General features: G+C 41.3%; 2 protein-coding genes and 1 long non-coding RNA gene across 6 annotated transcripts; 2 read left to right on the forward strand and 1 right to left on the reverse strand.

Moving 5' to 3' along the window:
• The first annotated feature begins 3,074 nt into the window (after positions 1 to 3,074).
• Positions 3,075 to 9,604, forward strand: LOC309542540. Of its 3 annotated transcripts, none has more exons than XR_014224288.1 (3): positions 3,075 to 3,233; positions 4,481 to 4,605; positions 7,820 to 7,955. It is a non-coding gene; the product is annotated as an uncharacterized lncRNA (long non-coding RNA). The 3 variants fall into 3 exon arrangements; XR_014224289.1 differs by having other exon boundaries at positions 3,083 to 3,233; positions 7,910 to 9,604; XR_014224290.1 differs by lacking the exon at positions 3,075 to 3,233 and adding an exon at positions 3,240 to 3,432 and having other exon boundaries at positions 7,910 to 9,604.
• Positions 9,605 to 10,426: 822 nt separating this feature from the next.
• Positions 10,427 to 60,306, forward strand: ZDHHC17 (zDHHC palmitoyltransferase 17). Its single transcript, XM_082241390.1, has 17 exons — positions 10,427 to 10,568; positions 22,566 to 22,669; positions 25,059 to 25,181; positions 27,158 to 27,235; positions 28,794 to 28,938; positions 31,552 to 31,616; positions 33,071 to 33,233; positions 42,470 to 42,595; positions 42,954 to 43,096; positions 44,656 to 44,756; positions 48,764 to 48,888; positions 50,037 to 50,099; positions 51,953 to 52,046; positions 52,934 to 53,017; positions 53,266 to 53,423; positions 55,419 to 55,513; positions 57,313 to 60,306. The coding sequence occupies exons 1-17, from the start codon at positions 10,506 to 10,508 to the stop codon at positions 57,449 to 57,451; spliced, it is 1,869 nt and encodes a 622-aa protein (XP_082097516.1). The 5' UTR covers positions 10,427 to 10,505; the 3' UTR covers positions 57,452 to 60,306.
• Positions 60,307 to 61,302: 996 nt separating this feature from the next.
• CSRP2 (cysteine and glycine rich protein 2) lies at positions 61,303 to 77,356 on the reverse strand. 2 transcript variants are annotated; one of them, XM_082241391.1, is made up of 6 exons: positions 77,203 to 77,356; positions 69,205 to 69,323; positions 65,783 to 65,951; positions 64,224 to 64,353; positions 63,782 to 63,875; positions 61,303 to 63,037 (listed from the first exon to the last, which is right to left on the reverse strand). In XM_082241391.1, the coding sequence occupies exons 2-6, from the start codon at positions 69,314 to 69,316 to the stop codon at positions 62,961 to 62,963; spliced, it is 582 nt and encodes a 193-aa protein (XP_082097517.1). In that variant the 5' UTR covers positions 69,317 to 69,323; positions 77,203 to 77,356; the 3' UTR covers positions 61,303 to 62,960. The 2 variants fall into 2 exon arrangements, with proteins under 2 accessions (XP_082097517.1, XP_082097518.1); XM_082241392.1 differs by having other exon boundaries at positions 69,205 to 69,337; positions 77,219 to 77,351.
• Positions 77,357 to 127,987: the final 50,631 nt, after the last annotated feature.

The raw sequence follows: 127,987 nt of genomic DNA on the forward strand, positions 1-127,987 counted from the left end.
TATTTAAAAAGTCCAGACATCCCAACATGGGGGGGTCAATCCAGCCCCCCATTTCCACACCACACCAGGCTTTTCCTTTCCAGATGTGGCTTTTTCCAAATTCATTTGTCCAATCCAAAAGATCATATTCCTGTTGGGTCTGTTCTGTCAAAACACACTCCTGATGTAATGCCACAACCTCCTGTTCTGTCAAGACACACTCCTGGTTTAAATCCTGAGTGGGCTCCACATATTTTCCCACTGTCTGGTCCACTGCCTGTTGAAGATTTCTAGTCGAAGTCACCATCCAGTTCACCTTTTCATGTAATTCTTCCAGTAGAGCATTTGTTTTGTAAAAAGCACACAACAAGGCTTCTGAATGCATTGTCCTGCAAGGTCACGCACTTGTTCCCACGGTTATTCTGTAACAGCTGTCAGTTCGCTGGAGTTAGTTACAATTTCACAAACTTCCCCTAGGGGGAAGACTTATGGTTATTTCTTGCTACAAAATTCCTTTTTTGAGATACTTTGTCCGTATATATTCCTTTAAAGTGCGAAAGGGAGCAATGGAATCACAAAATTTCTCTTCTTTTAACTATCTGTCAAAAAGCAGTTGCCTTTGGTCAATGAGCTTCCACGTCAGTCCTAACACCCCGCTCCAGGATCAGGACAGAGGAAAGTTACTTCCCTTTAAAGTCACTTGAAACAGTCCAAAGAAAAAGATTCACAATTTAAAATGTTGAAATCCAATCTTTTAAAGATGATTTTCTAAGCTCTAGATTAAATTGCCTTTGCTTTATTCTATTCACAAAAGAACGGAAGGGTGACTTCCTGTTTAGCCCTTTCCGTTCCGTGCCAAATTCAAGTTGAATTTTTAAAGTCCGGTTCTGTCCTACTCACAAATCTTTGTTTAATATCCAATTGTTCAAATTCCGGGTACTCACAGATGCTTATTTTAAAGTCCAAATTGTCCCAGGAAAAAGGCAGCACTCTCCGGCAACGGCTATGCGGTTTCGCTCCACGGAAATAGCGATTAACTCACAGCACCGCGCCGCTTCCCCCTCCTCACTTCGGAGCCCGTTGGTGGGTTCCTTAGCGGATTGGGGGGACGCTAGAGGTGCTTCATCCGCCTGTGATTTTAAAAGGGTCCCCGCTTCGCTGTAGCGGAGAAGACCCTGTTTACCGCGGAGCCAGTCCCTCCAGTTCAGAGGGAGTCCGCCATTGCCGGTGGCACCACCCCGGAAGTCCAAAACTAAGAAGCAGCATTGGCCTGTGGGCATCAAAAGGTCTTCCAAGAGACACTGAAACTGTCAGTGATTCAATTGACTATTATGTTTATATCACTACTGGAAATAAAATTGTTTGAATTTTTTGCAGGCTGTCTCTAGTATGATGTTCTCTTGAGCATGCTTTCTATGTGTTATAAAGCAGCAGGGAAACCCAACCCAGATTTCAAGCAACTGTCACTACTCCAATTATCAGTGTGTTGCTTGCATCAGCATTCTGCTTCTTTTTTCACTACAGAGGGAAGGATATATTTGTTGTTGTTGCCCTCTGCATTTTGCATGTTTCAGCCAGGTGGAAGAATTAATCTTCTCTTTGCAGCTGGATGGAGATGATAACAAGCAGCCTCTGACAGTCTTTTTCACTTACAGCCCCCCCCCTTTTGGGGGCATACTATCTGTAGTACTTGCTTACATAAACAAAATATTGTTAGGTACAGAAGGTGCATCTCTGTTGATTACAAGTTTTTAGTGGTGAGGTTTTCCCACACTATGCTCGATGCATTTCCAATATTGTTGGCACCAATGTCTGTCAGAATCTATAATAATTTCTACAAATATAATGGGCTATATTAGGAATTCCTTTTGTTCAGAATAATATTTTATTTTTCAGTTAGCCATGGAGTTTAACCAACTAAATTGTTTGGAACATTATCACTCCAACAAAAAGGAGAATCTCTAACCCATTTAAGTAGCTAGCAGCATCACTGCAATGAGACAGCTGGAATTTGAATCGGGGTTTGGAAAACCCCAATGCCCAATGGAGGAATGAAAATTGGAGTAAGAAGAGTGAAAAAAAGGAGTAAGTGAGACCATTAAATTGTTCAACAGCACAGTCTATTCAGAAGTTCCATTGACTTCAATGGGATTTACTCCCAGGTAGGTTTCTACACACTATAGGATCACAGCCTAAGAGTTTAAAAATTGACCACAATTAGCTTATAGTATATGGCTTATTGAGTAGTAAGAGAGACTTAAAAAGTAATTGTGGTTTTTCTGTTATAAGAAAAAGCCAGTATGAGCCATGGACTTGCACGCTGTTCCTTGTCCATCATGTGCAGGAGGAAGAGATCTAAAGCTAAAGATCTAAATGGTGGTTTGTTGAAGTCACAATTTGTTGACAAGTCAGGACAGCAACTTGATCCTGGTTCAGACTAGGACCAGCGTGACCTGTGTTTGGGGGTGGGGGGAGATCTCTACTCAGCCATGAAGCTCGTTTCATCCAGTTCCTCATCTCTGCTATTGTCCTGAAGTTTCAGAGAGAAAGTATTTCTCTATTCCACAGTCCAGTAGGTGGCAGGCTCTTCTCAGTAACATTGACCGACACAATGAAGGATTCTCTTAATAATTTATGGAGGGTATAATCTTTCCTTACATTGCTTTGAACCTTGAATCCCATCTCCTTAAATATTCAAGAAGACATGCCAGGATTCTTGATGCATGCCAGATGGGTGGGGTCAAAATAATAATAATAAATATTATTATTATTTATTTTGGAAATGTCTGCCTTTCACACTACACACATTTACTGCGAGGAGATGCTGGTGCAGCACCTGTGCAGCTGTGGCAAACACAATTTCTTGTGTGAAGCAAACCTCACTCCTTGCATTCATAGCTGTGATGGATTGCGACAAGCTTCCTTTACAAACACAGGATTTCCTTCAACAGAGAACAGGAAGAAATGGATATCGAAACATGGTGTTGCAAGTATAATCTTTAGATGGCAAACAGTAAACAGAGCCTTTATATATGTTCAACAGGAGATTGTACCCTGTCCAAAGAAAAATAACACCTTACATTTCATTTATTTAAATGAATTACCACTTTCTGGCTAACAATGAGGCTTTGTGCCTGAAGAGAGCATGGGCTGGACCACAGCACACACTGGCTAGCCCCTGCCTGTCATTGCCTGGAGCGGCTGTAGTGATGCTGGCCTAATTACTGGGAATGGAAAAGAAGCAGATTGTAAAGGTTGTAAAGTGACATTTTTTAAAAGATTAAAAGGGATGCTCCTACCATTAGGCAGAATGAGACAATCGCCTCAGGTAGCTGTTTTTGGGTGTCAAAAAGGATAGCAAATTGCTATCTGTAATATTATTGTTACAGACACTTTTCTGCCTCGGCTGCCAAAATTACTTGACCAGCTTTGGATACTGCACCTTGACTTGAGGTAGGTGGGCTTCATTGCTTGATGTGCCACAGGCAACAAATTGTCTTGTGTCAACTCTGTTGTCTTTATTTACTGATGTGCTACAAACTGGCCTTCTCTGAATATGGTAAGCTACTGAAATGCATACAATTTAAGTGATAGAATCCACAATTTGCATTGGCAGCCAGTCAGCAATCAGGCTACATTCAAAGTGTACAAAACTATACAACTTGAGACCAGAATACCTGAAAGATGCTCTCATCCCATATACACTCAACTGATACTCAACTTGAGGGCAGTGGGATAGCTCAGCTGGTAAGAGCAGGAGACTCCTAATCTCAGGGTTGTGGGTCTGAGCCCCATGTTGGGCAAAAGATTCCTGTATTGCAGGGGCTTGGACTAGATGTCCTTCATGGTCCCTTCCAACTCTGCAGGATAGAGCATCTTCCAGATACCATCTTATCAAGAGGTCGATTCCACACAATATGGAGTATACACAATATGGAAATCTGGCATCTACTCCTTGGAACTCTTCCATTACATAGCAGACTGGTGGTGTGGTGAGTGGTTTGGGCAAGGCAGCAGCACCATGAAGATGTCCGAGTGAGCAACTTAACTCTTAACAGAGGTGGACCAAGGCCGCCTGCCTCCAGTCCATCTCTTGGGCTCCACCCACTTTATGAGAACTGCAATCCTTAAGGGCCAACCCTAGATGGGCATGTCTGTGTTCCTCAGCCTTCTACCTGCTCTGCTCTCTGTTCCATTGGACTAGTGTAGTAGGATGGGTGGTACTCAGTTCCTTTGGCCAGGGGAAGGTGACTGAGAGTCCTGGCTTTTTTGTTTTGTTTGTTTTATATTTTTGAACACTGCTTCAGTGGAGTTTAATGTATCTGCTATGTTTTATAAATGCTGTTAGTCACTTTGAGGACTCAAGTAAAAAAGCAGGATATAACTCTCCTAAGCAAGCAAACAAGCAAGCAAACAAACAAACAAACAAACAACCTTTTAAAATGACTTTCCATTTTAAAATAATCCATTTTAAAAGACAATGATTTCATATTATTGATAGGAGTGATGCTTTGGAAACAGAAAGTTATTGGTGCTACTTCTAAAAATGCCCTTGGTATACATTGTGGAAACCCTGATTTAAAATGTAAATTTGCCTGTACATCTTGACACCTGTAATCGTCACAAGTAAAGTGAGAAAATGTTGATTGCATGTATACTGTGTGTTAGCAAAGCATCCAGACACTAACAAAAACATTAAAAGTAAATACCTATCAGCCTTCCTATATAGACAGAAAATGTTTAGCCAGAAATGCAATATATTCATTTTTTAATTTTAAGGACTCTCTTATAATTTTACAGCCTGTAGTACCCAGGTTATGAAGACAGTTTCCAATTCAAATAATGGAAATCACAGCTGTAAAATGTAGACATATGAGAAGGGAGTTTTCAGCTGTCATGACTTCAGCAAAGGCTTTGACATATATTTGATAAGATCTGCTATGGAAGGTGCTGAAACAAAGCTGGCTGTTAGACAGATCTTCCTCCCATTGGATGAAAGAGATGGGTAAAAAGAGTTTAAAACATTATTCAAATCCCATAGGACTAGTATGGGGCTTGTCAGATACCATTTGGAGTGAAGTTGACAAAGGAACTCCAAGAAAAAGACACAGATTCCACTTTCAAGATTTATAGTTTCTTAAATTTATATGCTTCCCAGACACATAAAATGCACCGAGTTGTTAACATAATCATAATAAGATTACAACTGAACACAGCAGCTAAAATACAATGGCAACCGACATATCAAATAACATTGTTAAATATGAGATCTCTAAAAACCTAACAGTGCAATCCTTTCTTCGAGTTACACTCACTAGAAGAGAACAGGATTGTGGTAAAAAAAAATTCTCTTGCTGGGTGCAACACAAAGATATAATGGGGTTGTAGATGTAGACTGCTGTTGCAATTCTTTTGTGTAGGCATTACATAATGCCAGCATGACTGTAAACTCCACTGTTACGTTAGTGGTTCAACAGGAAAAACTCAAGGTGGCTGGGGCTTGGTGGGGATGGAACAAGCCTGGCTTTAAACCCTAGGCTTATTTAGAGGTTGGTACCATGCATTCCTCTCCACCTGGCATCATGTTACACCTTCAAACGAAGTGGTGCAAGTTAAAACATTCCCTTGAAGTTAGCAGAGATCCCAAGACATCTGTACTGGCACCTCCTCCTTCCCATCCCCACAGTCACAATGCAAAGGAAGATGTTTTTGATTCTTCCTTGGAATCACCTACAGTGGTACCTCGGGTTACATACACTTCAGGTTACATACGCTTCAGGTTACAGACTCCGCTAACCCAGAAATATTGCTTCAGGTTAAGAACTTTGCTTCAGGATGAGAACAGAAATCGGGCTCCGGCGGCGCGGAAGCAGCAGGAGGCCCCATTAGCTAAAGTGGTGCTTCAGGTTAAGAACAGTTTCAGGTTAAGTATGGACCTCCGGTACGAATTAAGTACTTAACCCGAGGTACCACTGTACTTTAATTCAAGCCTGCAGTGCAAAGGATCTCGAGCTGCATCCACAAAGGGGAAAAATATTCCTTTGTGATTGACAGGTCTGTAGCCCCACCGACTTCTCAAAATGACTCTTGTGGGTGGGGTGGACAGATTCTGTTCTGCACCTTTGGCCTACGGGAAGTGTACAAACAAGTCATGCCCAGGCTATTACCACCACCTCACTCCTCACAAAGCAGAGAATGGTCCAGCAGCTCAGAGTTTCTTGAACGAGTAACATGCCAGTGGCTATAGTGTGTGCATCCAGGTCTTTGTTTGCTGATTGCCCCAAAAGGTGAAGACGCAGAGGGCTTTGGGTAGCTGCTGTGCGTTCACTGAATCAATATTAATTATAGGGAAATGCTTGCACTTCAGAGGCAGGGATGGTGAGGCTTAGCCTGCTGCCTTTGTTCACAAGTACAGTGGTACCTCAGGTTAAGAACTTAATCCGTTCTGGAGGTCCGTTCTTAACCTGAAACTGTTCTTAACCTGAGGTACCACTTTAGCTAACGGGGCCTCCCGCTGCCGCCGTGCAATTTCTGTTCTCATCCTGAAGCAAAGTTCTTAACCTGAGGTACTATTTCTGGGTTAGCGGAGCCTGTAACCTGAAGCGTCTGTAATCTACTGAAGCGTCTGTAATCTACTGGCAAATACAGTTGCCTACTTCTGCTTAACAATTTCTTCAATGTTATTATAGTTACCCCCCCCCCCCAATTTTTTTTTTTCACCTACAGCTTTGGCATTCTATATCTTTCTCTCCCCCGCCCCACCCCCGTGCTCTTACATTAGATTCAATGTGAGATAAACAGTGAGTAATAAAGAGGTGGATCATCCAGGTTACTTTTTAAGCTCATAAGCATAATGCATTATAGCACAATACAAATTATGTAAGAACCCACTCTTCACAAATGTGGAGGAAAACAGCATAGAAAATGAGGAGGAAGACCCCGCAAACTCCAATGCAATTAATGAAAAAGCATTGTGATTATTATTATTTCAAAAATGTGTTTTAGATTACTTAGCTAATCAGCAGCTTAAACTGAACAAGTCGGTCAGAACAATGCAGCTCTACATTACTTAATTCCATCACAGTCTTACTACACTAGAACAACATACTGTAAATGTGACAGTTCTGGTGGTCCTTGGGACACTGGACAAGTGCTGATCCCTGGAACTGTTGCTCTGTCCCAGAATGTCTTCTCACATCCCACCTGGTTTTACAAATCAAAATTGCAGCTGTAAAAACCTCCAGTCATTCAGTTGGCATAGAGGCTGTGAATATGGGTGTTCAGTCAGCATCCCACCGCAGGCAGTACCTTGGATAAATGCTCAATTTGTCCTGTAGGTGAGCTTGCAATATTAAGCTGCAGGTAAGGCAGATTCGCTATAGCAGGGTAGAAAGCAAAGGCTCCCAACTTTTGGGGGGCACAAAACTTTAAAAAAAAAAATAATTGTGAGGGATAGGCAGTCTTGGTAGATGCCGAGGGCAGTGCCTGAGAGTGTAATGGTGCCCATAGGTTCCATGTTGGGGGTCCCAGGCGCAAAATAAAAAGTACAAAATTGTACTGTCCTATTGGGCATCTCTGGGCAGGTGCATTTCTACTGCTGACATCTTCCTAATACAAGTAGACACAGCCACAAAGTATATAGAACTCAAAAGCTATTAGGCATTCAGTATTGCAGCACACTCTAAATACCTCAGTTCATACCACTGATCACATTCAAGAGCTGTCCTGCAAGTAGTAAACCTTACTATACTTAAGCAAGGCAGTTTTTTCTCCTGGCAGCTCAGCATTTTTCTGGAACGGGCACGAAGAAGGGAAAATCGTTCTTTTTTCCCCATTCCAGATTTCCTCCACATTTCTATGTAAGTAAATACTGAGGTAAAAGGGTCTACATAATGAGATGAGCTTCCCTGTCTACACTTACCTCCTTCAGAGACTCTGGATGGCTCCTTTCTTCACACAGAGACTGCAGTTCATTGGGCACCCAGGTTCTTCCAGTTCCTCCTCCTCCTCCTGGAGTTTTATGGACTCCACCTTGCCTCTCTGTCTTTTCTGAATTCAGCATCGATTTATTTGCCCACATCCAGCCCATCACAACTTCCAAACACTTAGTTGGAGTTAGGAAAGTGTTGGTGAACTGCACTGCAAAGGGAAGGATGCGCAACTGGGACATATAAATCAGGATGAATTTGGGATAAATGTGCATTGCTGTATAGCTGGCAAGCAAATCAGGATGAATGCTCAATAAACAGGTTGTCTGGAGGAGTCCCAAGTTTTCATTAATAAATTTAAAGCATACTGGGCACCTAGAAGAAATTTTATCCAAGGACAGACACAAGTTTGTCATTAGAATTTTGCATCTTATCCAACATGTGAGACAGGGCCAGGGGTCAGCAAACGTTTTCAGCAGGGGGCCGGTCCACTGTCCTTCAGACCTTGTGGGGGACCGGACTATATTTTTTTGGGGGGAATGAACAAATCCCCATGCCCCACAAATAACCCAGAGATACATTTTAAATAAAAGCACACATTCTACTCATGTAAAAACACACTTATTCCTGGACTGTCCACAGGCTGGATTTAGAAGGCGGTTGGGCTAGATCCGGGCCCCGGGCCTTAGTTTGCTTACCCATGGGCTAGGTAGGCTGAAGAAGATTTATTGGCTCAGAGTTGCCCAGTAAGCATATTGACTCAAGTGGATGTGAACCTGGGTTTCCACAAACCTAGTCCAATATACTAATCATGCATCACATTGGCTCTTTGCCTATAACAGGGGTAAGGGAAATTCAGGACAGATTAAAGGAAGTTCTTCATACTGTCCAAAGCCAACTATAGAACTTGTTGGAAGCTGCCCAGAATGGTTGGAGCAACCCAACTGAGTGGGTAGGGCATAAATAATAAAATAATAAAAATAATCCTAATTTGAGTGGCTTTAAAAGAGGATTGGACAAATTCCTGGAGGTTCAGGCTATCAATGACTACTAGCCGTGATAGCCGTTTTCTGCCTCCACAGTAGGAGGTAGTATGCTTCTAAATACCACTTGCTGAAAACCACAGGAGGGGAGAGTACGCTAGGTCCTGTTTGCTGGTTTCCCACAGGCATCTGAGTGGCCACTGTGAGAACAGGATGCTAGAATTGAGATGCATAGGTCTGATTCAGCAGGCTCTTATATGTTGTTATATGTTCTTAGGGAATCTTCCTGTAATCCTTCAGGTGTTGTTGGACTCTAATTCCCATCAGCCGCAGCCAGCATGGTTGTAGATGATGGGTGTTCTAGCCCAACATCCGGAGAGCAGCATCTTAGCCTCCCTTAGTCTGTAAGGAGCAGCAACTCCCATGGCACTTGAAGCATATGACACAATGGCTGTGTGATGCATTGCACTCATATATGTGACAAGTGTTTTCTCTCCCCCCCCCAACGTATTGAATCTGAGGCAGAGTTTCTCTTGTGCACTAGAAATGGCCTGGCTATCCTCCTGACTCAAGCATTTATGGGCAAAATGCCTATTCAGGAACACAGCTGTGTATGAGGACAGAAGACAAGGCAACGAAATGTTCCATATCTGGTTTGTCCAGTGAATAAACTAGGCTATAGAAGCAGGGAAGTTTTACATAAAGGATTTTGCCTAGCCCTAGCCCTAGGGCGGGGGGGGGGGGCGGGAGGAGGCAGGGGGGAAAAAGGCAGCTGGGGGCAAAGCCTTACAGGGCTAAGTCTAGAGATGGCCCACAGAGAACCTGCCAGATGGAGAAAAGAAGGCAAAAGTGGCAGAGCAGGTCTGAATATTCTGCCACTGCGGTGTGTGTGTGTGTGTGTGTGTGTGGAGCTGCCAAGTGAGACTGCCAAGTAAACGGAACTGTGAGCAGAGGTTTTAATGGAAGGAGTGGGTCTCATCTGATATCGGGATAACACTTACTAACTTCTAGGCAGTACGTGATCGTGATTGACTGTAACAGCACTTGTGTCTGTAGTCACTGACACCGAAGAAACGCACCCATTCTTTAAATGCAGAATTAAAACGTAAAGACGGACATTTTTAAACACCTTAAAAAGTGCAAAAACTTGCTTTTGGGTCAACAGCATGTTGGAAGCCCCGACTCTTTGCTGCCACTGACATGGCTTGACTCGCTTGCATGACCTGAGTGTGGGGCATCCTGGCTTCGGGGGTATCGGCCCACGCAAGGCACTTTGCTGAAGTCTACCTCCCCCCCCCCACCTCTACTTATGGGCCGCTGTCATTTGCTTTGGGTGACGTGGGTGGACCTAGGCGGCCTCCCCTCCCCTCCCCCCCCCGCAATCTAAGGCCCTATCTGGAATCCACGCGCAGCAAAAGCACAGGAGCGAGCGGGGCCGAGCGGCTACTACTGGAGAGCGCTCGCTTCCTCTCTCGCGCCTCGGCTCTCCCCGTCTGGCGGCCCATCCGCTCCCCGCCCCCCCCCGCTTCCACCGGCGCAGAGCGCGAGAGAGCAGGAGCGAGGTCGCGAGGGAGCGCGTTACCCGGCATGCAGCGGGAGGCGCGTTCGCACCAAGATGGCGGCGCCTCTGGAGGAGTACGAGAAAGAAGCGGGCTGCGTCCCTATCCTGCACCCTGAGGTGAGGCCCTGCTGGCTTTAAGGCCTCCCTCGCAACCCCGTCAGCCTGCAGAAGAAGCTGGGTGGCGGCGAGAGGGAGGAGGAGGAGCGGAAAGTGGCGGCGGCAGCGGAGGCCTCCGCCCTCCTCTTGGCACTCCTTTCCCAGGCGGGGGCGGAGGTTGGCCCGGAGGCGCGGGCAGGATTGTCTGGGAGGGAGAAGCGGCGGCGGCGGCGGGTGCGCCTTGGCTGGGCTGCGGGGAGGGGAAGGGAACAGGCTGGGCAGGCAAGTTCCCCAGTGCCCAGCAGGGGTGGGTAGGTAGAGGACGAGGCTTTGCCCTGTCCCCCTCGTTAATTCTGATTCCCTCACAAGGATATTTGGGGTGGAAATTGGATGGGGAGGGGGTGTCCTCCTGGACAATCCGTACCCAATGAACCGCTTTCCCTTCATCACACATAAAGGAGCGAGGAACTGCAGGTGCCTTGAGTTTACTTGAAAAAAGAAGAAAAAAAAAGGGGGGGGTGTCCTGAGACTCAAAAACCTCAAGAGAGAAGTATCACACTCCTCTAGTTAAACGCTGAAAAGGGCTTTTGAACCTGCTAATGGCCCAAGCGTGCAATTGCACAATTTAGGGGCCCGCAGGGCAGCTTTCTGGTTTGGCTGTTCTCCGCCTGTTTGGGTAAAAGGATTCAGAGCTAGATTTAAACGAGCAATACTCTGTCTGGTCTTGTGGGGTTATTGATCTCCTTTCTCCCTTTTCGCTGTAGAGTTTGGGGCCTATTGTGGCTTACAGCTTGGTCCTATAAATTAGGGGAATGGTAGCTCTCTGAAGATGGGCATATTAATTATGGGATAAACTTTTGTTTATTTTTTTAAGGCGTAATGTATTTGTTGGTTTTTAGGACATAATACAGGGCGAGTGTTTTAAAAGAGGCCCCATGGAACATGTGTACTCTGTATCCACGGTGCCTCTTTTAAAGGACTCACCCTGTATATTTGTTAGTTTTTAAAGGTGTTGCAAAGTTATGTTTTTCTCTCTGACAGATTAACAGAGTTTCTGGAAGTTGCATTAGTTACAGACTAATTAGTTACAGACTTACAAAGAATAGACTTCTTTGTAAGATTTACTGACTTCCAGGCAATCAGTTGCTGGGAAACACCAATTTCTTTTCTACTCTCATAAGTGTGACTATCAGGAAGATGACTGCAGTGGTGTTATGGGCACCTAATGAATTGTCATAATGACCATATGTTGTCATTAATAGGTGCCTTAGCTGTTTCTCAGTTACCTGCCAGTGTACTTAAAAATGCCACTGCACTTAAAAACAAAAAACAAATTCCAACTGTTTCTCTGTCCATTGTGCTTAGCTTTCTTTTGAAGATTTGTAAGTCTTCTACATTTTAAAAATCCAGTCTTTCCTGCCCCAGAAAGACTAGTCGTCCAGTATAGCAGGGACATATTATATTTTGCTGTTTAGATGCTGGTGGTGGAACAGTAGCAGAGATAACCTGTGCCAAGAAAATCCTTTGGTAGTCATCTTATTTTGAAACGTTAACTTGTCAATATTCTAGTACTCAAAATCTAATCTCTTTATAGGGGCTGCAGCCCTATAATAAATGGTCTTGAAGGCCATTTTTTTTTAGTTTTATAGCTGCTTCCTGCATAGTATAATGAAGGACATGCTTTGGTTAATTATGAAATATTATGTCACTAAAAGGTGTGCCAAATATCGGGGGGGGGGTTTGGGTTTGTTTTTTTACTGAGCAGATGGTATTCTTCTTAGTCAACTTACTGAGGATTTGTCTAAGGCTGTATCTTAAATTTAATAATCCTTTTCCTTCCTTTTGATTTCATCCGTGAAAATAATGTAATTGAAGGTATACAATAAAATATTTATGGTAAAAACAAGTAAAATAGTAGCAAGACATGGCTAAGAAAATGCCATGCACTTGGGAGTATTTTACATAGCAATCCTATATTCCAATTGGGGAGCGGAGCTGGGGAGATCACCACTGTGCTAGTGTAATCACCCCCATAGTCAGTGTATAGTCAGCCCTGGAAGCGGGTGGTTGAAACACAATCAGAAAATTTAAAAATGGCATATAATTAGCAGATATGTGCCCGGCTCCTCTAGAAACGTCAACACAATCCACTAGTTGGGAACTTTGCCATTGAGAGTGCCAACATGAAAATGAGCCAATGAACTGTGTTGGAGGTTAGCTTGTTTCAGACGAAGAGAGTTAACATTAATCACTGTTCGTTAGTTTGTACACTACAACAAACTGGTTAAATTAAAAAAGAAGCAAAAGCTTCCAAACTTGATGCAGCTGTACCAGAGGAAGATTGGGAATGATGGAACATGTAAGAACATAAGAAGACCCTGCTGGATCAGGCCAATGGCCCATCTAGTTCAGTATCCTGTTCTCATAGTGACTGCCTGTGGGAAACCTGCAACCAGGATTCAAGTCCAAGAGCATTCTCCCCTTTTGTGGTTTCCAGCAGCTGATATTCAGAAGCACTGCTGCCTTGAGTCTAAGGCTCACTGCAGCTCATTCCCATGATGCTAAACTGTGGTTTAGCATGATCCCAGAACACATTCACTGAATGTCAAAAAAGAAAGGGGGGGGGATAATTTTTGATTGTTGTATCTGGGCCTGTGTTCTCAGCGATGTCCAAGCATGGTGTAGTTAAGTACCTACAATTAATGAAAGCCATAATACTTTTTCTGTGTAGTTATTTTCATGCTCCACTACAAGTAGTCTTTTGTTGAGAAAGCCACATATGATACATTTAAAGGCTATCCGGTCATTGAATGTTGATTCACCTTTTAATGATGGCTAAATCATTTTAATGATGGATATAGAATAAGGAAATGTTAAAGGGAAACTAAGATAATGGGGAAGCAGGTGGAGAGAGGAGGGGCTGGATCTGAACATTCTCAATTCCTGGTCTTTTTTAGATCAAACTAAAACTTAACAGAGATGGCAGAGCTGGAAGACTGATGGTTGGTTTAAGTAGTCTTCTTATAGTGTGTGGTTCTGATTCTAAATTGAGGCTGATCAAGAGTGTGATTGAGTTCATGAGACGTTTAATATTCTCTAGATTGCTGCTGTAAGTTAAAGTGTATATCCTCAGCTTTTTCCAAAACATGGTTTCTTAAGGTATTTTCTTTATGTAGGAGAGATGCTACTGGTGGCCACCGAAGAAAAGTTGAATGTTGAAAGATTCAGCACAGACAAAAGAAAATACTTTTTCACTCTGCACATAGTTTACTTCTAGATCTTGCTCCCCAAAGATTAAGTGATGGCCATCAACTTGAATGGATTTAATAAAGGATTAGACAAATTGATGGTGGATTGATCTATTAACAACGGTTAGTCATGATGGCTGTGTTCTACCTCCACAGTTAGAGGCACTGTACCTGATGCCATTTGCTGGGCATCACAAGTGGGGAGAGTACTGCTCCACTTGGGTCTTGCTTGCAGGCTTCCCATAGTTGGCCCCTGTAAAAACAGAGTGTTGGTTAGGTGTTTGATTTGATCCAGCAGGGCTCTTTCATTGCTTTTTCTGGTATGAGACCTGGCAGAGGCAGATAAGAATATTTTGTTCCAGTCTCACAACTTCAGAGGTAATTATAGAGATGGAGCATATGGTCTGTAGACACAGAGATGGTGTGAGATTGCCAAGTAAATGGAACTGTGAGTAGAGGTTTTAATGGAAGGAGTGGGTCTCAGCTGATATCAGCATAACACTTTTTATTAACCTCCAGGTGGTACGTGATCAAGATTGACTGTAGTAGCACTTGTGTCAGTAGTAACTGACATGAAATAAATGCACACATTCTTAAATGCAGAATTAAAACGTAAGTTTGGATATTTTTAAACACCCTAAAAAGTTCAAAATTGAGTGACTTTTACTTTTGGGTCAGTAAAGGGAAGTCTTCTACAGGTCAGTAACATGGAAGCCCTAACTCTGTGCTGTGGATGAATGATAATTAGCTAGAATGTAAAAGTCCCACACCATTAATTAATTCTTGACATTAAACATCAGAAGAGCCTTGAGTGTGCAGGTGTATTTTTAAGAAATACAGAAATATCCTCAGCATTTTGTGCTTATTGGAGCTCCATAAAGAAGTAATTCTATAGGAAGTGGGCAGCTATGGCGGACACTAGTTGTCACTAAACAAGATTGTGGCACAACAAAGAGGGCCTCTGAAATCCATATATGCCTCGGTGTTTTTGGGTGTGCGTGGAGTGTACTCCTAGTATCTCCTTTGCAAATGGGCTCCATCACCTAGCGCCCCCCCCCCCGAGCCAGGTCATCTGTGGTCTGAAATGGCTAGGGTTTTGCTGAGCGCAGTGTTAAGTCTTAAAGGGTTTACAACTTGCACAAGAACAAAGAAACACGGCAGCAGTACCGCCAAGCTGCTCTCTTGTGGCAACCCACGACTGCTACCGAAAGCGTCTGGGTTCCACTTCTAGCAACAGCTCCTGTGGAAGTGCTGAATATGGGGAAGACATCCCTCACCATCCAGGTCTCCTCAAGTCTGACCCTGGGCACTGGTAGGCCAGCGTCTTCTTTGGAAAGACAACCCACCCAGTCATGACAACTGTGTCGGAATCCCCAGAGAACCCAGGAACTTTAAAGATGGTGAACTGCATGATTACATGTGGCCTGGCTCAGGATGTGATGTAGAAGTGCTACACCAGTGAGCCCAGCAAACCGAATACCGTTTCCACTGCATGAGGAGACTGATACTCCCTGGCCAGAAGCTTCTGACTTGAGCACTAGGAAGCAGAACCCATTTTCCACTCCCCCTTCCTGTAGAGTAGAGCAAGCTGCTTTGAGTACTTCTTAGACATATAAAATGGCAACAAAAGCGGGGGGGGGGGAAATCTTCTGTACCATCCTCAGCTGCATCTTCTCCCCTCTCTCCCCACCCAACAAAGCCTTATTAACGCTTAATTCTTGTTTTGTACTTGTCTGATGGAAACTAATAAATCCTGAGCAGCCTTCTAAAAAAATAAAAGAAGGCTCTTCAGTTTAGCACAGTACTTAAGCAGGGTAGTAGGGCTCCTGCAGGTATTTTTCAGAGCTTTGTAGGTTAAAACCAAAACCTTGAAGTTGACCCAGTAGTTCATTGACAGTCACTGCAACTCCTCAATGAGTGGTATGGTATGTGCACAGTAGGATGCTCCACCAAGTAACCTCACTGCAGCATCTTGCACCAACTGCAGCTTCCAAACCAACCTCAAAGGGAACTTTGCATTGAGGGCGTTATAGTACTGTAATCCAGTCTAGAAGTTACCAGTGCATAGGTCACAGAAGCCAGACTGTCATAGAATCATAGAGTTGGAAGAGACCACAAGGGCCATCGAGTCCAACCCCATCGAGTCATGGTCCAAGACTTGGAGCATTTGATATATCAGCCAAATCCAGTAGAAGGCACTCCTAGTCACCATAGCCACCTGGACTCCTATGAACAAAGAAGAGTCACGGTGTACTCTCAAATGGCATATACAGTTTTTTGCAGGGAGTGCAACTCCATCTAAAATAGGTTGGTTTCATTACCCAACTCCTGGATTGCAATCCACCCACCCATAGTCTTGCCAGGATCCCGTCCATTTCTGTATCTGGACCCTGGTTTAGGCCTCACCTGAGATACGATGGAACTGAGTATCATTAAAATGCAAAGGGACCCCTGACCATTAGGTCCAGTCATGACCGACTCTGGGGTTGCGGGGCTCATCTTGCTTTATTGGCCGAGGGAGCCGGCGTTAGCACATATGATATTCATACTATTTTGTTATACAAACAACTTCAAACATGGTTCATGAGATAGTAAGTAGTCTTGATAAAGGTAAAGGTAAAGGTACCCCTGCCCGAGCGGGCCAGTCTTGACAGACTCTGGGGTTTGTGCGCCCATCTCACATCTATAGGCCGGGGGCCAGCGCTGTCCGGAGACACTTCCGGGTCACGTGGCCAGCGTGACAAAGCTGCATCTGGCGAGCCAGCGCAGCACACGGAACGCCGTTTACCTTCCCGCTGGTAAGCGGTACCTATTTATCTACTTGCACCCGGGGGTGCTTTCGAACTGCTAGGTTGGCAGGCGCTGGGACCGAGCAGCGGGAGCGCACCCCGCCGCGGGGATTCAAACCGCCGACCTTTCGATCGGCAAGCCCTAGGCGCTGAGGCTTTTACCCACAGCGCCACCCGCGTCCTTCTAGTCTTGATAAACTCTTGTATTTATTTAACAAATGTGACTAAGATCCTCTGTCTAAACTTGGTAGCTCCAGCCCATGTCTGCCGTGTAAGAACTATCTCTGCAAGGTACTGTTTAATTCCGTTAAGAGTTACTGTGCCTCATCTCTAGTGTATATTTTCTGAAGCAGGAATTATTAAGAGTTGGCTTGTAAGACATTCATTAGCCTATGTGCACAAAACATTGGTGCATGCCATAAAGTTTTTCAGTGGTCTCCTTTCCATTGTTCCCTGCTGGACAGTTGCTTTTATGTCAAAATAGGCTGCAGTGATTTAAAGAAAATGTGATGAATGCTAGAATAGCGGTCAGGTTTTCTATTGCAACGAAAACAACAGAAGGTTGGATCCAAAGCTGTTCCTGTGTGTTGAACTAGAAAAGTGAAACTAAAACCCAGATAGGTTTTTCCATGTGTGCAGGCTGCTGCTCAAGTGGAATCAAAGAATTGCTGGGTAATTTACCTGCACGAATGTACCAGGAACTCTTTGTGTGCAAATGGCTGTGAAACAGCACTAGCAGCTGTTCTAATTCTTCACATAGCTATTTGTGTTTAACACAGGATTTTCTGTGGCGTATTAAAGACTGTCTGATACTGCTTGTAATTTTGTGTGGTGTATGTAGAGATGGAAGAACCCTGCTCTTTTATCCACGTGTCTCTTCCATGTCCCCCAACTTCCTTTTCTAGTTGTGTTGCTGCTTCATAACTTTTCCCGCTTTCCAACCCCACTGCCTCCCATTTCTGAAGACCTACAGTACAGAGTGGGATGGTTCTGGTGGGGCAATGGAATAGGACAACATTTCTCAAACTTGGATCTCCACTCCACTTGAAGTTGGGTCTCCACTCCACTCTCCCTGACCACTGGTCTTGCTAGCTAGGATGATGGGAGTTGTAGTTCAACAGTAGCTAAAGACTCAAGTTTGAGAATGGTAATAATACACTACATAGTTGAGCACATGTAAATCTTACTGAAATCAACAGGATTTAAGCATGCTTAACTGTAGATTCTAAGGGATGCGGGTGGCACTGTGGGTTAAACTGCAGAGCCTAGGACTTTCCGATCAGAAGGTCGGCGGTTCGAATCCCCATGACGGGGTGAGCTCCGGGTGCTCGGTCCCAGCTCCTGCCAACCTAGCAGTTCGAAAGCACATCAAAGTGCAAGTAGATAAATAGGTACCTCTCCGTCGGGAAGGTAAACAGCGTTTCCATGCGCTGCTCTGGTTCGCCAGAAGCGGCTTAGTCATGCTGGCCACATGATCCAGAAGCTGTACGCTGTCTCCCTCGCCCAATAAAGCGAGATGAGCGCCGCAACCCCAGAGTCGGTCATGACTGGACCTAATGGTCAAGGGTCCCTTTACCTTTACTTTAACTGTAGATTCTATTATACCCATGTTTTTTGTAAAGTCTTTGTTATATTTCCCCCATTTAAATTTATGCTACATGAACAAATTCTATTCTTAGAAATTTAACTAAATCCATATGCTGTTAAAGAGGTGTTCTCAGTAAACAAATGTTTAAAGATGTTATGTAAGTATAGAAAAACAGTTTGACAAGAATACTTGACCCTTTTAATACTTCTTAAAAAAACATAGATTGACATAGCAGATTCTACGGACTGGTGAAGTCAATAGAGCAAAAACTCCCATTGATTTTAATGCATGTGTATTTCAGCTTGAATGAGTAAAATTTAACTAATCTAAATGGTCCATTAAGAAAAAAGTGACAGCTTATTCCATGCCAGCTGTGTATGAAATCACATGATCTTTCTGACCTCCAAATACAGTGTTTGGATTAAAAGCTCTGGTCACGCATCTGTCCATTCCTTTGTTATGTAAAAACAGCATAAGCATATTGGAGAATCTGCAGGATTAATCAGTTAGTTAAATGACTGATTCTTGCTGAATAAAATTCCCCTGTTGTTTTCTATTAGTTTGTGAGAATTATTTTTGAATATCTGAAAAAATGCAATTTGTTAGTGCTGTTTGCTTTCACAAATTGTTTCAAACATTGTGCTTCTTGTTTCTGCAGTTAACAATTTAGTTTTTATATTTATAATGGCACAAACTTTCTCCTGCAGAAAAAAAACAGCCAAGGATCTCTAGCATATTCTCTTCTCTATTCAAAGCTAGCACTCACAGAATATCAGTCTAAAGTCCTTTTGCCCATGTTACACACATGTAGTCAGTTATTTTTAAATAGCATATTCCATCTTTCAAAATAATTGGCCAAGTTTGTAAACTAATAAATAACTGTAATCAAACTGAAAACAATTGTTAGTTAAACAAAAATAATTGGTAGTAGGAGTAATAATTTGTGCGTAACCAGAGCAAAGCATTGGAGTACATTGTTCAAGTCAGTATACAGTGGTACCTCGGGTTACATACGCTTCAGGTTACAGACTGCACTAACCCAGAAATACTACCTCGGGTTAAGAACTTTGCTTCAGGATGAGAACAGAAATTGCGCAGCAGCGGCACGGCGGCAGCGGGAGGCCGCATTAGCTAAAGTGGTGCTTCAGGTTAAGAACAGTTTCAGGCTAAGAACAGACCTCCAGAATGAATTCAGTACTTAACCCAAGGTACCACTGTACTGGGTTTGGGATATAAGAAGCTGCCTTATACCAAGTCAGACCACTGGTCCATCGGACAGAAATATTTCCCCAACCTTACATGGAGATTCTAGGCCAGGGATTAGACCTGAGACCTTTTGCTTGCAAAGCATGTGATTGGCCACTGAACTGTAGCCAATTGGGTTACATCCATTGTGGCTTTGCACTAGTGGAAATTGCTTATGCAGTGCATGTCATCCAATTTTCAGTGATCTCTCTGCCTCCACCGTCACCACTGGCCACATCTACTGCACCTTTCTCTAGTGTATCCCATATTGTTGAAGAGTGTGTCTCAGTTTTTATGAAAAGCTTTTTTCTGGTGCAGCGTAGTCTGCAGTTAATAAGGGGAATTGGGGGGGAAACAGGTGCCCTGACTTACCCAAGCTGAAGTGCTTTCCAGTGGTGACCTTTCTCTAGCAGATACAATCCACTATTATATTTGTATCTCACCCAATAACCAAATAGGCCTCAGAACATTTTTAACAGAACATTGACTAACAATAAAAAACCCCCAAATAAATAATTATAATTAAAAGGGGTGTCTTTGAAAGTCTTAGCACAGGCTTCCTCAATCTCAGCCCTTCAAATGTTTTGAGACTACAATTCCCATCATCCCTGACAACTGGTCCTGCTAGCTAAGGATCATGGGAGTTGTAGGCCAAAAACATCTGGAGGACCAAGTTTGAGCAAGCCTGCCTTAACGTTAACTTTGTAAGCTAAAACAAAACTCTTAACTACTGGCTTTGTTCAAATGTCACATTAAACTGTAAATGTGTTAAAAAAGAAGTTTGTGGATTTTACTAAATACGCAATAAATTATTATTTGAGCAAAACAAGCCACAATCTTTGAATCAGATGTACTGCTAAGCCAAAAATTGTGGTTTGTTTGTCATGCTAGTGAGGAGGAGCAAAGCAGGTGAAATCAGTGCGTTCCTAATAAATGATTAACTTTATTTCATAATGACATGCAAACTGAGCCACTGTTTCCTGCTTGCAGTCTGGTTGACTTTTCCACATATTTGCATGCAACTACCTTCCATTTTGATTGATGTACATATCAGTTTTGATTCCACCTCACTGTCTTTGGACTGTGGGGAAATACAGTCATACCTTGGTTGACAAACACCTTAGCAGTCAAACGTTTTGGCTCCTGAACTCCACAAACCTGGAAGTGAGTGTTCTGGTTTGCGAACATTCTTTTGGAAGCCAAATGTCCGGTGGGGCTTCCAATCGGAAGCCGTGCCTTGGAAATCAAACGTTTTGGAAGTCGAATGGACTTCCGGAACAGATTCTGTTCGGCTTCCAAGGTACAACTACAAGAAGGCAGAGGGTGCTTGTGTGCTTAGCACCTTCCTAGCAGTAGCTGGCCAGGGCAAGCCTTTCCTTCCTCTTCTTTTCACTTCTACTCCAACACACATTGATGGTGACTGTGAGAGCTCCTTAGCTCAGTGTTCTTTGTACACTTTCCCACACACCCTGCTTTGTTGGAAGTGTTTGGGATGTGCTAGTTGTGGTAGCTGTTCTCTGGGCATCCAATGCACTGGAAGAGGAGGATGAGTTTACATACGCAGCTGCTATACTGTTAGAAAGGTAGTAGCCACAACTCTGGCTAGTGGCACTTCGTATCTAATAGGCTTAATGCAATAATGTATTGATTAGTGTTACTTTTTGTGGTCACCAGCAAGGGAAAGAAGATCTTGGAATTATAGTAGATTGAGTTATTCTTGGTGCTCTGGATAAAAAAATAAAAGCAATGATGCAGTGTTTTTCCATTTCCTTAGGAGGTGGAATCAAGATGTTCTTTTAGTACTTGCAATATGCTGTCTGCTTTACAGTTGCAGCTTCTCCCAACTGAATTTGAATGTTTGTTACTAGATATTAGATGGATTTCTCATCCTGAAGGATTGGTTATTATCTATAATAGGGTTTGAAATGAAGAGATTCTTGCCAAATAATTCAACTGCCAGGCACCCTTCTAAATTATCCAGCAGCAGCAGAAGTTGGGCTATCTTACTAAGTTAGACAGTATATTTATTAGGACAAACCGAAAAGTCACACACGTGTAACAAGCTTTTAACTTGCCATACTCCCTGCTTTGTGTGACATCTAGCCTGATGGAAGAGTTCACAGAGAACTTGAAAACTTGCCATACTTTTGTGACATTTCCCAACTGTCAATTTTTTGACACCCCCCCCCCCAAGAAGCTAGTGCATCTGTTAAATCTAAATCAAATGTCAAATGTCAACACTTGCAGATTGTTCATATATACCTTATTTACTCTCTCGTAATCAGCACAGGTTGCTATTTAGAAACAAATGCCTTAAATAGTATAAACTGCACTGAAATCAACATAGAATTGTTGAAATAATTCTTTCAAGTCAGGGGTTGTCTGGGGCCCACTAGAGTTGGCTGAAAATTGCTGATGCCCACCAGTCACAAAATGGTGGTGCAGTGACACAGCCAGTCTCAACGTAATGGCAGATGGAAGCAGAATGTGGCATAATCGGTTGAGAATTACTGGCACCATTTTGTACTGATATCTAATCCATCTTTGGATATTGCTTTGTCATAGTCTTTTCCTCATGGCAAGGAGTTCCGTAGCTCAGCTTTTTTCCATTCAGTAAGAAGGGGATAGAGAAAGAGAAGAATCCCAAATCAGTTGGAGGGGTGTGGTGATCCCTTGGTCTGTTATACTCTTAGAGAAGCCTCAGGAGTGTGATTTAAAGAAGACTGGGAAACTCAAATAAAGAACCACCTTGTTTAGGAACCCAAGTATTAGGAGTAACACCTATATAATTAGCTGAAGAAACTGTGCGTTTACCACCTTGCTTTGAAGTCTGTAACATCCCCTGAATTTAAGATACACAGCATAAGTTTAACTGTTTCTTGATAAAATTCTATCTCCTGGCACACTTTATGTTTTACCAATTTTGTTCTAAAACAAATTCTTTTTCTTGCTTAACTTCCCCAAGTCTCCAAGTGCCAGACTTTAAATAACGTCAAATTAGCCTGTAGTTAAGAGGGGGTTCGCTGCAACTGCTCTGGGGAATCAGCATGCTGGAATGGATGGGCCAATTGCCTGATGCAGCGGAGCTTTTCTTCTGTTTTAGAAATCTTAAAATGAATCTAATAGTGTAATGAACTTCTTTTTGTAGGAAATCAAGCCCCAAGCACATTATACCCATGGATACAGTGAATCTCTTGGGCGCAAAAGTCACATTGATGATTATAGCACATGGGATATCGTCAAAGCTACACAGTAAGTGGGTTTATTTGACAGCTTGTCTATTTTGGCACCATGTGGAAAACAATCCTCTGAAAATGTCTGCATAAAGATTTTGAGGAACGGAACAGCAATTTTGGACTGGTACATCTTGAAAAGTCTGTGGAGGAAAGAATGCGTATGCAAACACACTTCAGTCTTGTTTGTCTGTAGCTTCAGTTTAAGAATCCAATAATGTGAGTGTTAAAATAATTAGAATAAGAGCATCACAGAGTATATTTGCCCAGTTACATTTCACCAGTCCTCTGTTTGCCAGCCCTACTACCCTCTTCCTGCCAGCTACTTAACACTGCAAAGACAGCAGCCATTACTACAATATATGCTTTTGCCCTGTTACTCTCCTAATGCTGCAGCTGTTGCTACCAATTGTTAAAGTGAGAAAGTAGGAAGATGGGAGGGTGGGTGTCCAATCCTGGTATCCACTGAAATGTGGACATGTTTAAGGGGCTGTGTTCAGTGTAGGAGAGACTAACCCAGCACAAGCGAAAACAAAGGAAGAGCAAACAGTCACTTGTGCATTGTGGAGTTTTGAGAAGACATTTACTGAGACCTTTTGCAGACACAGGAAGTATTGGCAGACACACTGGTGCGTGTAGGTGATACATTGGTGACCCCTGCACTACACCATGGAAGCAGTACACCTTGATTGATGTAGCTATTTTTCTGCCTTCTCTCATTTCTCAGATGTGATTATACTTAACTTGAATCATATCTCTTCATTCATGCAGGTACCTATGTAGAGAGCCACCAACAGTAGTTTTAATAATGGAAGTGCCAAGAGAAGAGGAATTTGTATTTAATCTCTTCTATATTTCCCCCCTCTTCACAGTCTAGTGTTAAGATTTACTTAATAGAATCACGGTCATGCAGAGTATGCATTGTTCTTCCCATAGCTGTAATACTAGAATAAAGGTGTTTGTCTTACAAATGTGATAACTTAGAGAGCAAAATGAGATACAATTGAAGATGAATTATCTCCCTTCTGTTCCCAAGATCCAGTTTCAGGTTGTAAGTTAAACTGGATTACAGCTGGAAAAAAGATTTCATGCAAATATAAATGGTGATGATAGTGTTTTACCTTAGGATATTAGTAAAAGCTGTTTCATACTTAAGAGAAATGTGGAAGTGAGCACCATCTAATGTTTTGCTACAGTGTTTTAATATCTGAACACTAATTTTCTTCTCTGCTGTCCCTGAACAAGCTAAGATTGTGCATTTAGTTAATAGTAAAGCCCAAAATTAATGATGTATAGTAGATTGAATGTTTATGTTACTTTTGCTTTAGTTATGCAAGGTAAACCTCAATTTTGCATTTGTATGTGTAAAAGTAAACCTGAAAACCATTTTGTCTAAACTGCGGAAGTACAGTGGTACCTCGGGTTACAGACGCTTCAGGTTACAGATGCTTCAGGTTACAGACTTCACTAACCCAGAAATAGTACCTCGGGTTAAGAACTTTGCTTAAGGATGAGAACAGAAATCATGCGGCAGCAGCGGGAGGCCTCATTAAGTAAAGTGGTACCTCAGGTTAAGAACAGTTTCAGGTTAAGAACGGAGCTCCAAAACGAATTAAGTTCTTAACCCAAGGTACCACTGTAGTATGGAGTCTTACAAGACACTGTAATAAGTTAGGATACTTAAAGTGTGGTACAGTAAGCCTGCAACTTGCATGCATCTAACTTGTGCACACTCAACGTTATCTGAGTGGCAAAAAAGAAGAAAAGAAAGAGGGTGGGGTTTGGGGGGGGAATGACTTTGGCAATCCCACCTGCCATTGAATCAAATGGGTTTTGACAATACACAATTTTGGCTTTAGTAATTAATCATGGGTGATATCCAGTGTTTGTCCTACTTGGAGTAGAACCATTGAAATCAATGGGCAGGTAAATTTTCACTTATTTCAGTAGGTTTACTCCAGGTATGACTTAATTAGATCTTGCTCAATTTGCTTAAGTATTTAGAAACAGTAAAATGCAAGGCTTGCAACAGTATCATAAAATATACATTCTTACTGTGATTAATATAACCAACAAATTTGGCCTCACCTTGGTTTTAATACTGAAAATGTATTCAGTTTTTATTGAAACAATTGATTGTGAAGGGCAAGCACAACTTGACATCTGGGACCTTGGAAGTATGTGAAGGGTAGATTGTGAATAAACTACAGCTCGCATCAAGGAACATCTGAGGAAGGAAAATAAAGTAACTGAGCTCCATGGGGACACACTGGTATTTTTTATAGATTGTGTCCTATATTTTTAAAATCACAGTCACAGTATATATAAAATAAGATATTAGGATTCAAATCTGCTTTGTCTTTATTTGTCCAAAATATCTGATTATCATAATGGAATCTTTTGTCTAGGTATGGAATTTATGAACGTTGTCGAGAGTTGGTGGAAGCGGGCTACGATGTACGGCAACCAGATAAAGAAAATGTTACACTTCTTCACTGGGCTGCAATCAACAATAGATTAGATTTAGTGAAGTAAGTAGTACTCTCCTACCAAAATGAATTCATCATTAGAAGCATACATCAATAAAACCCTGCTATATTAGAATAAGGGATGTGGATGGCGCTGTGGGTTAAACCACAGAGCCTAGGACTTGGCGATCAGAAGGTCAGTGGTTCGAATCCCCGCAACGGGGTGAGCTCCCATTTCTCGGTCCCTGCTCCTGCCAACCTAGCGGTTCGAAAGCACGTCAGAGTGCAAGTGGGAAGGTAAACGGTGTTTCCGTGCACTGCTCTGGTTTGCCAGAAGCGGCTTAGTCATGCTGGCCACATGACCTGGAAGCTGTACACCGGCTCCCTCGGCCGATAAAGCGAGATGAGCGCCGCAACCCCAGAGCCGGCCACGACTGGACCTAATGGTCAGGGGTCCCTTTACCTTTATATTAGAATAAATGAGTGCATTAAAGCAAAGTAATTTAAATAGCTATGATTTTTTATACTGCATGGTTTTGTGTCACTCCCCACAGCTTCATTCTGCCAACTTCTGCAGGTATAAGAGTGTGACCCTTCTTGGCCACATTGGTTCCTTCAAGGTTGCATTACTACAATGCACTTTTATGTGGAGCTTGCCTTGTGGCTGATCTGGAAACTATTGCAGTTAGTGCAATAACAACTTAGGGCCAGTTTACTTCAAGAATCACATTGCCTACACATGCCTAGTTGACTGCTTATATCTGCAGAACTTGCACTTCTACAGGTGCCACATAGTATTTGTTCTGCATTTGCAAGGAGTCGCTGTTTTAGTGTAGCAGTACATGTCCTATGCAACTCCTTACCTATTGATTTTATCTGTGTGGTAATGATAATTATATCATGTATATTGTTTTTATGCATACTGCTCTGATTAATAGCTTATAAATATTTCCAAATAAATAAATATAGATGATACCAAAAATGAAGTCAACATTACTTATGGCTTTTGGTTGTCATGTTTTTTAACAGTATATTTCAGTTTTCCTGTGCAGTGATGTTCCATTGCATGTGTTAACTGATCTGAAAAGGATCTGCTGTTAAGGCAGGTCATCAGAGAATCCCAGGAACACTGCTTAGTGCGGAGGGGAGGTGGACCATCAACAGACTTCTTATGCAGCCTCCTAATAGCTATGGATTTCACTAGCACTGTAGATATCAGTTTGCTTATATTGATGAGCTCTATAGAAATGCAACTTCTGAGATTTTATTCATAAGATTATATATATTCTATGAACAATAACAAAAAACCTCAAGAAAGCAGAATAAGGAGACCATTTTTTTAAAAAATTGTTTTCTTCTTTTAAAAAAGAAGATAAATGTAGAAAAACCAACAAATGAAAAACATTGCTTTTAAGGCCCCGAATAGAAAGGTGTTGTTTTGTCACTGAAGAGATAGATGCATAGGCATCAGGCAAGCATTCTTGGGGGAGAAATTCCATAAATGGTGTGTCACAACTGAAAATATCGTTTCTCCAGTCATCATCCACCTCATCAGTGAGGGGCACTCAAAAGAAAGCATTGCAGATGACCTCAGTGTACAAGGAGGTTGATGTTGGACACTGGCTTTACACTGCCCGTAAGACTTCTGAGGATGCTCCTTGCGTTGTGATGTTTTAAATTGCAGTGTTTCCTCTCTACAGTGGATATGGACTTGTGTGTGGTGTGATTTTCTTTCCTCAGTCAAAAAGTAATGCTGATAGCATGGATACTCTCCAATGTCAAAACTTTTTTCATTAGTTAATTGCTGTATATTAAAATAAATGATAATTATAAATATGTTATTTAACCTCTAGTCACTTTAAAAGTACCTGGTTTCTCCTTAATCTTAAGCCACTGTTATAAAGGAGAACATAATCACTGGGCAAGCTGTGAAATTATATTCATTTCCATAGTTGCTCTTAATGTGTTACACCTCTTTATAACCATGTCTTTAATTACTATCTTGCATTACTACATTTGCACCTGTTTTATGACTGCAGGTACTACATATCAAAAGGTGCTATTGTTGACCAGCTAGGAGGGGACCTGAACTCCACACCACTTCACTGGGCAACAAGGTGGGGAAGATTTCAGCGTTTTTCTCTTCAGTTTTGTCAGAGGAATTTTTTTGATTATTAATCACTGCATCTCAGAGAGGACATTGAAGAGCTGGAAAAGATGCAGCCAATGCAGCCAAAGTGATCCAGGGGCTGGAGAAATGTCCTCATGTAGAAAGGTTACAAGTTTGGGGTTTCTTAGTTGGGAGGAGGAGATAAGGGATGGGGGCAGGCATGATAAATGCAAATAAAATTATGCAGAGTGTGGAGAAAATGGATATGAATTCTAGAATCTGGCTCATCCAGTGATGTTGAATGGTAGGGCAGACAAAAAGAAATACTTCTTGACAGTGCGTAGTTAAACTAAGGCTTTTATTACCAAAAGATGCAGTAATGGCTACCAACTTGGGTAGCTTTAAAAGGGGATTAAGTGAATTAATGGAGGATAAGGCTGTCAATTCCTAATATTAATGATGATTATATATTGCCTTCAGGATTGGAGGCAGCATGCTGCTGATTATGAGTTGCTGGGGAACAACAGTGACAGAAAGGCACTTTCACTCATGTCCTCTTGATTTTATTTATAGATCGTCTGTTTATAGATAGTATGGATATATTTGTATACTGCTATTCAGAACAAAATATTTAAAAATCTATCATGAGCATAGACAATAAAAACCATGTAGAAGTTTAAAAAACAGATTGGTTAAGTTACAGAAAGATAGAACTTCCAGGTACTTGGCTGTCCAAATTCTTAATGACTAGAAATACCCCAAATAAAATTCTTATCTTCTGTGTGGTTTTGCCAACAGGACAAGTTGACTAAGTAAATTTAAAGTAGTTTATTCTTGAGCAGCTAAAAAAATTGGGGTGGGAGGGTGTTTTTGAGTTCTTGGAACAAAACCCAAAAGTAGAGTGCTATCCACGCAGGATTGTGTGACTCGAATAAACAGCTGGCACAGATGTGCTCCAAACACAGCTATTGCATTGTGTGGCTTATTCAGGTCACATCCTCGCCATACATTTAAAACACTCTTATACCACTTTGGCAGTCATGGCTTGCCCTGCCACAAAACTCCTGGGAGTTGTAGTTTGTTACGAGTGCTGAGAGTTATTTGGAGGTACCTCCCAGAGCTACAATTCCCAGCACCCACAACAAACTGCAGTTCTCAGGATTCTTAGAGTGAAGTCATGGCTGTTAAAGTGGTTTAAGATTGCTTTAAATTTATGGTGTCGAAATGACCACGCTCTTATGAGTTTGCACTATTTTATTCCATTGCATCTTCTTTCTACTTGTGGAACCCTGTTGTCTTCCTTAACTTAGGACAAGGTGTCTAGTGGATAGATGACCCTGCCAGATATCAGGGGATCAGATACATGTTTGCTTCCTTCTATATGTGCATTTATTTGTACCAAGATAAAAATAAACCTGTGTTGCTTAACTAGGATTCAAAATACATTGCAAACCCTGTTTTTGAGTTTTTTGATTTGTTGAACCTTAATGTTTGTCAATGTAAAGTTCTTAATGTGGTTTACTATAGTCTAAAGGTTTTTCAATCTTATATTCTTATTATTTCAGACAGGGTCATTTATCAATGGTTGTACAGCTAATGAAATATGGTGCAGATCCATCATTAATTGATGGGGAAGGATGTAGTTGTATTCACTTGGCAGCTCAGTTTGGACATACCTCGATAGTTGCTTATTTAATAGCCAAGGGGCAGGTATGTATGTACTTAACTTTCTGTAGTTTTTAGTGGTGGTAGAATCTAAAGACCCAGTCTTCCTGGGTTTTTAAACGCATCCTTATATATCACAAAATGAAGTTGTTCTCCAGATTAATAAGCTACTATTAGAGCTGTAATTCTTTGCACACTTACCTCACAGCAAGTCCTGTTTAACTCAGTAAAAGTTCTTTCTGAATTAATCATGCTTAGGATTGCACCATCAATTTTGCATTGTTTGAATAAAAACCCTTGATCAGTTGTACCATACCTATGGAGTAGGACCTCCACATTTTACTCCATGTTTCTCTCTGAGCTCTTCATTATTCAAGGATCACATACAGTAGCACCTTGGCTTACATTACCCTCGGGTAACGTAAACTTTGGGTTGTGAAAGTGGCAAACCCGGAAGTGTTTCGCCGCGCGTGCGTGCCTAGAAGTGCTCTACAGCATGGGCAGAAGCAGTCCCTCCAGTTGCGGAAACCTCGGGATCTGACTGGAGCTCCGGAATGGATCCTGTCCGCATTATTACAGAATTTAATTAGGTGGAGATTTTTTTTTTTTACATTTTTTGGCCAAGACATTCTACTGTTAAACACTAATTTGTTCTCCTTTTCATTGATGATGATGAAGAATAAGATAACAAGCAGTTATAAGGTCAGTAAGTTGTTTAAGCGTTGCACTTGTATTAAAAGATAAATCAGTCCCTGCCTGAAAGTGCACAGTCTTGAAAAGAAAAAGGAATGGGAAAGAAAATAGAGTATGTCTAGGTAAAATTTCAATGTATAATCCAAAAAAAATAATTAATATTAAGGATGTTCCATTCTTAAGGTACATTGTTCATGTATGTTTCTGGTTTACCTAGATCTAAAGGGTAGGTATGTGTGGGTAGGTAGCTATAATTCAAATGTATTTTCTCCTCAGAAGGGTTAATGATATTGTATCCGATGTTAGTTAACATGGCTTATTCCAAGTGCAACTTGGTTGGATGCAATCCATTGGGTTGCGCCTGACCAAGTTATACTCTGAATAATCCCATTGACATTAATGAGCTTTAGTGGGTCTATTCTGATTATCAGTTTTGAGTACAACATGGTCAGATACAGACCATGATGCATCACAATTTTTTTCCTGCTGCTGATTGCTGTACATTTTTCTTACATTTGTATTCTAGATAGTGCATCTGCTTAATAAAATGTATGTATGAAATATAAGGTCTGTGCAGATGCAGCACCATGGTCTAGCAGTCAGAGTTGAGGTCTAGCAGAATCAACAAGGACATTCCCCCAGTTCAATTCCCTGTTGTAAGTCATCCATCAAGGTGACCAAAGCTGTCTGTTTCCCATAGCCAGGCCTGAAACCATACTGAAATGGATCTAGATAATCCATCTCATCAAGAAACCCACGGAGCTGAGATACCACCACACATCCCAGTACCTTGCCCATACAGTAAATGGGATATTGGAAACTTACCAATAATTATCCAATATGGTGGGATTCAGGGAGGGCTTTTTCAATTCGTATAGGTCTTATAAATGCTGAGACCCTGTCTTGTTTTAAGCGAGGCATTGACCACTCCCTTTATCCACTCGACCCATGACCACTGGCCCTTTAATGAGCCAGGAAGGGCAGGGTTCTGGCACAGATGTGGTAAGTCTCAGATTTCCAAAGATCCTCTCTATGTCCTTGAGCTGTACAAGTTGAAAAGCATTCATTATCATGGGACAAGCAGAGCTCAAAGTTACATCTAATGGACCCGTATCAAATCTTCATGGTTTTCAAGTTTGTCCCTGCATATGCAGATTATTTCTGAAGCATCTGTTACTCTTAAAAGGATTGAACTGTAGATTAACTTTAACCAATACGATATTGTTAAATACGAGGAATTTCAGATTATTGTTCACATCCAAAGATTCCTTTAGTCAAACAGCCAAAGTCTTGTACCTATAGAGTGGAAAATTCTTTATTCTTAACTTTCTTACATTGCACAAAGCACTATAATGTATAACAAGGTTCCCTCCTCTTTGAAAGCTATTTGAAACATGGCACGGAAGCCATCTGTTCAAGAAACAGAAGTGGGTCCACAGAACCAGTTGAACATTTCTTTGGATCCTGCCCAGTGCGATTATTTCATTCTTCCTACTTCATTGTTAATTCTGATTGGAAGATGTACATATTATTTGGGTAGTTCATTTGCAAAAATGGCAGAGTTGTAACAGCAGATGGTGCTGTAGCATATATTATGATGTTTGATCTCTTATATTACATGCATACAATGTGGTTTATTATGCATTTTTCAGTGTGTGAAAACCTCACTATTTAAAATATTTGCTTATTTATATCACTGTACCATTTAACACCATTTAACAGAGATGGGAAACATGTGGTCCTCCAGATGTTCCTGGACTACAGTTCACTTCATCTGGGGGCATTGGCTATTGTGACTGGGGCTTATGTAAATTGGGAGTCCTATAACATCCAAAGGACCACAGGTTCCTACCCCTGGTTTATAATGATTTATTGAGCCCTTCAAGACTAGACATCTGGAAGTTTGTCCTTGTTCTTCAACTTCAAGAAATGTGCATGTCTGATTACTGTTGCTCTTTTCATCAGGATGTAGATATGATGGATCAAAATGGAATGACTCCTTTGATGTGGGCAGCTTATAGAACACACAGGTAATTTGCTCATTCAAAACTAGACCAATCTGAAGCTTTTTGTACTAATCAAATAGAATAATGAACTATACAAAATGTGTAATATTTTTACCTTAGAGGTGATAAATCCGTTTTTTTGGTTATTTTAGTAAAGGGAGCTTTATTTCTAAGCATTCATGAGCAGGAAAACTGATTCAGCATTACAGGAATGTCACATTGGGACCAACATTCCTAGCATGTTTTGTTGACATATGTTGAAAATATCTGTCTTTTTGGCATTTACACAAAGTGGATTTTTTACACACTTTCCTTCCAGTTATCATCTTCAGAGACAGACACAAGATATTTTCTAGGTTCAGCACACCTCCCCCATTTTCAAAATTCTGTCCCAACTTTAGGTTATTATGGAGAAGAAGAGTCAAAATCTTTGGACTACATCCAATATTAAACGTACTCACAATAAGCCCTTTTGAAATGAATGGACATAATCAGTTCTATTTTTCTAGAAAAAGAGGTACTGTAATTCACCATGAACACCTCCCTTGTTCTCTTATGGCAGTGGCACCCACCTGAAAGGTGCTGTAACTGTGTTCTGGTGAGCTCTGGCTAAAAAAAAGTCTTGAACATGACTAACCTAATCCTGCTAATTTCAGTAGTCTACTCTGAGCAGAAGCTGGCTATTTTTTTGTGTTTTCTGAGTAGTCAAATATTCTTCAGATTGAACTATCACCAGTATTGTCTGTGTTAAGAAAAATAAAACTTTTGAAAAGGGGCTAAATAGTAATACTGTTTTCGAAAGAAGGAACATCACACTTTGAAGGCAGGTCCAATTGTATGTCTAAACCAGGTTGGAGGTTTTCAGACTATGGTCTGTGGCTGTAAATAGCACACAGTTTTAATTATATGGAATTCAAATTGTAATACAATGAAATAAAATATAATATAAGAAATAAAAGAAGTAGTACAATACATTTAAGAATCATACGGCATCTAGCACATAGCAGTTTGGGGACCACTGAACTATGTTCTCACTCCCTCCCTCTGTTAATATCCTAGATATAAGCTGAAATGTCATTTTTGTGATTTCTTGTTGAAATTGACCCCTGGGCATCTGAGATAAGGAGGGGGAAGAATATTAATTTATGCAATGCAGATCAAATATCTAGTCTTGTCTTAGAATTGCTAATGATTTTTTTTTTACCGCTTCTGGGATTTGGGGCTCTCTGTATGAAATGCTGCCTCAGAGAGTAAAAAAACCAACCCTAATCATTAACTCTTATTTTATAGAGTATTTTATAGAGTTCCATGGAAGAAAATCCCCTCCCCCTGTTCATTAGTGCTTTTAATACTGGAGAAAGAAATCTGATTAGTATTGATCAAATAAATTATCTCCAAGGGGATCTGATCCCTGGATTAATATGAAGATAATGATAAGTCCTTGTTTTTATGGCTTTAATTTTGCTTTTATTTTGCAGTGTGGACCCCACTCGGTTGCTACTTACTTTTAACGTTTCAGTGAATCTGGGAGACAAATATCATAAGAACACAGCACTACATTGGGCAGTGCTAGCAGGAAATACCACAGTGATTAGTCTTCTTCTAGAAGCTGGAGCAAATGTTGATGCCCAAAATATCAAGGTAAATCATGTTTGCACATTCGGTTGGTTGGTTCTTCTGATCCATGTGAAAATCAGGTACTCTGGTTCATACAACTATGGGAGGTTCTCCCACTTGCATCCTGTACATCCATGAACCCTCTTTCCTCTTATTCTAAACCCATGCTCACCTCTATGCTTTTCTACCCTCAGTCCCTACCATTTCATGCACATCCTCCTATCCCTCCCACCCACACTCATGATTTTAGTACTCCACCTTTGTGCTTTGAGCTGCCATGACTTGGATTGGGCTAGTTTAACTCCCTTATCTCCTTGAGCCCTTTCCCACTTAGCTTCCTGCCACCCCAGTTGTATCCAGCATTGGTTATTCTCAGAATAAACCAAGTTAAATTATTGACTAACCTAAATCCAGTTGGATACAACCCAGTGTTTATAACATTGCTTTCATACAAAGCAATTTTCACTTAAAATTCTCTACTGTCAATATGTCTTCGTTTACTTCTAGATCTCCCTAAATACAGCTCCTCTAGTCTGGAACGTGTGTGTTTTCTCTTCAGTTAATGGCAAGCAGCAGTATGCCATGGTACCTTTCTGCAGACATACTTATTCAATGGGATACCAATAAAAAGAAACAACATATAAGAACGTGTAACCACATACATAAATAAAGTACCATATTGATACGTTATAGAGAAAGCTCAGGAAGCTCCCCATCTTGGCAGATGGAGAGTTGCAGGGAGAATATTTTATTTAGTCTTTGAAATGTTTGGAAGAGAGAATAAACAAAAGTGGTCAGATACTTGAACTGAAAGCTCCTATTCATAATATTAGTAAAATGCTGCAGGCTAATACAAAAAATGGAAGCAGGTATCTCTTGGAGGCACCAGCAGGCCACTTACACTTGATTGCACCAGGAAGCTAAATAATCCCTCCCTTCCAGTCAGTACAGTAGAAGAAATTATGTATCTTTGTGCCTTTTGTTGACTCTGTATTGGGGATTAAAAGCTCTCTCTCTTTGTTTGCAAGCATTGTGCAAAATCATAGGTATTCTGCCATATTTTGCCGGCCCATGCTGTTTTGTTCCTTTTACCTGTTGTTTTTCTCTTTTCTTTATCCTTAATAGACGCAGGGTAGAGTAAACATATATCTGTGTTGTCTCTACACCCTAATCTGTGCATGATGGACAGTACACATTGGTTCTGCTACACTGCCTGTTGGTAAAAATATTGATGGGTTGATACAAAATATTGCTATGTATTAAGAATACACAGCTATGGTAATCTAAATGCATCTAGGACAGCAGGTAGGCTTGCCATATTTCAAAAAGTAAAATTCCTGACACTCTCAAAGGAAAAAAACAACGGGGAAGGGTCATTGGCCTGCCCCCCCAAAAAAACAAAAAAAACTAACACACACCCCGCCAGCATCTCCAAGAGTTGGTTCTTCTTCTAGCAGGGAAAGAAAGGAAGATTCTTTGTTGAGAGTCCCCCCTTCCCCCACTTTGGGAGAGTGGGACTGAGGAGATAAGTTCCTTTGAACCTGCTCCAGAGCAAGTAGCCGCAGGTGCCCTGTTCTCTTTTAGACGGACTCCTTGCCTCCTGCTCTGCATCCTAAAAAGGGGAGTGATTGTCTTCCTCGAGGCAGCAGCCATGGCAGCTTCGAGAAGGTAATGCAGTGTGTCTCGGGGGAGGAGGAAGTTGGGAGCAGGATAATTGAGTCATCTTTATTTCCCTTTCCCAGTGGTTGGTGGCTACTCGGGGCTGCTCTTGCCCTCTTTCCACTGTCCTCCGCACTCCCCTCCTCCTCCTCAGTTGGGGCTGCTTCGTGTTGGGAGGCTGGGGGCACAAGCGTGCTTTGGGTCTCCCACATAAGTGGGGACATTCCTTCTACTACTCAGTGGGGGGGGGGTGCGTGGGTGACAGAAAACAGAAATAAAAAACCAGGTTTCCATACATACGATAAATTTCAGACGTCTCTTAAAATTCGAAAATTTTCCCCAGGACTCCATTTTAGGCATCCAATTTCCTGGTATGTCAGGAATTTTCCAGACATATAGCAGGCCTACCTGTAAGGTACAGGCGAGTACTAGTTGCAGCCAGCAAAATTCAGACTCTTGAGGTGACTTGTTGCTGTAGTTTGTTTGTGCTCCTTGAAATTGCTAAGCAAGTGTTGCAAGAGTAAAGAATATACACCTTTTCTCATTTTTTCTTCCCTTTCCCATGTTTAGAAATCTTGCACAAAGACTCATCCCATGTTACCTCAAATGGCCCAGGTTGAGGGAAGGAGAAAGGAGGTTGCAAAAATTTGAAAGTGGCCTTTCTCCTCTCCCTCCCTCTGGGCCTTTTAAAGAAGGCTGGGAAGAGAAGCAAAGAAGGCAGTGGAGAAGGATTCATCATTGCCTTCCCCTGGCTGAGTTGCCTGCAGAGCTAGTTGCTGAATTACTTTTTTAGGATGTCTAAAAAGTATACCGATCCTACTCTCAATAAAACACTGATGTATACTAATGCAGAATTGGATTTATGCAGTATGGAAAAAGGTGACTCCTTGAACTGTTAGCTGTTGCAAACTATGTGTTGTGAGGTGCTTTTGACTTTTCCGGGCACTGTGTCTTCAAAAAGACTAATTCAGTTGAAGTGACACAGTGACCATCTTTGATTGTATCTCAGGTCTGAATGAACTTTTTACTTCAAATCTCCCTTTATGGTGTGAGCAAACAAATCAGGAAAACTCTAACTAACCATACCTCCCCATTTTGCCCGGGCTGGGAAAGTGTTGTCAGGATGTTACATCAACTTGAGTGTGTGCTTCCAGAGTCTGACTGATTCAGAGCAGGGTCTGAGGCTGAACCCACTTCACTGTTAAAGGAAAATTTAAAAAATGATGGTACCTTTCTTTTCCCCCCTTTTGACAGAACTGGATGTAAAATTTGCAGGTGTTATAACCTATTCAGAGTGGATAAAGCCTGCAAATACAAGCAAATAGGTCCAGGAGATTTAGTGCTGTGCTCCTTTAAATTATATTTATAGATGATCTTCAGTGTTATTTTTTTAAGAGAATTGGATAAAATTTGTTCCTTACTGAGGAGATGACTCTTCCCGCAAAGGGTAGCCTTTTGGGAAATGGCTAAAAGAAAAAGATTCCCTCTGTTTCCCCATGTGTTTTGTCAGCAATTGTTATGAAAAGGGGAGGTATGAGGCCCCCTAGGTTTAGAACCTGCCAAATTGTAGACAAGAAGGTTTTTGTACTAGCCGCCTTTAATGTTGATTTTTTGCGGGTGGGGTGGCTGAAGGGATTCAGTATTCTCCTAGTGGTTTTGTTTATGGGCACCCAGGTAGCAGTGCACACAAAGCGGCAAGAAAAGTGATTTAGTAGTAGGTTGGCATGGGAATTGGAAGCGTTCATCTGGTGGATCCATACTTCCCTGCCGCGTATCCTGCATTGTATCCTGCCTGAGCTGCTGCTTTTTTGGGTGTTTTTTGGGGGGGCAGCTTGAGAGTCATTCTGCCGTGTGCACCTCTTGCCCTTCCTGATTGACTTGTTGGGCTCTAATCAAGAGGACTGGTGCTGCCTGTGCAAGTACATTATAAAGTTGCTGGTGATGCAATGCCTTGGAACCTTCCTCCTACTTAGCTGCTTCCTGCAGTGCAGGCAGATGGCATAGTTTGGGTCCACTGCCAGCTCAAAGTAATCCCATCTCTTGTGCTTGGGCTGGTGTGATGGGCTGGTGGCTTTTCACAGGGTGAGTGGTGGTAGTATAGGAGAGAGAATTGCTGGTTGCTGTTCCTTTTCCTCCCTAGTGCCCACCACTGCCATGCTGCTGCCTCTCTTGAAAGGATACTGAAGATCATCATTATTATTAAGAGGATTTATAGCTCGCTTTTCATCTAAAAAGGCTTCTAGAGTGGCATACATGAAATCAATTAAAAGAAAGCTACAGGCTTGCAATCTACAAAAATATGGTGCACAAGGAAAAGGGGAAGGAAGAGGGGGGAAATCAAAGTCCGTCATAAATTCTTAAGCAGTTGTTCTTAAAATGACCAAGCAGCACACTTCAGCGGTAGGAGGTGACTGATCAAGCTGGTTGTTGGGAGTGATCCGTGCTTCCCATCTGTCCCGCTGGGGCAGTCTGGCTGCTCCCAGGTGACAGGTGAGATATACACTGCATCTGACATCTTCTCTGGGATACCCTGCTCAAGTTCCACACCTTACAAGCTGACCTTGCCAGTATTAGCCAGTGGCACAGCCTTGCCTCCTGCTTAACAATAAGAGAACAGACTTTCCTTAGTTGGTGTATTTGGACTTGGTGTGGAGCTACATATTATTATTATTATTGTTGTTGTTGTTGTTGTTGTTAATAATAATAATAATAATAATAATAATAATATGTAGCTCCACACCAAGTCCAAATACACCAACTAAGGAAAGTCTGTTATCTAGCAGGGAAGTTGGCTAAATCTGGCAGTCATTAAGGTCTTATCAGCCCCATCTCCCAACTTCCCTAAGGTGGTAACACCTTTCTTGGCTGTGTGCCACTTATCTGATTGGCTGTTTAAAGCCATCTGTCAATCAAATCTTACATGGGTTGAGAACCCTAAAAACTGGAATGATACCAACATTCTGTCATCCATTACCCTCCCCTCTGACCACCCAAGATGCTGCATTATTTATGATGAGGCCCCTAGCTTTGTGAGTATACAGATCATAGACTTAGCCTGTTTTTTTCTAAAAGGTTTTCCTTATTTCCTAAATCACCATTCTCCCTTTCCCCTTTGTTCTCTTGCCACCATCCTTAATAAACTTCTTAAAATTGACTGTTAGGTTTCTTGTGTGTGTTTCACACTACATGTGGTTATCAGAGGGATTTGACAGAGAAAAGCAAACTTCCCTAGGCTGCGGTGAGAAATGAGTGAAAAGTTGGATGTTCTCTCTGCCTGAATTTGCCTTTTAAGCTGTCAGGAACGTCATTTCGGTTTGATTGGGTTGAAATCAAATAGCTGTTTTTAGTTTTAGCATGGAGTTTCTAGGCATATGGCTGGGTACCTTGGCCAGTATATAATAGAAGTATGTAATGAAATAGTCAAGTGAGTAGTAGGGTACTTTGGCAAGCTTCTTCTCTGTAGGTTATCTCAGTTTTTTCGTGAGTATCATCTTGGCTTTCTGCCTGTCCCAGGGCCTCGGGGTGGGTTTAAGTATTTTCTCTCTCTTTTCTCCTCTCTAAATTGTAAGAGATACAAACATGTTGCTGGTTGTTTGTAATAGAGGAAGCCTGTAGAATCTTAAGCCCTGCAACAGGATGGCAGATCATACCCCTTGAATTGTGGTATACCCTTTGAGGGGAGTAATAACTTTTTTTTGTAAACTGTTGCTTTATTTCTGGCTGTGCCTTCTGACACTCAGCTGAAATTGTAGGGATAAAGTTACTGTCATTCTTTAGCCTTTTAAGGGTCCCCCCCCCTTGATCCTTGAAAGGCGTGATAAGTCTTATAATATATTATGCCCTTAACTTGCAGAATTCTTTGTTTTTACTGGAACATCTCCTCTGAGACACTTTTAAACCTAACACTTAAAAAGAAAAAGAAAAGCCTGCCTTTTTGATTGGATAGCAAGTTCATCATGACTTCAGTAACATAAATTTCTTTTTGAACAGGCAGTATTATGCCTTTGTTAGACATCAGGGCACCGAAGTGAGCAAAAGCATGCTACCTCTTTTTTTAAAAAAAACCTAATATGAGAGGTATCTTGGTGTGATCTAATTTAGGGCCTGAGTATGGATATACCGTATTTTTCGCCCCATAGGACACACCGGCCCATAGGACACACCTAGTTTTTTGGGGGCGGAAATAAAGAAAAAAAATTTTATTCCCCCCCCCCAGGTGTGGGGCTGGGGAAGCCCGAGCTTCCCCTGACCCCAGCCCCCAGAACAGGCTGCTCTCCGCTAGCCGTGGGAGAGCCGCACCACTTGGCGCAGCTCTCCCAGGGCTAGCGGAGCGCTGCGCGAAGCCCAAAGCTTGGGGCGTGCTGAGTGCAGTGCGCCCCAAGCTTCTGGCTGCCAGCAAGCTCTCCGCTAGCCGTGGGAGAGCTGCGTCTCCCACGGCTTGCGGATAGCTTCCTGAAGCCTGGAGAGCGAGAGGGGTCGTTGCGCACGGACCCCTTTCGCTCTCCAGGCTTCAGCGAAAGCCTTCGTTCGCCCCATAGGACACACACACATTTCCCCTTCATTTTTGGAGGGGGGAAAGTGCGTCCTATAGGGCGAAAAATACGGTAATTTTATTTCCTTTTTACCTTGGATATTGTGATTATGGGGGGGACGGGACCAGGAAAAATAATAGGAAAGTATGCATACTAATTGTGAATGTGCTACAAGAGTGGCTTTAAAGAACTTGCTAGGTAAAAATACAAATATACACTAGAAGCTTATGTTAGGAAGCTTTTTGGTGATTCAGATCTCATTTGCTATGATATAGGAACACGGTACATATTCGTAATTAATATATAGTGGTCTTTTCCTGCCATATATTTGAAAGAAAAGCAGACATACCTACTTTTAACTTTGGTTTTGCAACTCTAGTTATCCCTCTAAAAGTAACCTACAATTCTACTTTTAAGAGTCACTTATTGTATCCAGTCACACAGCTGACAATAAGGCTTCTGTCAGCAGAACTGGGAGGGAGGGAATTTTTGGCAGTCCTTCATTCCCTGCCCCTCTCCCCCCATCTGCTCTGGAGGGTTCCCCCATCCATGGCTTCATATTATTGAGAGAAGCCTCAAATTTGGTTAGTTGATTTGTATGGTCTCTCTCTCATCTATCTATCTATCTATTTATCTATCTGTCTGTCTATCTATCATCTATCTCTATCTACAGGGTGAGTCCTTTAAAAGAGGCCCCGTGGATACAGAGTACAGATGTTCTATGGGGCCTCTTTTAAAAGACTCTCCCTGTATCATTGATAATGGTTTCCAAAGCTGTGCAAATGTAGGAAATGAGTGGATGTACTGACTAGCAGGGCATTAGCTGCTTTTGAGCTCATTTCTTTTGCTTCTGCTGGGGAAAGTCCTGTTTGGTAAATTGATATCTTTGTGGCCTAAGCTTTTTCAATACACTGTTCAGGTGGAAGGAAACTCTCCCTTTGGAGACCAATAAATATTGTTGCCTGGTTTTCACTGCTTTCAAATTCCCCAGTGATTATCACTGGGCTAAATTTCCAAGTCACCCATAAGGTTTTGGTGCACAAATCCTATCAATAGAAATTAAATGCCTAACTCTGATTAGGTGTCTAGTCTCTACTGATTCTGGAATTCAGATGTGTACTCCTTGGCATTTGTACTCTTGTCTCAAAGGCTATTTGCCTTTCCTTGGGTGATTTTTCAGTTTCTGGTACCTGTCTCGTTTTTTTTTAGGCGGGGGCCGAACGATGGAGGATTCAGCCATTTTTCAAGCCTCCATGAATGCTTTGTTTAGGAGGGGAGTTACCTTCAGTAGAAGAGTGGAGGAGTGCAAAACTGGAGCTGGAGGTACCTTCAGTTGGTTGTTTTTTGCCTCCTCTATACTACAAGAACAGTCACAACCTTTTCTTTCTTTCTTGAGGTGTAAATCAGCAGTACGGTTCTGTAAGAAATCCTGTGATAGATTTAGGGTACCACCCCATATATTGTGAGGCAGTTTTCAGTTTGGGTTTTTCTTTTGCTTTTTAGATGGGGAGGATTTCTACAATAGAGTAATCTAAAGGAATTACCTTGCTCTGAACTCCTGCAATTGGATTATAACTTCACATATCTTTGTCCTTTGACATTGTTATTTTACGCAAAGTGGGTGGGGCTTGCTCAGGGAAGCGACCACAAATTGTTAGCAGTGCATGCACTGGGGGGGGGGGGGAAGGAAGAATGGAGAATCACATTTGCCTAAAATAGCTGTAGATAGGTACCTGTTATAGGACATGCTGCTCAACCTTCTGAATTGGGGAAGAGATTATAAAAATTAGTCATTGCTTGGCTAGTAAAGGTACTTCTGAATGCTCGGTGAATAGTACAAACTGCCAATCAGGTATCCGCAATCAATACATTAGTTTGTTTCAATTTTTAGACATTTAGTGGTGGTGGTTTAGAGTACTAGTGAATTGTGAAAAACCTACCTGTTTTCAGGTGCTTTTAATGCGTGTGTCAGATCCACGTGTGCAGATGTTCCATCTGCATACATGTGGACTGCCTCACCTACCTGTCAAAATCCCTTGCTGGAGCAATGATTAACGGAGGGCAAGAGGAGCTTCAGAGAATGCTTTGCAAATCACTCTCTGAAGCACATGCCAGCCTGCTTTTAACAGTGTTCCAGGACGTTTAATAGGGAGGGGGCACTCAGAGAGTGGATTGCCGACCTTCTCTCTGAAGCATCTCCCACCATCATTAAATCTGGAACAATGCTAAAATAAACAGCAGGACCACCTGTTTAGTGCTGAGTTCAGGCAAGCCAGAGAGTATGCCTGAACTCAAGAGGAACACTCTCTCTTTGCATTTGAGTAATCCTGATTAGCTCTGGGTCCCCATCAAAGGCTTCCAGCAACCACATGGATTAGGGCTTACATACACAGAATCCTACAGATGTGTAATCTGTACACAGTAAAAGATATATAGAACATGCTGATAGAACTTAGGTGTGTGGAACTCTACCCATCAAATCCAAATGTGAAAATCTCGTAGGAGTAGGGTAATCAAGTATAATTTTGATTTTTCGCTGCATGTAAGTGCATCAGAACAACAATCGAATACACACCTACACATGCAGTCCACAAGAGGTACAGATTGAACATCTGTATCAACTGAATATACATAGCATTGATAACTAAGCAATAAGCATTGTTCACTGTTTGTGAAATTCTATGAATGGATATTGCTGCTTGTTAATATTTGAGGGAGAACCAATTGTTCCAAACTAGAGAGCTAAGCAACTTTTAAACTCCCATTAATTATTACATATGCACACTAAGGATAATGAATGAACTCATCGTTGCAATACACAGAAATAGCAAAGATTTCATTTCATTTGATGAAACTGATTAAACTGAGAGAAGATTGGAAGAAAGTAACTCTTCATAGCATAAAATAAATTAGCAACCAAAATAATGCTTTATAAGAACAACAACATAGTAATATTACATGTTTTAAAACTCTTAAGTAGTTTTAAATGCTTAAGTTACTATTTCTAAAAGTGAAATTGTTGTGCTTTCTTTCCTTTTTAAAATTGTTAATCTTTCATACTCTTGACAGGGTGAATCACCACTTGATTTAGCAAAGCAAAGAAAAAATGTTTGGATGATAAACCATCTACAGGAGGCAAGGCAGGCAAAGGGATATGACAATCCATCATTTCTCAGAAAGCTGAGGGCTGATAAGGTGAGAAGAATCTTTACGTGATGACTCATGTAATGTGTTCTTTTAAAAATAATTTCTGACCCTGCTTAGATGACACCCCACTATAATTTGTACCAGGAGGTATCAGGAGTCTTGGGTTTATGTGTCTTTCCCATCCCCAAATTTGCCATTCTCCTCTCACTGCAGTGAGAAATGATTGACCAGTCCTAGGCATCTTGCATTTTTCTGAATCTAGGATCCTTCCTAGCCTTGCAGATAAACCCCTCTTTGTACACATTAAACTTGCTATGAAGTATCTGAGTGTTAAAATGAAGCACTAACTTTTTATACAGTTCATAAATATCCAGGTTAATTAATTGTTGTTTGTCTTTTTATGTAGGAATTTCGTCAGAAAGTGATGCTGGGAACACCTTTCCTAGTTATTTGGCTAGTTGGGTTTATAGCCGACCTTGATATTGATTCTTGGCTCATTAAAGGACTAATGTATGGTGGTGTTTGGGCTATGGTTCAATTTCTTTCCAAGTAAGTATTTAATTAGGGAATATGTTGGAGTAGATAGTTTGGTTTTACATAAAATCCTGACGGATGTATAAAAGCCCCATTCTTGGGGGGAAATGTTTTACCTAATTCACTCTTCCATGAAATGATTGTTCAGGATAAGCAAAGAAAATTGTGTTTTGATGCCCTTCCATCCTGCCTTCCAGTTAATTTATAGGAGACCTGCTGTGCTAGATTGAAGTGGCATTCATATTTTAGCTCTGAGCAAAAAGAACCTTAAATACCACATCAGTCACATTATGAATCATCAACTAGTTGTGTTGTATGAAAATGTGTCTGCCTGCCCAACAGTAATGTTTCCTCTTTCACAAACCAAATATTGAAATCCCTCTATAAAATGATTAGCTTGTTTTCTATAGAAATGAAAATACCCTACTCTTTTATTTCCATAATGTAATGGTCTGCAATAAGTAGACTTATTTAAGGAGGATATCTTAGTATTCAGTGAGTGGATAAAAAAGACAAGAATTATTACAGGCCTTGCCCAGTTTAGGCATGTTCGAATGACACTTGATTGTGCATATGTGCATGGCTCTGAACCTGGAAGTAGCCCAAAAACATCACAAAAGGGGTGGGGTTGACTTACATGGGCTCCACTGACAAGCACAGGGTTTTGGAGCAGAAACCCTGTGCAACACAATGATAGCCTCTATATGCCTCTTAATTTTAATGACTCTAATTTTAATGGCAAAGAGAAATGCATTCGTAGTAAGAACATTATTAAACAAAGAAAGTTTGCATGGTTGAGTATCTTAAATTTATTTATTGTCAGTGTAATATAGCACATGTCAGATAAATATTTTAAACACTGGAATCTCTTGTGTAAGTATAAGAGATTATATTACTACAGCTCATGTTCTGGGTTTGGCTTTTTCTTCAAAGTCTGTTAAAATAACTATCATTTTGAGTTTTGCTGAGAGTGCTGTTCAGCCTTATTTTTAACTGCTGTCAAAATGTGGCTTTAGAAGAAAACTTTATTTCCAAATCTACTTTGACAAAACACATGCAAGCAGGAGTATGAAACTGTTCTAGACCTGGTTAGGGGACAGCACGTGTAATATGTATGCAAGTAACAATTGGGAAAATTGACCTAAAAAGCAAAAATTAGAAACAAACAAACAAACAAAAATCTGTCTGTTCAGGCGGTCACGTAGTTTAAATTAATAATTTAATGTAGTGGTTAAGAACATTGGTGAACATGCTTCCAGAGCAGCCTGGTCATCCTGAATTCTGATCATGCATATGTAAAATCTTCTTCATTTGAACATTACAAACTGAACAGATTCATGTTCTGAACCTAGTAATTATGAACTCTTGCAACTTTCTGAGGTCTAAAAAAGTGCTTGCTGGTTGTTGAGTAATTTAGATTATTAAGACCTTTTGTATCAAATGGACAGGTTATTTAAAGCTCTAGTGTTTGTTTCTTTGTTTTTTAAAAATAAGGCTATATTTACTTGTTTGTGAATGAGCTGGCACACCCATATTTGAATATGTAATAACCTATTATGCTCTTTGTTTCGCAGATCATTCTTTGATCACTCAATGCATAGTGCACTGCCCCTTGGAATCTACCTAGCAACAAAATTCTGGATGTATGTGACATGGTTTTTCTGGTTTTGGAATGATATCCTTTATATTGTGCTCGGCATTTGAATTTTTTTAATTTTAGTGGGTTATATTCCAGTGCTCACATTCAAGAAAATTAAGAGGCTAGAATTTTAAGAAATTGAAGTTTTAGCAAGAGGATGTGGGAGTTTTATGGTTCAGACTGGTCATGGGAAAGGGTTAAGGGACTTCAGTGAAGCTGAAGCAAGAGACAAGCGAACATGGGAGGGAGTGAAGCATGACAGTAAGTAAAAGGGGAATGGGCCAAATGGAACAAGTAAAAGCAGATAGTAGGACATACAGATTGAGGGGACAGTTTTTACTAATTACATAAGGCAGGGATGGGGAATCTGTTGTTGGATTCCCATTATCCCCAGACAACATGGTTAATTGTGTGTGTGTATGCCCATTAGTTAAATTACTCACAAGCTCACAGGTTTTACTGATTTGTGGCAAAATAAGTTAAAATAAGATGTTTTTGAACAAGTCCTTAAACCTAGCAATATTTAGTCCTAGCCTTCTACCCCCTTGCTTTCAATCTCTTCATTTTCTTTGGCTCTACATAAGTGTTTCCTTCTTGCTCATGTTGACTTTGCTTTCTCAGTAGCGGTGCTGATTGTCATATCCCAATTACTGGCTCCTTCTGAAGTTAATATTTATGAACATTTAATGACATTATAGCAGAGTACAAGTAGACACTACATTTGCGATGTGGGTGCTGCCAGAACAGTCCCCTCTAAATCCTACATGTCAGTTTACTTTAACTGATTAATGTTGCCAGCCTCAATTATTAGTTCTTCTAGCCATTCAAGTTCTGCTGTCAGTCAGCTTGTCTGCAACTTGTTAGAAAAAAATATATGGCATGTGCTCTGTTTTATAGAATGAAGTAGAAAAATTGTGGTCAGGGTAAGAATTTATTCTCATATGTCTTACAGTTTGATGAAATCAATTGCATCAGAGAACAGTGCCTTCTTTCTTCTCAGTAGGAAGAATAATGTGACATCTGACTAAATGTCTCTGTAGCAGCCTTTTATAAATCTGCTTCTGGAATATGTTTTGATCAGAAATAAAAGGGCATCCAGATTGATTAATTTAAATATCTAGAATTGACTTTTAACTTGTCACTAGAATTATGATGAAAAGTAATATTTTGTATTTACTCAATGCATTCCACTTGGGACTCTTGAGGTCTGTTTAGTTATTTCTGTGCTGTCTAGGATTGCCTTCTAACCTTGCATCGAAACAGGCTTTGATACTGCTTTATAAACCTTACATAAGAGGGAATCTGGTTAGCTTCAATAATAGCCTATAACAGCAGGAAAGACAACCTATAAAAGAGAGAAATTTGTGTTGGATGATACCATGCGATCCTCCTCAGTACTCTTACATACTTTCCTCACCATTATTAGGATAAAGGGTATGTTGTGCTCTATTCCTGTTAAAGCAAGTGCTTTTCAAGATGTCTGCATTTCATGTAGCAAAGTCTTCTTAATTTTCCCCACTTATATAAGCTCAGAGGCCCAGCCACAGAGGTAGTTCTGTTAGCACGTTGTGTAGAGCACTAAAAGCAGGCAAATGTGACCATACAAGGGTAGGGGAGGAACCATCTAATCTCTTCCTTTGGCTTGGACCTATCTCTTGCTTCTTAGTCACAGGAACATACTGTCCAGTTTTGAAAGCATCTCTCTGTCAAAGGTTTAATGCCAGACAGACAATTAAGGGCATCTAGCTTTTTCATAGTAGAACATAATACAGTTTTCTCTGCTAGCTTCTTTTTACTGGTCTAAACATGTGGTTTAGTAATTGAAATGAATGCTGGTACTTATTAAAACATGTGGTCATACCTTGGGTTTTCAAACAGCTTAGTTCTCGAACATTTCGGCTCCCGAATCTGCAAACCCAGAAGTGACAGGACTTGTGTGGCTTCCAGTTGGCCGCAGGAGCTTCCTGCAGCCAATCAGAAGCCACACTTTGGTTTCGAAATGTTTTGGAAGTCGAACGGACTTCCGGAACAGATTCCTTTCGACTTCCAAGGTACAACTGTACCATATTCTTTTGGGAGCTTTAACTGCATGAGACTTAGACTCAAAAGCCCCGTTATAATGACATTTTTCTACACAAAGGCGATGAAGTCTAATTGAAATTTATGTCTTGGCTAAATGGGCTTAAGTGACCATGGTTTTCTTTGCATATAACATTAAATCAAGTATGGTTTAATGTGAACATGCAGTGTGCTCCCCCTTCCTCCTACCAGACTGCTGAGAAACAAGCGCATGGTTTGACTTGGTGTTTTGTCTGCAGAGCCGTCTTTCCCATAGGGCTTAGTGGTGCATCACACCAGGGCGCTGGCCTCTCAGGGGCACCCCAGTGAGTGGGGGAGCTGTGCGGCTTTGCCAGCAGCCTCTTTCCCTGCACGCCCGCCAGCTGTGCCCCACCAACCATATGGCTGGCGGACATGCAGCTTCCTTCCCAAGCCTCCGTGGGAGGAGAGCGATCCCCACATAGGGTTAGGCTGGAAGTTGTGCCCCACCAACCATATGGTTGGCGGGGCGCAGCTTCACTCCCAAGCCTCTGCGGGGATTGCTGTCCCACAGCTGCATGGGGGAGAGCCCCCCCCATGGCTGGCAGTGCATCTGCGTGTGCACCCCCACTATCTGTAGTAATTTGGGGCGCTGGGCGGAAATTTGCACCCCAGCACCGCATCTGCTAAAGACTGCCCTGTTTGTCTTAATCTGAGGTTACAGTTTGTTTCTGTCCAAACAACCTATGTATGTAAAGCCAGGAACAAGCCTTGGTAACGGCTCATGGCTTGTTTGAGAGAAACAGATCATGAATCCGGATCTGGACATAACGCATAGCAGCATGGCAGGAACAAGCATGGAATGAAGCACCCATAGTTTCAGCCGTGTTGCACCAACATCCTGTGTGTAGGCACTAATGTGCAAACCAGGCTTGTAAGTTTAAGGCTCATTGTTTTCTTGATGTCAGTATTTTGTTGATGATCTGCAGCAACACAGTGGTTTTCAGGCTTTCTAACTTTAGGGAACTCTTTCCCACATTGATTTAAGTGCTATGGAACCCCTTTACATATGCTAAAAATATTTTCCAATGTGTCATATTTGTACTTGAAACTGATGGGTTACCATTGAAATTTGTGATGTTAGCTAAATAGGTTTTAAGTGTTTGTGTTTAGAGCTTACCATTCCCTTGGCAATGGAGTGTATAAGTGCTAAGGCACTGAAGCAGAAAAGGTGCTACTGGGGCCATTTGTAATTTCATGGTAGAAAATATTTAAATCTGTTAAAATATAATTAGCTTTTACTATGTGCAAATTAATGTGAAGAAAATACAGATACCTAGGTATTAACAAAGTTAACTTCAAACTGTGAAGCAGCTGGAATTCAAATACTGGGGGGGGGGGGGAAATCCAAGGGTCTGCAATTTATTCCAACACTTTCATTTCCAGGTAAAGTACATGTTCCTTTTTTCAGTAAATTATTAAGAGGGGAAGAAGAGGAGGAATCTTTAACATGGATGTAATCCATCCCCCCAAAAGAGTTTATTATTGTATTCATCATTCCCTGTATAATCTCTTTATTATTATAGAGTGTTTTTTGTGATTTAGCTGGAATTTCAGGCCACTAATAGGCATAAACAGTAAAAAATATATTAAAATTGTTGACTATTTGAATGTTTTGTGTCAGAAAATGATTTAAAGAGATACAAAAGCTGCAATCCTAAACACATTGACTAGGAAATAAGCTCAACTGAATTCAGACTTTTGAGAGAACATGTATAATGTTGCACTGTTAATTTTGGAGCTATCGAACAAATTAAGACAAGATGATACACTTGAACAGCATATAATGACAAAAAAGGATTATTAAATGTCTTGACATGCATCTAGTACATTCCCTGTTAAATGCATTAGCAACAAAAAAATATATTGCAGAATTCTATTATTTTCAAATAATAATTATTTTTAACAGGAAAGAAAACATATTTAAATTCCTTAACATTTAATACATCTAAATTTTGTGTTCATCCACCTTCCATTTCTTGCTAATAGTGTTGCACTTTTCTACAATTTTGGAAAATCTTGGAAATCAGACCCAGGAATAATTAAAGCCACAGAAGAACAAAAGAAAAAGGTAAAAAGCAAAACAGTCCATTCTTGTTAATGGTTGAAGATGTTGTTTAGATTTTCTGTGTACACACTCAAAGTGTTTTCTAATCAAAGCAATTACAGGAAAGTGTCCCCCACCCAGCCTCCCGTAGAGGGGCACAGGGGGCTGCAGAGGAGACAGAGAGTTGCTGAAAATTGTTTCTGTCTCTGTTTTGCCAAGTTGTTCCATTTAAGAACATCAGAGGTAATTGTAGTCTAAGCAGAGTGAATGCTTTGCTACTGAGAAATCTGCTGAGGTCATCCAGATATTTCTGGTGTTTGTTTAAAACGTACGCGTGCGTGTGTGTGTAGATACACACACATTCTCTCTCTCTCTTACACACACACACACACACACACACACACACACACACACACAATCCCTCAAGTATGCATCTTAACTTCCAAGAAATAATTGTGGAAGGAGTTGTGGCACCTTGAAGGTTAAGCCCAGACAGATTACTCATCACATGGTGTAATTGTTTTTGGACCAGTTGAAAATGAAGCTGAAGATGTCATCCTTGAAAGGAAACCAGCATGTCCAGAAAAAGACTAGGCTGTAGACTCTCCTTCCTGATATAGTGTTCTGTGTATTGGGAGATTTTAATGTATCCCAGCTATCCTCTTTATGTCACCGCAGCAGAACATAGGGTGGTAGTAACGGCTTCAAACTGAATGCAAGGGGATACATTTTTGAGATTGGAAAGGATATGCCCGTTACTGGAGCAGGCCAACTGCCCTAATGCTGGTGCAATCTTGAGAAGCAGCCAGAAACTAATGATCTTGCTGCTGGATAGAGTCCCCTTGTATCTTAGAGGCAATTGGGGCAGAACCAATTACACATGTGTGTTTATGTAGGCTCTAATGGTGCCGAATTTCTTTGATGTGAATAAAATGGCATTAAGATATTTTTGTCCAAGCTTGAGATGGTGTTAAACTAATCGGAGTGTGTTAATAGAAGTTGGGATTTCAAGTGGGATAGCTTTTGCAGCAAAAACAGCCAAGAATCTCCTGGCACCTTAAAGGCTAACAAATTGTTTTATGACATAAGTTTGTTGACTAGAGTCGACTTATGAAGCATGTATGAATATGGTTCTTAAATGATTAAATATTCTTATTTTTTCTTTTCTGCAGACAATAGTGGAACTTGCAGAGACAGGAAGTCTGGACCTCAGTATATTCTGCAGTACCTGTTTGGTAGTATGCTTTTTTGCTTACATGTAATTAAATTACCAATTTTAACATCATGTCTGTTTAGAAAATGAGTGTATTCTTTGACCTTGCGATATTCATACAGGGTATAAGTGAGCCTCTGCCAACTAAAATACTAAGCCAGTATTTGGGCATATGAATGCCATGCTTCCTAGGAATAAGAAAAGGCAAGTCCATAGTGTGGTTGTGATGGATCCAGAAGAAAGCAGGAGATCAAAATTCCTTCCTGGAGTCCCTGTCCCACCGAGTTAGGACTCTGTATTCCAGTGGGATGTCCTTGACACAAGTTCAGATGGATTTGGGTAGAAGCTTAACTTAAAACACCCACAGGTTTTTATATCAAAATACAGTGGCTCTCTTAAGTCAGTATAGAAATCTGGGCAGCAGGCTGTTCCAGGCCTTCAAATAGAAAAATATATGTTCTAGTACACTAGGTGTTGCCACTCGCTGTGGTAAGACTTCCCACTACCAAAGTATTTAGCAGGAGCAATACAAGAGTTCCTAGTAATTCTTAAAGTTATTGTTGTTCCTATGTATCTTAATGACAATCCTTGATTAGAATCCTAAAAATAGGAGAGAGAACAGGACTACTTCAGATTGTGACTAAATCAAACAAGTGCATAGATCTCTGAGTGTAGAGCAAAATGAAAATACTTCCATTAACGACTTCAGATTAAATTTACAGTGCCATTTTAGATACACACACCTCGTATACTGGATTTTTTGTAGGAAATTTAGTTGTTCAGTTTGTGGTGTGTATAAAGTAAATATCAACATTAGTTATTATCAACTGTCACTTCAGTAAAAGTTTTGCCTTATCTAAAACATCTGTAATGAAGTAAGCAGAATGAGCTTTATATAATAATGTTCTCAAAATATACAGGAATTGTGAGATTGTTATGATACATTTATATTCCTATCCAGAATCTAAATACGTGCAACTCTGGACTCTTTAATATAAAACCTTTAAAACTAAATACCATATATCATGCTGCATAAATTATTTGCTACTATAATGGTATTTAAAAACTTGTTGCTCTGTATGAAAATATTTTAAGAACTTGAGATATGGTGAAACGTAAGTGTTCTCTTACTTTGGGACATTGATGAGATAGTCTTGACTACAGATCTGAGTACTTTGTATTTCAGACAAATTGTTTATTACTTGATAGATACACTATTTTTAAAATGCAAATGTTAAATGTTGTAGGTGTCATTCTCAAGATAAAATGTCTTTTTTGTGCTAACATTTGTTTTGATGAAATGTTTTCACCGACAGCATTACAGCAGTGTTATGCTCAGTTTTTTCTGTATGGAATACAAATTATTTATGCATCCACCCATAAGTAACTGATCTAACTGCAGACGATAAAAATCACCAAAATACTTAATCTTTTGTAAACTCTGCAAGCTTTTCCATCAGTATCGTCATCAGTTTCTTTGATCTCTAATTCAGAGTTTCACTGTCAGCAGTAAACAGAATGGTGGGAAATTCTGTTTTGCAATGGAAAGGAGAATTTTTTTGTTTCAATTTAATTGAGATTGGTAATTGCAAATGCTGTAAGACTTGTGTATAGTATATAAGACTTGTCCAGTGGGTGTTGGTGACAAATACAAAGCTTCCATTTAGAGGAAAGTTAAAGTAAGGGAAGTATGTTTTTGCTAGGTGAAGCTAGAACCACAGGCTCCATGTGGTTACATTCTTAAATTCTTGGTATCATGACATGCATGAGTAGTAGAAGCAACAACAATAGCAACATTGTGTTCAAAATTCATATTAAAGATTGATAATATGAAAAGCAGGTTACATTGTATGCATATAAAAATCTGTTGAACAGATACGGAAACCAGTGAGGTCCAAACACTGTGGTGTGTGCAATCGATGTATAGCCAAGTTTGATCATCACTGCCCCTGGGTTGGTAACTGCGTAGGTAAGTATTGATAAGGAATAGAAAATTTCCATCGCATTTAGCTTTCAATCTGAAATAGTGTGAGCATTTAGCATAGCATGGTTTCTTAGTATTCATGTATTCACCACTGCTATCAGACCAAGAAGATGCCAAAATAAATAAATTATACTATAGTTAAGAAGCATAAACAAGCTCAGCTAGCCTCCTGACCTCCAGCAGTCTTCGTCACTAGGAGCTAAAGCAGTATAGCAAATGAATACAGCAGAGAGCAGGGTTGTTGTTTTTTGTGGGAATGCAGATTTTTCATGTGAATGTTTGGTAGGTGATCTTGAAGCAAGTATGGTCACAAATCTTAGTGACTGTGAAGCTAAGACACAGTCTTTAAGTCTTTTGCATTTGAAGCACTTCCAGCTGGATTCATCTCATCAGAATGCCTGAGCATTTTTAGAGAACTGATTTGATATAGTGTTGGTCTTTTTTTCTTTTACAGTTTTATGATGCATTAATAGTTTTATTGTGTAGCACTTTCATTTTTTTTGAGTTTGTGGTTTATAAATATTCAAATAAATAAATTTCAGGGTAATATTAGTATTCATAAACAAATGAAATAGTTTTATTTTGGAGGAGAAAAGGTCAGCTTTATATTGTATATTTGCATATTTATGCTCACTTACTCATTTACTTCTTGAATACTTCCCAATTCTTTCCCCAGGGGAGCTTGTGCTTTATTTGCAAAGCATGTGATGAACTGCATTGCCGTGCTGAAATAAGATTCTTCTAGACTCTTCTAGTCTTGTGGCAGAGAAAGCTATGCTTTATATATTATGTATTACTAGAAGCACCCTTTCTGGTCTCTTGTTAAAACGGCATTAAAAGTGAATACATTTACTTCCATTCTTTCTTCTCAGGAGCTGGCAACCATCGTTATTTCATGGGCTATCTATTCTTTTTACTATTCATGATTTGCTGGATGATTTATGGATGTATCTCTTGTGAGTATTGTTTCCTGAACCATTTTCTTAATGCCTAGTTTAAGTCCTACTGTGCCTGCAATGTTCTGTGTGAACATTGACCTATACCTTGATTGTTGCCTGGTAGGGTTTTTCTTTTCTCATAAAAAATGTTTTTGGAAATGTTCCCCATGCAACATGCCCTGTATTCTGCAGGCTCATGTTCAGGAACATTTTCTAATCCAATGATATCATTTTCTAATCCAATGATACGTATTTTTTAATTCCAGACTGGGGAATCCACTGTCACACTACTTACACAGCAGATGGATTTTGGACATATATTACACAAATAGCCACCTGTTCACCTTGGATGTTCTGGATGTTTTTGAATAGCGTGTTTCACTTCATGTGGGTGGCTGTGCTGCTAATGTGTCAGATGTATCAGGTAGGAGAAAGCACTTAATATGCAAACAAGCAGGGTTGCATTCAACAGTGTTGCTCACTGACAGTAAAGCAGTAAGGCCAGTTGAATAGGGACAAGAGAACTTTAATTTCCCCACCCTTCCCCTTGCACCCAGCCTCCTAAATCTGCTTCAGAAGGATGGGAGATTCTCCAGAGCAGATTTGGGGTTGAGGGAGGGCTGCAGAGGAGATGGGAAATCACTGAAAAGTGCTTACCTCCTCATTCTGCTGACAGAAACCTTCCTGAGAATCCGGGGGTTGATTCCATTGCATATGTGAGGATCTGAATGCATACTGAAGCCCTTGCCTTTTTCTCTCTTTAATGCAAAGCATCAAACTTGAAATGCACTTATTTCCCAAGCCTTTGGGTGCCACCAGGTTTGATTGCCAGCACTATGGAACTTGGTTGGGTTTGGTATACAAAAACATTGAAAAAAATAAGTGGCTAGTTTCAAATCTGTTTTCATGTATCTTTTATCATAAATGATCATGAGTGACAGAAACACACAGGAGAATAGAAAAGACTTGGCGTCAAGTACATATTGGATGCAGCTGTTCTGCTGGCAAGGAATTTGCATCACTGAAACGCAATTGACTGTTTTTACACAGTTAATAAAGACTTTACCCAGGCAAGTTCAGAACATGCAAAGTCTCACTAAAGAAATTGATCTGAGTAGCCATTAGTGTTTGGGGGTGAGGGTTTGCTTAGGTAATGAGGGTCAGACACAAAAAGAAACTATTGTTAACTGGGATGTCCTGGCATGTTCCCTCAATTGCAGAAATGGAGGAGCTAAACTCTTTCTTATCTTGGATTATTAAGATATACTATGATAATCCAAGCACAGCCTATTTGTGTCAGTGTCTCAAAATAATAGGCAAAGGTAATATAACACTAACAATGTTTTGTCGGGTAGGAATAGGAAGATGTTAACATGACAGAGAATAATCTTATGGTAAACTTTCTCTTTAGCAGGCCCAAAGTTACTGCTTGACTGTTTTTGAAAATAAATCATTAAACCTGTTAACTCAGTTATTATTAAGTTCACCATGGTTCAGAGCCAGTGTATCAAAGATCCAGTGTATCAAAGAGGTTTTTTGTGCATTAACAGCAAACTCCATTAGCATGCAATACAGAAAAAGTATTCCATTTAGCTATAACTTGTTTCATCTTTGTACTAAGCTGTCAAAGGTGGTCTTGAAGTTACAGCAGAACAGTTCTGGCTTCAACCTCCACTTTCTGCATGGATTGCCTATGCTATAGATTTCCCTATGGGGTTTTAATAGTGCATCTTATTCCAGTGGGCTGTAAGTCACTACCTGTCAGCTGATAGGTTCTCACTTCAAGGCCATTTGGATTCGCTGCACTATCAAGTTCAGCAGGCGGTTTGCTGTTCTGTGGAGTACCCCATGGGAAGCTGCATAGCACAATCTATCCCAGCAGGCCTGCTGATCCCAGTAGACAGTCGATTGGTGGTGATAGGAAGTCTCCCTTGCTAATTAGCAGTTGGGAAAGTGCTTAAAGGCTCCCTATTGTACATTGGCAGCTACATCTCTACCTACCCCACACCTGATGCATATATTATATCAGATGTGGGCAGATGGACATGGTGGAACCACCTTGTGGACAAATTGGGACCTGTTCCAGGCCTAATAAGACTTAGGGGCTGGAAGTTCCCCATGCCTACTTTAGCGGGTTCATATACAGTGGTACGTCGGGTTAAGTACTTAATTCGTTCTGGAGGTCCGTTCTTAACCTGAAACTGTTCTTAACCTGAAGCACCACTTTAGCTAATGGGGCCTCCCGCTGCTGCCACGATGCCGGACCACGATTTCTGTTCTTATCCTGAAGCAAAGTTCTTAACCTGAAGCACTATTTCTGGGTTAGCGGAGTCTGTAACCTGAAGCGTATGTAACCTGAGGTACCACTGTACTACATCTTCAAAGATTCTGAATACTTCCCCTCCTCTATTTCTCCCAGATCTCTTGTTTAGGTATTACTACAAATGAAAGGATGAATGCAAGACGATATAAGCACTTTAAAGTTACAACAACATCTATCGAAAGCCCATTTAAGTAAGTACATAGATAAAGAAACATGGAAATGTGTTTATACAAACATGCGGGTGGTATTCACAAGTGAGGGAAAGCTTAAATAGCGCATGTGAATGGATTCTGTGTACTGGGTTGTTTCCCCCCTTTCCTAAAAGGTAGCCACAGAAATGTGAATCTCTTTCCACATGTTCCCAGGAAAGCAGCTGAGTTAGGGTTGTGATCTTGATTGGGGAAACTGTTTGAAGGTCATCAAAGTATTTTTTGTTGTATAGTTTACCTGCTCTGGAAATTTTATACAAATTGAAATGTGAACTACAACTTCCTTAAACAAATAACTAGAACATGAGCAGAAACACATTTCTCTTTTAGCACCCTCAAATTCAAAACAAAACAAAATCCTAAAACTAAAAAGCATACAGTTCATTTTCTCTCTCCCTCATGCATATGCATGCATATGCAAATATTTACCATTTCATATTGTTCACATACTTGGATTCTCTTGGAAGTAATTACGCCATTAGTACTGACATGCACAAAAAATCCTAGCTACCTAGTAACATTCAAAATAAACATTACCATAAATGAAAGATTATTCCTTAGAAAAAAATACTTTAGAGTACACAGACATCTGCTTTCTCTTTCCCTAATTTGGTCCCGTTTTCTCTTCTCTACAATCCCATTAATAACTGACAAAGACTCCTACATTTTCTTCTTTCCCCAAACCTCTTTATCCCCTTCAGCCTGCCTTATTCCTCCTCTTGTGTATCTTTCTTCCTTTGGAATTAAGGGCACCAATAGTATGATCAAACAGCAGCAATCTAATAACATCAAAAAGTAAAAGTCTAATCAGCAGTCTGGTTGCACAGGCTGCAGTTTCTGGACTGTCTTCAAAGGCAGCCCTACATATAACAGTTTTCCAGTAGTTGTCTAAATGAGGTTACCAAGGATGAAGCCACTGAAGCCGGATTATCCATAAGGAGTAGGCCATCAGGCAAAGCCATAAAGGCACTCAAGCCATTGAGACCACTTTTGTCTCTGGCGATAGTAATTGATCCATGAGAACCCACAAAACACAGACCTGAACTTTTAGGGCAGAGCTTTCCAAACTGTGTGTCGCGACACATTAGTGTGTCAGCTGCAGTGTGTAGGTGTGCCATGCAAACACTCCCTACGCTCCTCATGGGGAAATGGGTTAGTTTAACCTCCAGTTTGCTAATAAAACTAAATTACTGTGCCGCAAAATAATGCATGTCTAAAAAGTATGTCACCAACATAAAAAGTTTGGAAAGCTGTTTTAGGGGGAAACATGACCATATCCAGAGCTGTTGAAAGTAGCATCCAGAGACTTGTAGAATATCTGATGAAATAGTGATCATACCCTCACTTGTGGAAGTGGCCAGACTGTGCAACCACATTAGATACATGAATTGTGTTCCACCAGAACCATGAATTCACTCAGTTCTAGCCAATTAAACTGGGTATTTGTAATTGCTCACGTGTTCTATGTAATCAGTCCTTCCCCAAACCCAATACAATAGGTCAGAAGTATTTTCCCCATTATAAAGGGGGAAGATAAACTGAAGCCAAGAAATCATAGCTTGCCTAAAACTTCCTATTGAGAGCTTAGAACCCTGTGTGGCTTCTTGGTTGATAGCTGACGCGTTTCACTCCTCGGTAGCAGTGAATGTTTCTGTAAGTATCAGCAAGCACAGTTATATGTATGGGGGTGGGGAAGTCCTCCTTAATGTTAACTATTAACATCGTTGCACTTGCTGGACTAACATAATATTTATGTAACCATTTTTGTTTGTATTTTTTAGCCATGGATGCATAAGAAACATTATAGACTTCTTTGAATTCAGATGCTGCGGTCTTTTTCGTCCTGTTATTGTGGACTGGACAAGGCAGTATACAATAGAATATGACCAAACAACTGGAAGTGGCTACCAGCTAGTGTAACACCCACCTCCAAACCTGTGAGCATATCGTATCTGAGTGGTGCCTGAAAATTTGTTTCTCTCAAATCCACATCCCTTGAACAGTAGCATGCTATGAATAGAGCTAACAGTGAATCTAATGGTACCTTCTCTGCATCAGTTTTATTAACAGATGTAATCAAAGGACAGAATAAACTGCCAATCCTGACAATGAGGAGGAAGATGAGAAAGGGATTTTAACTGTCCTTACCGTGGGAATGATTCACAAAGACATATTCACGCCATTTTCTTTCCTTTTAACTGCTTTCACAATGGAGCATGAGATTGTTAAAATACAAACATACTAAAGTCATGCTGTGCTGAACGTTAAATATTTATTTCATAATTTGAACAATTTCATTGGAATTAAAGTCAAATTTTACAAAGCAGCCAGACTTTGAGATCAATGTATTATATTTCCTGTAATGGAATTTTTGTACAGATTTGCTATAGTATTATGTGCATTGAAAATGTGCATTCAGTACTCCGAAGAATCATGTGGTCTTACTGGGAATCCACCATAAAGCGTGAAGTTGTTGGAAGCAGGACGCAGAAGGATGTTAGTCACAAAACTGTTACGTAAATGTAATGGCTGTTGGCTGTTAAAGCTGTCTTGTTTCCGATATATTGAATTACTCATAATAAGCCTTGTGTGAAGATGTATATTCGGGGAGGGTGGGTGAAGTTGCACAAAATTACATCTCTCTCGTCCAGTATAAAGCCCTACTTGGTGCATGATACGACTTTTGAAAATTAGACCACAAAACAAAATATAGCATAATAATCTGCGAAAACTAAATAAAAACGTATAATATATGCAGTCAGTGAAATGCTGGTACCTAAGTAGTAGGTACAGTTCTGCATGATGTAGTCTACAGTCATTGGAGGATGTTCAAAGTCATGTAGGTGGAACCAAAGAGTGAAAGGGCCAACTCTCAGTAATAGGGGAGCGGGGAAGGATATGACTGCAGTTAAATTGAATGTGGCTGCTGGAGAAGTAAAAACTGATTAACAAATAACTCTTTTAATTTACATAAAATAATGGAATTCAAGCTAAAGAAAGTTATAATTCCTTTGTAGCAGATTTAAGTGGAAAAAACATTACATGGCTTCTTGAAGAATATGGTAATGGAAGTGGGAAAACACCCTTAACTTTTGTTTGTCTCAAAGTTACCAGAACCAGATATATTTGAAAGGTAAGGAGTGGTATGAAGTTGCATTCCAGAAGAGTTTTATGTTGTTGAATGTGATGCACTGATTTTATGTTACAGCATTTTTATATATTCCTTGTGAATTATTCACTGCTTCCTTAACTATTGTTTACAGAGAGACTTGAAAAATCGGTTAAGTTCTCTTTTTAAGTGCTGTAGCAACATAGTGGTTCGAGAATCCTGTGAGGGGGATTTGGGGAGGGGACCTTAATACAGATGATCGAGACCAGTGTAAAGAATGTTTATCTGTATATACATAATTTATCAAATAGTTTTCTCTTTGTGAGTGTGTGTGTGTGCGTGTGTGTGTGTTAGTATATTTAAAAGCTGCTCATTTCATTTTATCCAACCAAAAATGTAGGAAGATATCTAATGGGCTTGTTAGTAATGATCAATATTGCTGTTAATAGGCACTGTACCCTGCAACTTCACTGCATGTTTGATGCTTGGCAAAACTAGCATTTCCTGTAATATGCAGATTACAGGTATTAAAGCAATCTAGTGGTATTCCCGCCCCTTGCCTTAGTAAGAGGAGCAGTGAAACTGTAAATAGTTGATGTTCAGTATTTTCAAGTAGGCATTTTCCCTCTAGCCATTTCTTTGATCACCAGGTGTGCATAGTTTGCAAGTACCAGATATCAAGATTTACAGAAGTGCAACATTAGTGTACTTGAATGTTTAATACTGGAAAAATTCAACTTTGTCTTTGACACACTATTTTTGAGGGAAAGAGAATGAAGTTGGGTGCAGGGATGGCAAAAGAGGCCTGTGCCATTTTGTCAGATACAACTTAGAACTATAATAAGAATATATTATTCTTACAACACTACTTGTAAACTTTAGTTTCAAGCTGAACATGTTTGAGCAGAGCCATCTATTTCTTATTTTACATTACATGGAGTTGACTCCTTTTTGGAGAAAGCGTAGCTCTGCAGAATCTCATTTGATGTTGAAAGCCCTCCGTAATCTATTTGCTAAATATATTTCATAGCTCCAGAAAAATCTGTGTAATATACATCTATATTTCTTTTGCAAGTTACAGTAATGTGCACCATATGGATTCCTTGTACAAATAATTGTGTCCTTGATAGTGAAAATAAATCCTACTTCAGTTGAGCCAAAATACTTGGGTGTAAATTTTGCTTAACTCTATGCTGCAAAAAGAAAATATAATGGAGTTAGAATTGCCCAGAAGAAGGTTCTACATCTGAGGCAGCTAGAATAATTCTAGTAGTCTGAAATACTGAAGGTTTTTTTTTTCTGAAATCTGGCAGATTGGGTGGGGGGGAGTATCTATGTAGCATTTTTTTCTACCAAGAACTCTCTTATTTATTGCAGCAGACCACACAATTCTAGAGGGCTGCATGAAAGCGATCCAAATATACTGGATAGAGGTTCATTGATCTATTCAGATCAAGCAAATGAAAAATTTGTTTCTGCCCTAGATAAGCTATTTTCTTTTTGCAGGTTTTAAGTTTCTCAATGCTCCTAAGTTGTTTTAACAGTTAATATGCATAATAGCATCATTGTTTAAAACTGAGTATTTTTTTAATTTACTTTATTTATAACTGTGCCAAGCATTATTTTACTACTGTCAAAATGTTGATGTATTACATGGTGAACAAAATCTGTAAAATGTTTAATAAAAATAGCACTCCTTACATAAATTAAAATTGTCATTTTTTGTAAGTTATTAATCAAATAAATACTTGTCTCCTAGATGCTAGCATTTGTCTTTACTTCAGCAAGAGTTTCTTGTTCTCCTGCTCAGAACACTCAGGAATTTATTCTTAGCAGATTGGAGTAACCTCCTAATTAGCAGAAAAGGAGCCAAAGAGCCCATTGCTACCTCAGTAAGTAGACTAGCGGAGCATTTTTTTTCAGTATTGGAGTTAAACTTTGCATGCTGGTGACACTTCGTAGACATGCATCATTTCACCACACAGTTCTTCGGTTTTACAGCCTCTGGAGAAGTGCGGGGAGCGTTCACGCGACACACTTAACATGTTGCGAGAAACAGTTTGGGGAGCTCTGATCCACAGGTTATTCTTAAACCAACTTTGTACTTTCCCTCTCCCACCTGCCCCCCAGCCTTTGAGAGCCAAGATCATGCAGGAAGGCTTTAATAGCAATTATGCTCTATAGCGGGGGTGGGCTAGTTGAATCAAGAACTGGTCCAGGCCCGGCCCTGCACTGCACCCACCTGATATCACGGGGAGAAGAGGTGATGCAAAGTTAAAGCCATGTCTCTCCTTTTGCACCCCCAGCCTGAACTGAAAGCTGAGGAGGCAAAAGAATAATTTCTGAGGTGGGTGACAGAGCTGCTTTTTGCTATGAAAGAATAGTAACACTTACTGTGGTGCTTAGATTGGGAACAGCAGATCTCTAGTTTGTCAGGTAGCTGCAGTTTGGCCAAAATTACTGGTTAAGTAGTGAAAATAGCTTTAACTGTTGTTATTGCATAAGCATTTCTTGCTCTTATTGTATATGCCCTTGGCCTAGATTTGTTAATTATATGGTTGTAAGAACACAGAGTTAAAGAATAATTAGTACTCTGATTTGGGGATCCTTGTTCAGAATTGTGCTGTGCACACAGATGACGTTGAAAGGAGATATGAAGTCATTTCTTTGGCAGCCTAACCATTTATTGTTGAGACATGCATACTTTGTCCTTGCTTCAAAAATTTCAAAATGACCCACATGTACATAAGCATACCAAGCAAACTTGCATGATTAACAAAAGCAAAATAGCATCTTGGCTTGAAATAAGATGTCCATTATCCCAGTTCATACTGCAAAAATAGCAAAGCCCATAGTTCATATATACTTAGATGTCTAAAATCTCTGTAGTGAAGTCTACTATGGAGTAGGGATATGGGAACAAGTTACCAAATGAATAAAATCTGACAAAAATTGTTTTTGTCTATAACACAAGAAACTGTTTAACAAGTGAAACCTTAGTTTCCCTACGCTTTCTAGTTACTGTCCTGTCTGCTTCTTCCCCTGTCCCCAGAAATTAGTGCCTTGGTGAACTGCCTCATCCACAATGTTGAAGATACCCTAGTAAGTGGTTAGAAGTACTGGTCCCTTTGCAGAAGTCTGAATCACAAATGACATTTTTGTTACTGTGTATATTCCAAAATGTCATAACCCTGGCCAATTATGGATAGAGTAGCAATAGTTGTAGGGCTAACTCTACAAGCAATTCAGAACATCAGTATTCAAAGAGTAATAACAAGATATGAGGCTTTCTAGAAGTTACTCCAGACTCTTAATGTTCTCATAACTGCAGTATATATCATAGACTTGGATCTTATAGTAAACTTGAGTTCATAGAGTTCCCCCTGTGCTCCATCCAACCTCTTCCCAAACAGCCTGTGCAGGTGAAATGGGAGTAGAGAAGGAGAGAGGAGGGAACTTCCTTGTGAGTCAAGCTATGGTCCTGTCCCCCCCAGTCTCTCTTTAGGATACCATGAATTAGAATAGCCAGAGCAGAGATCTACTGCAGAAGATACCTCAGTTGCATTTTTAGAAGTTGCTGCCTTTCTGACATCAAGGTAACCTCACATATGTTGTCTGTGAAACTACTGAGATGGACAGTTAACATAGTGTTATGATGGCCATTTGCACTAGCCCTGTTCAGGTGTTCATCCCCTATAAAAGGGGCAGAGCAAGGGATGGGTGGTTGTCAGCTTATTGGCCTTAACTCTTCCATTATCCCATCATTCCCTAGAAGGGAACCTGCTATACTTAGTGGAGTAACACCAGGATTCTAAATTATGGACTCCATGAGTAGAGCAGGTTCCTATTTTAGAAGTTACTTCTCCAGAGTGGAGTAGGCAAGACCAGTGAGCATAATTGGGAAGGTTAATGCCTGAGCAGGGCTACTGCAAATCTACAATGACAGACTTGGCTATAATGGATTAATATGCTTTTTACTCCCAGTCTTCCCATTACCTGATGAAGTGCTCGTTTAGGCAGCAAGCAACTCATACCATGCTTCAAATGTTGCAGGCAAAGCAATATATAGATGCAGATCTGTAGGCAGTAGAAACAGAACAATTTTCTCCAGGGGGCCTTTCAACACACTAATCTTCTAAGCAAAAAAAAGATTTACCGAACCCAATTGACAGTGCATGTAAAAAGTGTGCTTTTAAGGCTTGAGAAAATGCAATACTTTAAGACAAGCAACGGCATAGGACACTAGTTATCAGTTTCACAGTAATTAGTGGCATTTATAATGTAACTACAGAACCATTTCAGTGCAGTGGCACTAACGAATCATTGAGCGTGAACCAGAGCACCAGCTCCCTGCCCATAGCCAAATCCTTTGGGGCCAAAGTTCTTCGCATAACAACCTGCAAGGATAAATAGTAGACTATCAGTTCAATTCTAGCAGTTGTTTTGGTGAAATAATAAAATCAGGTACTCAAGCAGATTTACAGAACATTTTTTTAAATGAGTTTCTATTGTTTTCCAGGGCAAAACTATTCCTTATACAGTGGTGCCCCGCAAGACGAATGCCTCGCAAGACAGAAAACTCGCTAGACGAAAGAGTTTTCCATTTTGGAGGTGCTTCGCAAAACAAATGTCCTATGGGCTTGCTTCGCAAGACGAAAATGTCTTGCGAGTTCCTGCGGGTTTTTCCCCTCCCCCCCTTTTTCTAAGCCGCTAAGCCGCTTATCAGCTGATCCGATAAGCCGCTAATAGCGCTAATCCGTCAATGGGCTTGCTTCGCAAGACGAAAAAACCGCTAGATGAAGAGAATCACAGAACAGATTCTTTTCGTCTTGCGAGGCACCACTGTACCTATAGAACTGCCACCTCTGAAAGAAGGAAACTGCTATACAAATCCTTTTGGCTGGTGTAAAATAGTTGTCCCTACACCATCCACAGCAATGATTTAAGATTACTTCCTTAGTTGAAAACCTGATACCTTCATTATTCTCCAACTATCACTTAAATTGAGAAAATATTTATCCACTTAAAGAACAGTTGCAGAATAGATTCCTTTGACCTGTTGACCACCCCTTCCTGGAATCAAACCATACAACTCTTCACCGGAACAAGCAATTTTTATGCCCTTTGCCTTAACCTCTTACCTTTGCAATAGATTTCACCGTCCTTCTCTGTCAGAGTTGTTGATTCAAGACTTTTCCCACACTTGGCACAGCGAAAGCAGTTTTTGTGCCAAGGCTAGATAGAAAGAGAGCACATTTATTTTAGGCTTCTGTATTGCACCATTAAAAAAATTCCAAATCTTTATTTTCAAAAAAAGTTGTCTTCTTAGAGTTATCTTGCTATTCATATGAGCTTGATGTATTAGTAAAAAGCACTTAAGTACAAATGTTTGAGAAACTGGATTCAGCTGGCCACTGTCTCAAGACTGCAAATCTCTTCCTCCTCAAAGAGATCTACTTGCTCACCTCTTGTAAGAGAGCAAGCTACCCCACTCTTAACAAGCCAAGATTTTATCTACAATTAATGAATCTGAAAAATGTCATTGTTGCTTGGCAAGGTATCTGCAACAATATGCTACCTTACCTTTCCAGCTCCTATTACTTTCTCGGCTGCATACACAGAATCACCACACCTGGAACATTTCTCTGCTCCTCCAAATTTTTGGGCAAACTTTGAAGTATTTGGACTTGTTGTAGGTCGGTGAGAAGGTGCACTAAAATAAAGTAAAGGTGCCCTAGCGTGAATATCCAATTTCAGTGGAATCCATGATTTAAATTTGTGTCCTGCCCTTCATCCATAGATCAAAGGACGGTTCACAACGTAAAAATACAAAATAAAAACACAAAATACATAATAAAAAGAACAGGGGGGCCACAAACCAGTAACCTGGTTTAGATGCATACTAGCCCATAGTTATACTTCGATATGCTGGCTCACTGAACTCTCACAATGCTGTTGTAATGATTTTCCCTCAATTTGCACCTGTAATATGAAAGAGGTTTTTAAAGACAGCCATGTTCGCAAATTATCTCTTAGTTTGAACAATGGCTAGGTTTACAAATATGCACTGCTAAAAATGTACTTATTTAAGACTGCCTCACATCAGGATTTTTGCTCTAAAGTTTACTGGAATTTATAAAAACAACTTTTATCAAAAGCCCCCATCAATGCAGCCTCATTTGTGTCTGAAGTTCTGGCTATGATAAAGACTGCCACAGTATTCCCTTGTATTCTTTAAAATGCAGCCGTTCTACAGATCTGAGTTTCTTTTTGCCTTGTGGCTTGTTTGTCTTTAAAACATATCCCCTGTCATTTAGGGAGGTGCCTTCACCATCCAAGTATTCTTATCCATTTAGAGGGCCCTGAAAATCCTACTACAATCAATGAGGTTATGGTGGACTGCATCATGGCTTTTCATTTTACAGTGAAGGTGCTCTATCCTTGAGAACTATAAATTCATCTGAGGCATAATAGCAAGGCTTTGAAGCCTTCATCTGAACAGAAGGAACTGCTCAGCATCCAACATGTTGAGACTGTTCAAATGAAATACCAAGCCTTGCTCGCAATTACTACCCGCCCCCAATGCTCCTGGCATACTGGAAGCCATAACTGCTGCTGCTGCACAAGCCAATGTGCACTGGTTTTGATTCAAGAGGAAGCAACTGAAGCCGAGTGCATAAAGAGAAGAGGAAGCGCACGCAAGCACAATTCTCATTGTGCCCAAACCATGGTTTGGTGTCACATGTGAATTAGGCATTGGTTTGCCCCATCGTATATATTAGGCTGGATATTCATGAGATTCTAAAGTAACATAACATGATTTAAGAGGTGGACCCTTAATTATAAAACACTTACCAATAGAGCCTAGCTGCATCACTTCCATAATAAACAGCTTTCTGAGAAAACTGAATCACTATTACACACAGAGAACAAACCAGGCTTGACTCATTTCCAGAGATGTTTGTTCCCTGGACAGCTGCTAATAACGAAGGCTTAGTTATATAATCAGAGTGAACTTTACCATTCCACCATTGCTTAGGGACAATACACAATACAGACATGACAAAAGCATGGCCGCAGGCTGTTTCATGTAGAGTCACACTGCCAGCTGCAGTTACAAGTAACATGCAAGTTATACTTACTTGTCATGCTTGATGCCCAGCCTCTCCCCTCTGTCCATATTAAGAGTGCCTGCTCCTTGGCCATAGCCATAGCCTTTTGGACCATACTTCTTTCCATAGCATGATTTGCAGTAGACCTCTTCGTCATGGATGGCTACTGTTGTGCTGTCTAAGTTTTTCCGGCAGACCACTGGAAAAGAAAGAAAGAAATAATTTACTTCTTCAAAAAACGGATGCCTATTTATTAACAGAAAGGAACATTAAGTACCGGGGGCGGGGGGGGGGGAGAGTGCCTCTGGTAGTTCTTAAACCTTAGCGGACTACTGGAAAATTAAAAGAGGGGAATGTTTTTGAATTGCTGGATTATATTTTGCTCTACAGAGGGACTTGTCCCTCATTCCCATTCTTAACTGTGACATTTACAGAATGGAAGCTTGATGCAGTTTAATTAACGAGGCTGCAAAAGCAGCCAGGAACTGAGGTCAGCAATTTTCCCTCCTGCTTTTTTAAAACCACACAACATGTTTAATTATGTAACAGTTCCTACTCTTAGTTTACAAAGTATCCATAACTAGAGGAACTAAAAAATAATAATTAGTGCACCTTCTATGGATACTCCATTTGAGAGACTTACTGGGAATACTGACCCAACTTAAATCCATGTCCTGAAATACCATTAGTAACCCATTTCTGCTTTTACAGTTTTAAGTTGCTTGTTCTGTTTCCTGGGAATGAGGCCAGAATTTCTCTGTTAATGAGAAAATATGGGCAGTTCTATATGAGCACTCGGCACAACAGAGTCCATGTGCTCTCCACCATTCACATTCAAGAAGTTTACTTCAGGGCAACATGCTTTAGTTAACACCATTACAACTTCAAAATTGAGTATTATTTTTGCCTATCACCAGAAACAGGCAGTTCAGAACTCACCTAGTACGAAATATATAAGAGGATTGACACCAGCACTAGCCATTCCTCACACCCAATAAAAATACAGTACCCACCTTTTAACTGGCATTGCAAAGGTTACAAAGACAGAAATGCATTCCTGCTCATGTCTCGTCTGCCCATCACTATTCCACATCACATGTGAGTCAAGCTACACTGCAGAACTAGATTCTCATGTGTGCGTTTTTGCTTCCTTTTGAAGCAGAGCAGTGCCACACTTTGGGTTTTGACCCCTGTATTCGAATTGTGTAGTGTACAATGTGTTCCATTATTATCTCACAAGACACTGTTTAGTTTCATGAAAAATGTTGTCAGGAAAAGTCATGCCTTCTGATTAGAAGGGCTCTTGCCTTTAATCCCAGATGTGTAGAAGCCAAATGAGATAACCAATTCCTTCACAGCTGAGTTCTTTATGCATCCTCAGAAACCTATTCCTTCATATTTTCCATGTCTAAGCCTAAACAGGAAGAAGCAATCCTGAACCTAAACTGCAAATAGTTTGAGCTTATTCTGTTACCTTTCCAGCCTTGCTGCTTAGCTCATTGACTTTCTTGCTACCATGAGGTTTGACAGCTGTTATCAACTGCCCTGCTTTTCCTGAAGTGCAGCTACTGAAAATTCCAGGCCCTGCCTCCCTCACCCAAATTGCTTGTTGCTCTTACTAATTTCATGACATGAGCTTGGGTAAACTACAATCCACATTTAATGTCACAACAATATTGCATCACAAAGCAGTTATTTGATGCAATCCTTTGCTTAGTATCTAATGAACATGCTTTTTAGTACAAAAATGCAATTCTTCAATAAGCTGTTGGCCTGAAACATAATCGCATAGACTCTGCTCATTTAAGACAATCAACAGCCTTCTGTGCCAAAGCCCAACAGAATTTTGGCTCCACTGTGCTGAAATAGAAAATCAACCAGATCATTCAATTAACTTATTTGGTATGGATGAGGAAGAGAGCCAACTAATGAATTCTCACAAAATGATCTTTAAAATGTAAACTGCTGGAACAACTTACAGTGTGAAACAGGCATTTTTATGGATTAAAGTTGGTATTTTGTTAACATGTGTCAGAGTTGCTCCCCGATCCTAGCTCACAGAGGATCACGCTAGCCAGTGATCATTTAGTAAAAGTCTTTATTGAGTTACAGTTCCCATTCTCAAGCTGCTGCGTGCAACTCTACATCTTATGGTTAGATCGGCGAAGCTCTGTCTGGGTCCCCGCCTCCTGTACACCAACTTAATATCCTAGCCTTACTCCACCTTTTCCGCCTGACTGTTCTTCTCTGGGTCCCTCTGCCCCCCGGGGTCTCTTCCTTCCGGGACTCTTCTGACGCTGACCCCCCGGACCCTTCTGTCTCCTTGCGCCGGGCTTTAGGACCTGGCTCCCTTTCTGGGCTGCTTACTGCGCCACCTTCCTGTGCATTTGAACTTGGCGCGCGCGCCCAACCTTCCACTTTCCGTCTGACCGTTTCTTCGCTCCCTGATGGAGGTGTGGCCACTCCTGACTCGTGCCCTCCCTCCTGTTGTGAGCTGCCAGCGCTTGATACCTGACTCCCTTCCTCTCCCCTGCTCTCTGTTGGTGACGCTGGTCCCGATTTCCAACTGCTCCCCTCTGAGCCCCCTCTGGCCCTTTCCTCCTGGGGTGTCCCCCTAGGCTCCCCCCTTGCCCTGGCCACTGGTGCTCCTTTCTGTGAATCTTCTGATTCACTGGAAAGACTCGGAGATCTCGGGTCGTCGTCATCACTCATCCTTTCTTCTGCCTCCTCCCCCTCGCTCTCTGTTTCCTCCCTTGCCCTTGCCTCTGCTCCTGAACCCCTGACAACATGCTTAATCTTAGAATATAAATTCAGCTCAGAGCCAACTGAAATGGTGGCTTTGATTTGAAGTGACCAACGTGTAGCAAAGTGAAAACCTAAACCAGGCATAGGGGACCTGTGGCTGTCCAGATGTTCTGAGACTACAACTCCATTGACCATGCTTGCTGAGGCCAATAGAAGTTGCAGCCCCCACACAACTGGAGGACCATAACCGGCCGACCACTGACCTAAGCCTTTCATTTGCAAAGATGGTGATATAGTTCAGTCTTGAATCCTTCTAATTCCAGTCCTTTTAATACTCTCAGTACTAGACAGAGCTGGTCCACTTCTCTTCCAAAGAACAGCTAGAGCAGCTTCTTATTGTTTATGTGCTCAGTTATATGAGACATGCAAGTAGGTCCACTTCCTGTGGTGGTCATGCAGTGTCTGAAAATGCTCTCCTGACAAAGACTACTGCATTCCTCTGCTGAAGATACAGTCCTCTTGAGTCATCCTGGGAAGAAAGGAACTCAAGATTGCTCAAGGCAGCATAGATAGTGCTTGGTATTTTACACTCTTTGTTCCTTGAGGCCATAAGATGTCTGTCTTTGGAGCTGAATAGCAAAAACTATGGTCCTGCTGCTCACGACTTGCACTTCCCATTCACTGTTTCAACTGAAAAGAGTACTTACTACAAAGAAAGCAGCATCTGTGGAAGCTTCTCCCATCACATTGAACTTCTTCTGCATGGTACACTGTTCTGCCACAGGCCCCACACTTGTTGCCACCTCCCCAGTTTGGCATTTTGAGTCTGCAAAAGAGATGCTAGCAATTAGCAACAAGGTAAAGGTTGTGTTTCCACAGCAGAAGCTTTGCTAACATTTGTAGAAAATAACAATAACTTTTCTAGAACAATCTTAATTTTTCCCTCCAACTTCCACTCCATCAGTTTTAGTTTTACTTTTTATTAAGGATTTTTGTGTGTGTTACAAAACAAATGAACAGGGAAGGGTACGTCTATCGTCTCCATTTTCAAATCCTAGGAGTCTCTTTCACAATTCGTTTACATTTAATGAGAGACACTTTTGTCATAGATATCTTGCTGCTGGGGGGAAGGTGGGGGAGAGAGTTGGGAGCTACAGCCTGGAGTAACTGCAGGCTGAGGTAAGTTTTCATACATTTCTCAAACAGTAAAGCCTTCATACTAGGTTTAAGGGAACAAATCATTTGTCATGCATAGATTTCTTACAACATCGTGAGAGCATTCCATAGATATTCCGTGTAAGAGAATGATTACAGCAATGTGATGAAAGCAGAGTTGGGAGTATCCACTGGAGTGCAGCAATTGTTCCAGACAATTCCATCATGCTCAGAAAGCAGGGGAGTAACCTCACCCTCAATCACACAACTGGAACCAGAAACAGTATGCCCCAGTGCATGTTCTCTCTCACACACACCTATTTTCCAATCAGCAGAGGAAGTGAACATGTGCAGCACCATACCCACTGGAGGGGTGCAAGGGACAACAGCAAATGGCTCATTCTCCTAAATGTCTCTGGTGCAGTCTCCCTAATCCAACATCAGTAAACTCTCCACAGCTCCCTCTTCCATAGAAGAGAGAAGGATGCAAGCTGGAACCATGAGCAGATCCTGAAGGCCCAGAAGAAAATATATTTTGGGGTGGAAAGGAGCAAGGAACGTTATTAAACTCTACTGACCAAGGACACAAATTAGTTTTGAGAGAAATGCCTCAAAAACACAAAGCCAGTTTCTATCCTCCAGTGGGGGTTAGGACACAGCAAGAAAGTGTAAGAAGGAAAACAAGTATTTTAAAATATTGCCTGGAGTGGGTATTTGCTTAGAAAGGTGTATCCAAACTTTTAAAATTGGTAAATGGAACATCTCTATGTGGCGGAAAGGTGACCTTTGTTTTCCATAACATGCAGCCCAAGAACAAACAAGGAAAAACTAATAAAAGGTGCTTTTAAAAATCTTGTTAATATGCCTGTTGAAACACAGTTTCTGCTTGCTTAGTGGGGCCGATGTGGGGCAGAGAGAACACCTGTCCCACTAAACATTTGTCTGGTGGGTGAGAGAGACAACTAGAAGAGTCTAAGTCAAGTGAAGTCCACATTGGAAGCAGCAATTGCCCCCAAGATATCCTGGACTCAAACTATTGATACTCAATGAAGCTAAACTCCCTCTGAGCTGCTGATAAGGCAATCTTGTTTACCTGTCTTCCATGGGCCATTAATATTTGAATGGGAAGTTTTTCAATTTCACTCAACTACAGTCGTACCCTGGTTGTCGAACGGAATCCATTCCAGAAGTCCATTCAACTTCTAAAAATGTTCGAACAACCAAGGCGCGACTTCCGATTGGCTGCAGGAGCTTCCTGCACTCAATCAGAATCCGCGGAAGCCATGTAAGACATTTGGGTTCCAAAGAACGTTCTCAAACCAGAGCACTCACTTCCGGGTTTGCGGCATTCGGGAGCCAAAATGTTCGAGTTGCAAGGCATTTGGGATCCAAGGTACGACTGTGCTAGATTTTGAAGCCGATTGTGAGGTCTGTTATAATATCATTTTTCCTCTATTAGGAATCTTATTTTATTTAATCATTTATTTAACTTTAACAACTAACTGGTTTAAATCGCCTTTTCTCAAATTAACCTCTGTTAGTAAAGTTTCAAGGGGCACAGCATTCCAGTCACCAGAAAATAATGATACCTATCCATACATCCTTATCTAACAGCTCTTTTTGCTGACAAATAGCCCTTTGGACAAACCAGACAACGTAAGACAGAAGTTCACAGATGAAATAGCTTCTGCAACCACTTCCATTGATGCTGATGCTTCAAGAACACATATTGTGTAGCTGAAATACTGGAGCTGCTGCCTTGCAGACAAGCTTGCTCTGATACACAGTTCCGTGTGTGTGTGTGTGTGTGTGTGTGTGTGTGTGTGTTGGGTCGGGTCACATTGTGAACCTGGCCCAACTCCTAATGATTTTGGATAAACAGTGAAAAACAACAGCAGCCAACTCCTTTAAGTGTACAAATAAAAGAATCTTTCTATAAATCACTGCTCTTCTATTAGCTTTTTCAGATAGCTTGAACCCAAGTTCAGCTTAGTCGTTATGGAGAGAGTGACCCAGAAAATCTTACAAAGCAAAGCTGCACAGCTAAGTGACCATTGTCTAGAGTAAACCATTATTGGAATGTAGGAAAAGAAGATTAATGATTAATCCAGATCAGGACATTTTAGTGCATTCCCTACCCAGCAATTACAAGTCGTCTTCTGCATGACCCTAGTAGCTCCATTTTAGGTAGCAACATTAATTTTAACTACTTAGCACATCCCTTTAACAGTCCTCAAGAGTTTAATACTGCTTTTCCAGGATTTGGCATTATATAATGGTCAAGATGAGGTTGAAACGGTTACTTATGACATATACTATTATTTTGTCATTCTTGGCACCACTGGAATCTAAAATGTCGGGATTCCATTACATTTATCCAATGGTTTGGCTACACTACTATGTAGCAGCTGATATCAATCATAGCAAACAGGACCCTAAGACGGATATAAGCTGCATTCCTTTCTCCAGAGCTTTGCAGTATAAGATTCCTTCCCACTTTATAGCATCTCCTAAAGAGTAAACCCACTAGGAACTTAATTTTAACTGGGGTTCTGTTGTTCCTTTGTTGGCAACCAACTTTAATGTGTATGTATAAGTTCATTTCCTTCCACTTTAAAGACCACATACTCTAAGGAATTCACCTTGGCACTGGTAACCTCAAGACTGGATTATTGCTATGTGTTTTACGTGGGGCTTCACTTGGACTAAACCTGGAAGCTGCAGCTGGTACAGAATGCAGCAGCTAGACTGGGGTACCCCATCAACATCACAGATCCTCTGCTGAAGGAGCCACACTAGCTGCCAAAATGCTACCAGGCACAATTCAAAGTCTTGTTTTTAATATTTAGTGCCCTAAACTTGAGACGGGAATATCTAAGGCATCGTCTTGCCGAAGACCTGCCCAGCAACTGTGCTCCTCAGATAGGAAACTGCTGAGAATACCATATGTCTGACACAGAGGTTCAATTTAGCCCCAACTCTCCAGATTCATTTTTCAGCCACAATCAGACAGGCATATAGCATTCTGATATTTAGGCACCTACTGAATACATTTTTTGTTTAGGAAAACTTTCCTTGAGGTGTCACCCAGTTATTTATGAAAGATCAATTCTCTGTTTTCATGAAATGTTATTTTTAAGAGTTTGTTAAATTGGTTTTATTGTGCTTCTGTATTTTTTTCTATATTTTACCCTGTACGTTGCTTCAATGGTTTTATGCCATAAAGTGGTGTACAAATGTGTACAATAATAGTAACAGTAATGGACAAAGAAATGGCAACTGCCTGCTCTGGCTATTTCTCTTTCCCATAAAAACAATTCTCTATGAGTAGGCTGGCCCTGCTTTAGGTACTCATTCCACAAGCAAGTCATCAGAACAAGATTGCACTGGGAAACTTTTGCATTTATATTTGCATGCTTATAAGCACATGTGGCAAGTGTAGCATCATTTGATGCACTGACGAAGCCTCTCAGAACTGCACAACTGCCATACAATATGTCTGTGCTAATGTAAATACTCATTTTGGTACAGAAGAGGAAATAATGGCGTTGAACTAATTTTATCAACAGGTGTCAGGAGAGCTGACTTCTAATAAGCAGCTGAGGGCACTTGGTCAACATTCAGTATTAACACCAATATCTGTACTTGGGCTTTACATTCAAGATGAATGTGCTTAATATACATCCAGATTTGGTTTACTATAGTAATTGTTTCCGCTTCTGATGTGCCCTCAGCTAGTAATGGCATGCCCATAACGTATTTAAGAACACTGCAGTAAAGCTTTGCATGATGTGGAGCCAACTGTGCTCTGCAGCATAGAGTTCTAAGCTACCATTCTTCAAATCCTTTCCCTAACAATACAGTGCTTTGATACACCTGTCAAGCAGTATTCAATAACACCACCTACCTTGCTGCCTAGCAGTCTCCCTGCCTGAACTGACAGAACTGGTCTCAGAGGCGATGTTGAGGACTCCCAGACTGCTAGTTTTGGAGGACTTCAACATCGATGCCAAGGTAACCGGCTCTGGGGTGGCTGCCATGTTGACCATGGGGCTGTCCCAACATGCCATTGGCCCCTGCATATAGCAGGCAACACTCTGGACCTTTTTTTCTCTGCTGGGCAGAAAGAGGGTGCTATTGCTATCACAATCCCTTGTCATGGTCACATCACTTCCTGCTGAGATTTAGGCTTCCAGTACCTTTTCCCTTTTGCATAGGCCTAATAGGATGGTCCACCCTTCTGAGGCTGATGGATCCGATGGGTCTCCAGACAGCTCTGGGGGATTTTCTGGCTGCTATGATTTGCACTCCTGTCAAAGTGCTGGCTGATCTCTGGTACATTCAAATGGCTTGGGCTGTTGACATGATCACTCCTAAGCAACCTCTCCTGCTTTGTAGAGCCCTTTCGGCTCCTTAGTATACTCCACAGCTTCAGGCAATGAGATAAGCTGGAAGACAGCTTGAACACAAATGGAGGAAAACTCCAGTCGAATGCAATCTAACATTGGTGTGGACTCATAATCAAACCTACTTAGTTGCAGTGAAGGCAACAAACTATGCTGCCCACCAGAGCTTTTCCAGATAGTATGGGGCCTTTTATAGTCTGGTCTGAAGGAGGTGGTAGAAGAGATGGTAGTTCGCTGTCACTTGTTTGCAAAGTATTTTAAGGATAAAATCGGATGAGGGTTGGTACAGAAAATTAACTAAATAATAAATAATAATGCACTCACGAACCACTTGCAGGAGAGATTTCAGAAACCATCAAGCGGTCCATCTTGGAACACAACTTGCTCCATTTGTAAAATCTCTCTCTACAGAAGAGATCTATTGTGGATTACAACTCTAGAACTATTCTGAAATTCCTAGTGAGCAGAAAGTGTCTGCCAGTGCAGTTGCATTCAGCAGTACATATGATTTGGGAATAAAAAGTCAGCTTTGGCAAAGAGTTTAGTCGGAGATCTTCAGCAAGTTGGCATTTCTCAGGGCTAAACTAGATGCAACCTTACTTGAACAACTGCAATTAACATGCATATTTAACAGAAAGATAAGTAGCAGCTGCAAGATCAGGACCAAGATTACAGGATGCATTTTTTTAAAAAAAAACACCTCGCTTTATGCTGTCATTCTGAGGAATACCTCCCTGTCCTCATGAAGCTATTAATTTTTTCCACCAAGGAGGAAGCTTCCATTGCTAATTTCAGAAAGTGGAACCAGCATTGCTAGTGGTCATTGGGAGCTTTATTCTCAATGAATTTGTCTTTATGTATTTACCATTTCAATGCCAGTTCTCCCAGCTTGGAGGGATGTACTATTTGCTGTGCTAGAAAAGCATGACCCTAACTCCTTACAGATTCTAGATCTCAGTAATTCTAGTAGTCCCCACACACTTGATTCTGTTTGTCCATACAATATTGTGGTGCTACTATGTGTTTTCGTTATTTTAATTTGTGGCATATAATTTTGCATTGTAAACTGCCTTGAGTGTGACAGAAGGCAAGGTAAAAATCCTTTAAAAAACAAAGCAAAATATGTAAATATATTAACAGTTAAACTTTAAAAGTGTTAGAGTAACTTTAAGAGTGCTAATCCAAATGACAGTCACAGAGAAGGCAATCTAGGCTAGAAAATAATCTACACTGTTCTACAGGATAGTATCCAGGCTGTTAAACAAGTTTGAAGAATCAGGCATGACAGAGCCAAGGAATTATGCAACTACCTTCAAGGGCCAATGGGATTCAGTTTTCCATTTCAATCCTCCTGACTCTTGTAGTTCATGACAGAACCTGTTCTAGGTGTTGAAGAAATAAAAATCTGTTGCAAAAAAATGGGGAGTCCCCCCCCCCGTAGAAGTAATTAAGCAATTATGGGGTTATAAACCCAAAAGCCATAACTCTTGCATCTATTATTATCTGTTACAATATTTTGTACCACCGCTCTTCAGTCAAAAAGCAATTTGGCGCTGCTTACAACAATTTCAAACAAAACCCAAAGAAAATGGTTTAAAAGTGTGGAAGAAGGGGTATTGCATGAAGTTTACCAAACCCTTGCAGCGAGGGAGACAGTTATGCATTTTGCCTCTCATAAAAGGGCTTCTTGAAAAGCAGAATGCTGCATACTGGCCAAGATTACTACTACAATGGCATATAGCCAATAAACATTTATACATTCTAAATTCTATATATCCAGACACTGGAATAAAAAGTCTCCAGAGTCACCTACTTTAAATGGATTTTGCAGCAATTCTGTTCTACTTCTTATGTCAACAGCTGCACACTCATTTTTAGAAGACTAAAAACCTGCCACTAGCATATCTTCAACCTGGCAGTAGCTAATTTTGGGGTCAAGACAATTAGCAAGCAGGTGACTTGAACTTGCTGTCAGGGCATGTGACTTGCAACTAAATCCCATTACCTGCAGCATTTAGCTTTGCACTAAGGGGTTTATGACAAGTAGCTGGTCTTTTCCTAATTAATCCATGCCTATTAAAAGAGCCATTTCACAAACTTGGAAAAACAAACTGCCCAAAGATTGTTCAACAGGATCTATAAATGAAGCAGAATACCTACAGCATAACATGGATATTTACCAAGCAGTTGTTTCTTCCATTATAGATTAGTATGCAGGGCCAACCTGAATAAGCTTTTATTAACAGGATAGCAGTCAACTATCCATAGGTAGCTGTATGTCCCCAAGAGACTCTACCCAATGCCCGTTAAAGGGAACCCGTTTCCAGACACACTGCTCGCTCACATCACTAGACTTAGCATCATTTAGAAACAAGAAGTGCGTTGAGTAGCTTTCCTGCTTTCTCACCAAGAAGCCAAACTTTACAAATGAGCACAGGGAGCTGGGAAACAGAGCAGCTTCCAGGCAAGAGTTAAACAAATTCCTTTAACCTCATTATCTCACCCCACCCGAAGTTCCCAGTGAAACTTTTCCAAAAGGTGCTCAGGAGCAGAAGAAAAGGCTGCCATAAAACGGGTTCAATTCTGAAACGTTCACCTTTCCAGATACACTGGGCCCTGCTGGGCGCTATATGCAAAGCTTTGAGAGAAGCACAGCTTACAGCGGGGTTAACACCCGGCTTCCATCAACTGCGATGGCTGCGCAAAGTGGGGAGAAGCGGCAGGAGAAGCGAGAAGATAAAACTGCCTCTGACTAGGGTTATGGCCCGTCCATTCCGAGAGAGCCCACGAAAACACGGGAATACACTGAACCCAACTCGCTTCTCCGAGCATGTGCAGAGATTTATACTCCTCTTCTTCCCCCCGCAGAAGAGCAGCAGGAGCATCCACACGCGCGGAGCAACAGAGCCAGGGGTCGTGGATATGCCCACCGCCAGGAGATTTCCAGCCGCTTTGGACGCCCGCTTCCGAAAGAGATGGAAACCTAGGGGCGCCGGCCCAGCGTGGCCCGCGCCCCCGTTAAAAACCCAGGAAAGCGAAGCGCCCAGCCTGTGCAGAAAGGCGAGACTGTGGAGGACGGACACAGAAGAGGAACAAAATCCAGCGAGCCGCTGAGGAAGCAGCGCCGCCGCCGCCGCGTCTTACCTGGGCGCGCGGCCACCAGCTGCTTCGGAAGCTCCTTCTCCCAGGGCTCCCCACCAACTCCGCCACAAGTGCGACAAGCGCGCGCCCCGCAGAAGCCAGCCGGGTTTCCCTTGCAGCTGTTTATAGCGTCCCACAAGGGGGCGGTGCTGCGACGGAGCGTAGCCGGGCAAGCCCCTTCCCTCTGGGCCGCCCTTTCTCTTTCCCCGCCCTGCGCGCTCAAGCGGCCGACGCCTAGGAGCTCGGCGCGCCCTCGCCCCAAAGGGTTGCCTTCTCCCGCTCGCCCCCGCGCGCGAGCGCGTTCTGACGGCCCTCGACTGTTCACACAGAAATAGGCCTTAGATGTTGCCCCCTTTTACAGTACAGACTGGAGGGGGAGGACTGAGGAAGCTCGGCATGCATTGCTTTCCAAAGCAGAGCCTTTCCTGACGATCCAGACTCCTCTATCTTATAAAGGTCCCCAAGAAATAAAAAAAAATGTCTTGCGTCTAGTAGTCGGAATTTGTGGTGGGGGTGTGTGTTTTTCCTGCTGAACAAGGAAAATAATGCTCTCTTCTCCATTTGTGTGTTGACTGCCCTCTGGAAATAAAGATTCAAATTTGTGGCTCAGCTTGGAATGTCTTTTTTCTTTGGTACTGCTTACAGCTTAAAAAGTAAAGTCAATAATACAGACAAAAATATTCTTCCTTCATCTGACATCTGTCAAGTGTCTCAAAATTATGGAGGTACCTTTCTCCTCAAATATCAGAAGACGAGTCAAACGTGTTTCTTGGGGACAAGCAAGTGACAGCAGGAGAAATATATTGCCTTCTGAGCCCTGCTTGTGGCCTTCCTGAAGGGACCTGGTTGGCAAGCACTGTGCTGGACTATTGTTCTTATTATCGTATATTTACAATATTTGTATGCTGCCTTAAAACATAACGCTCTCTGAGCGACTTGTGTAACAGTTGAATAGCAAAACAAATGTACTGTATTTTTCACCCCATAGGGCGCACCTAGTTTTTTTGGGGGGGAAATAAAGGGGGGGAAATTATTTTTTCCCCCAGGCACGGGGCTGGGGCGGGGAAGCCCGAGCTTCCCCCGACTCCAGCCCCCAGAACAGGCTGCTATCCGCAAGCCTAGGGATCCTGGCGGGAACTCATGCGGGCTCCCAAGGCTTGCGGATGTCTTCCTGAAGCCTGGAGAGCGAGAGGGGTCAGTGCGCACCAACCACTCTCGCTCTCCAGGCTTCAGCGAAAGCCTGCATTCGCCCCAGAGGACGCACACACATTTTCCCTTCATTTTTGGAGGGGGAAAAGTGTGTCCTATAGGGCGAAAAATACGGTAACCAGATGAGACCTAGGAAGATGCCTTATGGCTTATGCCAAGACGGACCATTGTCCCGTTGGGACAATCAGCACTTAGGAAGTGGGGTCTGCAAAGACCCTTTCAACCAAACCACAGGCCCTTACCTGCCCCACACCTGATAACATATGTCAGGTTTAGGGCAGGTAGGTATGGTTTGGTCAAAATGGCCATGCAAGCTAAATGGAGAGACCCGGTGGGCCATGGGCTGTTCCCCACCTGTAGTTTAGAGGTTGAATTTCCCTAGTTGTAATATCGAAGTTGAGTGCTCATCCAGCCCTTTGAAAAACATAAAGATAAATATTGTTGTCCTTTCCCCAAGAACAATGCCCTACCATTTTGTGAACAATTTCTTTTTGAAATTTCTATGTAGGCTGGGTCTTTGCACAGCAGCAAATTAATGTAAGAATTAATTGAATAAAAAGAATTAGATCAGGAATGTGGCTCCTCCTCCCGTGCCACTTCTACACAGTAAGACTAGCTGCCCTGCAGCTAGACTTATCTTCTTGATATACTAAAAAGCCCTAATTCAGTCTGTAGAGGGTGGTGCCAACAGAACTTCTGAGGATCAGTCTTTGTATCAGCTGAGTATTTCTAAACACAAAGCTCTTTTTGTTTTATTTTGTCACACAGGCATAACTTCTGAATAATGCCGCAATAGAAAACTATTGTCTTCCGTTTTGTATTTTCATACAAAAATGTAATTGCTCTAAGTGAAGGATTATTATTTATTGGGGGGGGGAGTTGAATTGCAGAGACCAAAGTAATCACATTTATATAAACAATGAATGGATTCGTGTATAAAAGGCATATGGATAATAAGGATGAACGCTAATATACTTTTCACTCTAAATTATATTTTTTTTGTGTGTTCTATGCAGTTGGGAAGCTGCTGAACAAGCTGTTTTGTTTCCTATTCGTGATACATTTATGGGACATGTACAAAATTAATGGCAGTATTTGAGTATAAATCTCAAGTCAGGGTAAAATCCACATCACTTGTCCTGCTGTGGAAAGATGAAAATATCAAGAACCCTGGTAAATTTATACCTGCAGTCTCTTTGGTTTCCCACCTAGGAGCAACTGTTGCTGGCCTGCCCACTTCCATTGCAGAATTTTGCAGAATAGACCTATTTTCGTAGGATGATGAGTTGCTGGCCATGTACACACTGTACCTTTAAAGCACATTCCCCCCCCCCAAAAAAAATTAATAATTCTGGGCACTGTAGTTTACCCTTCACAGAGTTACAATTCAAAGCAACCCTTAACTACAGTGCACATAATCATTTGAGGGAAGTAATGTGTTTTTCATATGCTTTTAAAGCTACAGTGCACACACAGCCACTGAAAGTTACCCCAACCATCTAGCAAAGGGAAGAGGAGCACAATCACTTGCCTTTTTGTGACCACCGGTGTTATGTACTGAGTTGAATAGGATCCAAACTGCAGCAGTCTGATTGGTCCTAGAACAATAGGATTCAGAATGCAGCAGTCTGATTGGTCCTAGAACAATGCAGCAATATGATTGGTTGGCAGGAACCACCCAATCCTGCTCCAGTTAGAAGTGAATCCACAACCTGATTGGCTTAAGGTAGAATTCCGGAATTAGCCAATCATGTGCAGCCCATTGTGTAAATAGTGTATATAAAGCAGATACTGTGAGGGGACTTTCATTCATTCCTCCTCACCACTATGAGCTGAATAAAGAGCATGAAATCACTTTGCGACTCTGAGTATATTTCAACCAGCTTGGTGTGTTCCAGGCACTGTTTGGTGCATCTGTAGCCGTAAGTCAAGTTCCTCAGCTGGTATCACCACAGCTCTTGGCTCAGTGGTCTCCTACTCCTACTCTCAGCTTAAGACCAAGGCCATGGCAAGTAAACGTCATAAAAGCCTCTAAATTCTGGCACAGTGCTGTGAAGAACCTCTGTTTTAATTCCACATCTAGGTGACTAAGAAAAGGCAATGCCTAAAGGTCTGAAATTTATGGCATGTAATGCCTTGAAAGAAAACATTATGAAAATGGTATACAGGTGGTACATGACCCCAGTCAAGCTCGCTAAGATATACCATTTGTCTGACAATAAATGTTGGAAATGCAAGGAGGCTGAAGGGACATTCTTTCACCTCTGGTGGACTTGTCCAAGATTGAAGGCCCTTTGGGAAATGATCTATAACGAGTTAAAAAAGGTGTTCAAGTACACCTTCCCCAAGAAACCAGAGGCCTTCCTTCTGGGCATTGTCGGCCAGAAGGTGTTAAAAAAGGATAGAACTTTTTTTATGTATGCTACAACAGCAGCAAGAATCCTTATCGCTAAGCATTGGAAGACCCAAGATTTGCCCACACTGGAGGATTGGCAGACGCAATTGATGAACTACATGGAACTGGCCGAGATGACTGCAAGGATCCGAGACTTGGGAGAAGAGGCAATGGAGGAGGACTGGAAAAAATTTAAAGACTATTTGCAAAAGTATTATAAGTTGTATGAAACATAAGACGCCGTATGATTTGGAACGTTAGCCCCAGCAATGAAATTTAATTATCTATGAAATTGATAACATTCATGAAAGAATCAAAGTTTAAATGGGTAAAAATGACATTATGTTATATCTTTAGAGTAAATGGAGAATAAGAGATTTAAACTTAAATTGCAACTGAAAATATAAAGAAACACACGAAATAAGGGTATAATTTGCTGATAACTTTATTATCAAGAATGCATTATGTGGGAGATGTGGGGAAGTCCAATGGAAATTTGAAATAAGTTGTTGAAATGGTTGTGATTTTCTGTTCTTTTTTCTTTTTTTTCTTCTATTCTGCCTTTCCTTTTGCTCTTTCTGTAATTTGGAAAAAATGCAATAAAAATTATAAAAAAAATAAAAAAAATAAAGGTCTCTAGCATGGACACAACCTTGTTAAAACCGAGGCAATTATATGTATTGGAGTAATTTCAAATCTGTTATCGGCTCTGGAGTTCTCCAGGTTGATTTACAAACTTGTTTCAATTAATATGGTGCTCTTTATATCCTAGCATCCATCACACAGAGTACAGTAAAATGCTAAATGTGGCAAAAGAAGACTGGCCAGTAGACTGGGCTAAATAACAATCTTAAAGGTGAATGATTCTGTCGGTAATAAAACTTACCGTATTTTTCGCTCCATAGGACGCACTTTTTCCCTCTTAAAAACTAAGGGGGAAAGTCTGTGCGTCCTATGGAGCAAATGCAGGGGGGAGGCAGGCAGGAAAAGCCCCCAAGAGCCACACACAAGCTTCGCGCAGCTCTTGCAGGCTTTTCCCCAGGAGGGAGAAAGGACTGACATGGCCAGTCAGTCCCTTCTCCCTCTTCGTATAAAAGCCCGCAGGAGCCGTGCACTCCTTAAAGGGTGCGCGGCTCCTGTGGGCTTTTGCAGGAGGTGGGGGAATTGCCATAGCAGCCTCTCCAGCCGGGGGAGGTTGCGCAAGGCTAAAGAGGAAGCCAAGGCAGCGAGTGGGATGGATCATGCTCGCTGCCTTGGCTTCTTTAGCCACGCTTCTTTAGCCGCGCTGGAGAGGTTTAGCTCCCAGCTGGAGAGGTTGCGCGGCTGTAGCCAAGACAGCGAGCGGGATAGATCCCACTCGCTGTCTTGGCTTCTTTGCTCTTTGGGGCTGGGGGGGGGCAAAACCTGGGCTTCCCCCGCAGCCCCGAGAAGCTCTGGGAGAAGCTGACAGGCTGTGCGCAGCTCTTTGGGGCTGGGGAGGGGAAATAATTCCCCCCCCCTTGATTTCCCTCTCTAAAAACTAGGTGTGCATCCTATAGAGCGAAAAATATGGTACATCCTCATGAAGAACAGAGCTGCTTGTTAAATGTATTGAGTACAAAGTTAAAGAAAAAACATTTCAGCAACTTAGGAAGCATGTTTAGAGAGATGATATCTTTTTTATTTTTTTTTAAAAAATTGCCCATAGTTTAACTCCCCTTGAGATGCTAGTAGGTTTATCTAAGAAGGTGAGAGCAGCATGCAATTTATATGTAATCCTAAATGCAATTAGAGAAACAATGTGTAGTGCAGATCGCAGGTACAGATGCTATCATGGCACCTGAATGTGATAAGCACAGCAAAATAAGGAGGTTATTAAATTAAAGATCTGAGAACCCTGGATGGAACTCTTTGAATAGCTTAGCCCAACACAAGCTCCATTGAAGGAACCTGTTCCATAGAATTTCAATATCTCCAGTAATCATTCTCAGTAGGGAATATAATTTAGGACAAGGTATTCCTCTAAAAAGTTGAGCTTGTTTTATTATATCATTGTAATATTGTACTGTGAAGAATTCTGTTAGCTAAAACAGTGATGAATAACCTTTTGGGTGGGGGAGTCTCCAGGGTGTGACTGTTTTGTGGAAGGTATTCAAGCACATGCTGAAACTTTAGGTGAGTATGGTTGACATTTATTAAAGGTCTGTGACATCCTAATGCAACAAACCCACTTTGTTGAAAGTGATGGGGAAATGCATTTTTTAAAATGTGGGATGAATGAATTTTATTATTTATACCCTGCACATCTGGCTGGGTTTCCCCAGCCACTCTGGGCAGCTTACAGGATTTATAAAAACATTATAAAAACATCAAACATTAAAAAGGAGCATCTCCACTCCCATCATTCAGCTCGGACACTGAGGTCCAGCGCTGAGGGCCTTCTGGCTGTTCGCTCACTGTGAGAAGCAAGGTTACAGGGAACCAGGCAGAGGGCCTTCTTGGTAGTGGCGCCTGTCCTGTGGAACACCCTCCCATCAGATGTCAAGGAAATAAACAACTGACTTTTAGAAGACATCTGAAGGCAGCCCTCTTTAGGGAAGTTTTTAATGACTGATGTTTTAATGTATTTTTAATATTTTGTTGGAAGCCGCCCAGAGTGGCTGGGGAAACCCAGCCAGATGGGCAGGGAATGAATGAATATTATTATTAAAAACCTCCTGATACAGGGCTGCCTTCAGATATCTTCTAAAAGTTGTGTAATTCTTTATCTCCTTGACATCGGAAGGGCGGGGGGAGTTCCACAGGGAGGGCGCCACTACTGAGAAGGCCCTCTGCCTGTTCATTGTCATATAACTGCCCCACAAACGGGTATAGATTGCTCTAGTCAGAGGTCTGATTGACTGTTTACAGAATGGCCCCTCCATCTGTTATAGGCCTCCCCCTGTCCCAATGTTTCTCTGCTTGCACTTCTTCTCTCCCTCCAGGCTAAAGGTTGCTAGCTCCTGGGCTAAAACTTAATCTCTCTGAAATTGCCCAATTCTGCCGCTGATTTTGATAACTTAGTGCAGTTCAACTGGCTTAAAGAGCTTCAGCCAGATTGTTGTCCGGGGCGAGTTATAGGGAGCATGCAACTCCCTTGTTACCACAGCTCCACAGCCTATCAGTCTGTTTCCAGGCAGAATTCAAAGTGCTGCTGCTGACCTATAAAACCCTATAAGGCTTAGGTACAAGCTATCTGAAAAACTGCATTCCCTAATACAAACCTGCCTGGGTTCTGAGATTTATTGGTCCTTCTCTTGGTCCTGCCACCCTCACAGAATTGCTTGGTAGGAATGTAGGGCCTTCTCAGTGGTTGCACCCAAACTTTGGAACTCTCTCTTTGCCCTTTTGCCAGCAGGTGAAGACCTTTTTATTCCAACAGGCTTGGTGGAAATGACTGCTATTAATGAAAGGCTGGTACCGTGCTGTCTTTATTGTAATTAGCTGTGATTTATATATGTGTGTTCAATTATTTTTAATGACAAACCCCAAGTTTTTAGCTGCTATTATTTCATATGTAAGTCACCTTGAGCCCCTGTCAGGGAAAGAGGTGGGATAATAATAATAATAATAATAATAATAATAATAATAATAATAATAATAATAGGGACCTATTAAGATTGGTTCTACTGCCCAGCTTAAATTCTTTCTTTCTTTTAAGCAAAATATCTGTAACTTTAGAGAATAGAAACGATGTCATGGGTATTAGGTGAGATGACCCATGTGGCCCATTCTAACTCTACAATTCTATGATTCTATAATATCTAGTTTTCCTCAGATATTTCTGACATGCATGTTGGCCTTATGGCGGGCATATGGGACTCTGGCATTTCCTGATACCAGGAAGATATAGTTCAAAATCCCTTTGCAGCAGAATTCAACACTTGCTAATCTCAACCACTGCTTTGAAGGGGAAGGTGAAATAGCACCACTGATTTCTAAAAGGCAGTTATACTTATTCTGATGGTGTACATGTTAACAGCTTTAATCTTGTTTAGGAAGGTCATGGCTAAATTACCTGTTTATATCGGCTTCTATACTTTCAGTATACCCTGGGAAAGTAACATGTATGCCTCTTCAGCAGGAAAAATATTGTGTGGAGTAAAGGCAAACATACTCCGCTCTACATTAATGTGGCCTCTCAGGTCTTGAATTATGGGCAAAAAGGTGGTGGCATCATTAAAAGAAACCCACAAGTGTCAATCCTTGACTCCACTTTTAGTTAATCATGCTGCCTTCCCCCAGTAGCCTTCTAAAAAGCTGTGATTTGATCACCAGTGGCTGCCACCCACAAAACTGATTTAAGGAAAGTGGGTCTACTGTCTATATTAGTCAACAGGCGGCATAACAGAACGATGGACACAGACAGCTGCTCACCAGCGCTGGGCCATTTAAATTGCCTTAGGAGCCAGAGGGAGCAAGGTGGAGAGGAAAGAAGGAGAGAAGAGACCAAGCTTTTTCTGGAGGCTGCAGAGGGGACACGGTGGGGTGCTTTGGGATGCAGGTACACAGCCCTATCTGGAGATCTGGGAGGATAAAACTCTACTCCAAGGGGTCAATAGGACTACTACCAGCAGCTTAAGTGTTTGATCATGCAGGAGGATGGGGGTGCAGGAACTACTGATGTGCAGCTGGGGCAAGAGCTGTTGCTCAAAGACAGGAGTGCCAACTTGGTCCCATGACTGTGGGTGCCTGGGGCCATGGGTGCCATGCAGAGTTCATGGGTGCTCAGCCTCTTCATGGGAAATTGTTGTGTGTGCTCAGGCACCCAGGGCCCCAGGGAGTTGGCACTTATGCTCAAAGACTAAGTTTGGCCTCAAGTGAGGAGGCTGCCCAGTGAAATAACTCAGGAGCTAGTGGAAGCTGGTAGTACTATTGACTTAAAGCGACTTGCTTCTGTTTCACCTAGTGATAGAAGAAGGAGCAGTAGGTTGATGTTCCCTTGCTGGTGAGCCAGATGACAACTTGTCTTCTTCCAAGGTGTTCTGGATTGTGTGTGTTATGTACTCACCCTAGGCCAGCAGGGGGATACTGTAGATAGTTATGCAAATGAAGGATCGAAAGTGACGTTCAGTGATTGGCTAGTTACAGAAAATGGTTACTGTTGCATTCTAGTGGAGCTCTATATAAGCAGGCTGACTGAGCTCCTCAGTTCAGTTCTGTTCCAGCTTACAAATATAGAGCTGCTTTGGAAGAATCGCTGTGTCGTCTGATATGTTCGCCCACAACTTAACAGTGTACATGGTTTCCCACACCTCATTTTAACCTACTGCAGAGAAAGACAGGCAGACGTAGAGAGACTCAAAGTGAGTTTCATGACTGAGTGGAGATTTGAATCTAGGGCTCCTGAGTCCTGGTCCCACATACAAGCCACTACACCCCACGGAAACTTCTGTTTCCTGCAGTTTATACAACACTCTACTTCTTGACTCAGCTATTGAGGTAAAACAGCTTTGTACCAAAAAGAGGACTTGTCAAAGCACCACCTTGGCAACAATTCCCCCTTACTGTGAAGAGAACTGGAGTAGCCGAAGAGTGACAAGGACAGTGAGAGCTTCTTTTGTGTACTGATGATAATCTGTTTTCAACACTTTGCTCAGTAATTGTCCTCCAGCAACGCCATCCACTTAGAAAAGGGACTAGTTATGTAACACTTACTCCTATAATGCTGTACAAAGGCAGCTTTCTGTGGCTGATCAGAGCATGTGCAGTGCATTTCTCTGTATTTGGAAAAACTTGTATGGAGACTGCTCAGAAGAAAATAGAGCAAATGCAGTTTCTGTGGAAATAATGTCTAATTGTATAAATGTTCAGTAGGCTAAACAACAAAAGGGATAGGACAGAACAATATTGTAAGATACACTTGCACTGCTATTTGGTCATGCTGCTATTTCCTTGTTGGAGGGATGGAAAGTCTTTGCAGTATTAAGCAACAGAATCTGTCACGGGTCAGTGTTCGTACCTCTCAGTCAGGACAGGGAGTAACCAAATTATTAAATGCAGTCCTTGAGCTGCCCTGGGCAGCTACTGATTTACTTTGTGAGCACCTGCCAAAAGTTGGATCTCTGCTTCTAAATCTCCCAACTCAGGGTTGTGCAGTTATATCATTCTGGAATGCCTTCGCTCAGAAACTGGATTGATTGGTCTGGGAAATTTAGCTTCATATAAACCAACATGCATGAAGGGGTTAAGATAGTAGAGTATGCTGTTTTGGCTAGACTTGACTAGGTCACACCCCCTCATCTTGGGTGATGATTTCTTTGTTCACTCTCTCTTCCAGCATGGCAACCCTACCAGATAGGATGTCTCAGCTTGATCGCTCCAAACTCAGGCCGTGTGTTCAGAAACCTTCTTATCATATTTTGGAACACATTTATTTTGGAAGGCATTTGGCTTGAGCACTTGACTGTATGCTAGCTTTGGTGTCTGGACATTATCCGATTCTATCTTTTCCCAGCTGCCTGCATGTGTGTTACCTTCATTGTCACCTAAAAGGTTTAATAAATAGCTGAGTGATCTATAGACTTTCTATTACCATCACCTGTAAGAAGTGTATTCCCTGAAAGCAAAATAAATTTGTGCAAATGTAAAGTTTATGGAAGCTGATGTTGCAGGAAGAACATTGAATAGCTTTTGATATATGCATAATAAAGTCTCATTTACTCAAAATCCCCAGGTGTGCAGAGTATTGCAGGCTTTCTGCTGAAGCTCTTGGTCGAAATAAATGCTGACAGTTTAAATAAAAGTTCTTTTGCTCACCAATCCTTTGGAAATATGGCTTACATTCCATGGAAATGTTTTTGAGCTATTATTCTCCCTATTCTGTTTTTTCTGCTTTAGGCTACAATCCAAAACAACAGCCCACAATATTTCTTCTGTTGCTCTTCATCCAATTTTCCAGCAGCAGTCCTTTTCACACTTACCTGGGAGTAGCCTTAATGAACTCAGTGGGACTCATTTCTGAGTAAAAATGAATACAGCCACCACACTAGTGGCAATTCTCAGAACTCTCCATAGATTTTTCTAATTACTTCCTTTCTATTGTTTTTTTCCCCTTCTCCTTTTCCTCCCTTGAAACTATCTTAAGCAATATTTGGAAAACAAACAAATCCAGATGTTTTAGACAATCACATTCTAACCTTCCTACTGGACACACAATACAAGGTCATAGAATTTTCTGCTACAGTTCTGTTTTACAGGTGTGCCGGAGAATGAATTTTTGTTTTAGAGGATCTCGATTCTAGCACACCTTGCTGAACTGAGTATCAGGCCCCAATATAAACAAGCTAATGATTCATTTTAAGAAGGTAAAAGCATGGAACAGTACAGCCCTGCCATATCAGATTAAGACCCATCTAATCTAGCATCCACAGTGGCCAACCAGATGTCTCTGGGAAGCCCAGAAGGCAGGACATGCATGCATGTCTTATTTTAGGATGTTCTAGTGTAAAAGGTATATACACTTTATGAGCTTCGCTGTATTGCTTTTCATACATGGGATAATATGTACTGCTTTCTTTGCTCCTCCTCAATACCTCCCTTCGCTTTCTATTTGTCTGTATCACGTATGACCCATTGTTCCATTTTAGTTCTTTGTTGGATATACACACACATAAACTGTTCCCTCCTTTGGTGTCATTTATCCTTTTCTTCGTGGTTTATGGCATTATTCCCCTATTTCCTAAAATAAAACAAGCTTTATTTAATTTGTAAATCCTGTTGCTCTCACTGCTTCTCCGGTGAGAGTCTGTGTTTGCTGCTGCGCTTTGTACATTCCAAGTTCAATTACCTACCTTAGCCAGATCAATTCTCAAGTGTGTAGTTAGAGTGCTTCTTGCCAGGTTCAGTTGGAGGTTGTTCCCAATGAATACTAGGGCCCTCCCCCCTTTCCCCCCCTTTTTAGTTTGGAAGAAGAATTTCCCCCCTCATTTCCTGGACAGAAAAAAAAAATCCTGATTGTCTACAAGATTCAGCGGTTGACACTTCTTGTTTAAGATAATATTTTTGTGTGAGAGTAATCATAACACGCGGGTGGCACTGTGGTCTAAACCACTGAGCCTATTTTATAGACGCAGAGAAGGCCTTTGATAATGTATCTTGGAAATTTATGAAGAAAAATTTGGAAGGAATGGGAGTGGGAAGGGCGTTCCAAAATGGTATTGAAGCAATTTATTCAGAACAAAAAGCTAAATTGATAGTAAATAATGTGGTGACAGAGGAGTTTAAAATTGAAAAAGGGACACGACAGGGATGCCCCCTATCACCCTTGTTATTTATTTCTGTCCTGGAGGTGTTGCTGAACTTGATTAGGAAGGACCAACAGGTGGAAGGAATACAGGTCGGAGAAAAACAATATAAATTGAAGGCCTTTGCAGATGATCTGGTTTTGACAGTACAGGAGCCAGAAACCAGTACAAAAAGAGCCTTAGAGTTAATTTCTGAATTTGGTCGGGTGGTGGGATTTAAGCTGAACAAACAAAAAACCAAGGTTTTGGCAAAAAATATGACTTCTTCAGAAGTGGATGGGTTTCAGAAGGAAACAGAATTAAATGTGGTAACAAAAGTGAAATACCTGGGGGTTAACTTGACTGGAAGAAATTTAAATTTGTTTAAAGACAATTATGAAAAATGTTGGTCTGAAATTAAAAGGGACTTAGAAATTTGGTCAAGATTGAAACTTTCTTTGTCGGGAAGGATAGCAGCAGTTAAAATGAATGTATTGCCAAGAATGTTATTCTTGTTTCAAACCCTCCAGATCGTGGACAGAGTGGAATGCTTTGGAAAGTGGCAGAAGGATATTGCGAAGTTTGTCTGGCAGGGCAAAAAGCCCCGAATAAAATTTAAGATATTAACAGATGCAAAGGAAAGAGGGGGATTTGCCCTGCCGGACTTAAGATTGTATTATGAAGCTGCATCCTTCTGCTGGATGAAGGATTGGTTTCTGCTAGAAAATACAGACGTCCTAGATCTGGAAGGGTATAGCAACGCTTTTGGGTGGCACGCTTATTTGTGGTACGACAAGGCAAAGTCTCACAAATTGTTTAAAAACCATATTGTCAGGAAAGCTCTATTCATTGTCTGGACAAAATACAAGGACTTATTTGAAAATAAGACTCCGAGGTGGTTATCACCGACGGAGGCCAAGGCCATTAAACTACGTAACATGGAGAGTGGCTGGGCAAAATATTGTGAGTTAATAGAAAGAGTTGGTGACACTTGGAGGTTGCAGAGTTTCGAAAAATTGAAGGGAAAGGTGCGAGACTGGTTTCATTATGCCCAAATTTTAGAGGTTTTTAAAAAAGATAAGAAAATTGGTTTCCAGGTGGAAAAATCAAAACTAGAGACAGAATTACTTGAACCTAAGACTAAAGTGCTTTCAAGAATGTATAACTTGTTGCTTAAATGGAATACTCAAGATGAGACAGTTAAATCAGCCATGATAAAATGGGCACAAGACATTGGGTACAACATTATGTCTGAAGACTGGGAAAGGTTATGGACCACCGGTATGAAATTTACGGCATGTAGTGCCCTAAAAGAAAACATTATGAAAATGGTATACAGGTGGTACATAACCCCGGTTAAACTTGCAAAGATATATCATCTGTCTGACAATAAATGTTGGAAATGTAAGGAGGCTGAAGGTACCTTTTTCCACCTCTGGTGGACATGCCCGAGGGTGAAGGCTTTCTGGGAAATGATTTATAATGAGTTGAAAAAGGTGTTTAAGTACACCTTTCACAAGAAACCAGAGGCCTTCCTCCTAGGCATTGTGGGCCAGAGAGTGTTAAAGAAAGATAGAGTTTTCTTTTTATATGCAACTACAGCAGCAAGAATTCTTATAGCCAAACATTGGAAAGCACAGGAGCTACCCACGCTGGAAGAGTGGCATTCACAGCTGATGGACTACATGGAACTAGCTGAAATGACCGGCAGAATTCGAGATGTGGGAGAAGAAGCGGTGGAAGAGGACTGGAAAAAATTTAAGGACTATTTAAAAAAACATTATAAGTTATATGAATGTTGAGAATTTGTTAAGTTTTCGGGAAAAATATGCTTCAGTATTGAGATTGGTTAATGGTGGAAATTAAGTTAGCATTTTGAAAAACATAAATCACAGATTATATAATCAAATGAAAGTACAAAAACACATAAAATAAGGTATCAATTTGCTATTTATTCTTATTGTAAAGAAAGCGGGGGATGGAAGATGTGGGGAAGTCCAGTTGATTATGAAAATAGATCTGGAAAAGTGATTTTCTTTTTTTCCCCTTTTTCTCTTTTTTTCTTTTGTAACTTTCTTCTTTTTTGTAAAACTGCTTTTGTTGTGTCAATGACGATGTATTTGGACCTTGGAAAAAAAGCAAATAAAAACTATTTTAAAAAAAATAAATAAACCACTGAGCCTAGGGCTTGCCAATCAGAAGGTGGGCGGTTCGAATCCCCAAGATGGGGTGAGCTCCCATTGCTCAGTCCCAGCTCCTGCCAATTTAGCAGTTCAAAAGAACGCCCAAAATGCAAGTAGATAAATAGGTATCACTCTGGCAGGAAGGTAAACGGTGTTTCCATGTGCTGCTCTGGTTTCGCCAGAAGTGGCTTAGTCATGCTGGCCACATGACCCGGAAGCTGTTTGAGGACAAACGCCGGCTCCCTCGGCCTGAAAGCGAGATGAACGCAGCAACCCCAGAGTCGTTCGCGACTGGACTTAACTGTCAGAGGTCCTTTACCTTTTTAAAATCATAACTGTACCCTTTGTAACAACTACCTGAAGCACTTGATACTCACTCATCTCACTGTGCAAGATGGAGTAAGGCTAACCATTTGGAAGGGCACTCACAGAAGCCAAAGTATATCAGTAGCCAGGCCTTAATGCTCCTGTTACTCAAAACTGGAGAGGGGGACATTGCCAAGGTGGACCTGCCCTTTAGCTTTTGTATGAAGAGCTTGATGGTTTTTAGTGACAAGCTTGCTGCATACAGTTGTATGTGTGAAGGCATCAATGTGACCCAAAACTCCAGTTGCGCATGCTTCCCGTTTATGTAAAAGCCTTTGCCACTTACAGCAGTCTGCATTGAAGCCCCGTCGCGACAGATGGTTGCACTCTTCACACAAAGGATGGGGGTCAAGGTTACTCAGCAACTCCTTGCTCCTGTGTTGAGTAACGCAGGAGCATTAATGTCCACACAGGACTATGGACCCCAGATCTAGCACATAGGTTATAAATGACACTTCTAGTAATGATAGTCACAAGCCCCAGGGTCACTGCAGCGATAACCTATGAGGACCTGTGGCAATTTCCATTCTGAAAGCAATTCAGCCTTTGTTCCAATGTTTTTTTCCCTCTCAGAGCTGGGAACTATTCTTACCTTAGGTTCATGCCCTCTTATTCCTCTGCTGAATGCTGACTCAGTTCACCATGTAGCCCATATCCTTTTTCTTCTCTTTCACAGTTTTGAATGACTCTCTTTTTTCTGAGGAACTGAAAGAGAGAGAGATTCATTTACGATTTCAAATATTTCAGAGCAAGTCGCTGCATTGTTCACATCTGCTTGCAACAGTTCATCCCCCCCCCCCCGCGCGCGCTACTTTAAAGCACAACGTACTGATGGACTGAAAGTCCCTGTTTCCATTTCAGATATAAAAAAAATACCGAAGACTATCTGGACAAATAAATGTATAATGGAAAACACAGATGAAGCATAATCATGAATTATTATGTTTTAAATATGACTATATAGGTAATTAAGGTTATAGAACGTAGATATGCCTGCTGTATTTTGTCTTAAGTAGCCATATGTCGTAAGTCATAGGGAAGGGATTATATTTGATTAAAGGTGTCTATTATTGTTGGCAAAAATGAGATACTTTCCAGAGCTGCTCAAAATACAGAGCACTGTACTTTTGGGAAAATAGATAAAGTCTTCCATTTAATTTTTTTTGGCACTAGACGCAGCTATTTATGAATTTCCTTTGTTCTGTTTCTGACTTTCTGTTGACTTTAGATTTGCTATGATACGCCAGGGCTTTGACTATTCTGAACACTCCCTCCCACAGACAGTATTAGGTGTACTTTTATTAGCTGGGGTCTCGGAGGGTTTATGTGCACGGTGTCTTCAGAACCCATGTAATAATGTACCAGTTTCCTTGCAATGCCAGTATTCATTATTTCGGGAGTAGCAACTGTCAATCTTGCTACTGTCTTTCAGTATCAAATACACATTTAAGTTATTTCCAGACATCTCAGAAACTATTGCTCTAGGCCAGAAGGAAATTTTATAGCTTTTGTTTCCCGTGGACAGGACTCCCTGTACAATTTTCAAAGCAAGTAGTGAAAGAGGGTGGTGAAGAAGATTCTGCAGGGACCTTGAATCAATCTTAGCCAGAAAGATAATAAAACAATCTACAAACTTCATATAAAACACAAACACACAATAATTAGGAATAAATCTATTCCAGTAAACTACTGTATTTCAAAATGTGGCTGATGCTCAATGTTAGTCCTACTCTAACAGGACCACTGAAATCAATGGGCTTAATTTAAGCTCATTATTTTCAGTGCTTATAGTCTGAATATGACTTAAGTTTCCTGAACAGATATTAATCCTAATTGCCAAAGGGGATGTGAAATAGGTTTGGAAGTGCCTCCAGCAACACAGCTTCCTGATCCCTAGTACAGTTTCCATATCCCAAGCACTTCTGCCATGTGAATTGACCTAGAAACTATCTCCACTCCTAAACTGAGCACGTGGTGCAGGGATAGCCCAACCTACTTTTTTGTATTCTTCACTGGTGCAGCAACTGTTGCTGTTTGTCTCAAGTTGTCATTTCAGGACTGTCAGCTTTATTTAGTTTTCACAAAGCAGACTCCAATTAAGCTTGTTGTCTTGAACTTTATCCCAGTGATCAATCTGGATGTCACTCATTTTATGCATTTCGGCTATATTCCAAGCTTGGTGCTGCTTCCTGATATTGAGGGAATTGTGTGTGACTTCCAGTTTAGTGATGATCTGTTTACATGTTCTTGAGTTGATCCCTCCCATTCCCTCTGAGCAGGCTCTGAAAATGAAAATTGGAAAAATAGTGGGATTTCTTCAAAGTTCTGTCTTCTTCAGATACAATTTTTCTACAACTTTTTTTTTAAAAGAAAATATATAATGCAAATTAAGAAGGTAACAGTTTCAAATGAGGGAATGGTTATCTTAGCGCAAACATATTGTTCAAAATTACAAAAACAATCAAATATTTGAGTTGATGCATACACAAAAGTAAATGTCCAGTGTTATGTACTGAAGTTCTCACCCTGGGCCAGCAGGGGGTACTGTAGATAGTTTTCACTCAGGTCCACATATGCAAATAAGGGATCGAAAGTGACATTCAGTGATTGGATAGTTACAGAAAATGGTTACTGTTGCGTTCTAGTGGAGCTCTATATAAGCAGGCTGCCTGAAGCCTTCAGTCAGTTCTGTTTTGGCCTGTGAATAAACAAGAGCTGTTTGAAGAATCGCTGTGTCGTCTGATATGTTCACCCACAACTTAACATCCAGGCTATGTCAGCCAAGTGAATAATGAAGCAAGGAGTGGGGAGAACTGAGCTAGGAAAACAGAGCAGAGGAAATGGAATGATGCTGTATGTTAAGCAGACACGCCCATCCTTGGAAGGAGCATGGTAATAAAAGGGAATCGAGCCAACATTGGGCTTAATTTTCAGGGTGGCTTCCAGCTTACTGCATTCATCAGCTGAGTATATTCAATAATCGCTTCCCTCCTCCTCCTCCTTGTCCAGCCACTGCTGTTCATTGGCTGGAGGTGGGAGGATTTTTTAAAATCTGCAACGTACAGCTGATGAAACAGATCTTTATGGAGGGAGACAGGGAAATGTTGACCCAACGTGTGGCAGTGAATATTATGCTAGGAAAAGTGTTATGGATTGTGCAAGACGGCATGCAAGCCTGACGTTCCCACGTACAACCCTGATACCCCTTCTGGTCTCTTTCGACATTGAGACCTGGGCATGTTCCCAAAACTAGCACTTTAAGCAATCAAAGAATACCTCCTGTTAATAATTCAAGCATGCTTATTGTAATAAGAGAGTATTAGCTAAAATAAAATAGTGTGATCTTGTGAACAGGTCCGTAGGGTCAGCAACCACAATAGAAAAGGATATTTTTTCCTCACTTTAAGGAAGGGTCAGGGATTATGGGAGATGTAGTTCAGCAGCATTTAGAGGGGCAAAAGTTCCCCACTCCTTGCCTAGAAGTTTACATTTGCTGTGATTTAATATGAATCTGTTCCATTTGCTACCTGATCCATCCAGCTGCACTTCTGTAATAAACTATATTTCTTTGCAATTGGACATGGGTTGTAATTTGGCCTAGAGCTAGGGAACTCGCACAAACTAGTTAGCATTTGTGAACTTCTGTTTTTATGGAGGCATTTTTTTTCTGATTCCTCCTGCACACCTTGATGGGCTCCAGGTCAGGGATAGAACTTACCGTCACATGGCAAGCATTGACTTGAGGCAAGGTTGGACTCAAACTGGGCATAAGGCAAGGAGCAGGCAAGAGACAAGGTGCTGCACTATATTATGAAACATGCGAAAGCAGAACTCCAGCAAGCAGCAAGCTGAAACTGACCCCTTATAGGATAAGTAGCAGTAGGTGCTACTTATTAAGGAAATCAGCCCTGAGTGCTCGTTGGAAGGACAGATTGTGAAGCTGAGGCTCCAATACTTTGGCCACCTCATGAGAAGAGAAGACTCCCTGGAAAAGACCCTGATGTTGGGAAAGATCGAGGGCACAAGGAGAAGGAGACGACAGAGGACAAGATGGTTGGACAGTGTTCTTGAAGCTACGAACATGAGTTTGACCAAACTGCGGGAGGCAGTGGAAGACAGGAGTGCCTGGCGTGCTCTGGTCCATGGGGTCACGAAGAGTCGGACACGACTAAATGACTAAACAACAACAACAAGCAGGAGGTGCAGCCTAACTGTTAGCACCACCTTTCCTGCAATGTTCTGCTTTTCAGCCTTCTCTGTCATCAGCTACTGTGACAGGGCAGGAGAAACTCTGGTCTGACTGGGCCTTTGGCACTGGAGTCTTCCACGTCTGAGGAATACAATGCTGTATCAGGCCCATGACAACAATCCTCTGGGGGACATATTTCTGGGGCTGACCTCACCCTTCTGCTTCAGAGTCCTTGCCCTCATCCCCTGAAGATGAGGAATCTGGTTCCAGGGTCACGATGCCTACAGTTAATTCTGGAGTTCGGTAGAAAGTAAGGCAGTGTGGTTATTATTTATTATTAATTGGTATGCTGCTTAATGCCAAAACAGGCTTCTAAGCTGCTTAGTGATGTAGCAGTTAGAGTGCAAGGAATTTACTGGGTGCCCTTGGAGCAATCATCATCAGTCTAACCAAAGGGTTGTGGTGGGGATGAAATTAGGGTGGTGTGGGAGAACCATATATCCCACTGAGCTCCTTGGAGAAAATAATAACAATAGAACTCAAAAGGGCCTACTTCAGAGCAGAATTGTTGTCCTGCCATCCACAAATTAAATGTGGATAGGATTGCAGCACAAATTAGTTCCTCAGCTGATCAGTGTTTAAAAGTTCAGTTAAGTTCAGTTTCTTTAAACTGTGATTCGTTTTCATATGCCTTTTATTCACTTCCAGCAAGTTTCCCTTGAAGCTCTTATAAATACCAGAGCCAGGCAGCCTTTGCTAAAATTACAGCTGACATATTTTAACAATGCTTGCTGGAAGTGGTGGAATAATCTGAAGATCCCCGCCCCCTGGTGTGACTCACCTTTCAGTTCAGGAACCAATTTTACTAAACAAGATCCAATTGCATGAAGAAAACCTTTATATGCTTCTTCTTATTTTGGATTTACATATTAAAGTTTTTTATATTTCTTAATTTTTCTCCAATTTGTGTAGCAGTTTAGATAATATTTAGGTATTTATTTTCATTTATTAAAATATGTTTAGTCTGCTGCCATGGGACCACCAAGGGTGGTTAATAACGTTAAAAGCCAAAGGAAAGTTGACAAACATAAAAAACATAGCACCATTCCATACATGTTTACTCAGAAAGAAGTCTAGCTTCAGTGGACTTACTCCCAGGTAAATCTGCACAAGGTTGTATATTGCTGTGGAACAGCAGCATGAGTGGCAGTAGCAAATATTAAAAACAACAAGTGAACATCATAACTACAAATACAAATAGTTGCTTTCATCACAGAAAGGCACATCTAAAAAAGCACAAGTTGCACTTGAGGACTTATACAGAAGAGTGAATTCTCATAGTCAGATGTTCTACAAGCTGGGTGCAACTACTACAAAGACCCTGTCCCTCATGCCCATCAATGGCACCTCAGATGAAGGTGGAACACACAGCTGGACCTCCAGTGCAGACAGACATGTGCAGGCGGGTTCAGGCAGCCTTCTAAGCTACCCATGTTCTGCTAGCCCTTACAGATTTCAACAGCCAGATGGGGAAAAAATATTCTGCCAGCACTCATCATGGACTAGTTCATTACATGTAATGGAAGCTGAACATCTAAAAGGGCAATAACCCACCCCAATCTCAGAGCTGTGTGAAATTCCAGGGGTTCCAGGTGCTTACCCAGGGTCTGTGTTTCCTTTTGGGAATAAGGCACAGTGGAGAGTGTGGTGTCTTTATGATACATGGTTTATTTACACACACACACACACACACACACACACACCACGCAGGTGGCGCTGTGGTCTAAACAACGGAGCCTAGGGCTTGCCGATCGGAAGGTCGGCAGTTTGAATCCCTGCGACGGGGTGAGCTCCCATTGTTCGGTCCCAGCTCCTGCCCACCTAGCAGTTCAAAAGCATGTAGATAAATAGGTACTGCTCTGGTGGGAAGGTAAACAGCATTTCCGTGTGCTGCTCTGGTTCGCCAGAAGCGGCTTAGTCATGCTGGCCACATAACCCGGAAGCTGTCTGTGGACAAACGCCAGCTCTCTTGGCCTATAGCACGAGATGAGTGCGCAACCCCAGAGTTGTCAGCAACTGGACCTAACGGTCAGGGTTACCTTTACCTTTAAATATAACCTGAGCCTATGATGGAGGGGTTCAAAGCATTAACACCCCACAAGTTTCCTGCTTCTCCCAGTTCATTCTTCCTTTGATTCAAGCAGAAATCAGCCATGGCTCTCTGATCATCCGCTTGTTGTCGTCCCCCCACCCCCGCCTCCCTGCCCTCGCAGCTTCTAGCTCACATTGCAGCAAACTCTGGTCTTTTGTCTTTCTAACTGACAGACAGTTGAGGGATGGAGACCCATTTATTTGCCCTCTGGCACAGAGTCATTCCTTTGTTTCCCTTAATGATCCAACTTTAGCAGGCTATTACCAGGCTGGCCTGACTATTCCAGCAACTGAATCAGTGCTGGATCCAGGATTTAGAAGGGGGGGGGGGAGGCATTCAGCCTGACGCCCTGTCCCCCAAACTCATAGCAATATGTAGAGAACACAACAATCCAGATAATAGACTTTGATCTTTGTGCAGTACTGTTGCTTAATACGTAGGCAAAAACGACCTGATGAATAGCCCATCCCCTTCTTTAATTTTTATTAGAGCAGAAATATTCTTTTTAAAGTGGCCCTGCAATTATGCATCTTGTCCTGACATCTGCCAGGTAGCATGAAAAGACTATTCTCTCCTATTCAGGAGACAGACCCGAGCTAAACTGCTGGCCTTCATCAGATGTTGCTCTACATAATGCTGCCTTTCATGGCTGTTACATGGGTCTGTTCCAGAAACACAAAATGAAAGGTAAACAAGATCACAAGTTCCAGGAGTCATTAGTTCTGGTAATGGTTATGCTGCTTTTTCCTGTGCAATTTACATCTCTAAATGTACACTTGGGGAATCAATTATCTGATGTGCCACAGCATAGTAATTTCCTATATAATTTCATCCAATTGCTAGAGGAACTCATTTTGGGGTTGGAACAATTGTTAATAAATCATTAACAATCATTAACTTTGAGGTAGCAAGTGACAGCTAATAAAGATTTCCGGACTACATTGTTGCCTTTGTAGGTTCCACATTAATCAAATTACTGACAGGAGCGATTGACATCAGGAGTGTTCAAGGGGAATTCCTCCCTCCCTCCTGTATCTAGAAATGCTAAAATTCCCCCTCTGTTGTAGTGATAAAGCAAATACCATTCCTCCTCTGTTCAGTGAAGAATTAGATTGCTTTGGGGTTTGTTGGTTTGTTTTAACAGAGAGAGACTTCAGCTTAATTCAAAAGAGAAGTGCTAATTGCATAATTCCCCCTGAATGTCCACTATCAACTTCTTGTGTGAAGCACTAAAGGCAAGATAGACAGAAACCCCTGGTTTGTGAAATTATTTCCACCCCAGTCTAAAGTAGTCTGACACCCACCAAGTGCAGCTTCAGGGATAATAGTGCTTTAAAAGCTGCATGAAAAGCGGGAAGAGGAGACCCAAGTGGCTTCTGCATCTGTTTTCCTTCTTTTCAAACATAATGCCTAAAACAAGTGTCACATAATGTTCATTCCACACTTGCAAGGAATCAATCCTTCAGTGGTGCAGCACCTGCTCTCTCGAGCTCCTTGCCTATCAATATTAGGTAGGCAGCTTCTCTGTTTTGTTTTTTTGGCTCCCGCTAACAAATACTTTGTTTAGGCAAGTAAAGTTCAGCACAAATGTTTGCTTTTCATGTTTGCTTTTATTGGTATTTTTAATGAATATTTTACATTGTTTTATGTAAGCTGCTTAGAGGTATTTGTTGATTAAATTGCATATAATCCCATTAAGTAAATAAAACAAAACAAGTAAAACTACTGCCTGTGTGCCAACCATAATCTATCCCAAACACATATAAATCCCATTTATTTTAATGGGACATTTACGGACACACTTATATAGGGCATTAAAACTGTTTAATATTGGCTGGATCATGCTGCCGATATGTATTTCTTAAAACCAAAATGTTGCCCATCAGGATCTTTCATAGTACCGTATTTTTTGCACCATAACACTCACTTTTTTCCTCCTAAAAAGTAAGGGGAAATGTCTGTGCGTGTTATGGAGGGAATGCCTACGGGTGGCATGCCTGCAGATTTTCCTCCTCTAAAAACTATGTGCGTGTTATGGTCGGGTGCGTGTTATAGAGCGAAAAATATGGTAAATTGCCTTATACCAGGTTAGACTGGAATAAGTGTTAGTGTTGAACCAATCAGGGGAGTGAGAGATACTACAAATAATAGAAAGGAACAATACAAATAACAAATACAATACAACAAAACAAAACATTGTGAGGTTTTCAACTAACTCATCCCATCAGCCAAGGACATTTGGCTGCATAATGGAACTTCTTCTCCTTTCCCCTGTTAATCTGTTCTGGGCTCCTCCCAAGCTTCAGCAGCAGAGAGAGGGAAGAGTAGGGGGGAGTTTCACTGCACTGCACTGATTACTTGTAAACACTGGCCTGCGAGTGCTCCAATTGGAGAACAGCCTTTACCAAAGGTGTTGCAGACTTTGAAGAAGCACGAACTCAGAACGAAAAGAAGAACAAACTAAGAGGAAGGCACATCTGGCAAACCCTCACCGTGATCAACTCCCACCCAGAAACCTATGATCCCACTGTGGAAGGACACGTGGATCCAGAATTGGCCTCCACAGTCACAGACTCATGGTTAAGACCGTTTTCATGGAAGACAATCTTACTCAGCTACAAGTGATTGCCAAAGAAGAAGAAGGAAGTGTCTCCATCATGGAGTGACCAAGAAACTCATATTTAACACTTACCTTTGCTTATATAGCATATAGATTATACACATCTGATGCCTGAAAGACATAATAAAATAATGCAAGGGTTCCTAGACAATATTTGTTGTTATCTCACCATTCTGGAACCCTGTCTTCCCTTTGGTATTCACCAGTATCGAATCCAAGGCCTGTGCTTGCTGCCAGTTTGGAAGCCCTGCCTAACTGCTAATACTCTTTGGCTCTGGAGCCCTGCTCCCTTCCCTCAAGAATCTCTGCATGTAAGGATCTTTTCCAAGCCCCTGCAGGCAATATTGAATCTGTCCTCTGATGTGCCAGTAATACTGGTGTTGGATTGGAGAGCAATGTGCTTAGCAGAGAATGACTGGTGAGCACCAGGATTAACAGATTAGCCATTGGGATTAATTTACTTAGAGAGCTAAACTGCTTATAGATGTACCTCACAGGGTAAAGGGACGTTTAATTGGTTCACATTTGCCAAGTTCCGAAATGCTACAGCCCTATTGCCGCACAGCACTGCCTTTTGTTAACACTGTTGCTTGCCATGCAAACACTGGCTTTTCACAGATTTCCCCTGTGACATCATCGCCACATGCATAATATCAGACTTTATTAATAGTACTGCTGTTAATAATGGAGCGAAGGAGAATTGGCCACTAATGGTCATGTTGCCTAGATAAAGGCTCCAAGTAAATGGATTCCCAAAGGCACAAGTTTTCCACAGCCTAAATGGTAAAACTTAGTAATAACAATAACAGCCATTAACAGTAATGTCAAATGCCATCTACAGTTACTCACATCCACACCACAGCTGTGCTTGTATTCTGATTTTTCATAAATCTGTGGTGCTTGAGTTGGCACAGTGGAACTTCGGAGACAATCCAGCAAAGTGAATGGCCTCAGAGATGTGATTAGCTTTCAGAGCTATAAGAATTCCTTACTAGACTTTCTTTGGGGAAGCATGAAGTCTCCTTGGTGTCTTGGGGTTCTTCTGTCAACTGGAAACTTGACTGCAGCTCCACAAAAACTGCCACTTGGGCAGCCCACTGCCCAATATTCTATTTTAACTGCACTGCATAAGCCTACACATGGTTACACAGGAGTAAGTGTAAATCCCATTCCATTCAATGGAATTTACTTCTAAGTGTTCCAAAGGTTGCAGGCTCAATGTGTGGCTGGGGCAATCGAGTCAGAGGGGTGGGGTACAAATAACAAAATTACTGCTACTACCACCACTACCACCACCTCCTTATTGGGCATAAAGGCCCCAAAAAATGAAGAAATGAAAATAATGTTTGTTAAAACTTCATTCATTATTTGTACATTATTAGTTCTGTGGAATAGCATTTCTGTTGAGATACAACAGGCGCAATGGTTTCTGAAAACAACGGAAGACATTTTGGTTCTGATGGGCTTTCCCAGCTGAATGAATGGGTCTCTGCCACATGTGTTGACTTTGTATTGTATTTTTAGAAATATATATCTGCTGTTCTCTGTGTTGTGTTTAACAAACACAGAACACTAGAGCAGCCTTGCAATTATTCACTTATAAACAAATTCTTGTGTATGTAAGAAACATTATTCAAATATGACGATTCTGTTTGTTTTGGTGGTAATCAAAGGAACAGTGTTGTCTAATGCCAAATTGGCAAATGTGCAATGGCACATCATGACGACAACAAAGTAAGCAAAGAAAAATTACTGATGGGTTGCAAACTTACTGCAGTTCCCGTTGCATAATTCACTCTGCTGAAGAGATTAGCAGATATCATCGAAAGTGCAGTCCTCCGTCTGTCTACAATCCCATAACCAGTTCAAATGGTTCTGAAAAGAATAAAATCATGTGGCCCCTCCTCGGAGCATGAACCATTTACTCTGGTTTGGCAGCCACCGGTTCCTGCTTGCCTTTGGCCTTCCTCGACCTTCTGTGGACTGCACTTAATGGACATAACCGAGAAAGGAATAGAACGGAGGTGGATGTGAAACAAAGGGAGCAGCAGAAGGGAAAGCCCTTTGAAACGCACATCAAAACTCAGCATGGAGCAAAAGCCAGCAGTTGGAGCTGGAAAAGGTTGACAGTGATTCCCTGCCCAGATGAAGGCAGTTTGCTCTTGCCGTGAGTCTCGTGTTATGTAGTGTAGTTTCACCCTGGGCCAACAGGGGGATACTGTATATAGTTTTCACTCAGGTCTGTAGATAGTTTTCACTCAGGTCCGCGGCAGTTATTTTAGGCGGGAACTCTGGGCTGTTGTGGTTACAATGTTGTCAGCCGGCTGCCTATAAATACAGGCCGGCTGAGCTGTTCGCAGTCAGTTCTATTCCAGCTTACCAGAATAAAAGAGCTACTTGAAGAAATCGCTGTGCCGGCTGCTATGTCAACCCACGACTTAACATCTCTCTTGTTTTGGCTCTACCTTCTAGCTGTGTACTCAGTTCAACATTCATGTACACCCCACCAAAGACGCAAATCCGGACTGCAAGGTTGCCACTCTTGGGCTCCTCTGGGAGGGAAGGGTGGGATAGATATTTAATAATAAATCAGGGTGCATGTGTACTTTTTATCAGGTAGGGATTCTGCATCTTTAGTGCCTAATCACAAGAAGCAGTTCGGCAAATGATGCTTTTCTTCGCACAACTGGGAAATGGCTTGCTGAATTTCTGCAGAAAAGGACACAGGAGCCTTACCATAAATAAAAGTGGATGATCTATATATGTGTACCTATGACTTACGGTTTTTGACTCAGTCATTCCTTAAACTAGCCAGATGTTACAGATCCATATTTAATGCAATTTTCTTTTCCTGGAATAAATTTTTCACCTGGGGGAAGTGCTCGTAGCAGAGTTTTGAAAATGACCTCCATTCATACCCCAATGGCAGTATGAAACATATCTGTCTGTGAGGTCTAGTTTATAGAACTGATGGTAACTATTTACGTCACAAACTGCTAAATTTTCCAGAACTTCCTACTACTCAAATGCTAAAACAGAATGTTAATTACGCAGTTGGGGAACTTTCATCCCTTTACAACAAGATTACCAGATAACGTACATAAAGTGGGCTGAATGATCATACTGTAAAAATTTCCAAGTATTAAGTATGATTATAATATTTATAAACCAGACTCGACACAGTAAAGTCCTTGTAACAAAGTCGCTTTACATTTCCGCAACTGAACTACTATTCTTCGCTTAACACGCACATCCCACACATTCCCTTTTAAGAAGAAATAAAATACTGCTTCTATTCTAATTTACATAAGTTTTGGACCTTTTCAGAATACCCTTCATTTTCTTATTAGATCCCCCACTGCATGTATAATTAAAGACAAATCAGATTAAGGTGATTAACATAAATTATAAGCCATTTTACTAATTTCTAAGGGCATATTCCTGCAAGGAATAACAGATACATTAGAGGGCTAATTAGGCCAAAATTACCTTTGCTAATGAATCTTAGCAGTCATTAAATCCTCTAATGAAAGGGACCTTTTTGTGTGTGAAATAGAGGTTGAAGGTGTAATTTGTCAAATAGCCTGCTGTAAATCCGCAAAATCCTTTAAAAAGATTATTCAAGAAGGTCCATCCTTGAAAAGCACCATTTCTGTTAAATTCTTTTTGCCATTTGTCCTTACAGTATTAAGTTGCGTATTTTGAACACTTTCCCCATCAAAGGCGGGGAGGTCATTCCTCCAGCGCCACAGCACAAAACTCCAATCAAACAAATGTGTTTGGGATGGCAAGAAATGCTGGAGTCCCAAATAACACCTGTCACTATAGGTTTAGATCCAGTAGAAAAAACTGCTTAATGCAGTTCTGTGAACTCTTGCACAGGACGTAGAGCTTCAGAAAGACAACTCACAGTACAGTCCCACAATGTTATCAGGGATTATCCTACTGTACTGTTAATTTATTTATTTATTATTTTTTGCTGTATGATGTATAGTGAATAAAGAAAATACAGGCTGTAGCCTATAAACTCTAGTGGGTTTCAGCCTGGGCTCATTCAGCCTTGCATGCTAGGTTGCACAGGCAGGAAAACTTATTCAGATTTGAGGTACCTTTTCCCACAGTGTGCTTGCCTTTAGATGGAGGCTTTATAATGAAAATGAATTGTCCAGATTTGTTTTCAATATGTGTGTGATTGGCATATTAGTTTTGAAACATTTGCTCCCCCCACCCGCACCACAGTTTTAAATATTTATTCCTAATCATCTGTTTGACATCCATACCAACAGGCAGAACTTGACAAAATGTATCTGGAAGTGTTTCCCCTTCTCCCATTCCCTCAATTATTGACCCTTCACTATCCTTTTCTGTCCTGGATATGCATACAGGTATTTATGTACTTTTTGAAAAAAATCACCCGAATGGTTCAAGAGCAAATGTTACCAGCCCTTGGTTATCATAACAGACAAAATGGAGGCTTGTGCTTTTTTACAGGTGTGAGGGCTGTTAATACCCATCTCCAGGTTGTTGGGTTTTTAAAATAAATAAATCAATACTGAAGTCTTAATGTGATGTTATAAATGTTCACATCAGTACTTTTGACCATGGAGTTATGAATGGTGTGGCTTGTTGTTTCACTGCAGTTTACAGAAATCTTCCATTAGTGCAGAATATCTAATGAAAGTTACATCATTAACATAACAGATTCATATACTGTACGAACAACTCCCTACTGTTCCTACGGTATATGAATAGAAAGAGCCTTTGAAATAAACTGCATATGTGCAAAACAAGGAATCCCTGCAACAGCCAAAGAGATTGTGATGTCTTTTCTTCTCAGCCTGAACACTTTCAAAAGTTGGCAGTATTAATTTTAAAGCTCTTTCATATGGTGTCCTTGATTTTATATATATATATATATATATATATATAGAGAGAGAGAGAGAGAGAGAAACTGAACTGCAGCTATCATTTCTGCTTTAAGGCCTGTTTAATTTATTCATAATTTGTTGAAATGTCCACCACCTTCCAAAGCTGAAATTTTCCAGCCTTTTTCTGCCTGAGGGCCAAAACCCAAATGGTTGGAGTGTGTAAATGAAGAATTATCAATTTATCAATATAAACATAAGGTAAAGGGACCCCTGACCATTAGGTCCAGTCGTGGCCGACTTGGGTTACGGCGCTCATCTCGCTTTATTGGCCGAGGGAGCAAGCGTGCAGCTTCCGGGTCACGTGGCCAGCATGACTAAGCTGCTTCTGGCAAACCAGAGCAGCGCACGGAAATGGCGTTTACCTTCCTACCGGAGCGGTACCTATTTATCTACTTGCACTTTGACTTGCTTTCGAACTGCTAGGTTGGCAGGAGCAGGGACCGAGCAATGGGAGCTCACCCCGTCGCAGAGATTCGAACCGCTGACCTTCTGATTGGCAAGTCCTAGGCTCTGTGGTTTAACCCACAGCGACACCCACGTCCCTTAATATAGACATACACATGCACATAAATATGCATGCAAACCAGTGGTGGCTGGCAATCAGTAGATGTGGCAGTGCTCTAGGATCTCACAGAGATGTGGCCCAGTTATTCTGGTTTTCTCCCCAACCTCCTCCCTTGCAAAGATACTGTAGTCACCTAAGCAGTTGCAGTTGTACTCAGCACCTAATTAAACTGCAAGTTGCTGGGAGTTGTAGTTCTGTGAGGGGTAAACAACAGTGCCCAGAATTCTTAAAGGGGGAGGCACTGGATTCGTCCAAATCCTGAACCAAATTGGGTTGATTTGGATGGAACTGGGCTTTGGCCAAGTTGAGTGAAGACAGACTGCTCCAGTTTGGACCTCTTGGAGCTGTCAGGTGGTGGCATGTTGTGCAGAAAGAGCGAGCTTTGGCTGCATGTGCCTATTCCCAGCAGGAGAACACACACCACACACAACATCAAACTCAGCAGGATTGAACCCTCTGCTCATCATCTGGGTGCAATCCTTCAGGCATCTTTCCCTCCACCCTCTCAGAATAAGACTTTTCCAATTCCATCAGCATCAGTCGGAAGCAAACTACTGCAGGATTGGCAAACACATGTTTAAAAACAGTTTAAGTCCTTTCAGTCCCCATTCTTAAAACAAAAACGATTTAAGTAAAAAAAAACCATTTATGCTACAAACAAGTGATTTTTCTGCCTGGAGATGGATGGGAGGGACTGTCTTGGCCTTAGCAATATCATTTTGGATTCAGTTTGCCTGAGTGGTGCAGAGAGCAAATTGGCCGGAGAACAGGAGGTTGATGGAAATATCTCCAGGAGTCTCTTTAAGTACAAATGGAAGAAATACAAGTGTGTGGGGGACAGGAAGGGTGTGGATTTGAGCTGTGGATGGTGGAGAGTTTAACCAACTTTCCTTGAATTTTCACTTGGGAGAGCAGTGTTGCAGGGGACAGGCCTCTACTGATGCACACACAATTTGTAGGAATTCTTGAGCAGCTCTTTAGTATTAAAATATGGTGGGTGGAAAGTAAGAGGAGCATAGTCTGCTCGGAGGAGAAGTACCGGTACCTTTCAGCATTATTCCAGTAAAGGTAGCCAAATTGTGGGAAGGTTTGCAGTGATGATTTCCACATGTGCAATTATTTCACACACACCTCTTCTTCAAAACACTTAATTATTATTCACTAATGCCCTAGAGGATATCTGGCTATGCTGCATGTGAATGCTAAGCTGTACAACAAACAGAGCGGAAGGCACAGCCCCCTGTTTCTGGAGAACATCAGAAACATTTAGGGAGAAAAATGTGTTGATAATTGCAGTGTAAAACAAAAGCAGTTGGCTCCAGGTTTGAGGGAGTCCTAGGCAAAGTGTCCTCTCATGGGGCCTCCCCCAGCATTCCAGAGTTAGGCTTTGGTGGAGATACTTGGCAGTGATGGTAGGTGGCAACAGCAGTGCTCTGAGCAGTACTGGACAACTGGATCTGGCCACCCCTTACATTTTCCAGATAGCCCTGGAGAACTGTTTTTACCATGCACCAGCCAAGGGGGTTGAATTATGCCATATTTTTCCAGGGTACTTGCCTCCAGTGTTGAACTTTTCGAGTCCTGTTAGATATGTGAAACATATTGAATATGTTATACTAGTTAGCTCGGTAATGTACATACTAATATGCCGTTCATGTGTAATGTGTAATACGCAATTCTCCATCTCCTACTAAAGGTCGAGGAGTAGGAATGTAAATCACTGTGAGTAGTAGTAGCATTGTTCTTACTATTTTTATGTGTGTAATGGCTGTTTGCTAGACACAATTAACCGAACTGACTAACTGAATCCTCCATCTCCCCAAACATCTCTTTAACTTTATAATAGTAAACATGGTGAAACAGGTAGAAGTTTTGCTTAACACAAATTCCCACAACATATTAAAAACCATGATAGGGAATATATAGTGGGATTATAGCACCCATTATCCAAACATTTGGAATATTTTGCTTGGACCCATAAACTTTTCATGTAGGAAGCAATCTTTATGTATTCAGATTAAGGTATAGACTAGATAATGAAAGGATTTATTTTTTATCTTAACAGCAACTGCAATTTAACTAGGGTTGCCAGGTTTTTATTGGCCCTGTTCCCGGGCATTTAATAGCGGCCAGAAACAGAGAAAATTAGTTGATGAAACTTTCTGCATAGTTTCATTCTCTTCTTAATTTTTGTATGTTAGGGTGCTGTTAAAGATATGGGAACAAGATAAAAAAAAGAGCTACCCTCTTTTAAATAAAATGTTATCACTGGAGACAGTATCATCAGTACTTATCCTTCAGCAATTTTAAAAAGCAGTACTGCCATTAAGTTTATCTCTATATAAAGTTGCAGTAAAAAACCATATTTATTTTCAAGTTTTTTTCATTTTAGGGTCTTTCTAATTATGGGTTTTGTTCTGATTTGATACTTGTGATAAATCTTAAAATGAAGTTTGCTTGTCTTGTGAAATGCTCTGAAAATTTCATGTTTTTTTTCTGAAAGAGGAAAGTCTTTTTTCAGAAATGAAATCTTAAGCTCTACTTAGCTGTATGGCTGGCTGTTCTCAATATACACCTTGAGAAATCAATATCCATATTGGATTCCCAGTGCATGGTGGGAGTGAAATAGATGATTGTGGGGCTTTTTTCAAGGAACATTTCACATGGTGCTTTTAATGAGGTGAACGTTAATCTCAGCATTGGAAAAAAGTGACCTATGAATTGGCTTCAAGTTAATAAATGTCAAAAGTATATAACCATGAAACAGCTCCCTATGAGCTTTTCTTTAAGAGGGCATTTCACTGTGCTTAAAATAAAACTGAATGAGTTGAAGCTGTGCTGTGCTGACTGATCAGCGTAGAGAAGTCCTCTTTATAACTGGGTCATCAATCATGCAGAATTACAAACTGACACAATCCTGGAAGTGATTTTCACTTATCAGTCTAGCAAGTTCATTGTCATATAACATACTGAACTCTGTATTTGTGTGCATGTATATGCCTATATGTGCATATACATGTATCCTAGTACATCATATTTTAGTTGAAATAAGTTTGATTCATATTAAAGTGTTCATCTTGGAAATATTATTGTTTTCTGTGTAAAAACAATTCCAGCTGCAATCCTGCTCAGATTTGTGTGACTGATTTATGATTTATGTGTGTTGCTTATGCCATGGGGTTCAGACATGACTTTAAATCACTATATTCAAATACTGAGCCATAACGAACTGCAACATTGGTGCAAATGAGTTCCTAAGTCTGTTTCTGGCTAGTACAGGGTTCTGGATAGCAGTAATGAGAAACATGTGGCTGTCCAGATGTTCTTGGACACCAGGTCCTCTCACGCTCAGCCAGCATGGCCTATGGGAGTTGTAGTCCAACAACAGCTTGAGAGAGACAGGTTCCACATCCTTGCTCTACAGGCCTGGCCTTATCCAAGGATCACTGTAAGTGCAAAACAACCTTCACGTGCCATGGTTCTTGTACTTCCATGTCCTGTTGGCATCTTCATGAGGATCCACAGATACAGCAGGAGTGAGGAGATTGTACCCCTAAAAGGCAGCTTTTGCTATATTTATTGTTAAATTTCTATACTGCTCTTTATCTGAGGATTTCAGGGCAGTTTACGATACAAACACACAGAAATACAGACTATTGCAACAAATAAAAACGATACTCTCTCTCTCCTTCCCCCAGTTCAAAAGGCCATAGGTTGTTTAATTAGCCAAAGGCCTGGGAGTTGAGGAATGTTACATAAAGATATGTAACAAAGGCACCAGGTAAGAATGGTAGCCTACACCTAAGAAGGAAGCTCCATTTCAGGTTGAAGAGGCAAAAAAAGAGGCCTCTGTTATGGAAGCCAGGAAGCCAGCTCTTGCTAAATCCATTGAATGCTGCCTCATTTGTGTAAAATGTGCACTGCACAACATTGTCGTTCTTTCCTGTTATTACTTTTTGAATTTATACTTAATCAAACAAACAAAAAGCACCAGACAGAGGACTTCTTTTGAAAGCCAGGAAATAAAATGTTAATGAAACATCTCTCCCGCCTTCTCTTCCCTCCCTACAGCAACCAGACAAGGAGTTGGAATGCCTTGGGGCTCCTGCCAGAGAGAGGCCCCAAAGACAGGCTAATCTCTCTCCTCACTTACCTGCAGGAAGGATAGCAGGAAGAAGATCCACATTTTAGATAACAAATTCTCTCTTGCTATCACAACCTTGAAAACTTTCAGTACCCCAACAGCTATCAGACGGCAATAACATATTCCTGTTGTGCTGATTATTAAGTTCAGATTTGCCCATAAAAATGCTACTAGCCAATTTAGAAATTGGGACTCTTCTCTCTCCCTTAGTCCTCATCGAGAAGCTGAAAGTTGTGACTCTCAGATGCCTCCTTCTCCCTCCCCTGCTCCTTTATTAAACCTTTCTCTGTATGTGTATGGCTCTAAGGGGGCATTAGAGTAGCTGTGTGAATTGGGCTGTTAGCCCCTGTGGGCTATTTTTGTTTTGTTTTTTATTGCAGTGGTAAAATAAAAATACCAGCAAGGTGATTAAGATGGAAACTCTTTTGAAAAACAAGCCTTCTGGTTAAAGTGAGGCCAGAGCATCCAGGGAGACAGGTGTGAGCGGAATTGCTCAGGTGCCAGCCTGACTGAAAAGATTCCTTGAACTGTGTGGCAGAAGGCAAGTGGAGGTGAAGGGAACGCCAGCATTCTTTTTGGTACAAGAAACACCCAGTTCTGTTGATGGAGGTAGAGAATACCTGTGTGTGAGTAAGATAAGGAAAGAAGCCAACAAAGGCAGCTCTGTTAAAATCATGCTGCCAGATATAAAAGGCAGGAAGGAGGCCTTAAAAACCTTTCAAGCTGCAGGAAGCATTACATATGATGGTAACAGGTTTCTGACTTACTGAGTGGAGCTCTGTGAGGCAGACAAGGCAAAAAGGAGGGTTTGTCCTTTCTTCCAAAATAAAAATGGAACAAGTGGCAGAAAGAGACCCGAAGCAGGCTTTCAGTCTTGTAAAACCCCATGGCCACAATCCAGGGAGCTGCTTTAGCAGCAGTCGAAAAGCCTGGGAGCACTCAGTGGGATTTAGGCTTGATTCCTTGAACAGCAGCCCCACCACCCACAATAAGTTTTAAATTCCCCCTCAGTTTCAGAAGTGTTTTGCCATGTGGTGGTATTAATGGTGGGTTACACTCGAGAAATGCATGCATGATACTGTATATGCCCCACTGGGCAGATTGTGAGCCTTGATTTGCAATTGCAGAATATTTTCCCCCAATGCCTATATTCTGACAAAACTGCTTTTGACATTACTGTTCCTACCCCTTGCTTGAAAAGTAGCATAGCACCACAATTCTAAACTTATTTTGTTGAAACTCCCATTGATTTCAGTGGAATTTAGGATAAGTGTGTGTGTACACAAACACACTTGTCCTGAATATGTGTGTGTGTGTGTGTGTGTGTGTGTGTGTGTGTGTGAATTTCATTCCACAGTTACATCTCCCTGAAATCCTACCTTGCTTTCTCATTCCCCACACGTATACAAAACGGTGGTGATATCTGAGATATCAGCACATAGAACTCATCTATTTCAAATTAGCATAGCTCATTTGTAAGTGTAATCCTGTTTGGTGCAGCCTCTCTGTGGGATAACTATAACAGAAACATTTCCCACCCTTTTGCAGCTGCCCAGAAGGGATTGGTCTGAGGAGACTGGAAGGTGATTCCCAGGAGAGTTGAATATTAGCATAGACAGAGAGAATAAGGAGATTACAGAAGAAAGGGCAGTAGAAAGGAACCATGGAGAGAACAGCAGTCACCTTCTGCTTCCTCACAGCTGTATACAACCAGGGTTTGTGTGACAGAGCCTGAGGCATAGAACTGCACATCCCAGGACAGTGTAGCGAGAGGCACATCAAAGAGACTTTTAATGCTATTACTAAGTCTAATGCCATTACTGGATCCTGTTCATTCCTGTTCTGTGGCTTAACTTTACATTGTATACCTACCTGAGTTGTCCTTCTTGCTTCCTCCTGTCTCTGAAATAAATCCTAGCTTCTGTTTATTTCCCTCCTGCATTCCCACTGGTTCTTTTCGCAGCACACTGTAGCATTACTATAATGCATAGTCCATTAAGACACCACCCACAGGCCAAAGTTGCTTTCACATTAGTCATGTGAAAGTTTGATCTGCAGCACAGATAGAAAACCTACGCATATATTGGTTTGAGAATGTGCACTGCATTCTTTGGTCTCTCCCACAGCTACAACATTGTCAGAAGGTAGTGCGGGGACAGCCAACACGGTGCCCTACAGCTGTGGTTTGTTTGTTTGTTTGTTTCATAAAATTTATATACCGCTTGATTGTAGAGAACCTCAAAGCACTTTTCAAAAAAGATAAAAAGATAATGCTATCACTTAAAAAATTGCAAACATAATCTAAAACATGTTGTGGGACTACAACTCCCCAAATCGCTGACTTACTTGGGTCATATGGGGGCTGATGGGAGTTCTGGTTCAGCAATGTGGACGCCATGTTAGCTACCTGATTGAAGGAATGGTGGGATAGAAATGAAAATGAATAAAAAATGTTTGAACCATGTGAGCAGAGCTTGCAAGAGACAACAGAGTTGTAAATTCACCCATGCAAATTATGTGCATTCGCAATACAGATTGGTTGTTACAGAAGAAATTACATAATATAAATATAATACAGACCCACTCTATAACCCTCCAAAGACAAACCACTTCTACATTTCTGAAGGCATTGATGTCAGTGTTCATAAGAGTAGGGAGGAGCGTGCGGGTGGCTTTCAGATTGTTTGTTTGAATTGTTATCATTTGCAGGATATATGGGACTTCTCTGTTCTGATATCAACTTTCACACTAGCCCAGAAGTTTACAGAATGTACAAAATACGCATTTCCTTCTTTTCTTACCAGATGTATATTTTTACTATTTAAAATGGCTCTTTGGTGATAGGATATGCTTCCTTTCTAGGTCTCTTTTATCTGTTTGTTTAACTAGCTTGTGAAGTCTTGAAAAACTATTGAAAAATAACACTTTTATTCCTTTTAACGCTCTCCTTGCCTTTCTACAAACTATGTTCAGTGTTTTGCTTGTACTGTATCATTGGATGCCATGATGTATTTAAATCTCATGGCACACGTGTAATTAATGTTTCTTGATATCAAATCCTTAACTGTATCTCTTTGGGCTTAATATACTGTATATATATATTCAGTTCCGGGATTTATCCCCCAAGCAGCTTTCAGCAGACATCAGAAAATGGTCATGATTTATTTATTTCATTATATCATTTACTATATTTATAGAAGGCCGCTCAATAACAGCTCAGAAGCATAACATGATAAAATACAATTACCCCCCCCCCACCAATATAATAAAATAGCCTGCAGCCTAAACATTCCCAGCAGAGAGAAAAATAAAGAGAGGTTCAAAACAGTAAACTCACAGCTTATTGTTTTTAAATCTGGGAGATTAAAAAAGTGTTCATCCGGCGCTGGAATGCCCAGCGAGTCTCTCCGAGGTCGTATCACAACAGAGAAAGCCTTCTCACTTGGAAATCAACACATATAAGAGCATCTGATGCTTTAAAGAGATAAGAACATACGAATAATTCTGCTGGATCAAGCTAGAGACTCACCAAGCCCCAGCATCCTGTTTTCACAGTGGCCAACCAGATGCTTATTGGAAGTCCAGAAGGACTTGAGTTTAATAGTACTTGCTCCCCTTGTGATACCCAGCAATTGGTATTCAAAGTCAAAGGGTCTCTGAGAACTGAGGGAAACCATAGACCTCACCTGGAGTACTGTGTCCAGTTCTGGGCACCACAGTTCAAGAAGCACACTGACAAACTGGAACGTGTCCAGAGGAGGGCAACCAAAATGGTCAAAGGCCTGGAAACGATGCCTTATGAGGAACGGCTAAGGGAGCTGGGCATGTTTAGCCTGGAGAAGAGGAGGTTAAGGGGTGATATGATAGCCATGTTCAAATATATAAAAGGATGTCATATAGAGGAGGGAGAAAGGTTGTTTTCTGCTGCTCCAGAGAAGCGGACACGGAGCAATGGATCCAAACTACAAGAAAGAAGATTCCACCTAAACATTAGGAAGAACTTCCTGACAGTAAGAGCTGTTCGACAGTGGAATTTGCTGCCAAGGAGTGTGGTGGAGTCTCCTTCTTTGGAAGTCTTTAAGCAGAGGCTTGACAACCATATGTCAGGAGTGCTCTGATGGTGTTTCCTGCTTGGCAGGGGGTTGGACTCGATGGCCCTTGTGGTCTATTCCAACTCTATGATTCTATGATTCTATGAATGGAAGCCACTGATAGCTACTTCTGCCTTCTCGCTTCCTTCTCCTGTCTCTCTCATGAAAGAGTCTCCTCCATTCTCCAGGTGTGTTTTTGTTCCATTTCTGAGGTGGAATGTGATTTACTATAATTAAATATTCTTAGGAGACAGAATTTGCCTCCATGCCAATGTCTAATGTAATTGAGATGTTTTAGATTACATTTTAAAATTGAATTGCGTTTCAGCGAAGTGTGATACATTTAAAATTCGATAATGTTTTCTGTCAAATGGAAACTCAGCACCATGTTGTTTAAAATCAGGTGCCTGGTATATTATTTATAGCTAAGAATTATTTATCTATGACGTTTAGAAAGTATTGTTTTTTAAATATACAAACATCAATAGCCATAGATATAGATTTACACTGCAATACATTATTATCTAAATAATGTATATGTTTTTTGGTAAATGTGTTAGTAGTGCTAGATAGTTTTTCATATGACTTGATAGATGATCAAGGAAGTTCGTTTCTCCAAAAATATAACCACCGCAAGAGAGTAGAAATCTAAAGTTAAGGAAAATGGATAGTGTTATGTACTGAGTCTAAACTTAAGGAAAATGGATAGTGTTATGTACTGAGTTGAATAGGATCCAAAAGGCAGCAGTCTGATTGGTCCTAGAACAATAGGATTCAGAATGCAGCAGTCTGATTGGTCCACAGGAGCCACCCAATCCAGCTCCAGATGGAAGTGAATCCGCAACCTGATTGGCCTACAGGTGAATCCCGGAATTAGCCAATCTCATGGGGCCAATTGTGTAAATAATGAATATAAAGCAGACATTCCTCCTCACCACAAATGAGCTGAATGAAGAGCATGAAATCCACTCTCAACTCCGAGTATATTTCAGATAGTTAATTTCATAGTCGTGGCATTAATTTCATCTGCAGAGTCCCTCCTCTGAGAATCTCCTCTTGTTGCATTTTGGAGCATACATGGAGAGGGCTTTTCCAGTGATGACTCCCCCAGCTGCAAGAAGCTCTTCCCAGGGAAGTTCCTCTGGAGAACTTTGCTATTTTTACAGTGATAGACTTATTTTCTCCCCAGCTTTTAAACAGATTTGAGCATTTTTGCCTGTTTATAGTCTTTTGTCAGCCATCATTTTAGTTTATAATTTATAAAGTTTGTTAAATCTCAGGCAGGGATTTGTCTTGCACATCATGCAGTTATCTGCAGATTTTTGAATACAGTGGTACCTCTGGTTACGTACTTAATTCGTTCCGGAGGTCCGTTCTTAACCTGAAACCGTTCTTAACCTCAGGTACCACTTTAGCTAATGTGGCCTCCTGCTGCTGCTGTGCCGCCACCGCACAATTTCTGTTCTTATCCTGAGGTAAAGTTCTTAACCTGAGGTACTACTTCCGGGTTAGTGGAGTCTGTAACCTGAGGTGTTTGTAACCCGAGGTACCACTGTATTTGTTTTATATGTTAGTGTTTGTACTTGAAGGCATTATATGCTGTTTATTCATTTTAACTCACTGAGAGGCTTTTTAGGAACAGAGGAAGCTGCCTAATAGAGAGGCAGACTTTTGATCACACTGACTGCCAGTGTCTCTCCCTACCTGGAGAGGCTGAGGATTGAAACTGAGAGCCTATGTGCATGGATAGCAGATGCTTTACCACTGAGCTCTGGCCTTTCCCCACTGACTTTTTGTGTACATGATTTAAAGTTTTTTTAAAAAAATTCTTATTATTGGCATGTAGGCCACTTGGGGGACCTGGGCCACCTGCTACCAACATGCCTGGCTTTAGGTATAACCAGTGCTATTCTTCTAGAAAAAGGTGCTGGAACTCACCAGTCAAACTTCTGTTGTCGAATTTAATCCGTTCCTGAAGCCTGTTTGGCTTCTAAAATGTTCGACAGCCGAGGTGCGGCTTCTGATTGGCTGCAGGAGCCTCCTGCACTAAAGTGGAAGCTGCGTTGGACATTCGTTTTCCAAATTTTTTTTTAAAACCGGATCATTTACTTCTGGGTTTTCGTCGTTCAGGAGCTGAAACGGAGCCATTCAGGAGCCGAGGTTTGACTGTAATGGCAATAGCGCCCACCTGAGAGGAACTGAGTTCTGGTGAGTTTCTACTGAAAAAAAGCCCTTGACGAATGCTGGATTTGGATCACAGAGACCCAGGCCTAAACTCCCATGACCTTGCACCACTCACTGCTACTCAGTCCAATGTGCCTCATAGAGTTGTGCCGAGGATAAAATGGAGGTGGGAAGACCGGTGTTTGCCACCTTGAGCATCCAAAAATATGTGCTATAAGAAGTACAAAATAACAAACTTTAATTTGTTTTCTCGCCATGCCGAAGCCATTTTAAAGGATCAGGTTTGCAAGGCTGCTCCCCTCACTGTAATACACATTTCCTCTGAATGATAAAGAAAATACATTTAACTTCTCTGCTAGCGCACAAGCAAAGCTGCACAGCAAGTGAGTGCCACGTTCAGCCCCCTGGTGGTGCTACAAGGACCCAGAGGACAATGCCACCAAGGAAAAAAAATGCGTTTGTAGGATGTGTTTGCCTGTAGCTCCGGCGGCAAAAGGGTGGTTGTGCTCAACATCCATGAATTAAGGATGGATTATTATGTCAGAAGCCTGTCGGGGAAGCAGAGCTAAGCAGTGTAACTCTTTGTTGTAACTATCCATGCCAGTGGCTCCCAATGACACCAGAGGCTTGTTTTACCGGCCTTTCTCTGTGTGTGGTTCATTATTTTTTTTAGCCCCTGTTTGTTTTGCCTGACAGCAGGGGGAAGAACACCACAGTTAACAGCCACATAAATGCAGCCAGATCAATCTTCACCACTGCCTGAGGCACTTTACATAACAAAGTAATGCTGATGAATATCCTCCTGGTGACAAAAGAGCTTGTTTTGATTTTATACGCTTTGTGATTAAAGTTCCAGGAACAGTCTGCATTTCGGAGGCTGCAACACCAGGGGAAAAAAGCAAAAGCCTGATTCCAGTTGGTGACTTCTTTTGTCTCTTCTGTCGCTCAGCTCATCAGCAGACTTTGGTTTTCATAACTGGTTTGGTGTGGAAGGTTTTGGCCACATCCTGCAAGAGATGGATACAGGGTACCATCATTTACAGGTTGTGCCAGGGGTCTTGCTGCCATCATTCATGCCTTTTTACCCAGTGTGAACTGCTCTAGCTACTGAGTATCTCTCTGTCTGCTAAGCCCAGCAGTATGAGACTGAAAATTATTTGGGTGATGGAAGTTGGTTCAAAAGTGGCTTTTCTGTAGTGGCTCCCCCAGAGAGGTTTGGCTGGCACCTTCATTATACACCTTTAAGTGCTAAGCAAAGACATGCATCCTTTAACAGGCGCTATGGGTTAAACCACAGAGCCTAGGACTTGCTGATCAGAAGGCTGGCAGTTTGAATCCCTGTGACTGGGTGAGCTCTCGTTGCTCAGTTCCTGCTCCTGCCAACCTAGCAGTTCGAAAGCAGGTCAAAGTGCAAGTAGATAAATAGGTACCACTCCGGCGGGAAGGTAAACAGTGTTTCCGTGTGCTGCTCTGGTTTGCCAGAAGCGGCTTAGTCATGCTGGCCACATGACCTGGAAGCTGTACACTGGCTCCCTCGACCAATAAAGCGAGATGAGCGCCACAACCCCAGAGTCAGTCATGACTGGATCTAATGGTCAGGGGTCCCTTTACCTTTGGCTATTGACACCCAATGCCCTTTTAAATGGGTTGTGGACAGGGCATTTTTTCAGCTGGAGTTCATCAGAACTCAGTTCTGGCTCCTCACAGGGGCTGCCATTGTCATTATAAGAAAACAAGGGATGCATTCATGGTGATACCTCTTTTTCTAGAAGAATAGCACTGGTTGTAGAAGGAGGGATTACCTTGGTTCTCAAATGCCTTGGTACTCAAACGCCTTGGTTCCCAAACGCTGAAAACCCGGAAGTAAGTGTTCTGGTTTTTGAACGTTTTTCGGAAGCGGAATGTCTGATGCAGCTGTCAGCTATTGTTTCCGGGGTGCCTGCACCAATCAGAAGTTGCGCCTTGGTTTCCGAACATTTTGGAAGTCAAACGGACTTCTGGAACGGATTAAGTTTGGCGCTTTTGTTTTTGCTATTTGTGTGTTTCTTTTTGAGGCTTTTTCGGTTAATTTGTTTCTGTGACTGTGTGGAACCCAGTTCAGCTACTGATTGATTGATTGATTGATTGATTGATTGTGTGACTGCAGAAATGGATAAAAGCCACCATCCGAACAATGACTATCATCAGTGCAGGTACGGAAAAAATAATTTTAATTTTTATCATCTACAATACTGTCTTATTTATTTTATAGTACAGTACATTGATTATTGCTTTCATTTTATGGATCAATGGTCTTGTTAAATAGTAAAATTCATGTTAAATTGCTGTTTTAGGGATTGTTTTTAAAAGTCTGGAACGGATTAATCCATTTTGCATTACTTTCTATGGGAAAGCACACCTTGGTTTTGGAACGCTTTGGTTTTAGAACAGACTTCCGGAACAGATTAAGTTTGAGAACCAAGGCACTACTGTGTTGGTTTGTTTTTGTTCATATTTTTATTGTGTATTTTGTGTTTTTTTATATTGAAGTTTTACATTGTTAACTCCCCTGGTATGTACAGGTATAGGGTGGTATAGAAATCATCATCATCGTCATCGTCATCATCATCGTCATCGTCATCATCTACAGTAACAGGTAAGGAGACAGTGATAACATATCCAGCCTGCTGCCACCTTCGGTCTGACTTTGCTTTTGTGATTACAGCAAAGGCATGATCCAAAGGCATGAAGAATTCTTTCCCTTCCCCCTTGCCCCCCAGGGAGAAAAAGCAATTGGAAATGTTTCAGGTGCTTTATGTCTTTAGGTCAGGGCTGCTGTGAAAGGCCACCTTTGTGGCAACTGCAGTGGTTACTGATTATCTGCTCGGCACGATTTGTGGTGCTAGTTTTGATTTATAAAGCCCTTTATGGCCTGGCTCCAGGATAATTTAGCTAGCACTTCTCTCCATATGAACTTTCACAAGCTATATAAAATATATATTGGAAAGTTCCCACCTGCCCCTTATCTGTAGAGAAATTTGGATGTCAGCTTTTAGGCACAATTCAAGGTGTGGGTGATAACCTTAAAAATGTCCAGGCAAAGTTATGGTGGTCAGCCAGTCATGCTTTTTCTTAGCAAGGGAGATGTGCTGATTAGGTGTGAGTAGATATCTCCATACCCCTTCTATGGCCTGGAGGCTAGTTACAGTGCAATTCCTAGCCTCCAGACCATAGGAGGGGCATAGGATAAGCTGAGAATGACTCTATATTGGCAGGGAAGGCTGAGACCCCAAAATTTGGGTTCCCACTCCAAGCCTGTGCCAAAGTTTTTGGAGTGAATTGGACAAGGTTGGGTTTTTGGCTGATACCTATGATCCATATCTTGAGTATCAATTACTCAGTTTGGGGGCACTTCAAAATGCCGGGGGTTAGTTTTGCTGCAAAACGACTGTAAAACTTTGGCACAGGTTTGGAGGGGATCCCAAGTTTTGGGGTTCGTAGTTAATGAAGCTCACGCAGGCTGCACCAAGCAGAAAACCCTCAGAACGCAGAAGGGCACCATTGGCTCTGGGTCAGTTGCATCTCTGCACTTTATGCTACTTGCTCCACCAATCTTTTGCATGTTCCCATATGTTATCCTAATTCCGTTAGTAATTGCAGCCATTAATTAAAACAATCAATTACCTGGATCTTTTAAAAGAAAAATACAAGGCACAAGGGAATAGTCATCTTCCCCAAGCTTCAACATGATTTGCTAGAAATCATTTCTATAAGGAATGATTAATGCATCCTGCAGCATTTAATTTCCCTGGCTAGCAGCAAAATCCCATTTAGAACCAGGAACAACCATTAAAACAAAATAAGTTTAAAATGTGTGCCTTTATCTAGTGCTGAATCTGTGAGAATATTGGCAAGAATTGTTTTAAAAGTCAGCTGTTGGACTTTGGCCTTGACGTTTCAGCATGATTTAGTTTAATATGCTGCTAGTAGACTGTTTCAGCACAAGGAAGCAATAAGAAATATCGTTGAGAGCTATTGAAATCTTGTTGAGAGCTATTGTTTCATACTCCCTAAGCTCAATGAGCAAGACTATGATTGCATTTGTGCTAAAGGAAGTGAGCAGAAGACACTCACATGCTTGTGGTGCTCAAAGCAAGCCCTGCTCTCAACAGACTGAAGGCCCTTCGGCACTGAAGAATTTCCAGAATAAGTAAGACTCCTAGTGGGCTAGGTGACCAGAGATAGGAGGTGATGAGTACCTTGCAATTATGCTAAGAAGTGTTAGCATGGTATAGCGGTTGGATAGTTGAAGTAGGACTGAAGCGACCCAAGCTCCAGTCCATGTTAAGGTCAGAAAAGTCACTGAGTGATCCTAAGCCAGTCATCATCCTTTAACCTAGCCTACCTTCTTACGAGTTGTTGTGAAGGTAAAAGCGGAAGGAGAGAAACCGCCTGAAAGAAGGGTGGGGGAAAGATGTGATTAATGCCAGCTGAAAATTGTTTGATCCAACAGGCGTTCTCTGTGGACACACAGGGTTATGAGAAAGGTGGGTTAGAGCTGGCAGTGTCTCATTTCTAAACCTTCAAATGGATTTTTTAATGTTCATGTTAAGAAATTGCAGAGTGTACCATTGTATTTCTCTGGAACTACCATTTCCAATCAGCTTTCATGGCCATAATCCATACAATATGTAGAAAAGATTTTTTTAATAGGAATGCTGAGGTCATCTGACATTCTTTGCTCTGAATATAAAACGTATTAAGTAAACAGTTGAAAGAAACCAGTTCCCACTCCACTACATTTGCAGAGCCGACATACCTTAAGGCAGTATGAAAACATTTGATGTACAAGATCCATTGAAATGAATAGGCTGAGTATAAACAGAGGAGTTCTTCTCCACAGATCTGGTCCTCTTCAGCCCTGCTCAATGAGGATATGTTCTCAGTGGATGATGTCCCCAATGAGTAGAACCCCTTCATTGATTTGAATTGAATATAAGTTTGGTGCCAAAGTAGTCAGGGTGCTGGCAGAAGACCATCATAACCCAAATCTGAGCATATCACATGATTTTGTTCGCCCATAGCTGACTTATTATGATAAATAATGTGCTCTGGCTCTGATACTCAACTATAGGTGTTGAAGACCTGTGGGGCTCAATTTATTGCTAGACTTCAACTAGCTACAACTAGTTGGGTGAAACTCTTGACTATTCCCAAACACTCTATAAGTCAGAACTGCCAGGGAAGCAGAATTTTATTCTTCTGTGATCTTTTCATACAGTAAGCAGCACCAACTGATCATTGTTTAACTTGGTCTGTTGTAGCTGCCCTGTTTGTTTGATGGTCCATTTTATACGTAGTGTTACATTTTATGAATCAGTGGGTTATTTTTCTGTTATGTTTTGTACTCTGCCCTGGTCTTCATATAGATGAAGAGTGGGTCATAAACACTTGCTACAAACAAACCAACCAACCAACCAACCAACCAACCAACCAACCATAGGGACGCGGGTGGCACTGTGGGTTAAACCACAGAGCCTAGGACTTGCTGATCAGAAGGTTGTTTCCGTGCGCTGGTCTGGTTCGCCAGAAGCAGCTTAGTCATGCTGGCCACATGACCCGGAAGCTGTATGCCGGCTCCCTCGGCCAATAAGGCGAGATGAGCGCCGCAACCCCAGAGTCGGTCACGATTGGACCTAATGGTCAGGGGTCCCTTTACCTTTACCTTAACCAACCAACCAACCAACCAACCAACCAACCAACCAACCAACCTCTGAGGCATTCAACTTTTCGCTCAGAGGAAAAGCTTATGGCTGTAACTGCTTGATTATGGCGCATCACATTATTAAACAACTAAAATTGGATCAGTGGACCTGATAAATAATTGCAGCTTTAAGCAGAGAGGACAGAAACTTGGCCCACGCTTGTAGCACAAATACATTCCAAACCTTCTCTATATTCTCCTTGTAACCCAACCCCCAAAGTGCTCTGGGGAAACTATGATAAATCTTTACACATTTGGAAGCCTGAATGCATTATCTTATGGCTGCTCCAAATTCTAAACACAAATCGGCTGCTCCATGCTGAGCCTATTTATTTCAGTTCTTTGGAGACTGATAGTCTCATAGAATATATGTCAGGAGAAAGTTTTTTATTTTTTATTTTAAGCATATTGAATTTTGAATTGTTCACAAAACATGAAAAATTGCAAGTTTCTTACAGAGTGGAACAATGAGAAGTAATCATTTGTGGCCTGTTCTTGCTGCTGGTATGGTCGCAATCAGAGAAACTGAAGCTTGTTGGAATATTTTAGCATGGCGGAGACAGAATTTATGCTGCAAGGGTTTAGAGATATGGTAACACTGTGACATTCACATTAGTTCACCTATTTGTTCAGAATCTGGAAAAATGCCTGAGCGGAATTTGCTCGATTTCTCCGTTTACACTGCTTGGAGATGTGCATTCCTATCTGTATTCCACTGCCTCTGAAAATGTGCCCCCCCTCCTTGTATTTTATTGTACAAATGGGGACTGCATTGATGACTCAACTCCAAACGCACCTTGCAATGCAGATGAGCATCTGGACATGCATATGCATCCCACAACAAAGGAATCAGCATACAAAAGCTATTTTTGTAGCTTTAGCTAACTGGGAGAGGAACCAGAGATCAGTGCCCTGTGTAGACAATGCTGAGTGAGATGGTCTGACTCAGTATAAGGCAGGTGTTTTATTCATTCCTCCTTTGCTGGATTAGAGCATTGGAATGTATCTTCCACATTAGTTATGACAGCCAAGTGATCCTCTAGTACAGCAGAATTTGAGACATCTGGATGTATGTATGTGATTCAAACCAGCACTGAGACATCTGGATGTATGTATGTGATTCAAACCAGCACTGGGCTCAGAATATTTAGAAAAATGATCCTCAAGCAATCATAACCCTCCATAATTGTAAACACAAGAAAGCCCAACATTGCAGAGGGCAAGCTTACTGCGATTCTGGAGAGACATAATATGCATGTAATAAATTGTATGTAGGATCCCCACAGTGGAGGAAGGAAATACAGGGCCTTCTTTGTGGTAGCCACTTCCCTGTTGTTGTTGTTTTAGAGATAGCTGAACAGTGTTTCATAAGGGCTTTGACTTTTATTTATTTGTTTGTTTAAAGGCTGGTTGCCTTTGTCCTGTTGGTTGTGCTGATTCTACTACAGTTTACTGTGGCTGGTTTATTGATTTGATTTGTCAAATTTATTGGATGCTGTTTTATTGTTGTATTTTGTAAACTCCAACATATATAATTGACTATCAGCATAAAATACTTAAATTAATATATTTACTGCAGCATAGAACTTTAACAAGCAATCTCAAGTTCTTCTAGATATGTAAAGACTTAGAAATTCTTTCTTACAGTTTATTCTTCTTGGGTGCTTTAATCATGTTTAAAGGAAGGACATGTTGATAAAGAAGGGACTCTAAAAGTCAGGCATATTTACAATCAAAGTTCTTATGTGACATGTACTTTCTAACATTTTCCAACATTTTGCAATTTATGCAAAAGGAGACAGTTGACTATTAAGTTGGTGCTTAATTATAGCCATTCAAGTTTTGATTCCTGTGTGAGCAGCTGCACTGCTTTATTATAAATTTGATGACCCTGTCATAATGTGTGGGACTTTAGAGGTTTCCAATGTCTTCATCAGTTCTCAAATTGATTTATGGGTTATTGCTGACGCAGCCCATGGCTTCACCTACAGCACCAAGGAATGTTATTATATAGAATCAATGGGCCAATAAAATGGGGAATGAAAATAAGAGATGCAGAAGCATTCTGCTACATTCAGTTCGTTTGAATGAAATTAGCTGAAACGTTTCCAAGCACAGGCAAGCACGAATATGCTACTTTCTGTACAGATTGCACAAAAGTTCTCCTGGAAATTGCATTAGGAGAAGCAATTTGGTGCTGCTAAAGTCCAGACTAGACTATTAAGTAGTTTCCCCATGTCACAAAAATCTCTTGGTTTCAGATTTCTTTGTGGGAGCAGTTTCAAGCAAACTATGTTTTGGTGGGTTAGAGAAATGATAATCTCACACTGGCTTTTGCTACAGCTGAATTCAAACCATTGCAAGCACTCTAGGTCACATAGCCTGTGCAAAACTGGAGGGGGCATACCCCCAGCTGTAGGAATGCCAAACTCATAGGAACCACACCCCCCAAAAGTTGATGGGCATTGCGATTCAAATAGCGTGCATGCAGTGTCATGTGATTTGATTATGCAAGGCGGGGCTTACCTCCCCCTCCATATTGTATTCAAGTTGGCACCCCTAGCAAAAACAGTACAGAAGTTCTATTGATGTCACCTGGCATGTTGTCATTGCAACAAAAACTCAGCCCATAAAATAGGCGGGATGTTTTGAGAGAATTTAAGAAATCAAGCGGACAGCATGTTCCACACAACATTGGCTGTGTGATAATGCTAATGTTAATACAGTGGTACATCAGGTTACAGACACCTCGGGTTACAAATGATTTGGGTTGCAAACTCCGCTAACCCAGAAGTAGTACCTCGGGTTACGAACTTTGCCCTGGGATGAGATTGGAAATCGTGAACCAGGCCCCATTAGCGAAAGCGCACCTCAGGTTAAGGACTGTTTCGGGTTAAGAACGGACCTCTGGAACGAATTAAGTTCCAAACTAAACCAAATGTTTACAGCACATGACTTCTCCCAAGGAATCCTGGGGGTTGTAGTTTGTTAAGGGTGCTGAGACTTGTAACTCTGAGGTACCACTGTACCCATATCTGCTACTGTTGTTAACCTGTATCTTACTAGTCACTGTATCTGTTTGTTTTAAAAGAGAGCTCAAAAGCTTGTCCCAATTTTGTGACATTTTGGTTGGTATTTATTTATTTGCTGTTCAATGCCAAGATTGGCTTCTGAGTGGTTTTCAAAGTACGATACAAACAAAGTTCTTCCCCCAGTTGTGGATTTTAGAGGTCCCCCCCCCCTTATGGACCAGCATGGGCTACTTTTGCTTTTCATTTTATTATTAATAAAAAATATTTTTATTATTATCAGGAAATAAAACATGCACAAAGAAATGATTGCAATTGGTCTGAGGCTTAGAGCTGCAGGATAGCCAAAGGAGCTATTGCTAAAAATTATAGAGGGTCACCCAGAAATACCCAAACTGGGATGTTTCTCTGCCCTTTTAAAAATATGCATGGTTAGTTTTCTAGTTTGTCACATAAGCACTACTGCCATCGTGTGGTGAGCCAAGACAAATTCTTTGAATCGGGAGTGGTACAACAAAAAGAGAACAACTCTTGGAAGCCTGTCTCCTTTGATCAAAATACTCATGCATAATATCTAAAATATATACACACAATTAACACAGGCCTCAAAACAATGGCGATGTTGCAGTTTCACACTTCAGGGAGCTTTTCTTATCAGGTATTAGATCTGCCAACATACATGTAGGGTGACTGTAGGCCAAACTAAACCAAATGTTTACAGCACTTGACTTCTCCCAAGGAATCCTGGGGGTTGTAGTTTGTTAAGGGTGCTGAGACTTGTAACTCTGTGAGAGTAAAACTACAGTACCCAAGATTCTTTGGAGGAAGTAACGTGCTTTAAATATATTGTGAGTATGCAGCCTATGAGTTAAGAAACATTGTTCAAAGAAAATGGGCTACACTTCTTTGACAAGTCTTATGTGTTCTTTGCCTAGGTTTCTTTTAGGATCATTATGTAACTCAGCCTATGCTGCTGGCAAAAACTTGACTGTCCGTAGATATATATTGTTATAGGGCTTGTAGATGCTTGAATTTAATTAAGGCTTGTGTGTTAAAGCTGTGTATCAGACCCCCAAGTCTTAGAATGTAACCAAAGCTAGTGTGTACTAGACACTTCTAATCCTTAAATTAGCATGCGAGAAAGACTAATTCCATAGGCAAGCTTACTAAATTGTGTATTAGACACTTCTAGGCCTAGGAAATTAACATGTAAGATTATTTCCTTTGATGAGTTAGCCTGGGGTAATGGGTCGTTAACAAAAGAGGATTAAAGGGGAATCTGGCCTCTCCCAGTGTTACAAAAAGCAGGGGAATAAGTTAGCAAGAGATGTGGCTTGAGGGAGCAATGCAAAAGGCAGGGCAAGGATGCTGCTGTCCGTATGGGAGAATCAGGGGCCCTCTTGGGTTGTATATGCAGTCATACCTCATAACTCATGTTGCGATAGGTTCATGTTCCGTGTTTTCGGGTTGCGAACGCGGCAAACCCAGAAGTGTATACTTCTGGGTTTCACCGTGCGCGCTTTGCACATGCGCATAAGCACTCTTTCGTGCTTGCATAGAAGTGCCGCTCTAGTTACGGACTTTTTGGGGTGTGAATGGCACTCCGGAACGGATCGAGTCCATAACTAGGGGTAGTACCACTGTACATGTAAACAAACCATATACTGTATCACAAAAACAAACCATATATCATAAAGACACCACAGTCTTCATTGTCCTCATTGTCCAAAAGGAAACAGACAGTCAAGTGTGCCTGGAACTCCCTGGAATCTCACACTGCTGTGGAGCTTGGGGGTGGCATGTAGTAGTGTATTTCCAGGCACAATTCAAAGGGCTGGTTATGAAGCCGTCTGGCTTAGGCCCAGGCTATCTGAAAGACCATATTATCACATATGAGCCTGCCTGGGCTGAGAGATCTTCAGGAGGCCCTTTTCTCTGCCCTTTCACCATCACAGGTGCAGATATGGGAGAGGGCCTTTTCAGTGGCTGCTCCCAGGCTTTGGAATTCCCTTCCTCGAGAGGCCAGACTGGCTCCCTCATCGCTGGCAAGTGATTTTTTTTTATTTAGCAGGCTTTAGGGAACTGACCTAAAAATAACTTTTAATAGCTGTTTATGTACAATGGTACCTTGGTTCCCGAACACCACAAACCCAAAAGTAAGTGTTCCGGTTTGCGAACGTTTTTCGGAAGCCAAACATCTGACGCAGCTTCCACTTCAGGGCAGGAAGCTACTGCAGCCAATCGGAAGCCGCGCCTTCGTTTTCGAACAGTTTCAGGAGTTGAACAGACTCCTGGAATGGATTAAGTTTGAGAACCAAGGTTCTACTGTGCTAGATTCGTTTACTAGAATTGATCATTTTTATATCATTTTAGTTTTATTATAATTACTTTTTCGCTGTTCTCTTATGTTTTTAGCTTTCTATGTATTATAATAGCTAATAACCCAACTTGGAATTTGCCCTCTTAAGTTTTCTGCACGCATTCCATCCGTGGCTACATGATAGAACCTAGATAATCTTCTAACCAGTGAATGAACAGCTACTAGGAGCCTAGTACCATTTGTATTTGCTGGTGGGAGGGGGAGAACCACCGCCCCATTGCTGTTTGCTTCTCTGCAGAAAATATGGGGGAAGGTACAATTTAGGCCAATAAAGTAGCCTAGGGCTTGCTGATCAGAAGGTCGGTGGTTCAAATCCCGACGGGGTGAGCTCCCGTTGCTCAGTCCCTGCTCCTGCCAACCTAGCAGT

Source organism: Podarcis vaucheri (genome assembly GCF_965113315.1).
Source record: "Podarcis vaucheri genome assembly, chromosome: 10".
Lineage (NCBI taxonomy): Eukaryota > Metazoa > Chordata > Lepidosauria > Squamata > Lacertidae > Podarcis > Podarcis vaucheri.

What these genes read in the sequence shown, in the direction of transcription:
- ZDHHC17 (XM_082241390.1), top strand. Translation starts at nt 10,506, where the DNA reads ATGGCGGCGCCTCTGGAGGAGTACGAGAAAGAAGCGGGCTGCGTCCCT. An exon ending in GAAAGCTGAGGGCTGATAAG is followed by an intron (nt 42,596 to 42,953) that starts GTGAGAAGAATC and finishes CTTTTTATGTAG; the next exon opens with GAATTTCGTCAGAAAGTGAT. An exon ending in TAATGTGTCAGATGTATCAG is followed by an intron (nt 53,424 to 55,418) that starts GTAGGAGAAAGC and finishes TATTTCTCCCAG; the next exon opens with ATCTCTTGTTTAGGTATTAC.
- CSRP2 (XM_082241391.1), bottom strand. Translation starts at nt 69,316, where the DNA reads ATGCCAAACTGGGGAGGTGGCAACAAGTGTGGGGCCTGTGGCAGAACA. An exon ending in CTGGGCATCAAGCATGACAA is followed by an intron (nt 64,354 to 65,782) that starts GTAAGTATAACT and finishes ACTTTATTTTAG; the next exon opens with TGCACCTTCTCACCGACCTA. An exon ending in AAGTAATAGGAGCTGGAAAG is followed by an intron (nt 63,876 to 64,223) that starts GTAAGGTAGCAT and finishes CTTTCTATCTAG; the next exon opens with CCTTGGCACAAAAACTGCTT.